The 144,179-nt window shown below is 40.5% G+C and overlaps 2 protein-coding genes and 1 long non-coding RNA gene across 7 annotated transcripts; 2 read left to right on the top strand and 1 right to left on the bottom strand.

The window, feature by feature from the left end:
* The first annotated feature begins 60,269 nt into the window (after positions 1–60,269).
* Ccdc112 (coiled-coil domain containing 112) lies at positions 60,270–94,459 on the top strand. The gene is made up of 10 exons (NM_001109124.1): positions 60,270–60,470; positions 77,548–77,669; positions 81,830–81,951; positions 84,520–84,609; positions 86,423–86,498; positions 86,863–87,253; positions 90,231–90,644; positions 92,226–92,321; positions 93,348–93,466; positions 93,871–94,459. Exons 1-10 carry the CDS (start codon positions 60,354–60,356, stop codon positions 93,899–93,901), a joined length of 1,578 nt encoding a protein of 525 aa, NP_001102594.1. The 5' UTR covers positions 60,270–60,353; the 3' UTR covers positions 93,902–94,459.
* LOC134483014 (uncharacterized) lies at positions 77,462–81,570 on the bottom strand. Of its 2 annotated transcripts, XR_010059812.1 has the most exons (3): positions 81,278–81,570; positions 79,504–79,624; positions 77,462–77,600 (listed from the first exon to the last, which is right to left on the bottom strand). It is a non-coding gene; the product is annotated as an uncharacterized LOC134483014 (long non-coding RNA). The 2 variants fall into 2 exon arrangements; XR_010059811.1 differs by lacking the exon at positions 81,278–81,570 and having other exon boundaries at positions 79,504–80,758.
* A 2,623-nt stretch (positions 94,460–97,082) lies between the features above and the next one.
* Pggt1b (protein geranylgeranyltransferase type I subunit beta) lies at positions 97,083–140,692 on the top strand. Of its 4 annotated transcripts, XM_008772177.4 has the most exons (10): positions 97,182–97,235; positions 98,558–98,632; positions 101,917–102,035; positions 110,135–110,202; positions 113,283–113,434; positions 114,536–114,668; positions 126,896–126,941; positions 131,511–131,695; positions 133,930–134,038; positions 138,660–140,692. In XM_008772177.4, exons 3-10 carry the CDS (start codon positions 101,954–101,956, stop codon positions 138,839–138,841), a joined length of 957 nt encoding a protein of 318 aa, XP_008770399.1. In that variant the 5' UTR covers positions 97,182–97,235; positions 98,558–98,632; positions 101,917–101,953; the 3' UTR covers positions 138,842–140,692. The 4 variants fall into 4 exon arrangements, with proteins under 4 accessions (XP_038953069.1, NP_112344.1, XP_008770399.1 ...); NM_031082.2 differs by lacking the exon at positions 98,558–98,632 and having other exon boundaries at positions 97,089–97,235; positions 138,660–139,263; XM_039097140.2 differs by lacking the exons at positions 97,182–97,235; positions 98,558–98,632 and having other exon boundaries at positions 101,917–102,039.
* The last annotated feature ends 3,487 nt before the right edge of the window (positions 140,693–144,179 follow it).

The following is a 144,179-nucleotide window of genomic DNA, read 5'->3' as shown; positions in this document are numbered from 1 at the left end:
ATGACTGATATTTTAAAAGTATTTCTATGACATTTTGATTCTACAGAAGCATGAAACATACTCACATTTTTTTTTTACCATAAAGGGCACATACTAAACAAACTTTTCCCATCTTGTTTTCCTCTCTGTCTGTGATTATGGATCCTACATGAACAGGCACCCATGTTGTTTCTGAAATCCATGTAATCTGTAGGAGTTTCCCTATACAGATGCTCCAGTATGGACTCCGTGTTCTAGGAAGGATTTAGAAGTTTGCCCAAACTTTAACTCCAGGCAATGCTGGGATTTGTGCCTTCTATCCACTTCTTCACACAGCCATAGAAATGAGCCTATTGGGCAGATTCCAAGAGGTGAGCTTTCTGGTGGCAGGCACAAACTGCCATAGGGGTTCACTGTTGCCGGCACCAGCCTCCTCGGAGGTCCATTCTTTTCAGCTCCTTAGCAGCCCTCACAACTGCCTCTTTTTCCATAGCCTTGACAAAATGTGCCCATCAAAGTATGGGAACATTACCAATCTAGAATGATGCTATGAAAATTTTATCTGTCTAATGTTAATGTACACATGCTTTATTATGGGTAACAAGTGATATGCTTTTCCATATTCTGATTGACCTCTTTATGTATGACATCCATCATCTCATTAGCTTCCCAGTAACTGTCTCCTTTTGGTCAGTAAAGCATATTTACTTAGTGACTATGTTTGCCTCAACCATCTGCTTTGTTATTATTAGTTTCTATTTATTTGTAGTTTGTCTTTGGTTTCCCTCTGAAGTGCTTTGGATGCAAAGACTCTTTGTTTTAAACTTTTATACAGATGAATGTGCCAGCGGCTCACAGCTCCAGGTTTTGTGTCTTCTTTAAAAAGGTCTTCTTTATTCCAAGAAATACGAAATTAAAAATGATTTCCTATTTTCTCTGAGCGTTTTCATGGTTTCATTTTTACATGTAAATGTAAGACTAACCTGCTGCTGCTGATTTTGAAACAAAGCAGGTGTTTGTGTTTTCAATGTTAAAACCACTGACCTTTAAAGCATTGAATAAGCACCGTTTCCCCCTGCTGCTCAGCCATGATTTTTTCAAGGAAGCAACTGGTTGACAGGAGGAAGATTCCTCGGGAGGCATTGAGCTTGGTGCTAGATGCTTTATAACTTGGTTTCTGAGCTCACATCCCAATCCTAGGAGAGAGCTGAAGAACACACATGCCTCCGTCCCAGGGGCTTCAGACTCTGCAGATTCAGGGAGGAGTCATGTCCCTGTATTTCTTGTTTTTAAATTTTCAACTTAACACAAACATGTTCAAGACACAACTAGGCAGGTGTTGTCTACATTTACTACTATTCACACTTCCTTACATTTCCTCCATATCCCTCTGTATGTCTCTATACTTGCATATCCGCATACATGTACTTTTAACCATATAAGAATTAGTTGCAAGTGTAATTTCAACTCATCTTGGCAGTTTTACCCCAAGAACAAGATATGGTGACTGCTTATAAACATTGTGTTGCCTTGGCATTCAGTGCAGTACATCTGGGCTTTCCTGATCCAGAAGCCAGACTCAGTTCTTCTTGACAAACTACAGCCTTACACTTTCATTGTCTGTTCCTTGACCCTTGCACCCATGCAGATGATGCAGATATACCACTGAGAGTTGTGGCTGCCTCTCCACCATTGTGGGGCCTTCTGTCTACTTGCTGTAAACCTATGTGCTAAAATACACCGAACCTAGAAGAGCTGCTGACCTCTGAGCCCTTCTCTCTTTGTATCCACACATGTGGGGGAGGCCCAGTGTCTGCAAGTACTGAAAACATCAACGTTCCCATCACATTTGTGCCACTGACGTCGTCAGCAAGCTGACCCCCAGTGGGGCCATGGAAAGAGACCCATGCAGATGAATCCCTTGCCAGTGTTGTTCTGGGTACCAGCCAAGTGACAGAAAACCTCAGTCTCAGTTCAACTTCAGGATAGTCACCTATACAACCACAACAGGACTGCCTGACTCACGGAGTCATTGTCACTGTACTATTGTAGCAGTTACCATATTCAAACTGTCACACTTGTCCTAATTAAAGCCTTTACAGTTGGCATTTCATTCAAGATCCAAAGAAGATGTTTGGGCTTTTCTACACCATGGCTGGCTCTGACCATTCCTTTCTTTCTTTTTGCTTTACCTGGAAATGTTGTTGTTTTGTATATGACCCTTGATTAATGCTTTTCCCCATAACCATTTTTATCTACTTATTTAAATTTTTTCATACAATATACTTTTGATTATACTTTGTCCCCTTCCCCAACTCCTCCCAGATCATTCCCATCCCCCTGCCCTCCCAACTCCATGTTTTCCATCTCTCTCTCAAAAAAGGTAAAATAGCAACAAAAATTAAAGTAAAAACAAACTAAAAAAAGAGGAGTCAATGAGACAAAAATCAAACAAAACAACAACAAAATCCAAAAACGAACCAAAAAAAAAAAAAAACCAAAAACAAAAACAAAAAAAAACAAAAAACGTAAACAAAACAAACAACAATCACAGAAAAACATGGAGTCTATTTTGTGTTGGTACCTGGGCATGGTACCTGCCTGAAGTGTGGTTGATATACCCAGTGGCAGTCCATAGGAGAAAACTCTTCCAGCACGTAGCAACTGTAAATAGCTTCTTGGTTAGGCATGGGGCTTTGTGCCCATGTCTCCCTCTCAGGGGTGGAGCTCCGGTCTCATTTAGTGTGAACGATTTCAGCCAGGACACTGTAAATGAACTGTGCAGAGGACACATGATGTTTCCTCATAGTGTGATGGCACACACCAGAGTTCTAGGTAGGTGACACTATGTGTATGGGGGCAACATTAATTGGACATATATTTCCTCCTATATGGTTTATAGGAAGAAAAATAGGGAAAAGAATGAAAGGGACTGGAAAGATGGCTCAACAGTTAAGAGACTGCTCTTTCAGAGGTTCTGAATTTAATTCCCAGCAACCACATGGTGGCTCACAACCATCTGTAATGGGATCCGATGCCCTCTTCTGGTGCGTCCTAAGACAGCTACAGTGTGCTCATATAAATAAAATAAATCCTTTTAGAAGGCAGGAGGAACAGAAGGAAGAGGAGGAGATAAAGGTGGGAGGGGGAAGTATTGAATGAGGTGGAAGGAAGGATTTAGATTGGGTAAGATCAAGATACACAGCAAGCATGTGCATGTAGGAAATTGTCAAAGAATAAATTAAAAGTATTTTTAAAACACTCCCTTGTGTAAATTTCCATCCTTGGTTTTGACTTTTGCAACACCCTGAAATACAGGTCTTCCATCTTCTACACAATCATACCCCATCTCTTCCTCGAACTTGTCTCCACTTCTTCATCTCCCAGACATGCTAGAATAAGCTGAGAGCTGGGAGTTCTACCCCTTGTAAGTCCAATGCCACCCTGTTTTAAGAGCCAGAACAGCCTACGAGGGTATTAGAAAATGTTTCTCTCTCTCTCTCTCTCTCTCTCTCTCTCTCTTCCTCTCTTCCTCTCTTCCTCTCCTGGCTTGACACGAAAAAAAAAAAAAAAAAAAAGAAAATGTTTTTCTTCAGAAAAGTAAATCTAGCTATCTTAGGCATACCAGGTACTGGATACTCACAGCCATGACTGGCCAGGGCTCTGCCCCTCCTCTGTGTTTTATGTTGCACTCCAGCCCTGTGCCTGCAGAGGCTCATGCAGGGGCATATTGAAAATCGTGTGTGTGTGTATGTGTGTGTGTGTGTGTGTGTGTGTGTGTGTGTGTGAGTGTGTGTGTTGGTATGTGTCAATAAAGAGAATGCTGAGTTCTTTTATCTGCCCAAGGCACTAAGACAAAGAACTTCATCATCTGGAAACAATTTGGTATTTCGAGATAGATTTATATAGCAACGGGCAGGCAAAAATAAGAATCTGAAAAAGAAAACAAACAAACAAATGAAGTCGACTTTGCCATGAAAGTAAATCACTTAGCACTTTCCAGGTTTGTCTCTTAAGAATGATTCTCAGCTTTGAGGAAGTCTGGGAATACCCACTTGCTACCACCACTACACCACCCTGGATTTCTGCTTTCTTCAAAGAACAGACCAAAGCATGTATATATATATATATATTAGTCCAAGTAGAGAAGAGGAAGAAATTAGGATCTGGAGTCTTGTATAGGAATCAGTCTATTTATTCCTCAAGAGCACTGGCCCCTGTGTCCATCAGTGGGCACAGCAGACCCAGGGTAGGGAATTAGCCTTGCCTCCTGCCTGACCCTACCCTTCCACTGCCTTCTGTCGAGTCTTAGGTTCTTTTTCTCCAAAGGTAAAGTGGCCCCTTAGATTTTGAGTAAATGAAGAGATGCTCAGTGATGGCTCAAAGGAAAAAAAAGCAAGCTGGTCATCCAAGGGCTCAAAGGCTCAGAGGAGAAGGGGAGCCCCCAACCATGGATGGAGAGGAAGAGGAAACCTTTAGCATTCTTAGGGACCAGGATTCTTTCCCAAATCAAGAGTGAGGCTAATCCCAGGTAGCAGTCAGACCTCCAACCTCCGGTAAGGAGGTTAAAGAGGTGGTCCAGAGTCTGCAAACTAATGTGTTCCTTCTGCTCCACTCCCAGCCCTATCCCCTTTCCCATCATCACTCCAGACTAAAACTAGCTTTCATAAAAGGGAAAGAGAGGACTCTATGAGGGTGGGGGGCAAAAATGATCAGGAAAAGAATCTTAGAGATAACACCCAGATCCCAGCGGCAAAATCTCCTTCTATCCATCCAAAAGCAACAAGGCCTTCGTTTAATGGTTGTTTTACTTTCAGATCCTCTGCTGTCCTTCAGGATAGTAGTTTCTCCTTGAGACAAGCGTCCTACACATCACTCCCATCCTCGAAGCCATCACCCACGCATCTGGAGGAGGCTATTTTTGTGCCAGGCTTGCTTGCTAGAAACTGCAATACTTCAGTGTGTGGAGTGCAGATGGAAAGGAAAATCCAAACAAAATAATGAATCCAGTCCCCTGCCTTGGTGTCACAGGTGGAAACATGATATTAGAGCACACATAGCCAGAAGGCATCTCTGATGAGGCACAAGAAGAAGAGAGGTTAGGTCTGATGCCCCATGGCTATGACATAATGTTTCTTGGCTAAGATGTATTCTTCCAACGCAGAATCTGAACTGATCATGGGCTTACACATTCCATTCTATCTTCTAGAAATAACTGGGGGTCAGCATATGAAAAGCAGAATAAACAAGCAGGGTACTTCTTCAATGAGCCATAAGGGTTGCCTTTGTGGTCAGTTACAGAGTAATTGCTAGATATGGTTTTAAGGAAAGAAAGTGAAGGAGGTTGGTTTAAAAGGCCACTTTTCATTGACAAGGAGATTGAAGAGCTTCTAACATATGCTGGGAAACAGACAATGACCTCCACAAACACAGGAGAATGTGGTCTTAACATTCTCCATACATTTATGGCATGAATAAAATAAAGGATATCCTGAGAATGAAGTTGGCCAACACCTATTATTTCAGTAAACACTGTGAGCTTAACTCTCCTCTTGTCGACATTGCCCATCATCTTGAAACATTTAAAGCAATACCCGGGGGAAGTTCAGAAGGAGCTACAAAGTTACCTTCCAAAATAGGAGCTCTCCATCCCCAGACACCCCCACGGCCCTGAGATGATTGACAGCAACTCCCCCACACCTCTCTTAGCGAAGGCAAGGAAAAGGAAAAAGGCCTGACAGAGATGAGGAATAGTTTCTGATTCAGCTTGTGCTAGCTCTCTGGGGTGCAACACCCCACCTAGCCTGAGTGATCCCCAGTGAGGAAAACATGAGACAAAGTTGAAAAAAAACTGTACAAATGAAATCAGGATAGTTATTAGGTCTGAACCAGACCCCCAGCCCTTCCTTTGCAGATTCTAGGCAACTACCTGAACTCACCCAGGGGACTTCACACCTCCAAGATCAGAACATCCAGCTACGGGGCTCTTGGTGTGGTACCATGCTAGCTATCAGATATTCTTGCTAAAAAAAAAAGTTCCACTCTAGTCAATCCTAAGGTCTAGGTTGCAGTTCATAGGAAGTACACTGGTAAGGCACAAAGTTCAGTTCCTCAAAAAAGCAAGCAGTCAAAACCAGATTGTAGTATCTTAACAAGACAGAGGGCTTTAGCTTTGCAGCACTGCAATAAAATAGCAAAAAAAGAAAAATCTACTTTACATTGAAAGAAAGTATCAACGCAGAGACCCCCCAAAAGTCAATGTGTAGAGAATAGTAGATGTCCAAACACCCAGCAATGAAAAGGATGCCTATGTTGTACCCCTGCAAAACTCACAGTGCTACATTGAAGTATGGCAGAAAGATCTTAAGAGCAAGAGGTGGTGGACAAATTCAAGGAAACTATTTTCTGAACCCTGCATGGCAGGTAAACATGAACTCAGAGATTATGACAGCATGCACAAGACCTGCGCAGGCTCAAGCCAGGCAAAGCCCCGGCATGGAGGCGGGACACAGACAAAGTCCCTCCTCCAGCTGAGGGCTACTGGCAATTGATGACTTTGAAGAGAAGAAAAGTCAGCTTTCTTTAATGTTGATCAACACTCCAGGGAAGGCCTCATACCAGAGGTAGTCCAACAAAAACTGGAATGGAGGAGGGGTCAGGGTTGGAGAGAAAGAAAGAAAGGGAAGGAAGGAGGGAGGGAGGGAGGGAGAGAGAGAGAGAGAGAGAGAGAGAGAGAGAGAGAGAGAGAGAGAGAGAGAGAGAGAGAGAGAGAGATTTTAAAGTAGAAAGTTTCTTTAAAAGGAAAGATACATGCTGAGGTTTACAAGAATGAGACAAGATACCTGAGATTTGCTTTGAACATGTTTCAGAAAAAAACATGACAGTTAAAGTAAGAATTCTGTCCAGAAGTTTTATAAGAGGTTGTTTTATATTGTAACCCTGGGATTCAAACCTAACACTTTCCAAATACTAGGAGGTGCTCTACCATGAGACTATATCTCTAGCCTCATAAAATCTTTTTGCAGATGATTTTATACGTATGAATAATACCTTGAGAACCACCAGTAAAATAAATGTGCTCTGAGAAACACAGAGCCATGTATACATGCACATACACATGCATATGCACATACAGACATGTATAAATGCACACATACACACAGATGCATACACGCAGATATGTATACATGTATATGTATATATGCACACACATACACACAGACATATATACACATATACACAGACATGTATATGTGCACATACATCCACATTCACACACAGACATCTATACATGCTTGATCACAGACATAAAGTATAAATGCACATACATGTGCACACACATAAACATATACACATGCACACACACGGATACATTCACACACAGAGTCATGTACACATGAACACACATATGCACACACATGCACATACAGACATAATAATGATCTAACAAGTCAGCCTCTTGGCATTCACTTAAGACAAAGTGTTTCTCTGACAAACTGAAAATAGTTTTGATTTTTCTCTGTATTTCAAAATAATCCAACCTAAAGAACTTCTTTAGGACACGCAGTTCACATACAATGAAATATGGCTCTTGAAAAACATGATTTCTTTGAAGATTCACTGGTTTTTAGAGGGTTGAGGATTGTTGACCTCAAATTTGTCACATAGAACAAACCTTCTCTCAGGTAACTGTGTGGAGGACCCACCAGAACAGTTGTGGAAATGCAAAGCTCTCATCTATCCTAGACTTGCAGAATCAAGAGATTCTTTGGGCCAGCGATCGTTCAGGAAACCCTTCCACTGAGTCTGTGTATACGGGGAGAGCCACTATTTAGAGCACAGGAAAGTTCAGTTAAGAGGACATATCAATTCTACAAGTCATTTAGTGCCATGCTTAAGGTGTACACAGAGTAAGTGAGTCTTGTTTGGCTAGAAGACAGGTTGGCCCAGTGGCAGTGACTCCCTGTGATCTTGTTTCAGTTTCATAGCATGGCTGGAAAGTGTGGTTAGTAATTTCCCTTTAATACAGACCTGGCCAGAAGTTAATGTTCTCAAGGATGTCAGTCTGTGGGCATTTAACATTGAGCCCCCTCATTCCAGCAGCCAAATGCAGTCCCTGACTTGACTGGCTGAGTTGGAAACAGCATCTATTGAGTGTTAAGTGTTTAAGTGTTAGGGGTAGAGTATTTGGCAGAGTCCTCTGCTCTCAAGAGACTGAACTTAATCCATTCCTTGGTAGGCCTCCACTTTGGTATTTTTATTTGTTAAGCTAATTGCTCTATGCATAATTTGAGATCATAAGCAATGAAATCAGCAGAAGTCTGTGCTTATAATGGAAACCTGTTCACTCTTGGTCTCAACGAGGTGTGTGTGTGTGTGTGTGTGTGTGTGTGTGTGTGTGTGTGTGTGTGTGTGTGTGTGTATGTGTTGTGGGGGTGTTATTCGTCAAGAAAATGTATTCTGCAAAGAAATCAGAAACTTTTTTAAAAATAAAATTCTAAAATATAATTGATCTCAACTACCAAGTGAATATAAAACAAACACAAAACAAAGCAAAACAGCAGCAACAAAACTCTTCCCATTTTCATGGACTTATGAAGCCAGCTCTAAGTTGACTGAGCTGGGCCAGTGGAGGGTTCAAGGAATCAAGTTGGAGACAAACTAGCTCAGACCAGCCTTTACTCTTAGAGACAACCCTGACTACTTAGCTCTACTTTATTAGGATAGTATCTGTCTACCAAATGGGAGTTGAGGGTTCTAAAATTTTCCTCACAGAGCTTGGTTACTTAGTAAATAACATTCCACAAAGTAGAGGAAAAGCATCGGTCTTCTAGCCTGGCTATCCAAGTCAAATCTCAATTTAATACTTTCTTTTATCTGACCTGTGCTGGCTTTCTTATTGTCTGAGCTTCTATGTCATCATTTCCAAAACAAGAATAACGCACAGATTGCAGAGGCTGTATGAAATTATATACATAAATACACAAAATTCTGGTTATGTAAACTGTACTGGGTCCATATTGAATACCTCAGTAAATATAAAAAGAATGCTAACATCACATGAAAATCCCACTTGACTTCATTAGTCTGGTAATGTTTGCCTCCATGATAACAGTAGGCGATCACAAGGGCAACCCTACTCTTGGTACCAACTTAAGGATTAGTTACTTTTTTTTCCTATAATAAATAACATAACTCAAGAGAACTTAAGAAAGAATGAGTTTATTTGGATTTATGGTTCCAGAGAGAGAGAAAGGAGTCCATAATAGTGGTAAAGGCCATGGCAGTAAGGGGCAGGCATGGCAGCTGGAGAAGGAAGGTAAGAGGTCACATCTCAGCTATATATACAGAAAACAGAGAGCAAACTGAAAGTGGGGTGAGGCTATAAATTCTCAAAGCCTCCAGCCTCCCAATGATGTACTTCTTCCAGCAAGGCTCCACATTGCCAAACTTCCATATCCTCTCCCACATAGTACCATAATCTGGGAATCAAGTATTCAAACATGAAAGCTTTTGGAGATGTTGCTCATTCAGACCACCAGAACCTTCATGGGAGATCATGATGGGCACGGGGACATAACACGGTCTAGGAAGTCACCCACCATCCACACCTTATTTTCTCTTTCAGCTCACCATGACTCCCTTCTATGTCCTGAGAGTCTTTACCATGTGGATTTCCCCCTAAATTGTATCTTTCACTCTTTTTTTTTTTTTTTTTTGTTTTCGGAGCTGGGGACCGAACCCAGGGCCTTGTGCTTGCTAGGCAAGCGCTCTACCACTGAGCTAAATCCCCAACCCCTTGTATCTTTCACTCTTAACATTCTACTTCACCATTCACTATATGCCCTTCTCCTTCCATCAAGGTATATTCGCTTTTTAAGAGAAAAATGTTTAATATTTCTGCCTGTTACAAATTTAACTTGTTTTATGTAGTTATCATTTTACTGTGACTTACTATTTGTGTTAGGTTCTAAGTACAAATCTGCTGCGATTTTAAGAGGATACTTTGCTTTATATCTTCCCCATTAGCCTTATAAACTTGAATATGGATGACAAATTTAAGTTAATTTGTAGAATGCTGGTATTTATTGCAAGGGAATTTTAATACTATAGAACTGACACAATATGAAATACATACCCCCTCTCTCTCCTCTATCTATCTATCTATCTATCTATCTATCTATCTATCTATCTATCTATCTGTATCTGTATCTGTATCTGTATCTGTATCTGTATCTGTATCTATATCTATATCTATATCTATATCTATATCTATATCTATATTATCAGTTTCTGGTGGCAGTGATAGCTGTTTTGGCTTCTGGGTTTTAACACTCTGTCTTTGCAGGATTCACTCCTCTCTTGTGAAGTTGATGATGACAATAAAAGCTACTGAAGGCAAAAGTCTAAAACACTAACAACTCATTTCTCCAGTCTCCCTTATAGCCAGGATGGATGTCTGTGGTATCAGACGTATCAATAGATGATTGGAAGTTGGTGATTCTAAAACCAATGGACGTGGAGTGCCATGTGCAGTGGGTTAGTACCTTCTGCTTCAGAAGGATTTGGAGATCACGGTTTTGAGTGTTTTTTCTTGATTGTCCCTAGGTCAATTTTCAGGCCTTATCCTCTGTCCTACTGAAAGCTTTTCTCCACTCAGCCATAAATGGCCTCAATTGTTTGTTGTGAAGGACCCTGACTAATATAGTACATACTATTATATGAAATTCAATATCTCAAAACCACCTACCACATCCACCATATCTCAAGGGGCAGTTAGATTGGTAAATTATCTATCTGTTCCAAGGCCTGTATCCATTACTGCTTCTAATAAAACCTCCCCAAGTCTTAGCAGCCTTCAAAAATAATTTATTGTATTTCATTGTCTTGAGGTGGGTCCAGCTTGTGTGATTTCCTCATCTGATTTTAAGGAAATCTAAACAGGTAGTGATTATTTCTGGACTCATCTGGAGTCTGGCCTGGGCAGATCATTCAAGGTAATTCCTTCAGTTCCATGTCTAGTTCCTTGCCTTCTCTCTACCCATGGGGTGTCTCTTCCTCTCCATACAGTTTGGGGCTTTTCACAGTAATCACTCAAGACACCTGGATTTCGACAGACATGGAATTAATCCTTAGGACTATATCTGAGCCTTAGAGTGTGCCTTCCATATACTTTGGGTAAAATCAGCCAGGAGGTTTGCTTGGTCTCATAGAGTTGGGCTAGAAAACTAGACTTTAGTTTGTGAAATGGGAGTGTCATGATCACACAGTCATTACCAGAGAGAATTCTGTAGCCATCTTCTGGAAATGTAATCTTACTGTCTGAATAGATAGGTGGTGATAGCGAATTATAAAGAAAACATTCAATAACATGAGTTTTTAAAGGCACAGTGACCATCCTTTGTTAGCCACAGGACACAGTCTTCAGTGGCCTGGTGGGTAAAAGTAGACACTAAAGTCTTAAAAGGGAATCATCCTCTCTGACATCACATTGAGTCCTTATTTCTACTTTTCAGCAGATTGGGGACCCAAAGAGTTTTAGTGTCTGAGAAGACAGTCATATTTTGTTTTTGTTGGTCCTGTGGCTTTGGACAATCTTCTGTTTTTCCTGTGGTTTTGGACAATCAACCAAGTAAAGAAGCTGGTAGGCAGTCAGTTTTCTAGCCAGCTTTACTTCAGGTGGTGCACTCCTTTAGTCCTAACTCTGCAGACACAGCGAGTTCCAGGACAGCCAGAGCTATCTAGTGAGACCCTGTCTCAAAATAAATACTAAGGAGATAAGGAGGCTAATAAATCTTCTATTGAACTCCAGTAGGTTCCTCAGTGATGTGATACATGGCAGGGGTTAGGGGCTCTAGAAAGAGGACAGTACTTCATCTTAGTTAGAAATCAAGAGTATATCTCTAAACATGGCTTGATGGAACACAAGTAGCTGCTCAAATAATACATGTTCTATTTACTTTCACATCAGGCAATCTATTTTAGAAAATGTGACTTTGCATTTAGCATCCGATACCTGTGTATTGAAGACTGCCTTTTGCCTTTGTTGAGATTTATATGTGCTTTTATTTATGTGCATGTGTGTGTGTATATATGTGTGCATGCGCATGCACGCTCATGTGTGTGTGTGCTCTTGCATGAGGGTGCCAATGGAGGTCAGAGGAGGATGTCAGATCCTCTGGAGCTGGAACTACAGATGTTTGTGAGACTCCTCTTATCAGAGCAGGGAACTGCACTACTGTTATCTGCAACAGCACCAACTGCTCTTAACTTCTGAGTCATCTCCCAGTCTCAAGACTATCTTGTTCCATCATTTTGGCTCATAGCTTTAAGGTTCCATGGACCCTCTATAGCAAGTGCTAACAACAATGCTTCCAGTGACTGCAGCAGCTAGTCTGAATGGAGAACCTATCTTTTTCAGTCTGTTCAGCCTGGTGTCTCTAAGTTGGGGCAGAAAAGTATCCTAAAATCTGAGGGGATAGGAGGTTAATGTCTCATGTGTTGATTTTGTTTGGTGGGCCCCACTGCCATAAGCTTAACTTGAGTTGACCGATAGAGTGAATTGAGTCAGTAAAGGATGATCCCTCATTTTAGTGCACTTACTACTGCCTGTACCTGTCATGGCAGAGTTCCTATGAAAGCTTTATGGTCTTAGTACCTAGTGGCAGTTCCCTCTTCACAGAAGCCCATTGTCTTACCCCAACACATGGGTACATTCTCTGGGTGACTGTCACTATAGTTAATTACTTCTTCCACAACTTCAAATGGCTCTTTAAAAAAATCACATCAGCTTAAGACAAACAACAAATTTATGGGTGGAGAAAGCTGAAAGGCCCAGAGGCTGGGCTGGCTTCCGGCTTGAATAGATTTAGTGGCTTAAATCATTGTTAGCACTCAATTGCTCTCCCTTGATTTGCTGCAGACTGGTTGTGTTCTAGCCTTTCTAACCTCCAGGCTGGTGCTTCCCAGAGGCTGTAGTTGAACTCAAAAGAGAATGGCAGCCTCTAATGCACTGTCAACTGTATGATTGGACTCTGAACCAATCACTATAGACACAAAAATACACAGCACATTTAATAGATGAAGCTGGAATCCTACCTTCTGTTTAGGAGAGCAGTGGGCAGACTGGCTCTGCCGTGAGACACAAGCTGCCACTAGGGATAGGTAAGGGGCTTTGTGTGATGGCAAGAACAATTATTCATGCCATCGTGATCACTGTCAGAATTATTCTTACACTGCCATAATGCATGTGCTTCCATTTAATCCCTGGTTGTACCTGGTGCATAGCAACTGCATAATGCGTGTGGAAGCAGTGGGATTTTTCCTAATGATAAACATTAGTTTAGTCTTGTAAACTACCAGCCGGCCAGGGTTGCCAAGAGTCAAGTGCTATAAAAGAAAGGAAGCATTACTCCCTTGAAGCATAAATAATGCATTCTATCTTCAAGCAGTTCCTCAAGCCTTTATTATTGCAGTGTTTTGATTACATAGGCAGCATTTGCACGTGCTATGAGGTGGAGTCCGTTTTATATTGCTATATAAGTGGATGATCTTGAGTCTCTCCCTAGGAAAACAAGTCAGCTACACTTCACTGCCAGCCCGAGTTGGGGTGCTTCCAAAAGGCAGATCCAGATGCTGTAGATCCACCTCCATGCTGGTGCCTCACTGTCTAAGCAGGAAACACTCCAGCTTTTGAACGGCCGTGAGGAGTGAGGAAAGAGGGGGGAAGTTAGCCAGGAAAGAGAAGAAGCAGGCAATCAGAGGCAATCAGAGGTGATGTGTTTTCCTTAGCTTTTCCCCATTCCTATAACTTACCTTTCCTACCTTCTAAAGAAGGAACTATATCTGAGGTCATTTATGGAAGGAGACATGGTCAGAGAAATATGCACGTGGTCATTTCTTTCAAAGAGAGTGCTAAAAACGGCAGGTACTGTTCTAGGCGCTTAGCCCCATGTTAATTCGTCACCAAGATCATTGTAAATGCACAGAGCATCTTGGCTCGTTACATTCATGCCATCCTCATGCTTCCCCTGTTCTATAAGAGGTTGCATATGAACAATCAGATCTTTACTACCACTCTCTTTCTCTTTGACCAAGGGGCACTGACAAGATTCTTTGTATGCATATCTTGGAATGAGATCTCTGGAAGCCAGTATAGAGCCAAGGGGTCCTCTGACTCTCAGGGAAGGTATGAGAGCCACTAAAAGTGCCTTGTCTGAACTGGTCCATGGTGCCCAGCCTCAAAGAATGTAGAGGCCATGTCAAAGTCAGGTATTTCATAACTCCACAGTCAGATATACAGGAGAGATGGGGTTAGAAGGTTCCTCTTTCTTAGTTTCATGAATCTATAGCATAGTCATCCTGTTTCCTTAAGCATAGACAAGTTGCACACTCAGACTTAACAATGCTCTCTTGGGAGAGATGCTCATTATTGAAGAAAGAGTCCTGCTCTTGCAGAGGACCCAGGTTTTGTTCCCAACACCCACATCAGGCAGTACAGTACCTCTTGTAACTCCAGCTACATGGACTCTGATACCCTCTTCTTGCTTACACACATGCACGCACACACACACACACAGAGAGAGAGAGAGAGAGAGAGAGAGAGAGAGAGAGAGAGACAGAGAGAGACAGAGAGAGACAGAGAGACAGAGAGAGAGAGACAGAGACAGAGAGAGAGAGAGAGAGAGAGAGAGAGAGAGAGAGAGCTGGGAAGCAATCCAGAGCTTGATTTTATAATGCACCGAGAAGTGACTTTGCCAGTTAATATCTGTGCATTTTTCCTTCCCCTCTCCCCTGCCTGCTTCCCAGAAGTAATTTAGCAAAATCCAGCACTGAAAGAATTTAATCAATCAGGGCTGCACTGTGGGTTTTTTTTTCCTCTGAGAAGGTAGTATGGTGAGCAATTTTTTCAACGATGATTTTTTTTCATTAGAAAGAAGATGGGAAGTTTGCAATCAAGTGGGAGCAAGCTAACTGGTGAGAATATACATCAAAACTGCTAAAGCAACAAACAGTGAGTCACTGCGTCTCAGCACCGCTCTTCCTGATGGAAGGAAGCTGCCTGAGGACTTCTGCAGCTTGTGTTTGTGAACAGCAAGTAGGTTTAGAAATATTATTCCAATAAACAGTGGCTCTGTTTCTCTTCTTGTTTCCACCCTAAGGGTCTGGCCTCCAGGTTAGGCTTAGGAATGAATTTTATTAATAAAGGCTGTCCAAATAGTCTACAGCTAAAATATTTGCTCAATTCTTCTCCTTCCTTTTAAATTAAAAGCAAAGTGATCGATTTCATGCAGCTCTGCCTGATCCAGGAAAAGTTGTTCTTTGGTTGTAGTGTGAAATATTTGCTTCCTCATGAAATGATCTAAGATGGCAATTTAAAATTAGATCAAATAACACCACCAGTCAGATGGGAAAGAGTCCTTTCCCCTACCCTTAGATCTAGCCTCAATTAGTTAATTAATTAATTAATTAATTTTAAGGGAACGGCAGAAAAAAAGCAAAAGAAGAAAAAAAATAAGGAAAATGGAGCAGTATGGAAATATATAAAACTTTCCTTGACTGGATAGTTGCTGGTGACAAAAGTCTGTGCAAAATCAAGCTCTGTCCCTTCACAGATTCAGTCAGCAAGTATATGTGGCAGCAGCTACAAGAAATAGGCAGGAAAAGGTTCAGATGATGTCATGGGTCAGGAGCTCAAACTGCCGAAGGTTGCAAGTGAGAGTCACGAGTATGCCAGTCATTGATCAAGGACAACAGGAAATGCTTGCCCTGTCTAAAGCGTCCACCTGCAGTTTTGAGAACTAGCACAGTCTGCTTTCCGCTTCCTTTTCTGAAGCATAGAAGGGGAAGTCATCTGTTAGGGACGAGTAAGCCTGGAAGACTGAGTAGGAATTCAGGCTCAAGAGAAAAGATATTGCAAACCTGAGGAAATGTTAGGGACACAAGCAGGGTGAGATGTAGGGGCCGCTGTGCGAAGGCAAGGCTTCTCAGACACGTGTACCACAGAACTCTAGCTGCTCGCTAAGCTGTTGTTTCTTCGGGATTCCATGGCTGAAGCTAAACCGTTGTTTCTCTAGAGACCCATGGCCCGGAGATGGCCCTTCCTGTCCGGATGCTGCTCTAGCCCAAACCTAGAAAGCCTTATTCTTGGCTCTCTCTTTTTCTCATAGACCTCAGTAACCACTGAGTCATATACATAAGTGGGAGTGCAGGGCTTCTTTTGAAAGGGGGACAGCGAGCTACAAAACTAGGTTGAAAAAAAAATGAGTATTCATTTTGGATGAGCGAGTACAAGTAGCACTCCCTCCAGTGTAAGATTTTCTATGCCGCTCTCAGTCCACCACACTTCAAAGCTGTTGTGCTACATTAAAAAACACACCTGAAGCCGACTATTCCTCCTGACAGTCACCATTACCCCTCTGGATGGAAAGGGCAGTGTGGTCTGATTTAGATCTGCTTGTAGAAGATCAGAGTGAGAGAGTGTTAACAGGGAGTGTAATCGGTGCACCAGAACTGCACTTAAGCAACTCTGTAGGGCATTTTCTTGATTGGTGATTGATGTGGGAGAGTCCAGCTCACTGTGGGCAGTGCCACCCCTGAGCAGATGGTCCTGGGTAGTATAAGAAAGTAGACTGATCAAACCAAGGGGAGAAAATCATTAAGCAACGTTCCATGGTCTCTGAATAAGTCCTGACTCCAAGTTCCTGCCTTGAGTTCTTGTCCTGACTCCCCTGGATGATGGACCATGTGCAGTAAGATGAAATAAACCCATTCCTCCCTCAGTTGCTTTTGATCATGGTGTTTTATCACAACAGTAGGTTTCCCAACTAAAACCTTGTTGTTTAAGACAGTCTCACAACGCTGGCCTGGGAACTCCAACTCACAGAGATCTGCCTCCTGGGCACTGGGATCAAAGGTAGATATCACCAGACCTGGCCTTGGGTTTCTTGTGTCTTATAATAAATCTCATCAGAATACAGAAACTATTTATTAAATATATTAACTTTATTAGTCTTCTTTTGTTTTACCCTTGGTTGGCTTCAGAATAACACAAAGGACTTTGAAAAGCAAGCCAGTCTCAGTAGAGATGTGAGTTGTAAATTTATATTGAGCTGATGATAGCTTACCTTCAGCCTAGACAAAAGCTGACAGAACTGAAACAAGAAATTGACTAATCTCTGGTCTGAGTGAGTCTATGTATCTTTCAGTGGTTGATAAAACAACAGATAGTAGAAACAATACAAAAAGAAGATCCCAACAAGAAGATTGACACACTGATCTAACAATGTACCCAGAAAATTCCACATAGTACACACAGAATTTGAGTTCTTTCTCCAGGGCATTGGTTATTTGTCAAAGTTGTCTGAGTGTTCGGTCACAAAGGGTTCAACAAATTTTAAAGATGCAGCTATAGAGTTTGTAGCTGTAAACTGATCGTGGGAAGGCAGTGGAAAACAGAGAGTTTGGAGGTCAGCAATATTAGTTCAGATTAGATGTGAATTTGACAAGTTTCAGATTTATTTTAAAGATGCTGCCTTACTCAATGTAGTTTTTAAAAATTTCAGGGCTGGAGAGATGGGTCAGTGGTTAAGAGCACTGATTGCTGTTTCAGAGGTTCTCAGTTCAATTCCCAGTAACCACATGGTGGCTCGCAACCATTTATAATGCCATCCAATACCCTCTTCGGATGTGTCAGAAGATAGCTACAGTGTATATTTAAATTTTTCCTTTTAAATTAGCTTTAACCACACCAAAACCATAGACTTATTACTCGTGACATGTTACGTTTTTGGAAGTCAAATATTATTCAACTAGATTCATACTCTCCCAGGTCTCTTGTTCACAAATATTTGATCCTGAGTGGCTTCACATGATCCCAAAATTTGAAAGGTGTACTTTAAACATGGCAGCTTGCTCACATTACAGATTTTTTATTGAGATTTATTTATTTTTATTTTATGTGTATAGATGTTTTGTCTGTGCCATATGCATGCCTCGTCCCTTTGGAAGTCAAAAGAGGGCATCAGATCCTCGGAACTAGAGTTACAGATGATTGTTAGACTTTATGTGGGTAATTTGAATCAAAGCTGGGACCTCTGGAAGAGCAGTCAGTGTCCTCAACCACTGAGCCATCTCTTCAGTCCCACATATATTTTGAAATTGTTTTGCCTTTCCCCCTTGGGCTCCTTGTGCCTCAGTGTTCTGACACACAAAATAAAATTTGGACTAGAAGCCACTCAGGTCATTCCAACTCTTCACGTAGGTTTCTGAGTAGGTAAGCTATCAATGAACAAAATAGCCTACTCTGAGGCCGTCAGCTAACATACATGCAGCTGTATGGTCTTCGTTTCCATTCCTTCTTAGTTGAACAAAGAAATATGGAATGTCCAAGTCATTTTTTTGTCTGAAATGGTAACAGTGTATAGAGTTTGAGGTCACTGTGAAATGAAATTCTCACACACACCCCATGGGAGCTGCTTGTATTAAATGGTAAATTCTGCACCCCCAAGATCTGGTTGCTCTAAGATGAGTGGATTCTCATGTACACCAGCATCCTTTGTGTATGTCTTGCTCCCCGATTTAAAACTGTTGGTTTTAACTGATGTCATCCAGGTGGTTCAAGGCTGGCCCAGTACTTGCCCCTCCCATGTCACTGCTTCCTTAGCCGTCCACCCCTGACCACCTGGAGCCCTGCTGGAGCCCCCAACTTTGTAATCATGTGATCGGTCTGAATCATTGTTTCTGTCACCTGACTTTCCAGCTAGTGTCTGGAGCCCTCAGAACTCCAGCCTAATCTCTAGGGTGCCCACACCATCAAGACTCCCCTCAGTGGTTTACAAGCAAAAATAAAAGCTGCAGAAGCTCCCCCCCCAAAAAAAAATAAATAAATACATAAAACTGTTGGTTAAATAAAACTGGTGGGGGTGTATAGAGAGAGGTGGTGTTTGAGTTTCTGGGCTGGGTGTTGCAGGTAGGGACCGCAGGGAGAAGGAGAAAGGAGAGAGATGGAGAAGAAGCTCTGAAGAGGAGAAGACAGGGAAAACAGAAGGTCTCCATTAGTCATGATGGACCAGCAGCATGTGCCAGATTGAAATGCCTGCCCAGGATACCAGACTGCTGGAGCAGAATTAACTCAGAGAGTTAACAGCAAGTAACAAGGGAGTATAGTTTGGTTACAGTCCAAACTAGCATTAGAGATTTAGATTAGGGGCAATTCCCCAGTAGTTACACAGAGCCTAAATAAATAAATAACACGACTTGAATTTTATCTACTTGAAGCTAGATGAGGATAAGCTTAATTGTAATATTCTGTGTGGGTTTATATTTTTCAAAGCCTACTTTAATAACGGTTCTTAAATGCCTTAACCTCCCTTCTAGCCCACCACTCACCAGGGGTAGTGGAAAGGAAAAGGTTAATAAGGCAAAGGAGGATGTGGACCTGTTTAGAAATAGTTCTTTGCGGTGAATCCAATCTGCATTTTCAGGATATAAACAGTTCAGTTCACAGGAATCAGCAGCGGGTAGTTCGATCCACTTATAAATGCCATTCACAAATCAACAATGGCAGGTCAATCAGAAGAAACCACTGATCAGAGTCTGCAGAAGTGGCCAGAAGCCGCCGGAACACTATCAGAAGGTCTTTGGTGCTTTTCTCTCTGCAAAGTCACAACAAATGATGATCAGCAAAGAAGGCAAGGTGAACCCATACCACACAGCATCATCTACTGCCTGATGGGTTACATTTATACCCTTTCCAACACCACATGCTCTCTCAAGCATCTGCTCTAGCAAAACATCACATGCCCCTTTTCCAGTCAGCTTCCAGAAAAACACTGTGTGTCTGTTCTCAGCAAAGCATCCCCCCACGAGTCTGCTTCAGCAAAAACACCCACTCAGATGAGTTTTCAGAGAAACATCACATAAGTCTCCAAAGAAACCAGAAAGTTCCACTTCAGTTCTACATTCGGTGCCCAACTTGGGGTGCCAAAATGTAGTAAATATTATTTGGGGGTTTTTACCCCACCTTTGATCATTTAGTTCCCAAATAAAATACACAAAACTCTTTATATTTATAATAAGCGTTAAAACACTGGAGTTGCTGATATCACCCTCTATGCTCTTTTGTCTACGTCCCTGTCAATAACCCTGAGATATCACTTGCCATGTTCAGTTTGGCTGGCTCCTACTCCAACAAGCTGGCCCTCATGGCCATGTGCATTTGAGGCTTAAAAGAGGAGCAAGGATTGGAGTTCCTATGCATGAAGAAAGAGAATGAATATATAAGAAGGAGATTGCCACATTGGGAAATTTTTGTAGCTGTGTAACAGCACCAGCTTTCTCTAATGCTCAGGTATTAGCACCAATGCTTTGTTTCGTCCAATCTGGTGTGTGGTTCCCAGTGTTCTAGAGTCAAGCAGACATGGCTATGTGTACACGTTTCATGGTATTTTCTTCCTTGAAAATAAATACTGATGCCTACCTCACTGGGTCTATGTGAAGAGAAAATGCTAGAAAGTGCTCCCTGGACATACAGAGTAAATTTTCAATAAGAGGCAGATAGACTTGTTTAAGGAGCTTTGGTGCTGACAGTCTGGGTGAATAACCTCCTGCATGTGTCATGCTTACTGCTCATCAGAATGCTAGAAAGTCCTGGACACTGAGTGCCAGCACAAGGTCTCTCTCACTAGCCTGTCCGTCTATCCCCCATACTCTGTAGAGCTACAAGCCCAGTTCCCAGCTGCAGGGGATGCTTCCTGGGGCCGTTATCTGATTATAGAGATAGGATACTTACCTTGGTTCTTTTTATAACCTTAACTTTCCATCTCATTAACATCCCAACAAAGAGATGTTATATTGAAATAAGCCACACATGTAAATTTCTCAGTTAGCCCTCTACCCAGCCCATGTCACACACCCATCAACTACTCCTTCTTCCTTTTACTTTTCTTTTAATGTAGAACACAAATTTTTGTTCAAGCGGTTGTTAAACTGTCACCTGGAGAATGGGGCTAAAGAGGAACAACTGGTTTACACTCCTTAAATGTCCTTGAGCATGCCAGGGGGTGGCTCACACCTTTAATCCTAGCACTAGGGGGTGTAGAGGGAGGCAGACCTGTGTGAGTTTGAGGCCAGCCTGATCTACAGAGTGAGTTACAGGTCAGACAGTTGTGCACAGAGAAACCATGTCTACAGACTCTCCCCCACAAAAATTTCTTGAACATAAGAATCATCTAGAAAGCTTGTTCCTAAAGTTTCCAAGGTCATCAAGATGGCTTAGAGAGTAAAGCCGCATATTGTTTTCTGACCTGCATTCACCCACTGCACTGTCTCCTCCGTGCCCCTCCTATGACATACACGCAAAAGAAATACAACTGTAATAAAAGTTTTTAAAGGAAATGTAAGGTCCCCAAGCTCACTTCACAAAATTTTTGTATAAGTTAGCCTGGGGTGCTGCGTAGTAATCTGTATTTTAAAATAACTCTATAATGTTTTCTGATGTGGATGATGCAGGTACACTTTGACAAGTGCTGACTTAATGTACCAGACCCTTTGGTGCTAATTATCTAAAATTACTTACTTCTATTGCATGCTTTTCTTTTTGCATGATAAAATTTTGCTTTTCAAAATGAGATAGAGGACAGTGGCCAGAGGATCACAGCTGTGTGGGTGTGGGTAAGGGTGTGGGCAGCAGTTCTCCCCCTCCAGAATTTTTGCTTAGATACCAACTGTGTGCAGAACTGACTCAGTCGATAAAAGAGGCATCCTCCAGTGATTAAGAGACTCTAAATTAGTTTGAGAGAAGTGAAGGGGTTTCATGATTTGAGGTTCCCATAAATATGGAAAACAAAAAGCTGACCAAAAATAGTGATTAATACCAAACAAAACAAAACAAAACAAAAAAGCCCCAAACTAAACCAAAACAGACAAAAGCAAAACAACAATCTATGATGTCTCAATCTGTTTTCAGGAATGGGAATTAAATTGTCATTCCAGTTCCAGCTACAGTAACTATAGTATCAGCATCTCTTGGACTTGAGCTATGAAAACTCCTACGCAGATAAAAAATTGATACCTCCCCACCTCTGCATACCTCTAATTGCATACAGAAGTACCTAGTGAAGGGTGTTCAGAAAGCACTCAATCTTTCCTGCCAAGCTTACCCACACATCTAAATCCCGTCCCTCTGTCCAAAGTCATCAGTTTTAAGTGGTGGGATTCAGAGAGCTGTGGTCACATCTTCAAGATGCACTTCAGTCACTGTGTGTCCTGCTGGAAAGTGGTGGGGTTGAGAGAGCTCAGCAACAGTGCCTCATGAATACCTTATAGGTGCAGAGTCCCACGGCCCATCAGGACTCCCAGTGAATGTGCTATTGTGTCCTAGGCTTTTCAGCTATGGCTAAGGGATGATGCAGCTCCTCACTAGAGATTCTGTGTTCTTATGGGAAGTTCCCTATTCACTATGCAAATCCATGAACATCCCTAGAATAGGTTCAGCAACAGACATTGCCGTGCTTTAGGATGGTGGGGTAGAAGCAGCCTTGGAAGGCTGGATGCTCATCTATCTCATAATATCAAGAGTGTTGGAATGTAACTGTGAATCAGGTTCCAAACTGTTGTACCATTTATTGGAGAAAAGAACCATAGCCTTCTTTAGCTCACGTGTCTCTCCAAGATTTAATGAGTCTAATTTGCTCCTATTTTAAGTCTGGCTTTCAAACAACATGTGTAATTAACCTGGTTCTATTTAAAGTTGGAGGAAATTGGTAGGAAGGCAACATTTGGAAAGCAAAACTGAAAACAGTGTAGTTCCTTCCAGCTTCTGCTCTTGAGAGAAGTGACCAGAGAGCCTGAAGTCTCCAGAGCATCCTAACTAGAAGATGAATGTGGGAACAAGGGCACAGAGAGGATGACTTCCTGAACCAGGAAGTCAGCAGGTCTGCAGTCAGAAAGGGAGAGACAAACCCTTCTATCTGATGCCATGCAGACAATTGCACTCTCCTAGATCCTCTGAGGTATCAAAGCCTTCCTCCACAGCTTATGATAAACCATCCCTGAAGACAATTTACGAAACGTTGATTAGCAGTATCCCACTGTATTTTGTAATGAATAAAGCATGGTTTACTGATCACTTCTAACAACTGCATGAGTTGCCACATGCCTCTTCCCTGTCTTTTAGATACATACCTGCCCCATCATCTGTTCATGACTCCTTTATTCTTCAGAGATCACTCTCCAAAACCTGCTCACAAAGGTTTCAGTGCATCTAACTGCCTATCCCCTCCATCCAAAATAAGCAATGGAAACCAGTGACATCCAAACAGCCGTGGTGGTGTCTCCAAGATGCACTAAGCACAGATGCATCTCTGTGACTTGGTAAAACGCACCTCACAATGTTTGGTCTCATTCTAAGCTCTTTAACCTTCACACCAGACTGGCGTCTGCTTTGCCCATTTTAGAGAGGAATAAATAGACAAAAAAGGATAACTTACTGAGGTCTCAGTTACACTCCAGGACTGGAATTCAAGCCTAGAATATAAAGTCTACATCTTTAGCCATTACCTAATCCAGATTGACTGAGCATATACTATACTCCCTCCTAACGAAACTCTATGTGGACCATGTGCATGAAGAAAGTGAGGAAGACCGCAGCCGTGCTGGTGATGCTGTGCGGCAGGTCAGTCTCTGGGTCATCACCACCTGAGAGCCCTCAGAAGCTGACTCTGTCACAAGGGTCCCTCTTGACCTAGGCTCTGGGACATTAGTCCCATTCTGTGCTAAGAAGACCTATTCCTAAGGTCTTCATTTTCCTTGTAGATATAAAGACCCCCATTTTGTGGTCAGTGGGAAAGGGCCTCACTACCTTCCAGCCTTCTATCCAGGAAACTAAATGCAGAGGTGGGTGCCAGAGCCTCTCCTCTGATTGGGCAGGGTACCTTCTAAGCTCTGAGGAGTTGGCAAGATGGGGAGATTCTCATCCTATCCCCACCGGTATGCAACAGGGAAAGCAGATGCTCTGCCAGGGGATGTCCACGAAGCTATTTCATGCTCACCTACCAATACTCACTAGTGGTCTTAGTTAGGGTGACTATTGATTGCTGTGAAGAGCCACCGTGACCAAGACCACCTATAAAAGAAAGCAGGTAATTGGGTGCTTGCTTACTGTTGCAGTGTTATTCTGTGGTCGGCATGGTGGGAAACATGGTGGCAGACAAGCTAGCATTGTACTAGAGTAGGAGCTGAGAGCTGACACGTGACGCAAAAGTTTCAGTAAAGGAGGGTGGAAAGGGGGGTTGGAGGATGGAGGGTGGGGCGGAAGAGCGAGAGCAAATTATTGGGCCTGGCATGGGATTTTGAAATGAAAATCCACTATCAGTAACACACCTTCTCCAACAAGGTCACACCTCCTCCAATATAAGCCCCACCACACTAGCTCTCATCCCATAGGCCACTTACTTTGGATCTCTGTGTCGCTTCAATTGTTCTAAAAAACACATGGTAGATTTTTAAAAACAGAGAACTTTTTAAAGGAAAAACAAAAATGGTGTTCTACTTCCAGGAAGGTAGCATTGATACGTTTCCCCTTATTCCCCCATGAAATGTCACTAAACTCCTGGATATTACTTAGAAAACAAAAATAAGAAGGCCAGAGGTTGGAGAGAGAAAGAGCCATACTATCTAGACTCTGCAAGATCCTGAACAGCAATCCGGTGTTGAATTTCTTGTCTTTTCTTCAGGCCTCATTTATCACAGACTTGGAGCCAAAGAAACCGGACACCCTCAGAATCCAATGGGTGCTGACACAAAGAATCCCACCGTAAGCCTCTCTCTCTAGCAAAGGAAAAGGACAATACACAGTATGCCATTCCAGACAAACTCCACAGAAAAACAGTGGTATCCCGTTCCAGCAAACGTTGAGCATAAAGCCTATATACTTCCATCCTCACTACCGAAATGGTAGGCCAAAAAAGAACAAGAAGAAAACCAACACTTTATCTTTACCAGACAGTAATGAGCCCTTCTGCCCACAGTTGCAGCTAAGACATTTGAGGAGCTTTGATTTCTAAGTTTAATGGATGGTGATGTCACTCTTACTTCCACTGAGGTCCTGTCAGAGACCCTCTGGTTGGTTTAAATTCAGCGCGTTACCTACCATCGAGGAATAATAAGGACGATACCCCGCCCCCGCCCAGTAGGTGGCGCTGTACCAAGGGGATTTACAAGTTTACTAGTTGGTGGAAGTCTAGCCGGAACCCACAACTTCTACCTCTTCCCAGCTGTAACGAGGAAAACCTGCAGATATCAACAAGACCCAGACAACAAGAATCTGTAAATCAGTAATCCGCCCAGCGCTAAGAGTGTGGTGCAAGCCCCTCCGACTTCTGTCAGTGTTAGGGGATGCCAGGTTAAAAAGAAGGAGGGCTTCCAGGAAATACTCCAAAACGCCCCAGTCTCCATCTAACCAGGAACACTCTAAATTCCAAAATTTAAAGCTAACACTGGGACAATGTTTCTTGAGTGAGCTAAGAACATTTTGAATTATCCACAGAAGAAGTGCTTCAAAAAGCAATTACAGTTCTGCTTGAGACAAATAAAAACTTAGCCCCAGGAAAGAAATACCCATATTTTAAAATGACATGGAAATTTCAGAACTAACAAATAAAAGTTAAGTTTTAAATGCCTCTAAATGGTTTCAATAGCAGAATGAAGGGAAAGAAAGAATCAGTCAACTAGAAAGTAGAAATTAGCAAACTGAAAGAAGAAATGAAACAGACTTTTAAAAATTAAATAGTTTCTTCATTTTTCTAAAGTACATGTGAGAATTGAAGCAAAAAATATGACATGGTGTTATCCTAAAAGTATTAGGAAAATATTCGTAATAATTATGTTACAGAGGAAGAGTGTAAGACAGCTATATACATCACTGAACCTGTAAAATGATAGCATTTGTAGACTCTCATAAATCACTGTTAATACCAAAAACTATATAAGAGCACACTCGAGAATGCTACACATACATTAAAATGTTATGTTACACATTGAAAAATAGTCAAATAACCTATGAGAAGAAAGTAAAACAAAAATAAATCAAAGCAATAAATAAAAAGTAAAACAGAAGTAAAATATAACATAAAGAATAAAATATAAAAATAAAATACAACATAAAGAAAACATAAAAATAAAGAAAATAAAACAAATAAATAAAAACATATCATAGCAAACAAAAATTCAGGAAACAGAAAAGAAACAAAAACATAAAGTGGTAAAGTAGTAGTTATGCCTTAACACATCAACAGTTATATTAAATGTAAACAGTTTAAACATATTAATTAAAAGATATTGGCCAAGACCTATAATTTAGGAGGCCAATGAGAACCTTTAACACATAGCACAACCTTATCTTGAAAATAAATAAATAGATTGGCAGAATAGAATTAAACATGTGACTCAACTATACATTGTCTAAAAGAAGCTTACCCCAAATATAACAATAAAGAGAGGCTGAAAGTTAAAAAAACAAAAAAAACAAAAAAACAAAAACAAAAACCACTATTGAAAAGAGGTTATCATTTAAAGATTAATCTAGATAAGGTAAAAATTACTATATTAATGACAGATAAAGTAGACTTTAGAACAAAAAATTTATCATAAACAGAGAAAGTACACTAAAAAAGTGAGTCCTAAATCGGTACACCACAAACATAGAAGCAAAATAACAGAGATGAAAAGAGATACCGAAAAACTCAGAACTACTGTGGAAATGTCATCATCGTCTCTGAATATCTGATAGAATAGATAGAAAACCAGAGAGGAGGACTCAGTTCCATAAACTGATAGGATTAGTCATCGTTGACAGAATCCTCTAATGATTAGCAGAATGTATGTTTTAGCTAAAATATATCCTGGGTCCTTCAACAAAGCTAGAAAAATTTAAAGCAATTGGAACAATACAGAGTGAACTCTCTGTCCATGTGACAGTAAAGTGGAAATGAATACAGAAGAGAACAGCAACAAAAACCTCTGGATATTTGGAAACAAAGCATCATGCTTCCAGATAACCCATGGTTCAAAGAGGAAGTCTCAAAAGTGTGTGTGTGTGTGTGTGTGTGTGTGTGTGTGTGTGTGTGCGCGCGCGTGTGTGTATGTGTATGTGTGTGTATGTGTGTTTGTGTGAGTGTGTGTGCATGTATGTGTATGTGTGTGCATGTGTGTAATGTGTATGTGTATGCATGTATGTGTGTGTGCATGTGTATATGTGTGCATGTGTATGTGTGTGTATGTGTGCATCTGTGTATGTGTATGTGTGCATTTGAGTGTGTGTGTGTGCATTTTAGTGTGCGTGCATGCGTGCGTGTGTGTGTGTGTGTGTGTGTGTGTGTGTGTGTTTGTGCTTGTGTGTGTTTTGTCCTGAATGAAAATGAAGATGTACCATCCGACAATGAACTGGAAGCAGTTGATGCAATGTGGGGAGGGAACTGGCAGAATGAGGAGGTGGGAAGTTCCCACCTCAAGAGCCTAGACTGCAATGACCAAACCACCAAAACAATGGAAAGAGTAAAGATACATAATGAATAACTGGTTTAACAGTTTCTATGTGTTTGAAAAGCAGAGAAACAGTTTGAAAACAGAGAACAAGGCTTAATGTTAAAATATTGGGATAAGTTTAAGCCTGATTCTCAAGATTTGCCCACATTCAATGATTATATGTACATTCATATATATGACAGATAACAGATTGTTAGTGAGGAAGACAAAGCCAGGTGAAAAATGAGACGTTGTTCTCATCTCTTGCCTCTAATTTCTGAGCTCATTATTTGGTTTCTTTACCTCATTCTGATTCTGTTGGAATGATGTAACTAGAACTTCTTATGTAACTGATAGTTATTCCCCACTCCTCTCTTCCTCTTCTCCCCAGCTTCTGGTCACTATTTTCTCTCAATGTCCATAAGGTTGAACCTTTCAGATTCTATGTACAAGCGAAGTTATGACACTTGTCTTTCTGTTTACTGGTTTGTTTCATTTAACAATGATCTCTTCCATGGATGTAGCAAATCTAAAATTTTCTTTTTTAATGCTGAACGACATCTCACTGTGTTGTGGCAAAAATTAAAAAAGAATGTTTTCTATCAGTTCCCACAAGCTTGATCTGCTCACTCTGGGTGCTACTTTGCCACATGGTCTGCAAGCTGCCTACTCCTGGCTGTCTCCCTTTTAACTGCCCTCTCTGTGAAATCTCCTAGGTGGTAGTTACCACGCCTTACACACATGCACACGCACACGTGCACGCACACACACACGTAGTTCCGCAGGCCCTTGTACATTCTCACTCTACAAGGACAACAGAGCCATGTCCACACACTCCAACTGCCTCTCAGCCATTTCTTTCACACACTGTTGTCTTTAGCATGGTAATTCAAAGTTCCAGAAACTTGTAATTTAACAATTAGATTTACATGTTAGTTTCTCAATCTATAATAAATCCACACAATAAATTTATAAAGATATACACAACCCACCTACATGAGATAAAATCTGGTTCACCCAAATCTGAACCATCCTCCTCTGTAGACTCCATCTTGATCTCTCGCTTCTCCTCCTCCCCTCTCCTGCCTTACAAAAACTTTGTCCCCACCCGACTCTCTACTGTACAATCACGTATCGCCTTGACATCAACCTACATCACTATGTGTGAACCACATTTTCTTTGTGATATTGGAAAGCTTAGTATAAGTCAAATCAGGTTTACATTTCAAAACAATGCTTTGATAACCAACATAGTGTCATGGTGATCTATTATGGTATAAGGTTTTACAGGTCAGTACTGTTGTAAATGTATTATGACTACATGATTTAAATTCTCTCATCCTAAGAGCGTGCTCATCTTCTGTACATTAAGTTCTACAGAAATGTGTGAAAATGGAATTTTTGATTGATATCTAAACACATTAACGTTTTTTGACACATTATCTCAGAAGCCAGAAGCTTGAATCCCGAGTGTACCTCACTTCCACGTGTCTGGAATCCAGTATCTGGGAGATTAGACTACCTTAAAGGACAGCATTCATCCTGCAGCTGTCTTCTCCAGATGTGCCCCATGTTTCTTCTGCTAACACAATCCCATCCTATATGTCTCTCAGCAAATCCCCAGAAGCTCTACTCCATTGGTGCCAATTTCTCTTGTTCTCCAGCTTCACATTCACTTAGTTTAAAAATATGTTTTATGCTGGTGTCATGGCTTGGGAATTAGAGACAGGAGAATCAAGAGTTCAAGGCTAACCTGTGCTGTAGTTGAAGGGAAGCCTAGGCTACGTAAGACCCTATTTCAAATGAATGTACTTATGTGTGCATACGAGTGTGCATTCGTGTGTGTGTGTGTGTGTGTGTGTGTGTGTGTACTAGTTGAGCTCAGGAATTAGTGTGTAGCACGACTGGTCAAAAGAAAGGAAGGGAAAAAAGAAGGAAGGAAGATAGGAAGGAACAAGGAAGAAACATAGAAAAAGAGAAAGAATGAAGAAAAGTAGGAGAAAATATCCAGATAGTTGGAAGGATTTGGAGAGAAAGGCATCTGTGTTCCGTCTATCATCTTGTTTGGATCTCTTTTAGCTCCATTATAAGGGAAGGTGGGTGACTCAGAGAGTCTATAAAAAGAAACCCAGTAAGTATCTTTATATAGAGACGCTTTAGGAAACCGTCCTCCTCAGGGATCTCTGACCCTCTTGTCTGCCATTGGACCCTGTGACACATCATCTGTGAGGCTGTTTCCTCTTGAATGCCTCCAGCTGTGGGGCCTGGGGCAGAGCACACAAGTATTTTTCATATCATTTTAATGGATTAGTGGCTCAAAGTCAAATCCTGGCAGACTATCAGAGCCTCACATCAGAGGTGTGAGGTGAAAGTTCCCTTTTCTGAAGTGCAGAGCTTTGGGTTTTGGGTTTTTTTTTTTTGGTTTTTGGTTTTTGGTTTTTGGTTTTTGGTTTTTTTAATGTTAAATATATTCATCATAATCTTTTAACCTAAGAATTCAAACTAAAAGCCACATGATGCCAAAGAATGAAAGGCTCCAAAGAACAGAATAATTTTGGAAGCAATAAGATCTATTTTTTATAAAGAAATTGCCTGTTTTAAGTGGTCGGTGTCCTTGGGTTCCATATCTGACTCTCAGAGCTGAACACACGCTTCCTGTTTTCTATTTAAGGCTCTGGGTTCCAGTTCACAAAAATGCTCTGCCCACTTGCTTTGTGCTTCTCCCCTGACTAAAATCTACCTGCTTTGGTCAGCAAACAAGGTCTTTGCCACAAACTCCCACCAGAGGCTGTATCTTGGCGACATTGTGATCCTGGAATGTTGTCTTCCATTTATTTATTTTGCCCCTTCCCTGCTGGGAAAATATTTGCTTCTTCTCCCATGATTCTTTCTTTCCCCTAGCTGTCCAAATCTCTTACATTCTTTATTTCAACTCGAGTGTGAATGATAACAACAACTTGAACTTTAAGCCTTTAAAACATATGAGCATTTTGACTGAGCGCATTGGTGTGCCATTTTTTACTCCCTGAATTCAGGAAGCTGGGCCAAGAGGATTTTGAGTTTGAGGTCAAGTTGGGCTACAAGTGCAATCTTTTCTCAAAAAAATACCCAAGGGCTGGGAGTTAAAAAGATGACTTAGTAATAACACTTGCTGCTCTTGAGGACTGAGTTAGGTTTCCAGAACCCACATCGGCAGTTTATAACCACCTATAACTCCAGTTCCAGGGAATCCAACACCCTTTCTGACCTCCAAGGGCTTCTGCACATGTACAGTGCACATACATTTATATGCAGTTATGTGCATTTACAAGTAAAATTATATACATATGCATGCAACCACAAAGACTAAGAAGGAATTCCCCAGTAGAATACTTATATACCATGTACTAAACCCTAGGTTCAATTCATAGTGCTAGAAAAGAAAACTAAATTTTGACATTCCCCTCTCAGTATGGGATCCTTGGGTTTCTAGGGCATCTAAGGACTATGCCCAAGTAGTTGCCATATAACTTCCTTCATCTTGACGTCACTTGTCTTCCCAACAGGACTTTCATCCCACTGCGGCCAGAGTAATGTGTACATTTTGGGTCAAAGAAAAAGACTAGCTGCTGCAGGGCAATGCCGAGAAACATTTAAGTATGATCCCTTCAGGGGAGACAAGCAGAGAGAGTGGGATAAATTCTTCCCTACCCTGTTCAAAACATCTCTTTTTCTCCTCTTTTATTTTTTTCCTACTGTAAAATTTCTGAAAATTGGTTTCATGGTCAAATTATGAGTGTAAAACAACTGAGAGGGACACTTTCTGGTGTGGACAGATCTGGGTTCTAATTTCTACTTCCCAAGCCTCAGCTCAATATGCAGTGGCTTCTACAGTGGCACACCTAGCCAGAGCATACCAAATGCCCCATCTGTGTCCTGCCTTGAGCTGCACATTTGTGGAACAGAGACCTGCCCCTTTCATCCTCAGGGCTGGAAACATAGTGTAGATGGGATTGGTGTTTTCAGTGAACATGGAAAATTAGCTTGTGCCAAATGGTATGGTGTCTTTTAACTGATCCTCAATTTTTCATGTGTAAAGTAGAAATGCAGACAGCATCTCGCAGAGTTGTTGTGAGGATCCAGTGAGGAATGGACTCCAACTTCCCTGACAAGTGATGGGCCCCATATCTACAATTATCAGTAAGAACTGCCATTCTGGGTCTCTCCAGCTTCATACACATAGGATGTGTAATTTTTTTCTTTAATGATTTCACACATAGTCACATTTTGATCATATTAACCCTATCCTCTTCTTTTCCTTTTCCTCTTCCTTCTTGTTCAATAATGCACTTCTAAGTCTAATTAATGGTGCTTTTATCTTTTATGATTGAGGAGTGGGGATATCCACCAAAGCACAGGCAACCTACCAATGGCCAACTTCCTTTGCCAGGAGTCATTGACTACCAATAATTCCTAAGCTAGTGGTAGAAACTTATGAGCATTAGCCATGCCATGCCTGAAAGATGGCTTTTCACAGCACTCCCTGGTCCCCTGCCCATCCACCTGTTCTAGGCCTTCCTTTTCTCACATTCCCTGGGTCTTTGGTGAGGATGCTTACCCATGCCCCCTTTAAGGCTATAGTGTTCCATTTTCTTCATGCACAGTCCACTTGTCTTACAGCTATCCAGAAAACGTTGGGAAGGCATTCTATTTCTCATCTTAAATTGTCTAACTCCCACAGCACCCACTTCAGTGTCTAGCACACAATGAGTTCTCAAGTTATAAATATTGCCACTATGGATTCTTCCCTTCTGACACATTGAAAATGTGTCACCCTCTGTTCTCATTTCTATTTGCTTCTTATATAGAGAAACTTGCTGTAGTTCAAAGCACTTTAAGGGGGGGTCGAGTTTCTGTGATTTGGTCTTTTCATCTCTATATATACCTATGTAAAGAAAAATAGGGCATAGGAACTGAGCTTTTGTGTGCTTTTTCAGATATGTTCTTGGTAATCTAGTAAGAGCTTGTATCCTCTGCTCTTAAGCTACAAAATGCTGGGGGAATCTGTTGGTTTCAAATGACATCTATTTACAAAAGGAAGAGAAACATAGTCTGGATACGCCTGAAGAGCAATGGAAATGATTCCATTCTCATGGAAATAGAAGGACAAACATGTAAAGGATGAACATCTGTAAAGATCAACCACATAGAGCATGTTCAGCAGAGGAAGAATGTGGAAAGGTTTACATGATCTTTAGCCATCCGATTTGCTCTAAGCTAACAGTTTTCCAGCATGGCTATTAAAATATTCATGTTTTTAGAGAAAGAAAACAATGACACACATTTTTCACATTGCATACTCTGTCACAGAACTTCTGTTATCCCCTATATTTTCCATTATTCACACTTCTCTTTCCCTTCCATTCGGCCCTTGAAATAACTGCAGGGAAAAGCAGAGGGGAAACATAAACAAAAAGTTCTTAGGCTAACAATATCACTTCTATAATGGCCAAAGCCATCACAACCCAAGTCACAGGTGCCCCCAGTAGTCCTGAGACTCCGAGTGTCCAAAGGACTATGAAACATAGAGTGATCCACAGAAGAGTTACTGCTGGCTCACTTCTCAATAGCAATCGTGTACTAGGCGTTTTTATAGATAAAGAAACCAGATAAGTTGTAAAATTGTCATTGCAGTCTACAGAGCAACAAGCAAGGTCTGGCCCTGGCCCAGTTCCTGGAGCCTCTGTGTGGGTAGCCCCTCAGCTCTGCACTGTGTGTGGCCCACTATCTGAGGCCAGTTTCACTACTCTCTGCCTCAGGATCTTCACCTGTGAAATTAGGGTAGCGATAACCGGACCATCCAGCTGCCAAACAAGTTAACATTCTCCAGCTAGGCAGACCAGGAGTCTGTAGCTTATGGGGCCAAATCAACCCCATCCCCTATGGGGTTCTGGAAAACAGGTCTTGTTGGAATAATGCCTGGCTTCTTTTCTATGTGTAGCAAAACTGAGTAGTTACGACGGAGACCGTATGGCTCCCAACATGAGTGCATTCACAGAAAACATCCACCGAAATCTGATTTAGGTGAGTGCTTGGCTAGCCTAAGCAGACTGACTACAGTCAGTGTTGACTGTTGTCCTTGTTAAGTTTAGAGGTCACCTTGACATCTTGAAGAACAGACATTTCCATCTACTGATGCAACTCACATGTAATACTCTTTTCTTTGGCCATAGTTCTGAAGCCTCTCACTTGTGTCATGAGGTCATCAGCCTGGTAGAAAAGAGTTTTCTACTTTGAGAGAAAACTGTAGAGTCACTGTGATGGATTGTGTAGAGTCAACTTATCAAAAACGTTTGGTATTTGACATGGTTGAAATGAGACTTTTCCAAGTCTAACAACAAACTTGTTTTCTAGGAAAGCAGGAGACAAAGGGCCCATTGTCCATTTAGGCCACTGTGGGTATATTCTCCAGGCATAGGGATTGCCTAAAAAGGCCTTGCTATTTCTAGAAGTCAAATCTGTAGATGAGGAAAAGTAACAAGAGATGTCATATGCTAATCTGAGTTTGCAAGGGAAAATGAAAATAACAACCATTTCACTGACCTAGGAAGATGAGTCAATGCTGCCCAATCATTGGCATAAAATTGATCTATTCTCCACACAGCATAAAGAGTGATCTTGAGAAAAATCACCTAATAGCTTCTCCTTTGTTGCATAGGTGCCAAGTTCCTTGGTTCTGCTCTGTCTACACTACTGACTTCAAACCTTCCATTTTTCACCCTCCCTTAGTGGGTCACCACAGAAGGCGTCTTTTGTTCCCAGGGTGCCCTGAGTATGAATGTATCCCAGAGAATGTGTACCTGCTTCCTTCTCTTCCTGGCCCATTGTGACCCCACATCTTCACAGGGCTGCCTGTGATCTATGCTGGATCTCAGATCACAAGGCTAGCCCTAGCCAGGCTTTCTCAAGGGCACACTTACTCCAGTCTCCATCATATCGCCTATCTTATTTTATTCACAGCCTCAAAACAAATGAAAAGTATCTTGTCTATTAATTTGCTTGCTTGGTAACTGTCTGCTTCTCCCATCACCAGTGCATAAGTTCTGTGCTACCTGGACCTTCTACCCAGACATGATAGGCAGTTACTCAACAGTTGTTCAATACACGAATGAGCCAGCAAACTTCTTATCCTACAGCTAAAGGAAGCTGTCACTTGAAAGTCTGGGGTTTGGAAAGGTGACAGATGGCTCTGCTAGACAGACATGATTAATTAGCATATGCTTTCTAAACCCATTTGCATACATGGCTCTAATCCAGTGCCACTTAGATAACCTGCTTGGGAAGCCTATAGGAGTTCATATTAATGGGAAATAATATTCTTCCTCATTAATTTTCACAAACCACGTAAGGGCAGCAGACCAGGGGAATTCCCCTGAGTGCTGAGGCCACCTCGTTACAGTTATCCTCCTCAGCATCTGAAAGATCAGAATCAAAAGAGAGCAGACGTGGTGGCACACAGCAGCAATTCCAACACTCGGGAGACTGATGGCTCAATTGATAGTTCAAGGCCAGCTGGGCTAGGTAGTGTGACTCTGTCTAAAAGCCCAAATGAACACACAAGTTAGGCAACATAGCCTTTCTGAAAACAACGGAAACCACTCTGAACTTTCAATTCACGTTTGAATCAAAATGTTTCATGTTTTGAACCATTCAAAAAGTTCTTAATATATAAAGCCAGACAAGGAAAGTAACCCTGTAACCAAGAGGAGCAATCCAATAGCTTCGTAAACATCAATCTATAATCACCAGTTGCCCTTGGAATAACCTGGACCAGAAGCTCTATGGGCTGGACATGCAGCCCCGGTGGGAAAGTGCTTGCCTAGTTAGGGTGAGGTTGGGTGGGTGGGTTTAGTCTCCTGCCTTGCAAAACATAAGAAACAAGTTCAATTAAAATTTCCCTTCGCACTGGGAATAAAACAAATATCCCACAGCAGAATTACAAATCTAAACAATTCAGAGTCTTCCGGACTTTACCCACTTAATGGGTTACCACATAGATCTATTATACTAGAAATATGGTTATATTTAGACAAAACATGTGCACTTCATACACATGAAAGGTATTAGATTGACTTTACAAATGGGAGAGTTTATTGAATTCTGAGAAAAATGGCATGTAATACACAATGTTCGTTCATGAGAGCATTGTTTGCTAGATGTTTGTTGGGCTCTGCAGTTTCGTCATTTAAATCTTACAAGTGACCTGTCTAGACAAGTGTGAAATTCAAGGGGGCATAGCAAGTTAAGAAGTTTACCCAAGGCTCTTCCAGTGAGCAGGCCTATTGGGAGATTTGGCTTGAGTGTTACCCGATCCTGCAGACCAGAAGCACCCACTCACTTCACCAGGGCCTCTTCCAGTTGAGAAATGTCATTTAAACCTAAATGTGAATCAAGTGGGTGCCAAGGTCCATTTGACTTTTTCCCAAGAGGAAAGTGGCTTGCTTTGGACGTACTCCAGGGCATTGAATGGGCTCCTTTTGACCATTCTCAGCGAAGACACTCAGCACGAGTGCTGCTACTTTTGCAGTGAGTCTCTGTGGGAATGGAGCATTGCCACCGAAGAAAGCTTTTTTCACCATAGTGAAAAACATCTTCATGGAACCTTCACCAATGAATTAAAAATCAAGTGTGAACATGAATAAAAGTTATCGTTTGGTCTCAGAGCCCCTGGGACAAGGGACCGGGGTGCATATTTTATGTACCAAAGCAGGCCTGGCCTCCAGGTTCTCCCAACCTCCCTCAGTCCCTACCTGGCACACCTTGCCTCCAACTCTGAACTTTCCAGTCTAAGGGCTAGGCCTTCCTCCAGAGGCTCTTCCCTATCTCTATATAATCCAGACATTTTTGTCTCCCCTCTACCCCCCCTTTTCTGTCTCTGTCTCTCACCCCCACCCTCACCCTCGCTCTGTCAGCTCTTTCTCTCTTCCTCTTCCCACCTCTTGCTCTTTCCATGGTTACTTCCCTGGCCTCAGTCTTTGGGCCCAGTGAACTCCCTGGAAAGCAGCTTCCCAATAAGCCTACATTTAATATGATCTAATCTGGTTTGAATTGACTCATTTCTCCTGGTAGAGAAATAATTTCTCAGTTATTTTATAATTAAAGTTTCTACTAATCTCAGCCTCACATTATTTTGCTTTTCTCTTCTTCCTGGTGGTAAGCAGTGCTCATAGATATTTTTGGTAATCTTGCTATAATGGCTATATGTTCATACAAATGTTTTGTTGAAAGTTTTTGAGTTTTTCAAATCCTCCGCTCATCCTCTATGACTCACCTGTTCTACTTTGTTCTGAGGGTATATCCACATTAATATATTGTTTCTAACTGTTGTGTAGTGTTTCATTGTATGAGTAATCTATTCCATGTTTTCCCTTAGAATAAACAATGCTGTAACTGACTTCCTTTGGTATATTCCCCTACATTAGATTTTTCTGTGGTAGGTGTCTGCAAGTTAACAGATGCTAGTTGATAAAACAGCTATACCCGGAAACTTTAGTAGTTAAACGAGATCCATGACTTATTTATGTGAAGTTCATGTAGGTAAAGGGTAGGAAAGACACATCTGTCCTGTAGAGCCAATCAGAGACCTGGGCTGAAGGAGGGCCTGCTTTTGGTAAAGATTAGCCTGTGTGTCAATACCCAGCCGAAAGACTAGCCTTTTAATCTCTCTGGGTCAGAGGTTATTCTCACTCATCTACTCTGATAAAATTATCCTTCTTAAATTACAGCCTACAAACGCCCAGGACACCTACATGCCTGGAAAGAACAGTGGCCCTCCCTGACCTCATCCACAAAGCTACCGGGCCTGGGAAAGGGGAATGTGTTATCTCATGGACAACTGACTATCCCTGCCACTGCTTGACATTGTCATTGCCAGTGCTTTCAAGGAAGAGCTACTGGATGTTGAGACTTTGGCTTTCAGGACCCTTCTCTGGTGATACAGGTGTGAGGGGCTTGGTAGCAGCAGAAGTGCTAGACTCACTCCTAACTTCTGCTTGTCACCATATCTGCATTCATGAAAGAACCTTTGTGGGTCGTCCATTGTTGGTGGATGGGACTGAGACAAGGGTAAGGCCGAGGCTTTCACTCACCCAGTTTCTGAGAGAGCCCGCTGTGGCTGCAAGTAGGTACCAAGTAACCTTGCAAGTGCCAACTTCAAGAAATGGATTAGAAGAGCAGACTCATTCAGCCATATGTTAATGCCAAGGGTGGGCTTTCTTAGGCCAGCATCTTCAAGCTGTTAATGGCTTCTTTACCCCACCCTTCTGGAAACTAGACCTTCAGAATCTCAAATCATCTGCTCACCCAGCTCTGACTAAAAAAGAGAAAAGACACAAAACAAACCATGTAGAAAGATTTCAAATAAACATCAGTTATCAAGAGGAGGAAAAAGACTGGGGAAGAGTTTTAGATTTGTCTTTTAAAAACAGGCTTTAAAACAAGAGGGAACTGCCAACCAAACAAAAATACTTCCCTTTCAGGAAAGTACCAATCAGTCACCTCAGCAGAACTTTCTATAGCAAGTTTGGATAATATGATGGATTACCATGATAATTTTATATCTATAATTACTCGTCAGTTGACAATTATATGAGACCAATGAAAGGTGTAATAAGTGTAACTGAGAGGCTCTCAGCTTTCCTATTATGGCATATACTATACACCCACCAAGAAGAATATCTGTGTGTGTTATGCGGTATCTTTAAGCTATTTATTAAATATAAAATTGAATATGCACACATAAAACAAATAGTTGTATAAAAGCACATTTACATAGTACATGTAGCACATATAAGAAAGAGTCTCTAGGATAAATAAACAAAAAAACCCACAAATAATATTTGCAAAAGCTGCTTCAATGGTGGAAGTAATAAAGTTCAAGAGTCACAGGCTGCTGTCATCTCATAATTTTAAGTGTCTGGAGTAGCCGTATGAACATGTGCACATACGTGTGAACTTTGTGCATTTGTGTTTAAATGTGAGGAAGGGCGTGGTACAGTAGCTGGATCAACCATCCACTAAGAATGCGTTCTCAAACTAAGGATTAAACTTCTGTTAAGAGTGGACCTAGTGGGGCTGGGGAGATGGCTCAGTGGTTAAGAGCACTGACTGATCTTCCAGAGGTCCTGAGTTCAAATCCCAGCAACCACATGCTGGCTCACAACCATCTGTAATGAGATCTGATGCCCTCTTCTGGTGTGTCTGAAAAAAAAACCCAACAAGTGTACTTATAGAATAAATAAATCTTAAAAAAAAAAAAGAGTGGACCTAGTAACTATCATTACAATTAAAGGGGGGCTGGAGAGATGGCTCAGCAGTTAAGAGTACTGGCTCCCCTACCAAATGACCAAAATTTGATTCCCAGCTCACAACTGTGTGTAATTTCAGTCCCAGGGGATCTGATCTCCTCTTCGGGCCTCTGTGGGTACCAGGCACACACATGGTGATCCAGATGTTAAAGAATAGCTGTGGCTCTGTAAGGCTTCTCCATGCTGGAGCCACATCCCTGAAGAATGGTCTTCTTGCCAGTCTGCAAGAAACAGAGCTGTCCTTGTTCAAGGGGTTAGTGACAGAGAAGAATGGGAGGAATCACAAATAAAGTCAAACAGCCCAGAAGCATGTTCACAAGATTGTCAGGTCTAAAGGAACACATGTAAAACTACTAAACACACCTTAAACAGAAACATGATCAGCTCATGTTTCTCAGTTAATAAGAACTGATTGTTTTTATATATTATATTTATTTTTCTTTGCTTTTTGAAACAGAGCCTCATTGTGTAGTTCTGGCTGCCCTGGAGCTCACTGCACAGATCATGCCAACCTCAAGCTCACAGAGATTCACCTGCCTCTGCTTCTGAGCGCTAGAATTAATGGTATGTGCCACCACACCTGACTTGATTATTTTTTAAAATTTTTGTTTTGCTGTGATCCACTTAGGAAAACATTCTTTGGATTATTTAGGGTTATGTTGCCAGCTAATAAAGTTTGCATTAAAGTGTTTTTGATCAGTCGCATTAAAACTCAATAAATACATAAAGCAAATATGCAATGCTATGTACACAATAAAATATATTTATTAATAAAGAATAACTATGTTATTTATAAGAAAATGGGTGCCATATTATCCAAAAGTAAGCCAGTCTCAGAAGAAAAAAATAACAACAAAACCCAAAGCAACCCCTTTTCTCTTATGTGAAAACCTATTTTAAAGAAAGAAAGAGAGAGAGAGAGAGAGAGAGAGAGAGAGAGAGAGAGAGAGAGAGAAGACATTTTAATGGGAAAAAGGGACCATTTTAGAGGAGGAGCTGCCAGTTGGAGGGGAAAGAGTAAAATAGACTGGAAGCAGGGGAATATGGTTGAAATGAATTGTATACATGTATGAAAATGTATCATCATCATCATCATCATCATCATCATCATTATTATTATTATTATTATTATTATTATTGTCTTAGGGTTTTACTGCTGTGAACAGACACCATGACCATGGCAACCCCACTTGAATATGTGAGTACACTGTAGCTCTCTTCAGATACACCAGAAGAGGGCATCAGATCCCATTACAGATGGTTGTGAGCCACCATGTGGTTGCTGAGAATTGAACTCAGGACCTCTGGAAGAGCAGTCAGTGCTCTTCACCACTGAGTCATCTCTCCAGCCCCCAAGGCAACTTTTATATGTACAACATTTAATTGGGGCTTGTTCAGAGGTTCAATCCATTATCATTTAGGCAGAAGCATCCAGGCAGGCATGGTGCAGGAGGAGCTGAGAGTTCTACATCTTCATCTCAAGGACACTAGAAGAAGACTAGTTCCTGTGTGGTTAGGAGGAGGGTCTCATTGCCCACCCCCAAAGTGACATACTTCTTCCAACAAGGCCAGACTTTCTAATAGTGTCATTCTTTGGGCCAAGCATATTCAAAGCACCACATTTTGTTGATGTTATTGTTATGATTATTATTATCATTATTTTACACAGCATACACAACAATAGCATTTAAAATATACTTTTTCTTTGCCACCCTCACCTGGTAACAGCATTTGAGAATCCCGCAAAGGGGAGTGTAACATTGTCCTTACTGATCGCAAACTGCACTCACCATCCACAGCCACTGATACACAGGTCAACTTTCTACTTGGCTTTCCTCAGAGAGTCAAAGGTCAATGGTGGCTGGGCCTTGGGCCACTGTGATTGTCCACTCAGGAAGGAAATTGTCCCAACTCAAAGACAAGCATCGTCTGATTCTTTTTAAAGAAGGATAGTAAGGAGAGAAAGATACCCATGATAGTTCTAGCAAGCTGTGATCTTGGTATTGAACAGCTTTGACATTCTAGGAGTGTTAAGTGGGTCCTTTTGGGGTGATGTCTTCTGAAGGTGCATCTGAATTATTACTAAGTTTCTATTTTTTCTATAGACTCATGGGGTTAACTTTACTGAAAGGAAATTTGTGGCATAGTTTGGTGCTGAGAGGTCAGGGAACCAAATAGGGCTAGAAACTGTGGCCTGGTTTTCCTGGAAACGGGACAAAGTGCTGGTTTATAGGTCACTGCTTTTTTTTTTTTTTTTTTTTTTTTTTTTGGTACCAGAAGCCTCTGATTAAAGTAGATTATAACCTGCAGGTCCTTCACCTGTCTTTTGCATAAACAAAATTTCCCAAGAGCACCATTCCAGCCCCACTCACCAAATCAATAATTGACCCAAAGCCGTTTTGGCCCATATAAATTACTATATTTTTCCTCCTGTGCTCAAATGTTATAATATGAACTTCTGTTCAAAGGTAAAAGTGAATGATAAGTAGGGCTCTGAGATTTGAGAACTCCATGATTCTAGAATACGGTATAGAAACTCATGAGCTCTGTCTCACTCAAACAACTGAAGGCCTATGATAATTCAAGATTTATTTTTATGTCACACAAATCAGATTTTTTTTCATTTCAGAAAATAAGTTTTCTCTAGCTATTTTAAGAACACACTCAGGAAAGATTTAGGAAGATCTCAGAGCCTCAGTGAGGGGCCAGAGGACAACAAATGAATATCACATAGAAGTCACACGAGCAGGGCACTCTGGGAGCAGGTGGCACCCACCGACTGTGTGCACCAGACTCCTGTTGGAATCTGAACATGGTGTACAGAAAGGTGCTGACTAACCATTTACCTGACATGATGGGTGTTGACAGATGCTTCACAAGCCTCTCCCTGAGGTCTCAATCAGATGACAGTGACTGGCAGGGTCTGGTTCCCAGATCCTACAGTCTAAGATGTCAAGAGATTGAGTTTTGTGGTTGTTGTTTTGTTTTTGCTGTTGTTGTTTTGTTTTGTTTTTTAAGTACAACCTGAGAAATCTGAACATTCTCCAAATGTGAAATGGACTCAAAGGTAATGAGTGACCCTGTTAATTACTTTCTATTGGTGTGATAAAACACCATGACCAAAAGTGACTTACAGAAGAGTTTATCTTGGCTTACGGCTCCAGAGTTCATATTGTAGGGGGGTGGGGGTGGGTGGTGGTGGTGGGTGGTGGTGGTGCTGGTGGTGATGGTGGTGTGGCTCTAGAGTCCATATTGTAGGGGGTTGAGAGGTGGTGGTGGTGGTGGTGGTGGTGGTGGAGTGTTGCCATAGCAGCAGGTGGGTAGGTCAGGAAGCTAAGGGATCACATCTTCAACCACATGCAGAAAGAGTGAACCGGGAATGCAGTGAACCTATAAAACCTCAAAGCCTGTCCCCTTTGGTACACTTGCTCTAGCAAGGCTACACAAACCTAAAAAGTTCTAAAAGAAACTTCCCAAACAGTGCAACTGGAGACCAGTATTTTTTTAAAGGATTTTATTTATTTATTATACGAGTACACTGTAGCTGTCTTCAGACACACCAGAAGAGTGCATAAGAACCCATTACAGATGGTTGTGAGCCACCATGTGGTTGCTGGGAATTGAACTCAGGGACCTCTGGAAGAGCAGTCAGTGCTCTTTACTGCTGAACTATCTCTCCAGACCCTGGAAACCAGTATTTAAATATGTGAGCCTGTGTGGGGAATATTTCTCATTCAAACTACACGTAATGAAATAAACAAACAAACAAGCAATAATGACTTCAGTGAAATGGTTTGACCACAGTATCTTTTTTTTTTTTTTTTTATTTGGAGCTGGGAACCGAACCCAGGGCCTTGCGCTTTCTAGGCAAGCATTCTACCACTGGGCCAAATCCTCAACCCCGACCACAGTACCTTTTGATGCACTAAAAGAGTCAGTCACAGCTTTCCAGGAGAGTCAATGACCTATCAGCGGACTCTTGGCCAATGGGATCCAGACAGTGGGTAGAGGTCAAAAGGATCATTTTTCCTTCCCTTCTATTGGACTGCTTTCCAACACAGCAGCTCATTGCGCCTCACCGACCACGCCCTTGGGACAGCATTAAAACGGTACCTGTTACCCACAGTAGTCTGGCTCAAGCCTTCATTCTGTCTGCAGCTGCCTCGCTGGCTTCAGCCTCACTCTTGTGCACTAGGTTGTACCTCCCCCAACACATAACAAGTGGCACAACACAACTCTCCTCTCCCCGCAGCTCTGACTTCTAAGGGAACATGGTTTATAAATACATCGTATTGCAGATGCGAAGTTTTCTCACTACTGTCTTCCCCTGGTCTCTGTGTGCAACTAGCTTCACATATTTTCCATTGATAATACCCGTGCTGGTTTGTAAGCCTAAACTTCCATCTCTATCACTCGTGCTGGAAACTTCTTTTCTACTATCCCTAATTTATATGTCTTCTATGGAAAAAAAAAAAAGAATCGCTCTTTAGAGGGTCAGGGTTGTGAGAGAGCATAGGTGGACAGTGGGGCTGTTTGCTCTCAGATTTGCTGCTAGTCTCCAGCTTTCCCTTAGAAGCTCCGCGTTTTGCTATAGCCATGAGCTTCCTCTTTCTGTAAGCAAGCCTCCCTGCCTGGCTCCTCCATGCTCTTCTTTCTTGCTTTATTATCGCTCCCAAGAAGTTGTTTTCTTGTCCCCTATTATTATAACAAACTGCTTCTGGGACTATATGTCCTTAAAAGCCAGCTCTGTCTGTTACATCTTTAAGGAAGGCTTCTTGAAGGTGTCTCCAACTCGAATTGAGCTGTGCACTCCCATAGCTAGCTTGTGCACCATACTTATATGAGTTGCACTGAACTCCAGCCGTTGCGACTCTCAGCCTGCATTCCCCAACTTGACAGGAGGCATCCTCAACAGTCATTGCCAAGGCATTAAGTGGCCGATGTAAGGAACATATAAAAGCCAGTGGATGAATGTTGGTGGAATAACTGACTAAACCATTCTTGCCTTGGTCCCTGGACAATGTTGGGACGACAGTTGGAAGAATTCCCTATTCAAGTGCTTCCCTGGGGGGCGGTGGGGGTGGAGGTGGGGTTGGGGTTGGGGGGTGGGGTTGGGGGATAGAAAGGCTCAAGGGCATCTTGCACTCCATAGCAAGACCCCGATTCAAAGAAATTATTACAATGGTTTTCACACACAAAAAAAGAAGTCATATATTTAATATGGAATTTGGGAAACGATTTATTTTGGAGACTAGATGTTGGTAGCTCCATAGAGAGTCTGAATACAGAGACAGTGTGCTTGTTTGCCTGCCTGAATGCTAACTAGAAGGCTTCCTTCTCTTGCTACTGACAGATCACGACAAGAACATTCCAATTTTCACGCATGAAAGATGATAAATATTTCATTTGCAGAGTCAAATGTAGACCAGTCTTTTAAAACCTGTCTCTCCGCTGACATCTGGTGGACTACATCTCAAATACAGTTTTATAAAGGAAAGATCTGTTCTCAGAACCCATGGGTAGAAAAATCATTAAAAACTTGAGAGCCAAACTGATTGAGGGGTAATTTTGCTTATACTGCTGGCATCTAGCTATTTCTAAACAGACATGATGCTGTGAGATTTGACGGAGAAAGCTCTCTAGTGCTGAGGTACATCTGGCAGGCTGTAAATCCTCCTCAAACTTTGGGCAATGGTTTACTGACATAGTGAAATTTAATTCTTTAAGGATCTTCCAAAGTGAAGAGACATGTTAGCTATAGAAGGTAAAGATGGGTTCCTATTGGACTTCTTCGTGGAAATATAATATAGAAAAATATTCTTTTATATGTTAAATCTTAAGAGGTGGGGGGAGAATAAACATGGAAGGAAGACGTCCTGCTTAGGTTTTTAGTAAGAAAATGCCTCCATCAGATTGGCCTGTAGGAAAAGTCTGGGAGGGCATGATTAATGATCAATGTGTTTGTGGGGGGGGGGGTAGCCCACTGTGGGCAGTGCCATCACTGGCAGGTTGTTCTGGGGTGTAGAAGAGAGCAAACTGAGGACACCAGGAGGAACCAGGAGGAGGAGCCAGGAGGAGCCAGGAGGAGGCAGGAGAAGGAGGCAGGTGGAGGCAGGTGGAGGCAGGTGCAGGCTGGTGCAGACAGGTGCAGGCAGGTGCAGGCAGGTGCAGGCAGGTGCAGGCAGGTGGAGGCAAGAGAAGCCAGGAGGAGGCAAGAGAAGCCAGGAGGAGGCAGGAGGAGGTGGCAGGAGGAGGAGGCAGGAGGAGGCTGGAGGAGGCAGGAGAAGGAGGCAGGTGGAGGCAGGTGCAGGCAGGTGGAGGCAAGAGAAGCCAGGAGGAGGCAGGAAGAGGAGGCAGGAGGAGGAGGCAAGAGGCAGGAGGCAGGAGGAGGAGGCAGGAGGAGGAGACAGAAGGAGGAGCCAGGAGGAGGCAGGAGGAGGCAGGAGGAGGAGACAGAAGGAGGAGCCAGGAGGAGGCAGAAGGAGGCAGGAGGAGGCAGGAGGAGGAGGCAAGAGGCAGGAGGCAGGAGGAGGAGGCAGGAGGAGGAGACAGAAGGAGGAGGCAGGAGGAGGCAGGAGGAGGAGGCAGGAGGAGGCAGGAGGAGGCAGTAAGTTCCTTAGTGGTCTCTGCTTCAGTTTCTGCCTCCAGGTTTCTGTACTGAGTTCCTGCACTGACTTCCCTTCAGGATGGACTGTGAGCTCTAAGACAAAATGTATCCTTTCTTCCTCAAGATGCTTTTGGTCAGAGTGTTTATCAAAGCAATTTAAAAACCTCACTAAACCATCTGGTTATTAGGGGGGGATGAATGGAGCTGTGAGGAACACGAGAGAGTAATGGAAGGGCAAATACTATCAAAAGATATCGTGTGAACTTATGAAAACGCCACAGCGAACCACACCATTTCATAAAGTTAAAAATATGTTCAGAGTTCTGAGGGAAATTTTATTTCTGTCTCGCTTATCTTTCTACAGACAAACATACTTTCAGACTTGCATGTGCATGAATGTTAAATGTGCATGATTATTCCCTAAAGTGGAAACTAATTTAAAGGGTCATCTCTATTGAACTCTAATTTATTACATTTCTGTTTATAGAATGTGTGTGCTCCAACAAATACTTGCTACAGCTATTCAAAATTACCACATAGTAGTGCAGTATAGTAGTGCAAGCCTTTAGTCCTCATACTCAGGAGGCAGAGGCAGGGTGAGTTCCAAGTCAGTCTGTCCTATAACAAGTATCAGAAAAGCCAAGACTAACTAGAGAGAACCTGTTTCCAAAAAATCTAATACCGCATTGTTTTACTGAAAATTACTGAATATTTTTATTCGGATATATTTTCTTATGAGCTGTAAACCAGTGGTTCTCTAGCTTCCTAATGCTGTGACCTTTTAATACAATTGCTCATGTTGTGGTGATTCCCAACCATTAGATTACCTTCGTTTCTACTTCAAAACTCTAGGTTTGCTACTGTTATGAATTGTAATGTAAATAGTTGATATGTGACTCCCAAGGGGCTTCAACCCACACGTTGAGAACTGCTACTGTAGCCCAACTTGCCTATTTCCATTTCTTTTGGGGTCTGGGACCATAGCTTAGTGACCCAGAACTTGCACAGTGAGAAGATCTGGGTTTGATCTCCAGCGCTGCAAATGATACATAAATATAAACATATTCTGTTTTTATAGCTTCTCTTTATTCTTTTACATATTCAGAAGACATGACAGTGAACACACTGACACTGTCTTTTCTAGAATGGAGTGTTTTTTAACTTCAACTTATTATTAGGCATTTTTTTAGGTATATCGAAGGGAATCTGTGTTCCAATTATGTTTTATAACTGTGTCAACTGAATTTTTTCTTCTTTCAATTTTTTTTTTTGAGATGGGGTCTCAGTATGTTACCCAGGATGATTTTAAACTCATGATCCTCCTGCCTCAGCTTCCCAAGTAGCTGGGATTATAGACACACGCCTGGCTTTAAGGCAATTGACTTCTGCAGGCAAATTTTGTCTTCATTGATTCCATATGTTGTTGCATTGTTTGCAGTAGGTTTATATTTGAGGTTACAGAATTTTCCAGGTATACAACCATTTATAAACAGTGGTCTCTGTATCAATGTCCAGTGTTTACAACTCTTTTCTTGTCTTATTCCTTGGTTAAATTTCCAGAAGTTTGTTAAGTGAAAATGGAGACTACAGAATAATCATTTTGCTGTTGGTTTTAGTGTTTCTTCTCTGAGCAAAATAATGGCCATTGACAAATGCTGAACTTTTCTGCTTTGTTAAGATTGTTAGACAGGTGGTGGTGCCGCACACCTTTAATCTCAGGACTTAAGAAACAGAGACAGGACTGCCTGATCAGGTGGGCACTCCTGAGGCTGCAGAGCGGAGGAGACCACCAACACTGCCCACCCCTGCCCACATCCATGGCCCAAGAGGCAACTGTATAAGGCCTCTGGGTTCCCGTAGGGGAGGGCCCGGGAGCGGCAGGACCCCTGCGCCTGAGACACCGCCGGAACCTGAAGGAAACAGACCGGATAAACAGTTCTCTGCACCCAAACTCGTGGGAGGGAGAGCTGAACCTTCAGAGAGGCAGACACGCCTGGGAAACCAGAAGAGACTGCACTCTGTGCACATCCAGACGCCGGAGGAAAACACCAAACGTCATCTGGAACCCTGGTGCACGGAGGCTCCCGGAAAGAGCGGCGCAGATCTTCCCGGTTGCTGCCGCCGCGGAGAGGACTTAGGCGGTACCCCACGAGCAAACTTGAGCCTTGGAACCACAGGTAGGGCCAACTTTTCCCCTGCAAGAAACCTGCCTGGTGAACTCAAGACACAGGCCCACAGGAACAGCTGAAGACCTGTAGAGAGGAAAAACTACACGCCCGAAAGCAGAACACTCTGTCCCCATAATTGGCTGAAAGAAAACAGGAAAACAGGTCTACAGCACTCCTGACACACAGGCTTATAGGACAGTCTAGCCACGGTCAGAAATAGCAGAACAAAGTAACACTAGAGATAATCTGATGGCGAGAGGCAAGCGCAGGAACCCAAGCAACAGAAACCAAGACTACATGACATCATTGGAGCCCAATTCTCCCACCAAAGCAAACACGGAATATCCAAACACACCAGAAAAGCAAGATCTAGTTTCAAAATCATATTTGATCATGATGCTGGAGGACTTCAAGAAAGACATAAAGAACTCCCTTAGAGAACAAGTAGAAGCCTACAGAGAGGAATCGCAAAAATCCCTGAAAGAATTCCAGGAAAACACAATCAAACACTTGAAGGAATTAAAAATGGAAATAGAAGCAATCAAGAAAGAACACATGGAAACAACCCTGGACATAGAAAATCAAAAGAAAAGACAAGGAGCTGTAGATACAAGCTTCGCCAACAGAATACAAGAGATGGAAGAGAGAATCTCGGGAGCAGAAGATTCCATAGAAATCATTGACTCAACTGTCAAAGATAATGTAAAGCAGAAAAAGCTACTGGTCCAAAACATACAGGAAATCCAGGACTCAATGAGAAGATCAAACCTAAGGATAATAGGTATAGAAGAGAGTGAAGACTCCCAGCTCAAAGGACCAGTAAATATCTTCAACAAAATCATAGAAGAAAACTTCCCTAACCTAAAAAAAGAGATACCCATAGGCATACAAGAAGCCTACAGAACTCCAAATAGATTGGACCAGAAAAGAAACACCTCCCGTCACATAATTGTCAAAACACCAAACGCACAAAATAAAGAAAGAATATTAAAAGCAGTAAGGGAAAAAGGTCAAGTAACATATAAAGGCAGACCTATCAGAATCACACCAGACTTTTCGCCAGAAACTATGAAGGCCAGAAGATCCTGGACAGATGTCATACAGACCCTAAGAGAACACAAATGCCAGCCCAGGTTACTGTATCCTGCAAAACTCTCAATTAACATAGATGGAGAAACCAAGATATTCCATGACAAAACCAAATTTACACAATATCTTTCTACAAATCCAGCACTACAAAGGATAATAAAGGGTAAAGCCCAACATAAGGAGGCAAGCTATACCCTAGAAGAAGCAAGAAACTAATCGTCTTGGCAACAAAACAAAGAGAAGAAAAGCACACAAACATAACCTCACATCCAAATATGAATATAACAGGAAGCAATAATCACTATTCCTTAATATCTCTCAACATCAATGGCCTCAACTCCCCAATAAAAAGACATAGATTAACAAACTGGATACGCAATGAGGACCCTGCATTCTGCTGCCTACAGGAAACACACCTCAGAGACAAAGACAGACACTACCTCAGAGTGAAAGGCTGGAAAACAACTTTCCAAGCAAATGGTCAGAAGAAGCAAGCTGGAGTAGCCATTCTAATATCAAATAAAATCAATTTTCAATTAAAAGTCATCAAAAAAGATAAGGAAGGACACTTCATATTCATCAAAGGAAAAATCCACCAAGATGAACTCTCAATCCTCATCTTCGATTGGTTTATATACAAGTGTGCAATTTCTAGGCTTGAAAGTAAAATGATGCTATCTGGTGCTGGATAGAGGAGCCTTATTTTTTATTATGGCAGCTTGCTATTTTTGTAACATGGTGATTTGGTTGAACACAATAAAGTACAGTAGTAACTGATCTCCCCTTCTTCCTGGATGAGTGAGGAGATGATTAAATGTTGATGTCAGCATCCTTGAGCATATTCAGATGAGCTTCTGCTTCTGTTGAAAAGGATGCTGTGTTTGATTGTGGTCCGAAGCTTTGAAGCACTACTTGGCATCTTCTTCCTTGGAGGTCTCACTGTTTAAACGTAACAGATTTGATAGCTTGTTGGTAAGGTGAGGTCCAGCTTGTCTCCACTAGGTCATCTTCATGTGAATCCGGTGGTTATACGGTTTTGTTCTAGGGATATTTCATTTTTTTAATAACGGTATTAGCTGACATTCATGGAGAGAATGAACCCTTAGAAGTGTGCCACTAGTGAAAGGAAATCCTGTCTAGAGTATGTTTCTTTACAAAGCTGTGTCACACCATCCTTTGGGCCCTCTGCTGGAAAAGTAGAATCAAGTCTCAAATAATGCCTTTTAAATTGTATCCTCTAGTATTATAGATGTAGGACAGTACTGTATCATACCTCTGTGGATGTAAAATAGCTTGTACCTGCTTTATGATACGTTGTAGTGACCGTGCTTTATCAGAGCTGTTTTTAATGATGTTGCTCAGAATGTTTTCTTTCCAGATGATGATTGAGAAGCTAATTTAAAAAAAAATGGTGCCAGGTACCACAAGAGTAACAGAACTGTGCTGTTTTCTCGGGTTTTGTTTTTTACTTTTTTTTTTTTTAATGGAGTGTGCTGGATGTCTCTACAGTTTTGTTCAGATGACTGCAGAACCTGGAAAAGCTGTTGCTGCTGTTGATGCATAACACACTGCTATTATTGGTCTTTTTATATAAATATAAATATATATATACAGATATATAATTTGAATTTTTTGAAACTTTAGCTGTGCTGTCAACTTTGGAAAAAAGTATCCCCGTTTACTGTGTTGAGTTGGCACTGTACAGAAATTAACAGCCATATTGGTCTAGAAATGTTGAACTTAAGTTTTTTCCATTTGTACAGGGGTAACACACTGTATTAAATATGTAAGGTCTTATCTACGTGGGTTTGATTACAAAAACTAATAAAGTATTCTCTAAATTAAAAAAAAAAAAAGAAACAGAGACAGGCAGATCTCTGAGTTTGAAGCCAGCCTGCTCTATAGAGTGAGTTCCAGGATACAGCCAAGGGCTACACAGAGAAACCCTGTCTCAAAAAACAAAAACAAAAACAAGCAAACAAACAACAGCAGCAAAAATATTGTTATAATAAAATTAGGTATGTCAAAATTTGTTGAATGCTTTTTGAGGGCATATTTAGAGAAAACAAGATTTTTTTTTTAACCTTCAGTCTGTTTTAGCAGGCAGATAACAGAAAAGGGTTTATGGATTTAAGCAGGGGTTCAATTGCTTTTGAATTAAAGGTAAGCAGAAGCAGGCTGACTACACTGTAAAATGGGCCATTGCTGTCAGAATATGGAAGTTGTGCTCCTAGCCAATGTTTGTTGAGTGTCATCTAAAAAAGAAACACACACACACACACACACACACACACACACACACACACACACACACACACACAAAACCGAGAACCTGAAAAGTCCTCTGAGCACATAGTCACTAGAAGACTTGTAAGGGTCCAAAAATCACTGAAGGAAGGCCCTGACTTAGATAGTATGCAAAGACAAAGAGTGTTTATTCTGCAGAAACAACCAGCATACAGGAGTCAATCTTTCATGACAATCATGAAGGAGCTTACAGGCCTCTTTTTATGCAGGGCTAGGGAAATTTTCTAGAACAATTAGGTAATCTCTAACGTGATTGGTCCCCACCAAAGCAGTGACATCTGACATCGGTACAATTTTGATTGGCTACTATGTTAGTTCTTCTATATTTAGAAAGTGGGTCAGGTGGGCTGGAGAGATGGCTCAGTGGTTAAGAGCACTAACTGCTCTTTGGGAGGTTCAACTCCCAGCAACCACATGGTGTCTCACAACCATCTGTAATGAAATCAGAAGCCCTCTTCTCTCCAGAAATGGAGGTATGAGTACACTCACTGAAAACAGTGACAAGGTACTCGTACATAAAAAATAAAATCTTAAAAAGAGAGAGAGAGAGAGAGAGAGAGAGAGAGAGAGAGAGAGAGAGAGAGAGAGAGAGAGCAGGTTTGATAATCTAAATTTTCCTTGGTGCATGCTGGAGAGGTCACATGGAATAGCTTCTGATTGGCTTGTGCTAGGTGGTCAGTGGTCTGCATTCCTATGTCACAAACTTTTAACCATAGTATGAGATAAGGCTGCCCAGCACAGATGCCCATCCTGAGATAAGATATTTCCTATTCTATCTATTCTATCTATTCTATCTATTCTATCTGAGCCAGCTATCTCCAGGCTGTTCTTGGGAGAGGGGTTTTATAACCCTGTTCCTGGAATTTATAATCTGTTCCTGGAGCTGGTGACTTATAGCCTGGTTCCTGAGACTGGTGACTTTTCTTTTGAAGTCAGGTCTGGTTCTAAAATGGAGACAAATGGGTTTATGTCATCCTTTCACACAAAACTTACAGAATTAAGAAAGGATATTAAAAGCTGTAAGGGAAAAGGACAATGCAACATATAAAGGTAGACCTGTTAGAATAACACCTGACTTCTTGATGGAGACTCTAAAGTCCAGAAGGACCTAGATGGTTGTTCTGCAGACTCAGAATACTATATCCAATGAAACTTTCAAACACAATAGATGAAGAAAAGACATTCCACGATAAAGCTAAATATAAGTAGTATCCATCTATAAATTCATCCCTATAGAGGGCACTAGGAGAAAAATTCCAACCTTAAGAGGTTAACCACACCCAAGAAAACATAGGACTAAATAATGCCAAACTAGCAAATCAAAAGAAGGGAAACTTGAGTATATATGTGCTTGTGCACACACAATGCTAATGCACACACACATGCACACATACACACACTCACACTCACACATGCTCACACAGGCACGCGCACGCGCACACACACACACACACACACACACACACACACACACACACACACACCACTACAACAAAACAACAGGAACCAACAAACACTGCTCATGGATATCTTTCAACATCAGTGTTCTCAATTTCCCAAATAAAAAGGCACAGATTAACAAAGGGGATGTGAGAACAGAATCTACCTTTCTGCTGCATCCAAGAAACAGCTACATCAAGAATAGATGTCACCTCGGGGTAAAAGGATGGGGAAAAGATATTCCAAGCAAATATGCTTAGAGGCAAGCTGGTGTGGCCATTTTAATACCTGACAAAATAAACTTAAAACCCAAAGAAATCAGACGAGATGGGGAAGAACACCATATATTCATCAAAGGAAAGAATCACCAAGAAGACATTTTAATAATTAATTATTTTATGTGAGTACACTGTAGCTGGTGTGTCTGACACAGCAGAAGGAGGCATTGGATCCCTTTACAGATGGTTGTCAACCACCATGTGGTTGCTGGGACTTGAACTTAGGACCAGTGGAGAGCTGTCAGTGCTCTTAACCACTGAGACATCTCTCCAACCCAATATTTTAATTCTTAAAAACTATGCACCAAACACAAGAGCACCCAAGTCCATAAAAGAAACACCACTGCAACTTAAGTCACGTATTGACCCTCAATACACCAATCTTGCAATAGGTCATCCAGACAAAAACTTAATAGAGAAATGCCAGAACTAATTTTATAAATCAATTGGTTGAGCGTCAGGAGTGAGTGAGGGGGGATGTTTCCTCTTGATATCTCTGTATTACAGCTCTTTTAGCCAAAGGTCTTCTCTGACCTTCTTCAACGAAACAGCTCCTTTAGATGATCTTAACTTGGACACATACACTTTATTCCAGCTGGGCTTGAATTCATACACTTTATTTGGGGTGAGCTAAGGGTATATATGGACCTTGGAAAGTGGGAAGGAAATTTTAAGGTAATTGGTTAGAGTTTGAAAGGTCTATGAATAGCTCATTTGCATAGCGAAGTATTTCAGGAATGCCAGGTACTTGCTGGGTGGGTTTTGGGTGGTTGGTTGGGTGGGAGGAGTTGAATTTGTAGGTCTGCCAAGGACCTTCTCCAGGTAGAGGGCATGCAGGGTCTAGATACTCAGACAAGATCAGATAAGGGGAGGCCCTGCTAGTAAAGGGAGTCCTCCATTTTGTACAATGCTCAGAGAAGCTATCAGATGTTGGCAGGGTAAACTTCAACCTTAATTAACAGGATTTCCCTACAATGGGGAACAGCTAATTTGAGAAGCAGGGTGCAGAGTCTTTATTCTTAGTCATATTATACTGTTTTTTTTATAAGAACAAGGTTTATTTTTTATTTTATGTATCTGAGTACACTGTTGTTCTCTTCAGATACACCAGAAGAGGCCATCAGATCCTATTACAAATGGTTGTGAGCTACCCTGTGGTTTCTGGGATTTGAACTCAGGACCTCTGGAAGAGCAGTCAGTGCTCTTAACTGCTGAGCCATCTCTCCAGCCCCCTTGGTTTTTTTTTTTTTTTTCTTACTGTACAAGGAATAGCTTACCAGTTGCATTATTTCTCAGGAGATAAATGTGAAGAACATGATGCCTGTCTAAGGAAATAATTGTTGGAGTGTGAAGGCAATATTCTGCCACACCTTTGCAAACATCCTCGCTTTCAAGAGATGTCTGGCAAGTGCTTTGTCCTGACCTCATGTCAGTTCAGCAAGTCCCTTTTATTTCCCCTTTTTAATTTAGCCACATTTTGTAAATATCATTGAATACTTGGTGTTTGTTGTGTCAATTTTTGATGTTGGGAGGTTTCTGTCTAGACCATTTAAAACAAAAACAAAAACAAAAACAAACAATCAATGTAAACATATAAGCATAGGCAAAACTTGCAGTCTTAATTTGATTAAATGGATTTAACTTCCCCCACGCCATCAGAAATACCCTCCAATAATCCACCACCAGATAGTCCTTGCAACTATTCTGCCAATGTGTGATTAATATAGACTGTAATTACATTACCTTCTGAGTCATTTTTACCATAATTTGATAACTGTTTTCTAACCTTATCCCAGGGGAATGAGGTCTCATTCTAACCCACAGGAATAACACAGAACTGAGTCACACTCCAATTCCATCTTACTGACCACTGTCTCTGTAAGAAACAGCTGGATTACCCTAACAGGGTAATCCACAGCTGTCCTTAAATTGGTGGTTCCAGTATGCAACACACTATCTATATGGCTTTGAGTATTCCATAGTTTTCCTGAATCAGGAAGCCATCTTTGAATAGAATGTACGTTTTGAATGCTTTGATGTAGGGCTGCTGCAGTGGCAACAGCAGTGTTAGGTGGCATTCATTCTCAGTCCAATGGCAATAATTAGTTCAACCATTCTTTCGGTCCTTTACTGTATTCAATATGATAAAGCATAGACATGGGAGATTATTCCTAAGCTTGATCCATCTGTACAGATATCTAAACATTAATCTGGGCTCAGAGTACATGGATGCTGTGAGATCTCAAATGAACAGAAGTACTAGCAGTTAAACGTGTATATAAAGAACAATGAGAACAGGACACAAATCCTTCACATTGATTCCAAGTAGTTCCTCCAATCATAAACAAATAAGAAAGACATATAACGCTATAATATAATGAGATACTGAGAGAGAGAGAGAGAGAGAGAGAGAGAGAGAGAGAGAGAGAGAACATAGTATCATTGCTGGAAGTATTTTATATTGCCCAATGCTGACATTAGTTTCCAAAGATGTTCTTGAGCAACTCCTTTCTCCATATGAGGAGAATCCCACTCCCATGCCATACTAACCCCTCAGACCCATTACTATGGATGGTGATGGTATTACATGAAACAATCTTAAGTCTTTGCCTTTCTGTTTGGTGTGAGCAGAACCTATAGGACTTCAGAGATCCTGTTGTTTGCCAGTCAAAAGGACAGCTATTGGAGCAGGGTCTTTTCCTGACAGAAAATGGCATCGTAGCCTCTTAATATTAATAGAGAAATTTTATCAGTATAACAAACTAATTTTTGACTGTTTTATTAGGTAAATATAGCAATTCAATGACTGTATCATAATTGTGGTAAAATATGTCTGATAGAAAAGGATGTGCTAGAAAATTAAGTACTCTCGTACTCTCTTGTTGGGTCTATAGTCATTTGGAAAAAGTTTTATCTCTTCATCTATTGACCCGTTATTACTAGAAAATATTTTTCACTGTCTCTGGTAACAGTTTTTGTCATCAAACCTAAAGTTTGTTTAACTGAAATTGACATAGCGGCTGCAGCCTTGTTTGGGCTGCTATTTGTATAATACTCTTTCTCCACCCCTTTACTTTCAAGCTGTTCTGTATCCTCATGCAAATGCTTGTGTCTTGCAGAAAGGATATATTTAGGTCTTGGTTTTTTGTCTCTCCTGACAATCTTGGTCTTTCTACATAATTATTAATGTATAGCTGGACTTTTATCTATCACTTAATTATTTGTCCTCTATGTCTCATTTGGTTTTTCTGTTCTGTTTCACTGCTTTTTCTATCTTTATATATTTTCTTTCTAATTGTTTTATTTGGGTTACCATGGCTATGATGAAACAGTATGACTAAAAGCAAGGTGGGGAGGAAAGGGCTTATTTGGCTTACATTGTAATCCAAACACATCTCTGTTTATCATCAAAGGAAGTCAGGACAGGAACTCAAACAGGGCCAGAACCCGGAGGCAGGAGCTGATACAAAGGCCATGGAGGAGTGCTGCTTACTGGCTTCCCTCCCAGGCCTGCTCACTCTGCTTTCTTAATGAACCCAGGACCACCAGCCCAAGGATAGCACCACCCAGAGTGGGCTGGGCCCTCCCCCATCAATCACTAGTTATGAAAATGCCTTACAGCTAAATCTTATGGAGGCATTTTCTCAACTGAGGTTGCTTCCTTTCAGATAATTCTAGTTTGTGTGTCAAGTTGATATAAGAGTAGCCAGCATTGCTGAAGATAACACCTACACAGCTCACTGAGCATAAAGAACTTTAACTGGTACTTACATAGAGCCTCACCCCTACAGTCTAGTATCCTTGGTACAGAAAAGTACTCTGCAGACTATGACAAGACACATGTAAACACCAATCCAGCCATAAACCCCTTTATCAACAGTGGTGTCTTGCCTCCAAGACAGGGTACTATTGCTAGGGCAGTAGTGGCACAGAGCTTGTGGGAGTCACCAACCAATGTCTGACTTGACTTAAGTCTACTCCATAAGATGGAACTCATCCCTGACACTGCTCGGGACACCAAGAACCTGAAACTAGATAGCTCAGGGACTTGAGATAAAACTAAATACTTCCGTTCTATAAAACAAATAGTAACAACCACAAAATCTTAACAAAGTGTCTCCTTACAATAATCTGCTATGCTCATAGATCAGTGCCTTTCTCAGTCATCATCTGAGAAGCTTTCTCCTACAGCAGATAGGAACAAATCCAAAGACCCAGAACCAGACATTATGCAGAGAATGAGATACCTTGGAACACTCATCCCTAGAGGGGATTCTCCATCAAATCCCTCTCTCAGAGCTCAGGGAACCCTGTGGAAGAGGAGGTAGAAAAGGTGTAAAAGTCAGATGAAATAGAGGACACCAGGAAAGCAAAGCCTCTAAAGCAACCTTATTGAAGCATAAATGAACTCACAGAGACTGAGGCAGTATGTATGCACAGGGCTAGCATGGGTCTGCATCAGTCCTTTGCATATATATTATGGCTTCCAGTTTAGTGTTTCTATGGGATTCCAGACTGTGAGAATGGATGGGTCTCAGGTTTTTCTTACTTCTCTTGGGTTCTTTTCCTTCTGTTTGTTTGTTTTGTTTGTCTGTCTGTTATTTTTTGTTTTATTTTATTATATTTTATTATTATCCCCAAGAAGCAGGTTTTCTAATGAGAGACAGAAGGCAAGGTTGGGAAGAAAAGGAAGGGAAACCATAAGCCGGATAGATTATGTAATAAAAGGAAAAAATGAGAGCCTGTCACTACAATTCTCATTGGAACAATTCTGAGAAGAAACACACCTTCTTATCTGTTACCTCTGGACCAGCAAGCAGATACACCCATCAGTCCCAGACACTCTCTGTGCAGGCTGCTAGCTATCCTAGAATGGATCCTCTTGCCTTATTTTGTTGTTTTGAAATTATGTTTTGACCAAATGCATTTAACTCATCTGCAAACAATGTGCTTTGAGAACCCTAGCAGCAGAGAATCCTTGGAGAGAAAGATTCTACACATTCTTCTACCTCTGTAGTAATGGATGGCATCCTAAGAAAGACTTAGGCACGGAGTCAGGAGCTGTCTTTACTAACCATTGACATCACGAATACTACTAGATTTATACCTAAAGAAGATGAAGTCATTATACCAAAAGACACTTGCACCTGCAGCAGTATTCACAACAGCCAGAGCCATCTAGATGCCCTTCAGTGGGTGGGTAGAGAAACAATGCATGGTCTATTCATGCAATGGAATAATATCTCAGCATAAAAGAGAACGAAGTCCTGTTATTTGCACCAACATGAATGGAACTTGAGGGTGCATGTTGAGTGAAACACAGCAAGTACAGAGAGACAAGTGGCATGTGTTCTCACTTATGTGTACAAACCTGTGTTGGTCTTGTAGATTACACAATGTAGAAGATGAAACGGCAGAGACAAGGGAAAGGGAAGGTAAAGGGGATTGGGAAGGAAATTAGGAAGACTTTCAGAAAGAGGAAGACAAGAAGGAAGAGGAGTGGGAGGGAGAGAAGCAACAGCTACTCAGAAGGTAGCCAGTGCAGTTGTTCATATTAATATATAACAGTTGAAAAATTTCCAACATTATGGATCTCCCCATTTCTGTTTTCTTTTTCTTAAAACAAGTCTTGTTATATTAGTCCAAGTTGTCTTAGAATTCACAATCCTCCTGCCTCATCATGTCAACTATAGTGGCTACAGCTTGAATCGCCAAACATGGATATCATCTTCTTGGTGCACACATTCTTAACTTGTGCATTTATATAAAGGGTATGACTTCCATTAAAAATTCTCACAAGAATTTATTGGTGAGGAGTTTTGTTCTGTTTTAGCTAGGAGCTATTTCTGAGCAGTTTTCTGTATGTCTGATAGAGTACGCATTTGATGATATTTGAGTTTATTTTTCTATCTAACTATAAAATAAAGAACTCTCAAATTGCTGTCTGAAACTCACTTCGAAGTGATAGACCCGATCTCATCATCTGGGATGTGATTACTAAGTGGTGTGGTCAGAAAATTACAATCCATATGCAGAGGCATGTGACCGACAGCTACTCAATGTCCTCTTGTATTATCTGGAACCAGGGGCCCTGGTTTGTACTCTGGTCTCTTCCTATGCAGACTGGTCTTCCTTAACTTTATTCATGAAGTGGAGGTGATACTCACACTATATAGCTAAACCTAGCTATTTGTAAGGATTAAATGGAAAGCCATATGAAAAGCACCTACAAAGGGACTGCCATGTGTTTTTTTTTTTAAATTGGATATTTTTTATTTACATTTCAAATGTTATCCCCTTCCCATCTCCCCCTACCTCTTCTTCTATGAGGGTGTTCCCCTATCCATCGACCCGCCCCTTCCTGCCTCCCTGCCCTGACATTCCCTTACACTGGGGAAGGGAGGGGAGTTCAGGCTTTGGCAGGACCAAGGGCTACTCCTCCCATTGGTATCCAACAAGGCCATCCTCTGATACATATGCAGCTGGAGCCATGGGTCTGTCCATGTATACTCTTTGGATGGTGGTTTAGTCCCTGGGAGCTCTGGTTGGTTGGTATTGTTCTTATGGGGTTACAAGCCACTTCAGCTCCTTTGGTCCTTTTTTTAACTCCTCCAATGGGGACTCCGTTCTTAGTTTGATGGTTGGCTGCAAACATCTGCCTCTGTATTTGTTATGCTCTGGCAGAGCCTTTCAGGAGGCAGCTATATCAGGCTCCTGTCAGCACAAGTACTTGTTCTTAAATGCAGGGTTTGTTTACTTGCTTATATTCCCTCGTAGAAGTCATGAGAGGAAGAATCTTGCACATGGCCTTCAACCAAGAATTCCCAGAATCTAGAATGGCTCCTGGCACACAGCAGAAGCTAGAATGATGAAGGCATTTACTAAAGGAGAGGCAGAAGTACACATAGCCAGCCACTGGTTGCTTCTGAGAGAAAGATCCATTTTTCTCAATTTCCCACACAGAGTCTTAGGAATCTCTCATACAGTCCAAGACAGCAACTGTGGCTTTCCTGGCTCTGATACCTGCTTTTGCGGGAGATGTTTTTTTCTTTGAAAATATAAAATAATATACATTATCATTTACTAATTTTCACCAGGACGTGAAACAGAAATAGAAAACAGTACTATCATATGAAAAATACTTTGGTTGGCATAACACGAGTACAGTTTAAAGGAACACAAAGCATTTCTCCGCAGATACGGGCGTGAGCGAACAGAACAGACACCAGCACTAACAAAGCTCATATAAATACAAAATTGAGCCAAGCCACGTTGTGTCACACAATTCCGTGTCCACCTTGCCCCCTCAGTCAGGTTCAGTACCCTCACTCCCAAACCTACAAGCCACCGTTGGCCCCGCCCCTTCCAAGCCCCGCCTTTAACTCTGTGCTCCCCGGCCCCCACCTTGTGCTCCCAACGGAGTCCTCAGTAGCCACGCCCCGGAAAGCCCCGCCTCCAGCTGCCCACCCCATGTGGCCACGCCTCTCGAAGCCACGCCCCCGTAGGGCTAGGCGTGCTCCGCCTAGTGGTCCAGCAGTTAGGAACCGTGCGCGGAGCGTGGGAGGACGACCACGGGAGCTGATCCCGCGTACGGGCGCGGGAGTCTCGGCGAGGAAACATGGCGGCTCTGACTACTGTGGTGGTGGCGGCGGCGGCCACAGCAGTCGCTGGGGCAGTGGCGGGGGCGGGCGCGGCCGCGGGGACCGGCGTGGGAGCGGCGCCGACGCCGCAACAGGTAACGGCAGAGGCTCTGGCCTTGCTCAGGGCGGGCCTGGCGTTTGAAGGCGCTTGGAACCTTGGCTCTGCGGGTCTGGGTCAGGCCTCAGTTTGAGAGGACTCCCTTTCTTTAAAGAATAGGAGCTAGTGATGGGACCTTTGGGTATTAAGTCAGTGGCCCAGGGCTCCAAGCTGGTTTGGAATCTGAGCACCAAAAAGTGGATCTATTGACATCGGTGCTAGGACACAGGAGGGATTGGATAGGTTCCCAAGATGGGGGTCCTAAGGACCCTAGTCTCCACATGCCGGAATGGAAATTTTTTGTTTAGATGATCAGACCCCTTTTCTGCTTCAGTTTTTTTTTTCTAAAACCACGAGATATAATCCATATTTTATTCCTGTTCTTAAATTGTGTTTCTGCCTCCATGAAAATATAAGTACCAGTTAGGTAGACATTTTCGGAAGCTTTAGGCATTGTTGTATTCCTAACGCCAAGGACTGTACCTGTTGTGTGCCCAATACTGTACCTTTGAGATAGTAGGCACTTTTTAAATATTTGTGGTTCATTCCAGACATGAAGGAAAACTACTGTGAGCTGAGGAGTCTCCATCTTTCTTTTCTAAGGGAATACAGTGTTCTTTCTAGTGTGAAGTTAAGGGAATTACATCTAGGGAAGATTTTCTTATACAGCCTTTGTTTTTCTTATTCTCTCTGTATCTATATGGCTTTATAACTCCTAAATATATTAAGAGAAAATATATAATACATTTTAAAAATTATGTAAAATATTTTAAGTGTATATTTTTAAAAATGCATGATCATTGGGTTGTGGTGTATGCCTGTAATCCCAGCATTTCAAGAGACAGTGTTGGGAGTGTTAAGAGTTAGAGGCATAGGCTGTACAATGAGAACTTTTCTCAAAAACAAAACAAAACAAAAATTTAAAAAACGGTCTTATTCCAGTAGTGTAATTATGTTAAATGCCTTTTTTCACAACAACTTTCTGCCATTCTGTAGAAAACCAACATGACTTCCCCACCTAAATCATAGTGTTTTACATCCTGATGTACCTTTCTCACCAGCTTCCTGACCCTCTTACTGGCATACACTATTCTGATTCTGCCTCAGTGATTTGTAAAAGTTGTATTTGCCTTTTCTGGGGTTGGATCAGAATGACCTGTAGGTCTGTTTCACCGTATGACATTTAGTAATCCCTGGAGACATCTTTGGTTGTCACAAAAGGCAGGATATTAGTTACTAACTACTACTACTGAAAGGTGCTACTAACACCTAGTAGATACTAGGAGGCAGTCCCTCCCTGGAGAATTATTTGTCCAGTGTCAGTATACCGACATTATAGCTAAGAATCACAGTAGCAATGAAGTATTCTCAAGAATATTAATATTAAGGCTGGTTTTATTTTTTAAGTTAAAATAGGGGCTCATGTGGTGAAGTGCTTGTTGCATAACTTTGAGGACCCAAGTTTAAGGCTGCGCACCACAGCATGCACTGGTAATCCCAGTGCTGGAGAGTTGGAGGCAGATCCCTGGGGTTTGCTGGCCAGCCAGCTTCATCACAGCAGTGAGCTCTGTTCAGTGAGAGAATCTGTCAAATAAAATAAGGTGGAGAGAAATGAAGACACCTGACATCAACCACTGACCTCCACATGCATGTGTATCAACATGTAAACTGTACACTTGTGAAAAGTTAGGATCATTGTTGGACTATGTATGGTGTGATGTTCTGAACAAGTTTATGTGTTGTCTGTCCTTCATCTTCCCAGCATCTCCACAGCCACACATACACTTGCACATACAAAACCTGTACTCTATCACTGAACTTCAGTATTTGTCAGATGATTAAATGGACATTTGAACTAACCCCAAAACCATAAATGTTTGCTTGAGAAAAGATAATTCTTATCATAATAGTCTCACAATTTTAGACATCTCTGCCAAAAGATCTAAAGTTTCTGTCACCAGGGTTCCCTTGGCAAAAATACCACAGATAGGGTAATGTAAACACCAGAAATTAATTTCCTCACTTTTCTAGAGGCTTGATGTCCAAAATCAAGATGTCATGAGGGTTAGTTTCTTTTTTTTTTTTTTTAATTTTTTTTTATTTTTTAATTTTTTTTATTTATTCAAAGACTTTTTTTTTTTTATTAACTTGAGTATTTCTTATATACATTTCAAGTGTTATTCCCTTTCCCGGTTTCCGGGCAAATCCCCCTCCCCCCTCCCCTTCCTTATGGGTGTTCCCCTCCCAACCCTCCCCCCATTGCCGCCCTCCCCCCATAGTCTAGTTCACTGGGGGTTCAGTCTTAGCAGGACCCAGGGCTTCCCCTTCCACTGGTGCTCTTACTAGGATATTCATTGCTACCTATGGGGTCAGAGTCCAGGGTCAGTCCATATATAGTCTTTAGGTAGTGGCTTAGTCCCTGGAAGCTCTGGTTGCTTGACATTGTTGTACTTTTGGGGTCTCGAGCCCCTTCAAGCTCTTCCAGTTCTTTCTCTGATTCCTTCAACGGGGGACCTATTCTCAGCTCAGTGGTTTGCTGCTGGCATTCGCCTCTGTATTTGCTGTATTCTGGCTGTGTCTCTCAGGAGCGATCTACATCCGGCTCCTGTCGGTCTGCACTTCTTTGCTTCATCCATCTTGTCCAATTGGGTGGCTGTATATGTATGGGCCACCTGTGGGGCAGGCTCTGAATGGGTGTTCCTTCAGTCTCTGTTTTAATCTTTGCCTCTCCCTTCCCAGCCAAGGGTATTCTTTTTCCTCATTTAAAGAAGGAGTGAAGCATTCACATTTTGATCATCCGTCTTGACTTTCGTTTGTTCTAGGGATCTAGGGTAATTCAAGCATTTGGGCTAATAGCCACTTATCAATGAGTGCATACCATGTATGTCTTTCTGTGATTGGGTTAGCTCACTCAGGATGATATTTTCCAGTTCCAACCATTTGCCTACGAATTTCATAGACTCGTTGTTTTTGATAGCTGAGTAATATTCCATTGTGTAGATGTACCACATTTTCTGTATCCATTCCTCTGTTGAAGGGCATCTCGGTTCTTTCCATTTTCTGGCTATTATAAATAAGGCTGCGATGAACATAGTGGAGCACGTGTCTCTTTTATATGTTGAGGCATCTTTTGGGTATATGCCCAAGAGAGGTATAGCTGGATCCTCAGGCAGTTCAATGTCCAATTTTCTGAGGAACCTCCAGACTGATTTCCAGAATGGTTTTACCAGTCTGCAATCCCACCAACAATGGAGGAGTGTTCCTCTTTCTCCACATCCTCGCCAGCATCTGCTGTCACCTGAGTTTTTGATCTTAGCCATTCTCACTGGTGTGAGGTGAAATCTCAGGGTTGTTTTGATTTGCATTTCCCTTATGACTAAAGATGTTGAACATTTCTTTAGGTGTTTCTCAGCCATTCGGCATTCCTCAGCTGTGAATTCTTTGTTTAGCTCTGAACCCCATTTTTTAATAGGGTTATTTGTTTCCCTGCGGTCTAACTTCTTGAGTTCTTTGTATATTTTGGATATAAGGCCTCTATCTGTTGTAGGATTGGTAAAGATCTTTTCCAAATCTGTTGGTTGCCGTTTTGTCCTAACCACCGTGTCCTTTGCCTTACAGAAGCTTTGCAGTTTTATGAGATCCCATTTGTCGATTCTTGATCTTAGAGCATAAGCCATTGGTGTTTTGTTCAGGAAATTTTTTCCAGTGCCCATGTGTTCCAGATGCTTCCCTAGTTTTTCTTCTATTAGTTTGAGTGTGTCTGGTTTGATGTGGAGGTCCTTGATCCACTTGGACTTAAGCTTTGTACAGGGTGATAAGCATGGATCGATCTGCATTCTTCTACATGTTGCCCTCCAGTTGAACCAGCACCATTTGCTGAAAATGCTATCTTTTTTCCATTGGATGGTTTTGGCTCCTTTGTCAAAAATCAAGTGACCATAGGTGTGTGGGTTCATTTCTGGGTCTTCAATTCTATTCCATTGGTCTATCTGTCTGTCTCTGTACCAATACCATGCAGTTTTTATCACTATTGCTCTGTAATACTGCTTGAGTTCAGGGATAGTGATTCCCCCTGAAGTCCTTTTATTGTTGAGGATAGCTTTAGCTATCCTGGGTTTTTTGTTATTCCAGATGAATTTGCAAATTGTTCTGTCTAACTCTTTGAAGAATTGGATTGGAATTTTGATGGGGATTGCATTGAATCTGTAGATTGCTTTTGGTAAAATGGCCATTTTTACTATATTAATCCTGCCAATCCATGAGCATGGGAGATCTTTCCATCTTCTGAGGTCTTCTTCAATTTCTTTCCTCAGTGTCTTGAAGTTCTTATTGTACAGATCTTTTACTTGCTTGGTTAAAGTCACACCGAGGTACTTTATATTATTTGGGTCTATTATGAAGGGTGTCGTTTCCCTAATTTCTTTCTCGGCTTGTTTCTCTTTTGTATAGAGGAAGGCAACTGATTTATTTGAGTTAATTTTATACCCAGCCACTTTGCTGAAGTTGTTTATCAGCTTTAGTAGTTCTCTGGTGGAACTTTTGGGATCACTTAAATATACTATCATGTCATCTGCAAATAGTGATATTTTGACTTCTTCTTTTCCGATCTGTATCCCCTTGATCTCCTTTTGTTGTCTGATTGCTCTGGCTAGAACTTCAAGAACTATATTGAATAAGTAGGGAGAGAGTGGGCAGCCTTGTCTAGTCCCTGATTTTAGTGGGATTGCTTCGAGTTTCTCTCCATTTAGTTTAATGTTAGCAACTGGTTTGCTGTATATGGCTTTTACTATGTTTAGGTATGGGCCTTGAATTCCTATTCTTTCCAGGACTTTTATCATGAAGGGGTGTTGAATTTTGTCAAATGCTTTCTCAGCATCTAATGAAATGATCATGTGGTTTTGTTCTTTCAGTTTGTTTATATGATGGATCACGTTGATGGTTTTCCGTATATTAAACCATCCCTGCATGCCTGGGATGAAGCCTACTTGATCATGGTGGATGATTGTTTTGATGTGCTCTTGAATTCGGTTTGCCAGAATTTTATTGAGTATTTTTGCGTCGATATTCATAAGGGAAATTGGTCTGAAGTTCTCTTTCTTTGTTGTGTCTTTGTGTGGTTTAGGTATAAGAGTAATTGTGGCTTCGTAGAAGGAATTCGGTAGTGCTCCATCTGTTTCAATTTTGTGGAATAGTTTGGATAATATTGGTATGAGGTCTTCTATGAAGGTTTGATAGAATTCTGCACTAAACCCGTCTGGACCTGGGCTCTTTTTGGTTGGAAGACCTTTAATGACTGCTTCTATTTCCTTAGGAGTTATGGGGTTGTTTAACTGGTTTATCTGTTCCTGATTTAACTTCGATACCTGGTATCTGTCTAGGAAATTGTCCATTTCCTGAAGATTTTCAAATTTTGTTGAATATAGGTTTTTATAGTAAGATCTGATGATTTTTTGAATTTCCCCTGAATCTGTAGTTATGTCTCCCTTTTCATTTCTAATTTTGTTAATTTGGACGCACTCTCTGTGTCCTCTCGTTAGTCTGGCTAAGGGTTTATCTATCTTGTTGATTTTCTCAAAGAACCAACTTTTGGTTCTGTTGATTCTTTCTATGGTCCTTTTTGTTTCTACTTGGTTGATTTCAGCTCTGAGTTTGATTATTTCCTGCCTTCTACTCCTCCTGGGTGTATTTGCTTCTTTTTGTTCTAGAGCTTTTAGGTGTGCTGTCAAGCTGCTGACATATGCTCTTTCCTGTTTCTTTCTGCAGGCACTCAGCGCTATGAGTTTTCCTCTTAGCACAGCTTTCATTGTGTCCCATAAGTTTGGGTATGTTGTATCTTCATTTTCATTAAATTCTAAAAAGTTTTTAATTTCTTTCTTTATTTCTTCCTTGACCAGGTTATCATTGAGTAGAGCATTGTTCAATTTCCACGTATATGTGGGCATTCTTCCCTTATTGTTATTGAAGACCAGTTTTAGGCCGTGGTGGTCCGATAGCATGCATGGGATTATCTCTATCTTTCTGTACCTGTTGAGGCCCGTTTTTTGACCAATTATATGGTCAATTTTGGAGAAAGTACCATGAGGAGCTGAGAAGAAGGTATATCCTTTTGCTTTAGGATAGAATGTTCTATAAATATCCGTTAAGTCCATTTGGCTCATGACTTCTCTTAGTCTGTCGACATCACTGTTTAATTTCTGTTTCCATGATCTGTCCATTGATGAGAGTGGGGTGTTGAAGTCTCCCACTATTATTGTGTGAGGTGCAATGTGTGTTTTGAGCTTTAGTAAGGTTTCTTTTACGTATGTAGGTGCCCTTGTATTTGGGGCATAGATATTTAGGATTGAGAGTTCATCTTGGTGGATTTTTCCTTTGATGAATATGAAGTGTCCTTCCTTATCTTTTTTGATGACTTTTAGTTGGAAATTGATTTTATTTGATATTAGAATGGCTACTCCAGCTTGCTTCTTCTGACCATTTGCTTGGAAAGTTGTTTTCCAGCCTTTCACTCTGAGGTAGTGTCTGTCTTTGTCTCTGAGGTGTGTTTCCTGTAGGCAGCAGAATGCAGGGTCCTCATTGCGTATCCAGTTTGTTAATCTATGTCTTTTTATTGGGGAGTTGAGGCCATTGATATTGAGAGATATTAAGGAATAGTGATTATTGCTTCCCTTTATATTCATATTTGGATGTGAGGTTATGTTTGTGTGCTTTCATTCTCTTTGTTTTGTTGCCAAGACGATTAGTTTCTTGCTTCTTCTAGGGTATAGCTTGCCTCCTTATGTTGGGCTTTACCATTTATTATCCTTTGTAGTGCTGGATTTGTAGAAAGATATTGTGTAAATTTGGTTTTGTCATGGAATATCTTGGTTTCTCCATCAATGTTAATTGAGAGTTTTGCTGGATACAGTAACCTGGGCTGGCATTTGTGTTCTCTTAGGGTCTGTATGACATCAGTCCAGGATCTTCTGGCCTTCATAGTTTCTGGCGAGAAGTCTGGTGTGATTCTGATAGGTCTCCCTTTATATGTTACTTGACCTTTTTCCCTTACTGCTTTTAATATTCTTTCTTTATTTTGTGCGTTTGGTGTTTTGACAATTATGTGACGGGAGGTGTTTCTTTTCTGGTCCAATCTATTTGGAGTTCTGTAGGCTTCTTGTATGCCTATGGGTATCTCTTTTTTTAGGTTAGGGAAGTTTTCTTCTATGATTTTGTTGAAGATATTTACTGGTCCTTTGAGCTGGGAGTCTTCACTCTCTTCTATACCTATTATCCTTAGGTTTGATATTCTCATTGAGTCCTGGATTTCCTGTATGTTTTGGACCAGTAGCTTTTTCCGCTTTACATTATCTTTGACAGTTGAGTCAATGATTTCTATGGAATCTTCTGCTCCTGAGATTCTCTCTTCCATCTCTTGAATTCTGTTGGTGAGGCTTGTATCTACAGCTCCTTGTCTCTTCTTTTGGTTTTCTATATCCAGGGTTGTTTCCATGTGTTCTTTCTTGATTTCTTCTATTTCCATTTTTAATTCCTTCAACTGTTTGTGTTTTCCTGGAATTCTTTCAGGGATTTTTGCGATTCCTCTCTGTAGGCTTTTACTTGTTTATTAATGTTTTCCTGTGCTTCCCTAAGTGTGTTCATGTCTTTCTTGAAGTCCTCCAGCATCATGATCAAATATGATTTTGTAACTAGATCTTGCTTTTCTGGTGTGTTTGGATATTCCATGTTTGTTTTGGTGGGAGAATTGGGCTCCGATGATGGCATGTAGTCTTGGTTTCTGTTGCTTGGGTTCCTGCGCTTGCCTCTCGCCATCAGATTATCTCTAGTGTTACTTTGTTCTGCTATTTCTGACAGTGGCTAGACTGTCCTATAAGCCTGTGTGACAGGAGTGCTGTAGACCTGTTTTCCTCTCTTTCAGTCAGTTATGGGGACAGAGTGTTCTGCTTTCTGGCGTGTAGTTTTTCTTCTCTACAGGTCTTCAGCTGTTCCTGTGGGCCTGTGTCTTGAGTTCACCAGGCAGCTTTCTTGCAGCAGAAAATTTGGTCTTACCTGTGGTCCCGAGGCTCAGGTTCGCTCGTGGGGTGCTGCCCACGGGCTCTCTGCAGCGGCAGCAACCAGGAAGACCTGTGCCGCCCCTTCCGGGAACTTCAGTGCACCAGGGTTCCAGATGGTCTTTGGCTTTTTCCTCTGGCGTCCGAGATGTGTGTGCAGGGAGCAGTCACTTCTGGTTTCCCAGGCTTGTCTGCCTCTCTGAAGGTTTAGCTCTCCCTCCCACGGGATTTGGGTGCAGAGAACTGTTTATCCGGTCTGTTTCTTTCAGGTTCCGGCGGTGTCTCAGGCACAGGGGTCCTGCCGCTCCTGGGCCCTTCCCCACGGGAGCCCAGAGGCCTTATACAGTTTCCTCTTGGGCCAGGGATGTGGGCAGGGGTGAGCAGAGTTGGTGGTCTCTTCCGCTCTGCAGCCTCAGGAGTGCCCACCTGACCAGGCGGTTGGGAGGGTTAGTTTCTTGTGAGGTTTCTCTGTTGTCTCCTTGATGTCTTCATTTGATCTTTTACGATTCTAGATATGGGCTGGAAAGATGGCTCACATGTTAAGAGCACTAATTCTTCAAGAGGACCTGGGTTTGATTGCCAAACCTGGGCTTGACTCACAAACATTTATACCTCCAATTCCATGAGATCCCAAGCTCTCTTCTGGCCTTTACAAATAACAGTCACATACAGGGTGCATAAAACACCCAAGCAAAATACCCATACACATAAAATAAATCTTAAAAAAAATAAAGACTTTGGATGTTCTCCTTAAGAAGCAGGAACCAAACAACTCAGAAGCTTCAAAAAGTTCCTGAAATTGATCAAATGCACTAGGGTCTTCCCTCTCTAAGTTTATATATGTGGAAAGGACTGCTGAGAAACAATCTCAGACTAGATCAGCTTCCTAGAAGAGGTAGATGAGACAAGCTACCTGGAAGAAGCAGAGACCAGATACACTGCCTGGAAAAGTCACTCTTTCAACCTGCTGAGCTGCCTGTATGTTGAGCACTGAGCCCCAGGTTTCCAGCTTTCATGAGCTATCACCCATGCTGGGGTGAGCTTTTAGTGTTGCAGATGTCTTTGAGTAATTTCTTCTCCTGTAAGTCACCTCTCACCTGTACTCTGTAAGTAACCCCAATAAAACTCATTGGTTCACCAAGTTGGATTTTGACAGTTGTCCTTTGGCTGGTTTTGTATCAACTTGACACAAGCTAGAGTCATCAGAGAGGAAAGAGGCTCAATTGAGGAAATGCCTCTATGAGATCCAGCTGTGAGGCATTTTCTTGATTGGTGATCAATGGGGTAGGGCCGAGACTATTGTAGGTAGTGCCATCCTTGTGCTGGTGGTCCTGGGTTCTATAAAAAAGTAGGCTGTGATAAGCCAAGGGAAGCAAGCCAGCAAGCAGCACCCCTCAATGGTCTCTATCAGCTCCTACCTCCAGGTTCCTGGCCTATTTGAGTTCCTGTTCTGACTTCCTTTGGTGATGAGTAGCAATGTGGAAGTGTAAAGCTGAAGAAACCTTTTCCTCCCCAACTTGCTTTTTGGTCATGGTGTTTCATCAAAGCAATAGAAACCCTAACTAAGGCATCCTTACTTTGTTTGGTCTGTTGAACTAAGCAGATCTTTGTTCACATTTCTTTAGGAAGAGTCACACAGCCCTTTTCAAGGTTGAAAAAAAGTACTCTTCTCAAATTTGATATTTGTTCCTAGGAGCTATTTTTTCAGCCATATTGGTTGTTGAATTGCGCCTTTAAAACACTGTAAAGTGTGTGTGTGTGTGTGTGTGTGTGTGTGTGTGTGTGTGTGTGTGTTTATGTGCACATGTGCATATGCCTGAATATGACAAGGAGTACACGTGGCATAGCAAGCACTTTACCTCCTGAGCCACTTTGCCAGCTCCCATTTTTGAAGACTGACAATATCACCCAAATGGTTTTGGACCAGGTATTATATCAGAGACAGGGCTTTATATTGTTTTGGTTCTGGTGAACTTCCCTGTAATGACCTGAATTATGTCTCTTGGCTGACTATATTCCATGGGGCCTGAGAGGAAGCTCAGTGGTGCAGAACACTCTTCTGGAGGGCCAGAGTTTGGCTATTAGCATCAACATTGGGTGGTTCATTACCACCTCTAACTCCAACTCCAGGGGATTTGATGCCCTCTTCTGGTTTCTGAGGGCACCTGTGCACCCGAACGTGCGTGCGTGCTTGTGTGCTCTCTCTCTCTCTCTCTCTCTCTCTCTCTCTCTCTCTCTCTCTCTCTCTCAAAAAAATAACAATGTTTGAAAATTAACAAAATGTACATTTCAGGATTTGCTGGTGTTAAATGTTCTTCAAAATGGATTTCTTGTAAAAAGTCATGTCTATGACATAGGTCTGAGTGTACCGTCCAGGCATGTAAGGCTGAGTTTTGAATTGTACTGGAACTTTTGAACTCTCTTAAATGTATTTTGCATTATTATGATGGCATGAGTTTTGAGGTCTAGGAGTGGAATGTTAGACTTGGAATCTCAAATTACTCCAACAGGCTCATGTTTTGATTACTTGTTCACTAACTGGTGACTCTATTTTGAGAGCCTGTGGAGCCTTCCAGAGGTGGAAACTAGTGGAAGTGGGTCACTAGGGCAGGTATTTGGAGATTATAGTCCAACCTGTGGTTGCTGGTTCTCACATTGATTATGGGTCTTCTACAGTGAGAATGGTTTCCTTCACATTGTCAAAGTCATGAACTGAGCCCTTGACAGAGTTTATTGTCTTCTTCATCTTCTGAGTTTTCCAGACAACATGATCTGTGTTAACCTATATTCAAGTTTGCAGACTCTTTTTCTTCCAGCTAAACCTGGGTGGGGTGGACCTCTTTGGTGACATTTCCATTCCCTGTACCTTTTAACCCTTCAAATTTGATTTACATCTCTCTCTCTCTCTCCCTCCCTCTCTCTCTCTCTCTCTCTCTCTCTCTCTCTCTCTCGATACCATTCTCAACATTTTTTATTTCTTTAGATATGACTTCCTTCAGACTTGGGGCAATATCCTAGTTGTGAGCTTACTGAGTTAAAAAAAATAAAGTTACTTTAACGATACAGTGTTATAGAATAGATATTCCTATTCTGAAAGGGAAAAATGGGAGAATGAAGTGAGGGATAGGATCAAAGCTAGACTGAAATCCAGAGGGCCAAACGTTAAACCCTGTGGTTCCTTGGCCAGCACCTGGGGCACATAGTTTCATAATTGAGCTCCAACAGGTTTGGGTAGTGTTACCTCTCTACCATGGCCTTTTTTGGGTTGCCTTTCCTTGGTGTCTGTACTGAAAAGTAGAGAAGGATTATTGATTCAAAGATGATATCCTTCAATCTGTCAACTCCATATCCAGGTCCTGACATGAGATTTTGGTTTAGAGATTGTATTATTATTTGTCTTGTTGCTATTACAGAAGAATCAGCACAAGCAGCTCAGGAAGGGAAGGGTTTATTTTATTGGCTCATGGTTGGAGGGTACAGTCCATCATGTCAGAGAGGTCATGGCGGTAGGAATGTGAGACAGCTTGTCACTCTGCATCATTTTCTCCTCTTTATTTAGTCCAGGACCCTGTTCATCTAGAAAATTCCTTACAGGCCTACCCAGGGGCTTGTTTCCATGATTCTAAATTCTGCTAATTTGACAATCAAGATTATCACAGAAGTCAGGATGTCTGTAATAGCTAAGCAGTCTCGGTTGAGCTATGGTCCTGCCAGTCACTGACCCATCATTTCTGGGCTACCGTTTCTCCTAGGACACATTTTTAGAATTCTGTGAAATCTCTTTCCTGAAAACTGGATTCTTCTATGACTGGCTCCAGGCTTGTGCCTTTTCCATCTCCTAGCCTGAGAATTATGGGGAAATTCCAAGTTGTTGGAGCCCATTATCTCAGTAGCCTGACAGCTGAAGCGAAGACATAAGCATCTCTTTAGACTGTCTTCCTTCTGTTAGGTTGGTTGGCATCCAGTGGTCAGTCATCACCTCCACTGGCAATCCACACTTCGGTCAGAACCACCCTGCTTATGTTTGCAACGTTCAAGGACTTTCCCAGCACAAGTCTCCAGGCACTTGTAGATTCGTTCCACAGACCAGTTGAAAAGGCCTTTTCTGTGTGGTCAGGTATAGTTACATAATGACCAAATTTCTCCCATGCCAGTTTTCTGTATTAGTTACATTTGTGTTGCTATGACCACTATACTGGAGGAAAGATGTATTCTGGACATATAATGACAAACAATGAAGAAGTGCAACAGCTAAACTCTAAATGCTCTTCAGAGCCTGGGGAGATGGCACAGTGGGTAAGAGTTCTTGCTACATAAGCATGAGGATCTGAGTTCAAGTCCTCAGCACTCATGTACAATTCTAGGTGTGGCTGAATATATTTATAACCCCAGCACTATGGAGGACATAGACAGAATTGCTGGGGCTTGCTAGCTACCAGCTTAGATCCAGACATGGTGAGAGCAGTGAGACAGGATTGTCTCAAGGAAGTAAGGTGGTCATTGATAGAGCAGGACATCTGATCTTCTCTGGCCTCTGTACACATCAGGGACACACACACACACACACACACACACACACACACACACCCAAACAATGCAAAATACCTAAAATAGTAAAAAAAAAAAAAAAAACCCTGTTTTTTAAAAAGAATATTGAATTACTCATAATTCTTAATTTTAAATTGTTTCAAAGCCACTGTAACCATAACCAAATATGGTAGTGACTTAAGGCTAACCAAAGAATACATGGAGAGAAGAAAGCCAGATCTACATTGTAGGCAGTCAAGTTTCAGGAAGAGCACTATGACAATAAGGAAAGAATAAGGAAACATCACTTTCAACAAGTGATGTTGGAACAGCTGGATGCTCATCTGGCAGTTCAGTTTCTACGGGTGCTGTACACTTGAGTTAACTAAGAGTGGATCAAAGACCTCAGTCTTAGTAGCCCAACTCTCAAAAGATTAGGCATAGTCTTTATGACCTTTGATTGGGCCAAAGTTCCTTCTGTGTGTCCCACAGAGCACAAGCAACTTAAGCTGGATTAAGATCAGTGGACTCTGTCAGAGCTAACTGTTGTTCCTCTGTGGACATTGTCAAAAAAGTGAAGGGGCTGAGGGCTTGCTCAGTGGTTAAGAATGTGCTTATCATGTGCAAGGGTGTAGTTTCAATCCCAAGCACCAAAAAGTGTGTGTGTGTTTGTGTAAAGGCACGTCAGAGAATGAGAAAAACGTGGAATTTCATATACTGATTATGGTTCTGTGTCTAAATTACATGTTAGAGAACAAAACTGCAACAACTTTAGCTTAGCTGTCAAATTGGCTTTTATTTACAACTCATGAATTGAGGGCAATATCCTATCCTATGAAGGAAAAGTAAAACAGATTGTTTAACATCAGGGTACCTTTCTTGTATGGCCTCTTAGTGCTGTTGCTTACAACTTAATTAGAAGACCATGCATGTTGTGCCCAAAAGATAAGGGAATAGTGGTGAACAGACTTCTCTTAAAAGGTGGCAGTAAAAAGATGTCCAAATCATTGGTCATCATGAACTATTCTAAACCACTCTGAGAGGGGCTGTGTATGCAATAACTCTGATACAGAGTGTTTGTCTCATGCCCAAGGTCCTGAGTTTGATCCCCAGCACTCCAAATAAAAAATACAATGAGATGCCACTTAAAACTACTGAGATGGCAGTAATGAAAAGGACAAATAATAATACGTGTTGGTGAGGATACAGTGACATTAGAATCATCACATGTTGTTGGTCGGAATGTAAAATGAAGCAGTTACCAAGAAAATACCTGAAAATGTTTTGAATCCTTGGCATTATCAAAGAAGTGAATAGATGGTTAGTGATATATGGATATAAAATAAGGGATTTATATTCAGAATGCATAAAGAACGAATCCAAATCAACAATAAAAGGCAATTTAAATGTTAAAACAAGAAAGTGAAAAACAATTTCCTTACGATTTAAATTCTGTTGCTAGATGGTAACAAAACTTCAAACATTTTTCACATTAATTCTTGTATAGAGTGTTTGTAGTAGCACTTCATATTGGGAGAATAGTGGTAACAACCCAACTGTTGATCAGTCATATAATACAGTGACTCCTTAACCTGTGGGTAGCAACCACTTTGAGGGTTGAAAGACCCTTTCACAGGGGTTGCCTAAGACCATTGGAAATAGCAGACATTCAAACAAGACCACAGTTATAAAGTAGCAATGAAAATAATTTTATGGCGCTGGAGAAATGGCTCAGCAGGTAAGAGCACTGACTGCTCTTCCAGAGGCCCTGAGTTCAATTCCCAGCAACCACACGGTGACTCACAACCATGTGTAATGAGATCCGATGCCCTCTTCTGGTGCATCTGAAGACAGCTACAGTGTACTCATATACATAAAATAAATAAATCTTAAAAAAAAAAAAAGAAAATAATTTTATGGTTGGGGGTTACCAGATCATGAGGAACTGTATTAAAGAGTCACAGCATTAGGAAGGTTGAGAACCACTGATTAATACAATATTAATTTATCTATTAAAAGTATAAGGTGGGTTAGGAAGATGACTCAGAGGGGACAGTGCTTGTAGCACAAGTCTGAGAACCTGAATTTGGATTCCCCAGCACGTATCTGACAGCTGGGCACTACAGTGCAGATCCAACCCTAGGGCTGGTAGAACAAAGGCAGGGGCATTGAAGGGTCCTTTTTTGCCACTCAGCTAGCTGATGAGCTAAATTCAATGAGTGACCTTTTCTCCTAAAGATAGATGAAGACAGTAAAATGCACCAGCACTGACCTCTGGCCTCCACACACACATGAAGGCATGCAGACACATGAAAATATGTACAGTGCACACATATCCACACAAAAGGAAAGAAATATAGATCATAGAATAGCATGAATGGGTCTTAAAATGGTGTGCTAAGTAAAATAAGGCAGAAAAGACTGTGTATTCTATAAGCCCACTGATCCAAAATAGTCAAACTTAGAAAAGCAGGTGCTGAGAGAAGGCGTCATGAGGGAGAGACTGCTAATGGCTATGAGTTTGTCTTGGTGTGATAAAAATATTTTGGAGCCTGACGGTGGTGTTGTGTAACTTCATAAATATCTAGAAAATCACTAATTTGTCAACACTCTTAACAAATAATATCTTATGCCATGCTAGTCTTTTAAAACTGTTCTTGCTCCCAGAAATATAAAGCCTTGTTTACTTCTCCTCTCTCTGACACCTCCTTTCTCAGCAGCTGCCCTTGGTCCTAAATACTGTTGAGATACATGTCACCTTTTACTTTTGGTGGCCCAGGTAGCTGTCACTCTCTCACCCCTGGCCTATACTACTCTACTGACTTCTTCATGGCTCCTCCTTCCTGTTGTATTGGCCTCATCACCATACTTCCTATCAAATTATGTCAACAAAACAAAACAAACAAAAAACCTCAGCCAGAGAAATTGAGAACTAAGTATGGCAGGATTTCCTAAGCATTTCCTACTCTTCAACCCCATGGACCTGAGAAGGTTTTTTTCAAGACTGATTTTATTTATGTATGTATATGTGGGGGAGGGTGGAGGTGTATGAACATGCACAAGACAACTGGTGTCCACAGAGGTCAGGGGCCTAAAATCTCCTTGAGCTAGAGTTACAGAGAATTGTGAGTCTTCCATGTGGGTTCTGGGAATTTGAACTTAGGTTCCTTGCCTGAGCAGCATGCCCTCCTAACTGCTAAGCCATCACTCTAGTCTCCCTGTCAGAAATTTTATGTGACACTGGGTATATAAGTATGTAAAGTGGGTCTCCAAATCAAACATTTGCTGATAATGTATCATAAAGAAATTTGTTTTAAAACAATTATTTGTTGAACATACAGTTTTACCATTTGTTAATGATGAAAGCAAATTTGCACACTGCTGAAGTTAGAGTAAATCATGTGATAGGAAACTGACTGCCACTCCGAAAAGGCTGTAAAAAACATTATTTCTTTGGAGAAATGAAGCACCCTAGGGGGAACGGTAGAATGATTGATCACTCGGAAGGCTGTTCTCTGAAGAGTCATCTCTGGTCTCCCCTCTCTTCCTCTCTCTCTCTCCCTTCAATACGCCCTGGTGTTTTTATCTCCACAAGTGTATTAACTTCCTTTTCTGACTGACACCCTGCTGTTACCATCTCTGTTACATTGAACAACATATAGGTATACTCTTCAGTAAAATCCAATGGGCCCTAAACCATCTATGTACCTAGCATAAAACGATCTACCTACTTTCATCTCTAGCCACCTTTAGGAATCTCTTGCTGGAATTGTCTATTCTCTGCTAGCCAGTCTTCCTGGCCCTCAGAATTTACATAACTAATCCCTTGACCTAATCAGCTTCCCTTCTGATTGTACAAGGGCTGTCTCCCTTTTTCCTTTGATGTGAGCCTCTCAAATCGACCCTTGGGGGTGTTCTAAGAGAGTACAAGCACCCCCACTTCAGACTCTTATTATCACTTAGTACACTTTCTAGCCTTTTGTTTGTTTTGTCTCCTTTTTGTTGTTTATTCTTTTCTCTTTAAATCTGTATTTCCTCCTGATACTGGGCCATACAGGGAATTATCCTTCCCTGCTGTACTGTCATGTTATAGTGGTCAATCTAGAGATGATAAATGACTTTGTGAATAAAGTACGCCTTCTTTTAGTCAGCAATCCCTGAGCACAACATTTCACACTCAGTTTAGCATTTTAAGATATATTTTGTCTACAAATTATATTTTTACTTTATCTGTATAAATATTTTGCCTGCAAGTGTGTGTGACCATACCATGGACATTTATGGTCCCTGAGGAGCCCAAAAGAGGGCATCAGAACTGGAATCAGAGTTACAGTCAGTTATAAGATGTCATCTGGGTGCTAGAAACTGAACAAGCTCTCCAGCCCCCAAAGTATGTTATTTAAAAATCTAGACATGATTATCTCCAGAAAACTGCTGACGCTTTATTTCTCTAGATATCTCTTGCCACTTTATCATGGATGCTTGTTCTTGTTCATTCTGCAGAGTAATGTCGGCTTTAGTGCTTCAGGTGGAATTCGTCCTTTTCAGCTTCAAAACTGGAAACAGAAAGTTAGTTGGACAAAGAAAGCAGAATTCATACGCACAGCAGAAAAATTAAAAAACCAGTGAGTATAAGAATATTGTCTCCAAATAATATCACTAGCTATTTTATAATGAACAATATAGGATTAATTCAACTCCACCTTCCTTAATCTCACAATATTAGGAACCTTCTAATCACTAGCCTGACAAACATAGCATGGAGGAGGAGGGAGGTGTGAAATGCACCTATTTAATATATAGTAGCTGTATGAAAATGTCTCCATTTTATTTTCTTTTTTACCATTTTACATTAGTGTATTTTAAGGAAAACAAAACAATAATGCATTTATATTTTGTATCTCAAATTGTAGGTAAGCACTTTAAGAATATTTTAAGCATCTTATAGGTTATGAAATTGGTAAATGACTGGTGTAGAGTGAGTCCCTCCCCTCTAGACCTCTCCTGTCTCCCCACCACTGTGCTCTCCCTACAACATGTGATTTCTCATTCCTCTTTTTCAAGCCACTGATTTCTTATTGCTGCCTCTGTATTGGTGGGTCCAGGACCATTAGCTTAAGCTCCTTTCTCCCTTAATCTGCTGTCTCCTAGAACACAGGATCCATCTCCATTTCACTTCCTGGTGTCCCTTTAATACTCAAACCATATTTTATATGTTTCCTTTCTAAGCTTGCAATACTTATTCAAAATGCTCTTCATGGGACTTAACCAGAGAACAAAGTCTATGATGGGCATTTCTGAGACTTGCTTTGTCAGTGCAATTAAACTGAGTTTCTTCACCTTAACCTGAGGCAGACTTTTCAGACAAGGGCAAAAAGCAGCCATGTTCTTCACCAAAATACCGTCTCTAGTCCACATATCGAAATTCTCTACTGAAACCTCTTGGGCCAGGTTTGCACAATTCAAATCACTCTCAGTAACAAAGTCTTCCATATTCCTACTAGGATAGCCCATTAAGCCCCATTTAAAGTATTCCATGGCTTTCCAAATCCAAAGCCCCAAATCCATATTCTTCCAGAAAGCATGGTGAGGTCTATCACAGCAATACCCCAGTCCATGGTACCAACTTCTGTCTTAGTTAGGGTTTTACTACTCTGAACAGACACCATGACCAATGCAAGTCTTATGAAAGACAACATTTAGTTGGGGCTGGCTTACAGGTTCAGAGGTTCAGTCCATTATCATCATGGCAGGAAGCATGGCAACCTCCAGGCAGGCATGGTGCAGGAGAAACTGAGAGTTCTACATCTTTATCTGAAGGATGCTAGTGTAAGACTGACTTTCAGAAAGTTAAGATAGGGTCTTAAAACCTACACCTACAGTGATACACCTACTCCAATAAGGCCACACCGCTAAATAGTTCCACTCCCTTGGCAAAGCATACTCAAACCATGACACTGGGTAAGATTACTGACAATTTTTCTCTCCCAGTATCAAGTGGTCATTCCTAGTTAGGGTTACTTTTGCTGCAATAAAACACGATTACCAGGGGTTGGGGGTTTAGCTCAGTGCTAGAGAGCTTGCCTAGGAAGCGCAAGGCCCTGGGTTCGGTCCCCAGCTCTGAAAAAAAGAAAAAAGAAAAAAACAAAAAAAAAAAAAAAAAAAAACAACAACAAAAAAACACGATTACCAGAAGCAACTTGGGGAGGAAAGGGTTTATTTAGATTATACTTCCACATTATTGTTCATCAAAGGAAGTCAGGACAGGAACTTACAACTAGAACCTGGAGGCAGAAGCTGATGAAGAGGCCATGGAGGTGGGCTGTGTACTAGCTGGCTCCCTGTGACTTGCTCAGCCTGCTTTCTTATAGAACTCAGGCCCACCAGCCCAGGAGTAGCCCTGTCTACAATGGACTGGGTTCTCTTACATGACACTAGGTAAATGACCAACAGTCTTACCTGTAGCATGGTCTTATGAAGGCATTTTCTCAATTGAGACTCTCCCCTCCTGTCTGATGATTAGTTTGTGTCAAGTTGAAATAAAAGTAGCCGGCACACTGTCCTAATTTCTTTTCTTTTGCTGTAATAAGACAGCATGACCAAAGGGATTACAATTTGAGAGGCAGGGAGGCAGGTGTGACTGAACAGGAGCTAAGAACTCATGTTCCTCTTCACTGAGTGATGCAGTTTCTCTATGTTGTCTATGCCCCAATTTTTTAATGATCCATTCTACTGCTAGGCCCCTACTGAGGTTTTAATTCAGGTTATTGAGCTTTATTCCCCACATCATGTGCTTTCCTCAGCCAGTCTCTTTGTTGAACTCCATTTTCCTGTCTTAGAATGATGTTCAGCTCTCTGTTTTTGCCCTTCTAGAACATAATCACGTCTTCTCTGAGTTGTTTGCACATACTCATTCTTTTGAATGCTTTGTCTGAAAGTTTTTCAGGATGTTTGTAGTATGTGCCATTATTGTAGGAATAGTGATTTGTAGAGGAGATGCGGTGTCTTCATTTTTCATGTTCCTGTTTCTCTGCTGGCACCTGTGCATTTGGTGTTTGTTGGCTGAGCCAGCCTGCCTGCCTGCCTGCCTGCCTGCCTGCCTGCCTGCCTGCCTGCCTGCCTGCCTGCCTGCCTTCCTTCCTTCCTTCCTTCCTTCCTTCCTTCCTTCCTTTTAAAATTTTTTCTTTTTAAAATTCAAGTCCCCCTTTTTGCTTTCAGTGGTGGCATTTGCAATATTCAGTGCAGAGTAACTAAGTCACAGAAGAGCTGAAGTGTTTCCCTCTGTGGGACTGGTATTCAAGTCTTCTTCTGAGGATCAAGTATCATGTATATCCGTTTGGGCCTCTTGCTGTGAGTGGAGGAACTCCCTATGTGCCTGTGGGCCTCGCCTCACAGAGAGTCAGGTCTGGTCCTGAGCCCCGGTCCACAGCTTCTGCTGAAGCTTTGCAAGATGTGGGACTCCTCAGGCACCTAAAGGCCTTGGTTCAAAACTAATCCTACTAGTTCCTCAACTACCCATGGAGCCAGTAGGAGATGTGGACTTTCTGATCCTGAACGAGTGGCTGTGGGCTTAACCTGGATTCAGATCAGGTTCCTATACAAAATCTACAGGTTGTACCAAAGCTACTGGGAAATATAATGTAGGGGCTCTTCACTGCTCTCCTCAGCCAGTCTGAGAGCCAGTGTCCTCCTGGTAAGAGCTGCTCTGCAGTGAAGCCCCTTGGCTCACTTGCACATTGGCTCACTGAAGAAGGCTGTGAGCCGTTTTAGTGAGAGGACTGTGCCCTGGAGCTATTTTTCAATGATCTTTTACTTAATTGTCCTCCCTTGATTTATGGTCCTCTCAGATCCCCTCTGTATATTATAAGAATTCCACTTATTTCAAATTTTTATCATATACTCCATGTCTTTCCCCATAAACAGTGGTATTTACTGAGTGTTCATTGTTGGCAACAGCATCATGATATTATTACATTCTGAAAAATGTTTCTGTTAATGTTTCTAGTCCATAATAGCAAAATGTAGTTATGATTGCATATTCTTATTCACAGCAGACAGAAATGTCTCTGATGCCCAACTAGACCTTCCTAGGACTCCCAGCCTTGCCCTGGGTTTGTTTCTAGATAGGATGGAATTCTCTCAGCTTCTCTCTTACTTCTTGTCTCATCTCACAAACAACAAAAGCCCCTGAACACATGCACAGAGGCTTAGTGGCCCAGCCTGTAGGGCTTACTTGCTGTTTCTCCCAGTGTGGTTATCAGTATAAACTTTTTCTCTGTGTTGCCAGATGGGAAGCTCTAGGAAACTGTGTTGAGCATTGCCTCCCAGGTTGTGTGCAATGATGTCACTGGCTAGAGGCCTCATGCTGCACATTGGATTCAAGATGAGAGAGTAAATATTCATATTTACCTTGTAGGAGAAGAAAAACAAACATTGAAAAATTGACTTTTGCCAACTTAAAAAAATAAAACCTCTTTGATAATATATTTTCTTTTTTTTTGTTTTACTTGAGGACTATAACTAACATTTAGAACCTCACAGCTAAAGGCTTCTGAAATTTCAAGGGAAATATGTATCATTTCAAATTATAGATGGTTACAATTGGACTTAACTAGTAACTATTTTACCTGCTATTTTGATTCCTTAACCTTATTAGTCTAAGTAATCACACTCTTATTTTTAAATGACTTGAACATGAAGTACTAATTATTTTAAATGTATTGATATGTTAAACAAATAAAATGTACTTAAGACATATTTATACCATTTGTTTCTTTTCCTAAAGAGTTATTGTCATAGAAAAAGACAAACACAGTCATTTCTACAACCAAAGAGGCCACTTCAGAACTGAGTATAGTTTGCTGGAAGAATTGGAAAACAAACTGATCAACAGCAGGAAGATGGAAAGTAAGTTGGTGTCATGATGACTGTTGCCTGATCTAAAGGGCAGTGTTGCTCTGTACTGTCCGTGTACATAGTTCTGTGGTAATACAGAGCTGGTGACAAGTCTTTCTCTTAAGGACATGAATTTTCTTTTCAGGTTACTGTTTAGTATTCTAATGAACTGTTTTCTAAGTCTATTTCTTAATAGGAAATAGGAAAGATGATTTGGGGTTGGTAATCAGCAAATGCCATTAATATTTAAAAAAACAAAAGTATTTTGTTTCCTGTGCTATCTGATCCTAGCTCATCTCTCTGGCCTTGTTGACTGAGTGCTAGACCCAGTAAATGTCAGCACAGTCAGAGCCTCCATCACTATTTGTACAAAGCTATAATATTGGGTTACACCCAAGCTTGAGTTTCCTTGTCTACATTGTAAAGCCTTCAATTTCTGTGCATCTGATGCTGAGATGAAATACAAGAAAATACCTTACAGGTTATACAGTAAATATGTTCTGTTGTTTGTTATGTAGATTAATCATTATTATAGGGTATGAGAACACCTTGTAGGGTTAGATTCTGTATGTTGTAAAAATCCTTATAATATAAAACTGCTTTGCATTGCATACAGGAAAAAAATGGCCATCACTCAGCTTTACAACATACTGATTTGCTAGAAAGAGTAAACTGCTCATGATACTGCCTTATCACCAGCTAAAAGAAATTTTAGGAATCTTCCTTTCTGAATATAAGATCATACCATTTTTAAAAAAATTTATTTATTCTACATATGCGAGTACACTATTGCTGTCTTCAGACACACCAGAAGAAGGCATCAGATCTCATTACAGATGGTTGTGAGCCATCATGTAGGTGCTGGGAATTAACTCAGGACCTCTGGAAGAGCAGTCAGTGCTCTTAACTACTGAGCCATCTCTCCAGCCCAAATCATGCCATTTTTTAAAGTCATCTTTTGTTATGTAGTAGTGAGACTCACTCTCTCTCTTCTGATGAATAGGCTGCAGTAGAAACACCACCAATTCATTCTTGAATTCCTAGAACAATCTAGATCGTGATGTTGTAACTACTGCTATTCTTGCTTTTGCAGACACAGGCAGGGTGATCTTCCTTTTCTTATTTATATCCTTAAACAAAGGATCCAAATTTGTTTATTTTTAGGTGACTTGTTTTACCCTTTCCTTTGTTCCTTTGAGACAAGGTCTCCTGTGGCTCAGACTGACTTTGCACTCTATATTGCCATGGTTGACTCAAACTCGTGAGCTCTATATCCACTTTCTAAATACTGGCATTATGGGCACATACTGCCATGTCCAACTCACTTTTCTCTTTTTCAATGCAACTTTATTTATTTATTTTTAAACTGTTTTCTGTTCTTCGGTTTTGCTGCTCATTATTAATATTGTGTGCCTTGTCTAAAAGAGGAGGGAACACATGGTCTCTGTCTTAGGGTTTCTATTGCTGTGAAGAAACACTATGACCACAACTCCTAAAAAGGAAAACATTTAATTGAGGCCTAGTTTAACAATTCAGAGGTGTAGTCCATTGTCATCATTGTGGGAAGCATGGCACATGCAGTCAGACATGATATTTAAGAAGTAGCTGAGAGTTCTACAACCAGGTCCAAAGGCAGCAGGGAGAGAGTGACACTGGGCCTGGCTTGAGTATCTGAACCCTCAAAGCCCACTACCAGTAACATGCTTCCTCCAACAAAGCCACACCTATTCCAACAAGGCCACATTTCCTAATAGTGCCACTTTGTCTTAGTTAGGGTCTTACTGCTGTGAACAGACACCATGACTAATGTGAGTTTTATAAAGGACAACATTTAATTGGGGCTTACTTAGAGGTTCTGAGGTTCAGGCGGGAACATAGCAGCAACACAGCATCCAGGCAGGCATGGTGCAGGAAGAGCTGAGTTCTACATCTTTACCCTAAGGAAGTCAGGAACAAACTGAGCATCCTCAGGCAGCCTCCACAGTGACACACTTCCTCCAACAAAGCCACACCTTCTAATAGTGCCACTCTCTGGGCCAAACATATGCAAACCATCACACACTCCCTTGGAGCTTGTGGGGACATTCTCATTCAGTCACCACAGTCTCTATGCAAAGAGACACTTTTCTTCATGGATCTTAGCTCTAAAGAAACTGTTCCTTACCTCAGGGTTCATACCTTGGTTTTTGATACATGCCTGCATTTTTATTGACACTGAGTGGTTTGGCTGTGCAGTGTTTCATTTCCAAATGACAAATAAGATTGCATAAGATAATGGCAGAACTGATGAGCTGAGGGAAAAAAAGACAGAAGCCAGCTCTTAATTATTTAACTTGCTAACAAAATTCCTTTCTTTCCTTCACTGGTTTCTACCCTTGCCCACCACACATGCACACACTGTGTACACATATCATATAGAATTAATGTTGGTTAGATAGTTTTAATATTTACAAAATAAGTTGGCTGCCCTTTAAGTGGTCTTGGCTGTCTTTCAACTGAGGGACAGTGTAGAGTTTACCTGCAGAAGCTTAATTGTAGCCACACTTGTCACAGGATTAAAGTGTGGACTTTTCCTTACAGGAGCAAAAATCCAGCAACAGTTGGCCAAGATACATAACAACGTAAAGAAACTTCAGAACCAGCTGAAAAGTGTGAAGCCAACCCCTGACTGTAAGCAGAGTTCAGTGGAAGAGTCTCTTTAATACAGTGTTCTTTTCTGCTAGTGCATTAAGTAACTGCATGCTTCTCTAGTACATGTCTTGCCCTTTCCATCCAGTGTTAGTGGAGCCAGCCCTACTTTGTTAGGGATTAATCAGGGTAGAGTGGAGAAGTACAGCATTTAGAATTTATGTAGCATTCTTTAGCCTTTGAACTACCATTCAATCCTAAAACAATGTAAAGTAGGCAGAAGAGACAATGTGAGGCAGAAACACTGGCCCAGGAGGCTTTAGAGTTAGCCAACTAGAACAAGACTGCTTTCCCAGTTCCTGGTCTGGTGCTTATCCTGTCATTTGCTTTTTGGAAAAAAAAAAAATCTTTCAGAAGTATTTCAAACACATAAATGGTTTGACCCTACTGGGACAAACGCTAATCTGGAGGAGGAAGAAGTAAAAAAATTACGCCACATCCTGTTTCAAAATTCAGAGCCCAGCACTTGAACCTGGAGAGTAAATTGTGTCAGAGCCTCGCTCTGTCGTTTATTAATCAGGACATTTTCTCTCCAAGCTTTGTGTCTTCAGCTGTGCAATGGAGATCATGGGCCTGCTCATAGGCTGTGGGGCAGGATGGAGAGAAGCAGTGCTCCAGATTATGGGTGCAGTGCTTGGAGCATGGCAAACAATAAAACTGGGAAGCAGGAAAAAAATGGGAAGTACTCATTAAACTAATTGAAGCCATAAAGTGCTAGAGGGAACATGTAGCATCTTTCTCATAGAATTCTGTTGCATAAGAAAAGAACAAAAAAATCTAAAGGAAAAAAAAGGACAATAATTAATTACTTAAGAACAGGTAAACCCGTAAACACTGCTGAAAGACAAATTAGAAAACTCTAGCTACATATGCAATTTCATAATTAAATATTCCTAAGATATATAGAATGCCTACAAATTAGAACAACCAAGATAACAGTGAGAGGAAAATGGACAAAGATTATAAGGTACACACTGTATCAAGAAACACAAAACTCAGGTGAAATACATGTTTCTTAATAATCACAAAAATAACAGTTAAATTGATGACAGATTCTTGACTTATTTTGGACATGGTGGGAAGTACATGGGAGGAAGACGGTGAAAGAGTTGGTAGAGCCTCTGCAGAAGAGATGGACAAGTCTAACATACTGTAGAATAGGCACACTTTCCTATTTCAGCATTTCAAGCTTTAGTAGCTATTTGGTAAAAATACTTACATGGACATGTTATATTATAAATATATGTTCATGGATTTTTACTTTACCATTCTGCATATTTAAAGTTTCATGAACAGGAAAATTAAATGATTCAATGATTTCTATGCTCTGAAATGCCATACATAGTCATAGAAAACATGAGGCAGTAGTATATATACTTACATGCTAGGTTAAGCATAACTTTCTTTTTTCTTTTGAAGCCTCACTATGTAGATCTGGCTGTGTATAAGATATTCACCTGCTTCCACATCCCAAGGGCTGGGCTTAAAGGTGTGCACCACTATTCCTGACTATCCACATTTTTTTAACCAAAATATTTTCTTAAATAAAGATTAGAAGTCAAACGATAGTATGTGTTATACGAACTAATTTTTATAAAAGTAATATTGATTATAGGATTTAATAATATAGGTGTGAGGAAAATACCTTTAATCAGAAATTATGATCACTAAAATGTACTTATGAGCAAGTTTTCTTAATTGGTTAGGTTAAGTAATTTTTTAAATAGGGGAAGTCTGTATTTTATTATTATTACTATCAACTCAGCTACATTAAAATATGGCATTTTTTTTACAGTTGTTGAGAAGCTCAGAGAAATGATGGAAGAAATTGAAAATGCAATCAATACTTTTAAAGAAGAACAGAGACTAATGTATGTTTTAAACTAACTTAACCTAAGATTTTTACTTTGATTTTTCCAATAATTCACCCTTGAGTTCTTGTCTGTGAATGTACTGAGACTTATACAAAAGCAACATTAACACTGCCTTCTGTCCTATAGTTTAAATGGCCTTTCATACTTAAAGTAAATTTTCATTTATTTTGGACACCAGAAGATCACTAATAAAAGTTTGCAAGATTGTTTATGTTGGAGGAAACAAACTTCCTTTAAGGCTCATACATGACTATTACTAATATTAGAAATGCCAACAAAGGGGCAGTTAAATTTTCAGAAGAGTGAGGGTTAATTTGGATTGGTTGTTGTGTTATTCAAACTTCGTTCTTGTTCATTTTAGATATGAAGAGCTTATTCAGGAGGAGAAAACAACCAATAATGAGCTGAGCGCCATCTCCAGGAGGATCGAGTCCTGGGCGCTGGGTAATTCAGAAACAGAGAGAGCTTTCAGGGCCATCTCCAGCAAGCTTCCTGTAGACAGAGTGACACCGAGTACGCTTCCAGAAGAAGTGATAGAATTTGAAAAATTCCTTCAGCAAACAGGAGGGCGACAGGGGGGCTGGGATGACTTGGACCACCAGAACTTTGTGAAAGTGAGGAACAAACATAAGGGGAAGCTGACATTTATGAAGGAGGTTATAGAACATCTTCCGGGAAGAACGCTGGATGAAATTCAGCAACATGAGAAGTGGTACCAAAAATTCCTGGCTCTAGAAGAAAAAAAAAAAGAGGTAATAGTAATGATAACAGATGTCGTGAGTCATGTGCATCTGTGTGCTGGTGTCCAAATGTCCAAAGATTAACTCTCATTAGCTTTCCACAAACAGCCTACAGCAGCCCATGGTCTCTTATAGCAGCAGGTGAAACCAAGGTGTTGGGAAGCTAGGTTACTTGTGCTCAACAGTACAACTTCAGTTAGACTTCCCAAGAGCAAACATTGCTACCACAAGAGATTCCATAATGCTCTGTAAGACCCTGTCTCTCCACTCTCAGGACAAGGACTGATTCAGAACTGCACAGACAGCAGGAAAACTTCTCTTAGCAAATGCCACATTAATTACTATGGGGAGCAGTCTCTTAAAAGTTTCTTTGTTATTTTTGAACTTCAACATCATCTTGTAAAGACTCAAATTTTAGCTACCATAAGAAGCTTATAGCAAATATCCTAAAAGGTTCACTTTCAAATAAACGGTAGTCTGGCTTTGACTTAGGTCAAAGTTTTATATCAGCATCTGGTACTGGATATCTAGCTTTTGGTGGCTGTCCTGTCCATGGTGAGTAGTGTCACAGCTGGGCTCCAGCACTTGGTACTTGCAACACTCCCTTCTTTGCAATCAACAGCTATGTCTCTAGATATTGCCACTTTTGTCTGGGGAGCAAAATCACCTTGGTTCAGGATCATTAATTTAAAGAAATAGGTTCCCTGTTGAAAAGTCTGAGGTTTTGTGTATTCTTGTGTGTTTGCTCCTGTTGTCTGAGGTCAGCTGTTATAGCTGGTTTGGTTTAGCAAGAACACATGTCTTCTAAGCAAATAATGATCTCATGTATAATCTGAAGTTTAGATTAAGCTGTGGGTTTAATGTTCTTACTCTCATTGTTTTATATTATCTAAAATAAGGTGAATGTGAGGAGATTGACTTTGGCAGTTTTAAGCAATTTTTAGCATATAAATAATTTTTAAAGACTCAAAATTATAAGCTACTAAATAATGTGTAGCCTTTTCTTCTACCACAACTTGGAACACTAGATTTTCGGTGATAATGTAATATTACATCAGTACTGTCCTGGAACCAGTTAGAATATCATAGATCTCGACCCCCATCCCTACTGGAACTCTGGGCCCAACAATCCATTTTTTTTACCTAGTTGCTTCCCAGCTTTGTGGAATGCTGCATCTCAGAGAGGACATAGTGCTCCTTATATTTTTGGTTGTGAGCCTAGCCTTTAACGGCTGAGCCATCTCTCCAGCCCGACATAGTGCTCCTTATAATAGAAGCAAGCACCCCAGGCCCAAGTTACGCTTGCTCTGTTTCCTAATGTTTGATAGGTTTGATGTAAGGCTGAGGCAGAAAGTGGTGTGAACACAGAGATGTCGTTTGCATGTTAGAGGAGAGGGAAGTTGGGTGAAATACAAGTATTGAATGTTAAGTATACAGAGTTTAAGATGTTGAGTAGAGAATTTATCATTTCTACCCCAAATTCCTTCGGTATAGCCTGTGTTTTGCATAAACAAGATACTTAATGCTCTGCAGGCCCTTGAATACCCTGTCTTCTTGTGTACAGCTCCTTTCCCCATCCAGTCCCTGATTGACAAATATTCCTAGGTCAAAGGCCACCACCTTCTTTTCAACCCCAAAATAGTGATCACTCACTAACGACTTTTCCACCGTGCTCTGTAATGTGCCCATGCCCCATCTGCATTCAGTGCTGATCCATGGACTTGATAGCAGTCTATAAACTTTGACTACTCTGTCATGAAATGGGGCGATGTGTGATAGTCAGTAGGCCAGTAAGCATACTGTTCATTTCAGTTGATTTGTTCCAGAGATGTGAGTGTGTGTGTGTGGGGGGGGGGGGGGGATGGGGTTTCTCAGTGAAAGAAGTACATTTTGCCACAAATTCATGATATGTTTGAGGACTGGCATATCAAGTGGTACTGTCTGGATGTATCATTAATCATCTCTGAATCCTATTGCTTTGCTTTTCACATTATCGCACTATGTAGAATGTATTGAATGCATGCATGTATGAGTTAATGAATGATACATTATAAGAAAGATGAGAAAATAGTTTCCTGACTGGGACAGGAACTGAGTGATATTTTAGATGGCATATTGTATGGTATAAAGGTTGCTAGAATTTTAGGTAATCTTTGACATATTCATACTGAGAGATGGGATGGTTTTATTCTTTCTTTCCTGAGCTTATGAAGCATCATGTACCAGGCACTAACTCATTTGTGACAAGAACTCTGTGTAAGAATTACTTCCTACAGCTTTATGAATGACTTAGTCACTTTTCTATTGCCGTGTCAAAACACTACAACCAAGGCAAATTTATAAGAAAGCATTTGATTTAGGGTGTATGGTTCCAGGGGTTTCAGAGTTCATGGCCATCATGGCAGGGGGCATGGCAGGGGACAGGCAGGCACGGTGCTGGAATAGTAGTTGAGAGCTTACATCTTGGTCTATAATCATGAGGCACATGTCCTCCTACAAGACTTCACCTTCTCATCCTTCCCAAACAGTTCTACCTACTTGGGACTAAGCATTCAAATATATGAACCTATAGGCCATTCAAATCACAGCAGATTCAGTCCCATTTTTAAATCTTCTTTTGATACTTGGTAAGAGAAAGATCTCTTAGAAAGCACTGTATGCCTAAAAATAGAATTTGAAAACAAAAGTGAGGTGATTGGAGGGAAATGGCAGTACCTGAGAATGACTGAGGAATCAGGAGGGCTCCTGCATGCAGAGGAAGGCCAAAGAATATCCCATGGCTCAGAGATTTAGGGCATACCATAAGTTTCTTAAATGTGAGTAGAAAAAATTGCCCTGGTCTAAAACAAACTCTAAGAACCTAAATGTCCAGCATCTCCAAATGAATATCTTTCTGGGAAAATAGAGCTGAGGTTGTGTTTGAAATGCCCTTGGCTGATCTCATCACAAACTTGTTTGATTTTGTTGCCTTTCACTCTGATCATTTTAGTCTATTCAAAATTGGAAAATCAAAAAGCAGCAAAAGAAGGAGGAAATACTCAAGTTAAAAGAAAAGGCAGACACCACACCTCCGCCTTCTCAGAGCAAACCAGAAGATAATCTAAAACAGAAAGAGGAACAGAGAAAGAAGCAGAAATTGGCAGTGGAAGCTTGGAAGAAGCAGAAGAGTATAGAGATGTCAGTGAAGCAGGCGTCCCAGCTCAGAGAAGAGGAAGAGAAAGAGAGAAAGCAGCAGAGAGAGCGCCAGCGGCAGTCAAAGCTGAAGCTGCTCCTAGAGAGCTACACACAGCAGAAGAGGGAACAAGAAGAGTTCCTGAGGCTTGAGAAGGAGATAAAGGAAAAGACAGAAAAGGCAGAGAAGAGGAAGACTGCTGCTGATGAGATTTCCAGGTTTCAAGAAAGAGTGAGTAAACACCCTTCCTAGGTAGTTCATAAGTTTGCATAGTGAAGGCCTTGCTTCCAGGTTTGCTTCTGGAGACACTGAGTTCATTCCTCATCTTACACATCACACCTGCTGGCATCACTTTAGCACAATGAGTGCGCTTTGCTCCCTAACTTGTAGTAAGTTACAGTTTAATAGAAAAGATGTGTGCAAGTAAAGTGTGCAGGACACTGTGTCCTGGTTAGATTTTTATTATTATTATTATTTTTTTTTTTTTTTGGTCAAGTTGACACAAACAAGGGTCTTCTGGGAAGAGAGAACTTCAGTTGAGAAAATGCCTCCATTAGATTGACCTTTAGACCTATCTATAGGGCATCTTTCTTATTACTGACTGATGTGGGAGGGCCCAGTCCACTGTGACCTGTGCTATCTCTGCACAGGTACTCCTGGGTTATATAAGAAAGCAGGTTGAGCAGGCCATGAGGAACAAGCTAGTAAGCAGAGCTCTTTCATGGTCTCTGTTTTAGTTCCTGCCTCCAGGTTCCTGCCTTCAGTCAGTGATGAGCTACAACTGTGAGCTAAAATAAACCTCTTGTCTTCCACGTTGCTTTGGTTGTGTTGTTCATCACACCACTAGAAACTCAATTAGGACAAGCGGTGTGGTAGCTAAGGTATAGACAGAGTATTGCAAGTGGGTAGGTAGTACAGAAGGTGCTTACCAGATCTGTGCGTGTTAGAGAGAAGGGGATGCTTGAATTGAGTCTTGAAGGAGAAGGGAAGGAGAGCTCTTCTCTAACAGAAGGGAGAGCATGACTAAAGGCTCAGAGGAGTGTCAACAGTGTGGTTCTCAGAAACTATACACTTTCGAGTACAATGCCCAGGATGTAGTTTACTGAAAGAACTCTTGCCTAGTAGGTTGGAGGCTTTAGGTTCAATTCCTAGTGGCCCACTCCTCCCCCCTACCCCTATACAGTTATATTTCCAGTATCTTTGGAACATTAAAGCAACAGATGGGAATCAACAGTCAAGGAGGTTATGAGCCAGGCTGAATGTGTTGTCTAAGCAAGGCAGGGAAGGTTATGCTAAGATGTTCAAAGTATGAACAAAAAAGTAGATCCCAGGGAGTGAAAATGTTAAGAATTGTTAAGGGCATCAAAATGCACAGCAACAACAATCATAAAGGGAGGCACAAAGGAAAACAGATAGGAAGACATGAATTGTATGCACTGCAATGTATTTCTTTTAGTTTCCCCTCTCCCCACAAAGTAAGCAGGCTCCATAATAAAACATATGAGAAAAAAAAAAGAAAACAAAACTGAAAATAGGAACTCACATGGGAAATTCCAGACTAGATGAAGCTAGGGGAAAAATAATCACTCATTAAGAGGTGTAGAGTGAACCTGTGTAAAACAAGTGACATTTACAAAGACATTAATGCAGGAAGACCAGCAGGGGTCAGGGAAGTGCAGCTCTTAGCCTTCCTGTGAAAACACCACTTTTGAAGGAGTGGGCAGCTGACTTGATTTAAATTTGCAAATCCTTAGGGAAGCAAATTATGTTAATTGTGTTTTTAATGTAATCTTTTTGTTGGTACTTTCTTAGGATTTACATAAACTTGAATTGAAAATTCTAGATAGACAGGCAAAAGAAGAGGAGAAAGCAGAAAAACAAAGGCGACTGACAAAATTAAAAGAAAAGGTATTCTATTCTGTTCTATTTGTTTCTGACACTGATCTTGCTCTGTAGCCCAGACTGTCCTTGAGTGCATAGGCTATCATCATGCCCTGCTTTAACATCTCTACTTTTGAAGTTCATTTTCTAAAACAGTATATAATCATAAATGTCTCCCATGAATGAGTTCTACATGTTCTCTTGTATGTAACGTGTATGTTAGGTGTATTTAAATAGGTTAAGCACGTCATCTCTTCAGATAGTCATCATTTGTTTATGGCAAAATCAGTAAACGTCCTTCCTTTCTGAAGTGTACAGTGGAGAATATCTGTAGTCAAGCAGAGGCAGAGCACACCAGAATGTCTTACCTTCCCCTGGCTCCCTCCTCCTCATTCTGATTCCTTGACTTTAAGGAGACTCGCAGAACCATTCCCTTTATATATATATAAATATATATAAATTTTCTCTGCCTTACATTTCACCCTTATGTACTACAGAGCAGAACTTAATGTTTAGCAACTGTTGAGTTCTGCCATGTCATTTTAGAAGCACTCTTTTCTTTCACCCTGACTTTTCTTGCTCCTCTCACGACTTATTCTTTCTGACCCTCCATTCAGCATCTGTGTAGCTGTGGGCATTGCTTAGTCCCATTGGCTCAGAACCAATGTGGTGTCCTCATGGGTCAAATAGATGTCTTTATTGGTGCTATTTATCCTACCTTTATTGTCCAGTTATAGTGCTCTTACACAAGCTGTAGTCTGTTTCTTATAATTAGAATAGAATGAAATAATAGAACTTGGAAAGGATAACTTAGCAGTTTATTAATTGATATTAGCAGCATAAGCACCTGGAGCTTATCTTGGACACCGTAGTTTGTTCCTGTTTGGGTGATGCCAAATATAGTTTTTAAAACTTCAGGCTCCATTATAAAACATATGAGGAAAAAAAAGAAAACAAAACTGAAAATAGGAATTCACATGAGAAATTCCAGGATTTTACTTGTACAAATTTAATTCATGAAGTTAACGGATACTATTTTACTTCTGATCACAGGTTGAAAGTAATGTGGGTAGAGATCCCTCTAGGCTTTATAAACCTACCAGAGGCTGGGAACAACGAACTAAGAAGATAGGTCCATTAGACTCTGGGCCACTTCTCCATATCCCACACAGGTGAGAAGGTAGTAGAAGGTGTTCATTTATAGAAACTTATTCTGTTTTATTTTATGCTGTTTTATGCATGGTTGTATTTTATGTAGTTTTTGGATATATATTTTTTCATTAACAGATTTATAAAGCAAATCTATATTTTTAACTTTTTATTTTATTGTGTGTTTTGTGTGCAAGGGTATGTGGGAACTATGGCTGCTCTGGTGTGCATGTGACTGTGAGAGGGTAACTTGCTTCTTCCACAATGTGACCTCAGATATCCAACAGGGATTGTCAGGTTGCAAGTACTTTTACCCTCTTCCCCTGAGAGCCATCTCACCAGCTCTATATGTATTTTAGGTTGCTGTTTAATCCGATGTTTTTATCTTCTAACCTATTTATAATTGATTTTCTCTTTTTCTCTTTAGGGCCATTCCAACCTGGCGACAAGGCATCTAGAGGGACTATGAGATAATCCAATTGCTACTCAGTTGATATTGTTAGTACATTGCTGTTCCAGGAGAAGGCAATTAACTATGCTATTTAAATATCACCTCCTTAGTCACGTGGGTTATTGTGCTGTATATGCATTATGAGGTTTAAGTGTCTTATAGTACTGTCAGTATTTTGTTTCTACAAAGATGGTGTATGTTGGCCTGTTACTGATATGAAAGTTATTTAAATAGGTTTGTGCTACAAACATTAATCCATTTAAATACTCAAAATATTTCAAAGATTTTTTTATCAATGCTTAGTGACCTAATTTGGGAGAATCAGTCTTTTTTAAGCCAAAATTTTGTTACTTTTATAACTTGAAAGTCATTAAGCTTGAGTAACAAAAACTTTTTTTTTTTAACAAAGAGTTGTTCATTCTAAGTTTAACACAATGGTAGTTTGTTAATTGTTTCATTTTTGTGTAATGGATATTTTATATTTGATTAAAGCACGCTTTGTCTTATGGAGACTATTTTAAATAACCTCCCTTCCTACCTTATTCATATATTATGATTTCATCCTATGGGTTTCCTGCAACTGTGTCAAATTTCCTTTCAACCTTTTTGGAATCCACAGATTTATAAAATCCTTGTGTCTTTGTATCTTATGGGCTGGTATGGTTTTCTTCTGCTTGTCCCAAAGTAGGAACATTCTTTCTTTTGATGTAAACTAGTTTTGCACAGTATACTGATGTTTTTGGACTGAAAAGTAGAAAACTTCACATATGAAGCAGAACTCAAGTCAGCTTTTTTTTTTTTTTTTTTTTTTTTTTTTTTTTTTTTGGTTCTTTTTTTCGGAGCTGGGGACCGAACCCAGGGCCTTGCGCTTCCTAGGCAAGTGCTCTACCACTGAGCTAAATCCCCAACCCAAGTCAGCCTTTTATATAAAGTGTTTTATGTCATCCTAACTTTAAAAGGTTTCAATTCACAAGTAAGTACTTTATACATAAGATATAAGACATTTACTTATTACAAATTTTATCTTTAAATGTCTTTAATTATAACTTGAGAATGACCCCAAAATTACTAGCTAATAGTTGCATAAGTAATTAGGTCCCAAAATTTGGAAAGTAAACTTTAATTGTATAGTTATTGGTGTACAATGAGGAAGTATTAGTTACTTATTTCTTCTTTTTAATAACTGAGATGCAAAATGAAAGAATTCAACAGAACAGAACATCTGTAAGATGCAGGGAAGGAAACTTTACTTGGGTTGCTTTGAATTGTGCACAAATGTGCTTCAGTGGTCTGTGTCAAAGCTAGGCATCCTACTTGACTTCTTTGGTGCTGGAGTTTAGATTGAACCTAGGGTCCTAAGTATGGCAGCTACATCCTCCACGATCTTTATTTCCAACCTTCATTATTTCATTATTATTTGTGTGTGTGTGTGTGTGTGTGTGTGTGTGCGCGCGCGCGCAAGTGTCATATCTCTAGGGGCAGGCACACATGTGCCACAATATGCTGTGGGAATATTAAAGGACAACTTGGTGTAGGTAGTTCTGTCCTGCCACCTTTATCTTGGTCCCTAGGATTGAATTCAGGTTGCCAGGCTTGTGTTGCAACTGCTTAGCACCAAAAGTCACTCAGGTGCTTTGGAGTGCTGAGTTTAAAAAGTATAACACACACTCACGGTTGCTGTTTTGTAAGAAATTGATTTTCTACAGTCAAAAGTACACCAAGATTTGGTTGGTTTTTAAAGTCTAGTGTAGGCCTAATCTTTGATGGAATCCTTCCTCATGAGTGCCTTGTGAACTTAAAGGGGATAATATAATACCAAGGCAATTTAAATTCTATTTCTGTATGAATAAAGTTTCGTCAAAACAACCTTGCCCATTGGTTATATGTTGTCTATAGCTAATTATGCATTATAGTGGAATTGCAACTGGAGGCCTGAATAGCTGTGACAGGCTATCTGATCCATAAAGCCTAACATTTTATAGTCTGGCCCTGGGGTGGGGGGAGTCAACCCATAATTGAATATCTGTATATTTGTAAACATAATTCAAATTCACTATTTTGTTATACTTATTAAGAGGAAATGTATATCAGTATTTCTAAACTATCAACAGTGAGGGAATAAAGTATAGTAGTTCTTAAATTGTCTAGTTCCCTTTATACAATCAATGATTTTATTTTTTAAGCAAAAATTAATCCTTATTAAGCAAACACTTTTTACATATACTGTCTACTTGTATTTTTTTTTAATCTTTTGTTTTGTTTGATTTTCATAAATTCTGCTTGGATAGCTTTATTTTCTGGTCCTATTGCCTGAGCTTTCTTAATCCTAATTATTCTTGAGCTCTGCCATACAATGCTATGGTCTTTGATGGGTCTTCTCAGTCAAGGGTCTTCTCAATCAACTGAACTGCTGCCTGCCAATTTGACATTGTCACTTTAAAAGCACCATACTTAGTACTCAGCATAGGTCAACACGTTGTAAAATGAGAACCATCTGTGCATGCATTTTGAAATAATTTCAGATATTCTAAAGATATTTATAAAAATGTCTGAATCTTCAAAATGTTGATAAACCTCTAGTGAAGCGTTTGTCTCCAATTTCTAACTGTATGTTTAGCTTCTCTATTCATTCAACTTAAAAGTGTGTCCCTCCAAAAATGTGTCTTTGCAAAATTAAACTTTTCAGATCTCACACTCTTAAATTGTTTAGGGCCAGGATTTAAAATGTTTTGGTTAGCACAAGAAGAAAGGGGTTTCACTCTGAAGTTTTAACAAACATACACAAAAAAATCATACGTGCCAGGCTGAGAGGCGCATGCCTTGAATCCCAGCACTCAGGAGGAAGATTCAGGTAGATCTCTTGAGTTTGATCGCAGCCTGGTCTACAGAGTTCCGGGACAGTCATACATACAAAGATACTTCTAAAAACAAAAATCTTATGGAAGGCATTTACGAACTGATTTTACGAGACATAAGAATGGAAAACTTCGGTACTGAGTAAAAAAGACTATCCAACCTAGGGAGAGGAGAGACGAAATGCTCAACTAAGGTTTCCGGGGTCGACAGGATGAAGTCTCCCACGGTTGCCTGGGTCTCAGGCAGGCTCCAGGCCCCAACCTAGCGCCTGTGAAAAATCGACTAGAGTTGACTTCACTCCCGCCAACTGCTTCCGGATCGCGGTGGGGTCGTTTCCGGGACAGCATGGCGGCCACAGAGGATGACAGACTGGCGGGGAGCGGAGAAGGAGAACGGCTGGATTTCCTGCGGGACCGACACGTGCGGTTCTTCCAGCGCTGCCTCCAGGTCTTGCCGGAGCGGTATTCTTCGCTGGAGACCAGCAGGTAATTAGTCGCTGCGGCGGCGGGGCTGGCGATGGCGGCCTTCCGGATGCGCGCCGCGGATCGGCTGGACAGCCCGGACCTGCCGGGTTGCACTGCTGCCGGGCCTTAACCGCGATCCCTGACTTGTCCTAGGCCTCCGGGTCCCCTCCACTCTGCACTTCCTCGGTCCCGGCCTCCCTCTGTATCTCCGCTGGCTGCCGGCACCCATTCCTAGTGCCCTGGGAGGTGTATGGAGCTCCTAGCTCAGGACTTTTGGAATCTCCCGGTTCCGCCTCTTTTCACTTCCCAACCATTTTGTGTGAGTGTCCCTTTCCCACTCTCTTAACATCCTGTGGGTCACTTAACGTTTACAAAAGCAAAATATTAAGTGTTTGGCCCTCATCACTCCTGCTCTGCCCTCCCCCCTTAATTAACTCTTAATTAAAAGGCAAGGGAACCCCTAAGATATGATTAGAAGTTTACTTAGGAGGAATTGTAAATCTCATGGTAGGATTAAAAGTTTCGGTGTTGCCTGAAGCATCCTAAGGCTGGAATGGGCAAATGTTTGACATCTAACAAAGGATAAGGAGCTGTTACGGAAGTATAACTGAGAAAACCAAGGGAAGAGATGGTTGCTGTGCACTGCTATGTTTTGGAGCCTGACATCAGAGCTACCTAAGGTCGGATGATGAGAAACATAGGTATTATTTTATTTCAGACAAGATCGCACAATAGCCTGGAATTCGCTGTAGACCAGGCTCATTGTGAACCACTTGCCTCTGCCTCCCAAGTGCTGGGATTAAAGACACAAGGCACCACATCCAGTACCCATTGGTTTTGTGCTGGCATCCTCTACATTTTCTGAACTAGGAACTTACAGTATATTTTGAACACTTCATGACTGGTTCAATTTGGGGATTTTTATAGATGACTTCTCCAAATGAGATCAAGAAGTACTTAACTGTGGTAGGTGTGGAAATGGAGCTAAACAAGGCAGGCTAGCACTCTGAGTTCTTGGCTATTAATGTAGAGTTTCTGAAGTAAATAGCAATGACATATACTGTAATTCAGATTTCTCTAGAGAAGCCTTTCTTGACTACCACCCAACTACCTGTAGTTCTTGGCTTGTTTAATAACTTTCTGTCTTTTATATAACACTGGAGCTGCCTTTTTTTTTAGTTGAGTGTCAGTAGCCATATTTGGCTGTTGTCAATCTGAATTAATTAGATCTGATTTAAAATTCAGTTCTTTTACAATGGCCTACACACTTCAGTTCTCCATGACATTGTAGCCACTGGCTGTTGTTTCCCAATGTTTGCGTCATCTCTCACTATGTCTTACAGGACAGCATTGCACTAGAACCTGTGGTGGCAGCTGCCATATACAAGGCATTAACAAGCCTTGTCAAGCAATGTGAGGTGAGCCTTAGAGGATGAACATACTTTTAAAGCATTTAAATTTATTTTATGTGTATGAGCATTGTACCGGGTGCCCATGGATGCCAGAAGAAGGCCTGGAATCAGTTGTGAACCACTGTGTGGGTGCAGGGATTTGAAAACCAATTCTTTAGAAGAGCAGCCAGTGAGCCATCTCAGCAGCTCCAAGATGAACGGATTCTTTAAGAGAAACAGTGAAATATTGTTTTTTTTTTCTCTGTATCCACAGATACTGATTGGCCAGCATGAGTTGCTGTACTTCATATATTACATGCCTAGACTTCAAGTTACTAATTCCAGAGATAGGAATGTGGCTTAGTGGTAGAGCAACTTCCTAGCATGCTGCAGGCCATGGATTAATTCCAACATTAAAAAAAAGTCCAAAATTTGCACCATTAATACAGTGAAGAGATATTTAACCTAGCCATCAGTAAAGAATTATAATTGCATTTTCAAAATCTCATTGTGTATATTTGTAAAATTAAGAGGGGTGCATGTCAGCACTAAACGATATATAATTTCTGCTCATAACTAACAGTAAAATTGTCTGAACTCATAAATCATTAAATAACTGCGGTGTAGACATACTCTCCACCACGTATTGTATGTATGTGTATTAGTGTGCAGTAACCTCTCACTGCACTGCTGAGAGCTGCTGTCTTCACCTTATGTCTAGTGAGCTACACTTGTATGGAATTTTTAAACATTTATTATTTATGTCTCTGTGTGTGTGCCTGTGCGTGTGTGTGCACACCTGTGTGTGTGCACGCGTGTGTGTTCACGTGTCTGTGGAGGCCAGACATGGGTATGAGAGCCCCTGGAGCTGGAGTTACATGTGGTTGAGAGCTGCCCGATGTGGGTGCTGGGAACTGAACTAAGGTCCTATGCAAGAGGAGGTCCAGGCCCTCCTATAGAACTTTTTAAAATAATTTTTTAGTTTTCTTGAGGCCCATTAATAATGTCATTTAAAAGATCTGACCTAACAATGTATTGGATTTTCAGTGGTTTTTTCTTCTTCTTGATTAAATCTGTATTTCACTTTGGTTATGAGTTTGCTTTTTGTAGTTCATAATTGATTTTAAGTTGTTTGTATTCTTCTTACAGACAAAAAGCAGCCAAGTTATTTATTTCAGGGTCTCGCTGGATAGTGTGTGGTGGCCTCCTGCACACAGGCTTCTTGCTTCTTCCTCTTGAGTACTGGAATTCCTGATATATGCAACCACACTGGCCAAAACCCGTAACTCTTGGGCTAAAGTTGGATGGTATATTTAAACATCCAATAATATTTTCTTGTTCAGTGCTTCTGTAAAATGATACCATTTCTGTTTCTGCTGTGCTAATGAGGACTTGTGAACCAAAGTGTGAAGCCGAGTTCCTGGAAGGAACTAAACCTTCCACTGAAACTGCTCCAAGGCTAGCTAAGGATTAGAACTTGAATGGTGTGGAGAGGTTGGAGCCAAATTGCAATTTATCTTGAGCTATCTTCTTAATAGCCATTCCATGCCTCTGTGTCTGACCTAGCATCCTTGTTAAATAGATAAAAACTGTTTGAAATGTATTAACAAACTTCCACTGGCAAAAAGGCCAGGAGTGTCAGAAAGTAAAGAAGGAGCCTATGGCAGAGATTTTCTATTTGAAAAGTGATTTATGGCTTTCTTTGTTCAGTTACTATAAAAACTTCATCAAACTCTAACTACATTGAAATATAGAATGTAGGTTAACCTAAATCTATATTCCTGGGCCATGATCGCTCGTGTTTGGCTCCAGAATAAACTATCTCTTACCCCTCTGACATGACAGTTGTAGTTTTTGTGTTCACAGAATACATGATTTTTCATTTTCAAATGGCACTGACCTCGTGAAAGTAAGTACATTATTTACTGTTTCACCAAAAAATTGCATTTTTTAATTAACAGAAAAAATCTTCAAAGACCATTTTTTTGACAGTGATGGAATTTGGTTATACTGATATGAGACAGATGAGTAGTGTGCTGTGAGGGTGTAGTAGTGATGATCTGACTGTGGTTTGGAAACACTGCTCTGTGTGAGCTGAGTAGGTTCCTAGGCATTGAACCCTTGTTTTGCTCCTTCCCTGAATAACCACTTCTGCCTGGGACTGTCAAGTGTCTTCAACAATGAAGACATCTTTGTGTAGCCTTAGGTAAGACTATGCATAATCAGGTTGCATTCTTCTAGAATGTTAAACAAGCAGCTACAGGAAGAACTGGATGGTGCTGGAGAGATAGCCCCACCTTGCAAGGACCAAAGTTCAGTTGCCAGCACCCACAGTGGTTCACTTACAGACTGCCTACAATTCCACCTTCACAGAATCTGATAACTCTGGCCTCTCTCTCCAGGGACCTGAACTCCTGTGTACAAACCCACATACTCGGGCACACACATACCCATGTTTGCACTCTTGCTGGTGGTGGGACCTAGGAGAATGGAGCTGATAATTGAGGCAGACTAAAGTCTCATGCAATAGCCAACTTTATTCTGAGCAGTAGACAGATTAGACTCTGAGGGTTAAGAGGAGTCACATGAATAAAGTGTCCACAATAACAAAGGCAAACTGCACATGATGGGCAAGCTAAGCTGCGAGTGGCAGAAACAAGTTTTTCTATAGAGGCATGTAAACAAATAATAGCTAGTTGTAATGAATGATCTGAAGTAAACTCCTATCCACTGCACCTGGGAAAGGCAGGAAAACATAATCCAAGAAGAGTTCTGTGGTTTAGAAGGAACTGAGGTCAAACTCTTACCTTCTTTTCTTGGAGTTTTCTCACGATTCTCACCCAGAATTCTCCTTAAACCACTCCATTCTTACACCTCTAATTAAAAATAAAAAAATAAATCTAGTGGTGTGTCAGACAGACATGAACATACAACAAACACGTAAAACCTACTTTTAGCCTTCAGGTTGCTCACATGCAAGCTTCAGTGGATTCCTGTACCCCACAGTTGAGAAGGGTTCATGATTCTAAAAGTTTCTTTCTTAAAAAAATTAAAACAAGGGTTTGACTGGTATTGTTCAGTTACTAAGAATACATTGTGAGGTTTGATTTGTTTTGTTTCCATATTTGTCAAGGTGGGGGATGGCATTTATATTATTTTAAAAATAGAATGAAGAGTATCGGTTGGTTTTATTTTGCTGTTGGTGGTGGTTTTTCCTTTGGTGTTTTGTTTTATTTTGTTTTGGGTTTAGGTCAGAAAATGGTTCATTGGCTTGATAGTTCAGGTGACATTTTCCCTTTCTCTCCTCTTAGGCTGACAATTGCATTTTTTGCACTCTCTGGGCTGGATATGTTGGACTCCTTGGATGTGGTGAACAAAGACGATATAATAGAGTGGATTTATTCCTTGCAGGTTCTTCCCACAGAAGACAGTGAGTGAGTTTTTAGCATTTTATTTTTAGTATGTTTAGCTGTTTTTGGCATGATGTGCATGGGATTAGCAAATCATAGTATTTATTCATACTCATAGCAAACTTTGCATATCCTTATATTTCTTGTAATTCAGGATCCCTTTCTGTCCAGATATAACACGTAACTGGTATTGGCTTTAATCTGTCTTGAGAAAACAATTAGAGTTATGGGAAGTTGGACTGCTGGTGTATCTGTAAGGTGTTTGTGAGTAGATCAAGCTGTCTCCTAATCTGTGAACTGAACTGCTAATTTCCAGACAACACAGGCGGAGTTGCTCCAAAATTCTTTCTAAAACATGTCTACTTTCCCAGTATCCCTACTTTTCCACTACCTCTGCTGGTGGTGGGCTACAAAGGAGGTTAAAGTGTTTAAGAACCATCATTAAAAATCGGATTTGAAAAAATTAAAGTTACATATATGGGTACATGATAAATTGAAAATGTATAAGGTCAGCGTGGTGGTGTACACTGACAGTTCCAGTAACTTAGGCCCTTAAGGCAGGAAGGTTGCTAGAGGACAGGAGTTCTGGACCAGCTTAGGAAATTAGTGGGACTCTTTCATCTGATCTTAAAAGCAAATAAGCAAATAAAACAGACAAGTTTAACTGTTAATAGTTAAATTGTAATTTAAGTGTATAGAGAAGGCCCTTGAAAGGATATATAAAAAGTCTTTGTGGAAGTAGATGGAGCAGAGAAAGGAGATACCACAAATAGTCAAGGAACAAGCAAGGCAATAAACAAAGTCCCATGACCACTGTTTCTAAGGGCCTATCAGGATGAACAAGATATCTGAGCCTACTTCCCTGTCCTAGCCCAAAGTCATTCTTGCCTGAAGCCTACTTCTTTGTTCTAGCCTAAAATCAGATTCCTCCCTGAACTTACTTCCCTGTCCTGGTCCAATGTCAAATTCCTGCCTGAAGTAGGCCTACTTTGTCCTGGCCCAGTGTCATATTCCTGCTAAGTGGCCCCAAAAGCTCTCCACTAGGAGGCACTAGATAGAGTTTTCTTTTTCCTCTCAGTTGAGGGCAGTAAATGCTGTAACTCTGAGGCTTATCATGACAGTAAATGAATTGGTGTTTTGCTTAGTAGAACATATAACAGACCAGGTTGGGTAGTGTGTAACATCAGTAAGAAGACAGATTAGTGAGAGGGTATGGTGGTTTTAATATGCTTTGCCCAGGGAGTAAGTGGCACTATTAGGAGGTGTGGCCTTGTTGGAAGAAGTATGTCTTTGTGGGGATGGTCTTTGAGGCCGTCCTCCTAGCTACAGTCTTCTTGCTTGCCTTTGGAACAAGATGCAGAACTCTCAGCTTCTCCAGCACCATGCCTGCCTGGATGCTGCCATGCTTTCTGCCATGATGATAATGGATTGAACCTCTGAACCTATAAGCCACCCAATTAAATGCTGTTCTCTATAAGACAACATTTTACCTTGATGATGGTGTATGTTCACAGTAGTAAAACCCTAACTTAGAGGGTAAGACATACTTACTGGTTTCTTTCTAAGTAGATATTTTCTCCTTTTTTCTTAATTTAATGTTTTTTATTTGTTTGTTTTGTTTTGTTTTTTACTTACTCACTTTACATTCCACTCGCTGTCCTCCTCCTGGTCACCCCCTCCCACAATCCTTCCCCATCCCTTCCCCATTTTCTCTGACTGGGTGGGACTCCTCTGGGTATCCCCCCCCCTCCTTCTGTCACATCAAGTCTCTGCAAGGCTAGGCACATCATTTCATTGAGGCCAGACAAGGCAGCCCAGCTAGAAGACCATATCCTATGGACAGGCAACACTTTTTGGGATAGCCTCATTCCAGTTGTTCAGGGCCCACATGAAGACCAAGCTGCACATCTGCTATATAAGTGCGCAGAGGCCTAGATCCAGGTTCTTTGGTTGGTGGTTCAGATTCTTAGAGCCCCAAGGGTCCAGGTTAGTTGACTCTGTTGGTCTCCCTATGGAGTTCCTATTCCCTTTGGGGCTGCAATCCTTCCTAGTCTTCCATGAGTCCCCAAGTTTTATCCATTGTTTGGCTGTGGGTGTCTGTATCTATCTGAGTCAGTTGCTTGGTGGAGCCTCTCAGAGAGCAACTTGGTCCTGTCTGCAAGCATAACAGAATATCATTAATAGTGTTAGGGATTGGTGCTTGCCCATGAGATGGGTCTCAAGTTTGGCTGCTCATTGGTTGGCTGTTCTTTCAGGCATAGTAGACAGAGCATCACTTTGAAAAACTTGGTGATCTAGCTCTTCAGCCCATCCCCAGTTCTCTGTCTGTAGGACTCCAACAATCATTAGTGGCAAAGAACAGTTCTAAGTCTCCAGTCTTTTGAGAAAGTCCTCTATCTGCCATCTCTTTAATTGGTCTCAGTCTTGTTCTAAAGCTTATCTTCGAAAATTTGAAAGTGCACATAAAAACACTTCCTAGCTATGATTTGGTTTTGTTTCACACGTACATTTGTTTGTTTTGTGGAGCTGTGGATTGGACCAAGAGGCCCAGAGCATGGTAGGTAGATGCTCTCCATGATCTACATCCCTAGCCTGACTATCCAGCTTTCAGTTTCTTTGGGTCTTTCCTGGCATCTTTAAACATGGAATTTGGCACAATGCATCCTTGTAATAAGAAAGCCTTGTGTTTTTTGAGATGTGTGACGAATTAGTTCTATATTCATAAAAGTGCACATTTCAAAATAAAATTTCCAAATTTCTCACTGGAATTCTGTCTGCTTTGTGCAGAAACCTAACTTTTAAAGTGGAAACCAAACAACAACTAATTCAGGTTTTGAATTGTACTAGCTGCCTGAGCGTACAATGACAGCAGTGCTCTAGCCTAAGCATTACCTTTTGCTGTGTTATGTGTGCCTACCTAAGATTTAGAATGGGTTTACATTTCATAATATAGTTATCTCTTAAAAGAGGGGAAATATACACATTCCTATGAAAAGCAACTTGCTTTATTAAAGTGAGTCCTATATTGCTGATGCCAAGATGTGCTTGCAGGCAGGAGCCTGGTATGGCTGTGCTGAGAGGCTCTGCCAGACCCTGACTAAGATGCAGTTACTCACAGCCAACCATTGGACTGAGCCCAGGGACCCCAGTTGAAGAGGTAGGGGAAGGACTGAAGGAACTGAAGAGGACTGCAATCCCATAGGAAGAGCAACAGTTTGAGTTAACCAAGACCCCTCAGTTCCCAGGGACTAAGCGGATGTAGCAGAGGATTACGTTATCTGGCATCAGTGGGAGGGAAGGCGCTTGAACCTGTGGGGTTTGATGCTAGAGAAGGGGGATGCTAGAGGGGTGAGGTGGGGGAGCACCCTCTTAGAGGCAAAGGGAGGAGAGATGTGGTAGTAGGGTTGGTGGAGGGCAGACGGGGAAGGGGGACAACATTTGAAATATAAACAAATAATAGAAAAATAGTCATTTTTGCTGTTTAGTTTGTTCTATATATCTCAGGTTTAACACAAACTCATGATTCCCCTGCCTCGGACTCTGAAGAACTGGGGTTACAACTGTGCACTACAACATCTAGCTAAAGTTTTTTTTAAGTTCTCATTAAACCTTTTATAAATACTTTGTAAGCTTGGGTGGTAAGTGTGCGTGCGTGCGTGCCTCCTTGTATGGAGGTCAGAGGACAACTTCTTGGAATGGATTCTCTCTTCCTACTTTATATAGATTCTGGGGATTGAACTTAGGTCATGAGCCTTGCCTGCCTTTACCCAGTGAGCCAAGTCACCTGTCTAACATTGTATTAAGACTATCTAAATGTACTGTCTTAAATTGCTTGGCATATAATTGGTCTTTATTTTGAACTTAATAGCAAAACCATAACCTTTAAAGTGAGGTATTACCCAATCACCAGGCAAAAGTTTTTTAAGTTAAAATACGATTATCTAGGCTTCACAGTCACGGTTTTCATGTAAGCTTGAGATAGGACCCAGAGTGTTTGTATGTCTTGTCAGATTCTATGTACAGCTGATTCTAGTGGGCAGTCTGTATGCAAGGGACTTTTCGCTTGTTCTGCTGATCTAAGTCTGAACACTAGGTGGTGCTCTTGAGTAACGTGTCACCTTCACCTGGCATACACTTGCAGGGATTAATTTGGAGAGAATTGCAGTTACACTTGAATATGATGAAATGTGTAAGTTTCTAGAATTACAAAGGAATTTTGAGTAGAAAACAGACTTGACAGGAACTAGAAAAGAATGCCCAATGAACTTAAAAATGGTAAATATTGTTCTCTTAAGGAACATCATTTTTAAAAGATTGGTACTAAGTGTCTGACTGATAAACCATCTTTTTCAGGCCCTAGGATTAAAGTACTAAACATTCCATGAGAAATAAGATCTTCCTTTGATGCTGTTGTTTACACTGATCTAGCTTCACAGTCCACAAGCCGTTCAAAAGAGGGAAGGAATACTACATTGTGTTCCATATGCTGTGACTGCCTCTGAACACTAAGTAGACTTTTATGGTGACACTGTGTTCTCCTATATGGGAAAGAGAGGACACTTTACTTTGAAGAAGTTTTTCTTTAAAAATTGAAAAAAAAAAAAAGGTGCAGGGCTCTTTGTTTCCTCTTGTTTTGCTTTTGATATTTTTAATTGGCCAGTTTTAAATAGTCGCTGTTTATAAGCCATGGTCACAGCTAAGTTATAACCTGAATATGCCCTTTATCCTTTATGAGAACCCTGCAACATTCTTCTGGCATGATGTTACTATTCCAGTTAGGATTATTCCAGTTAGGAAGTGGAGTAAATTTCAGTTGGGCATGCTCGTAATGTGCCTATGATCTTATCTCTTGGGAGGCAGAGACAGGAGAAGCTGGAGCTCAAGGCTTTGGCTGCCAACCTGAGTTACATGAGACTATCTCAGATGGATGGATGGATGGATGGATGGATGGATGGATGGATGGATAGATGGATGATAGGTAGGTAGGTAGGTAGTAGGTACACCTACGTAGGTAGATAGGGAAAACAACTCAGATAGTTTGTTACTTGCATGTAGAACACAAGTATTAGAAAGGGGTCATGCCTTTGGTGAGTTTGGTTATTTGTGTCCAAATCATTTAGGAGACTTTAGTCTCCTAATGATTCAGTATTTTTGAGCATCAGTTTCTTCTGCTGCTTCTCAGGAAGGTTATGAATTTAACCTAACTAACCTTAGAAGCAGACATGAGGCCACTTTGTCTCTAAGGAAGTGATATTTTACTCTGAAGCATTTTCTTTGAAGTCAAACTGTATGTAAAATGTCTTACTGAATTGTCCTAAGTAATTGGGCTGAAGAACTGTAGCTGTGAGTTTGGGCTACACTGCTTTGGTTCCTGGATTCCAGAATGAAAGACAAACACACATGTCAAGTAATTTTAAAATGCTTTGGCTGCCTCAAAGTCTGGGTACTCCTAAACCTTTCCCTTCTACCCCAGGCTAATCAGGGAAGTAGCCAGTGGCCACCCACCCGAATTCTCACATGGCTGGTTGGCATTCTTTCCTGCAGCTCCTATGTCCGTCTCCCACCACTTCATGACGAGTCCTCTGTTCCTTTCCCTAGCCCATAGAAATAGAAGGGTCCTGCCCCTTCCAGCTGTTGGCCACTGGCATCTTTACTGACCGATCAAAAACCAATTGGGAACAAAGAACTTCACTATTTGGACACACACATTCTCAATTAAATCAAAGCATTAGAACCAGTCCCCAACAAAGAACTTTCTAAGAAGGGAATTATACTCAAAATATACATAGCTTTTATTTTCATGCTGAAGTAGATATCAGACTTTTATAGTGAAGTATCAATGAGTTGGTAGCATGGAAGGAGATCTTTATCATGGGGAGAAAAAGAGGAAGCTGATGTTCAGGTTGGATCACTTTAAAGGAAATACACTTTAGACACACACTGCTTACTACCTTGAGAGTGATTTGAACAAAGTCATGATGAAGGATAAAGGCATCTGGTGGAGGCTGTTTGGAACCATGCTGACCCTGCACCTCAGATTCTTGTTTATACTTTTTCTGTCAGACATTGAGTTATTGCTGGTGGACTTTGTAGATGACAGTTAAGGTTAAACTAATCTGATGTTAAAATGCAGCCTATTCATAGGGGTCTTTCCCCTCATAGGTATACCGTGTGTGTGTGTGTGTGTGTGTGTGTGTGTGTGTGTGTGTGTGTGTGTGTCTGTGTCTGTGTCTGTGTTTGTACATAGTACAATTGCATGAGCAGCATGTCAGTCAGAATGTAGTGAAAGAATAGACAAAAAAGGCAGAAGGATACTAATCTTGAGAAGAATTTGAGTGATAGCTGCTGTCTGGTAAGAGTCTGGTGTATAAGAAACCATAAGTGAGGCTTTAGGAGCCAAGGAGAGCTTGTAGCTAAGGGCCCAATGACACTGAGGTCTCAGCCCCATAGTAACAGGAAAGTCATCTGTCAACAGTGTGACTGAGCTTAGAGGTAGGCTTTTCCTCCAGAATTTTAGTAAGGAAGTTAGTGCTGCAAAGGTTTGGTTGCCTTTGTGAGACTTGTATTGAACTTGTAAGATGATGCATGTGTCTTAAGGTCCTACATTTGGGGTGATAGCCCATCAGTGGTGACTCAGGATGGCAGTCTCAGTCCTGTCGTTCCACTGCTATTTCGCTATTCCCTCTAGGCTGTTAAGGCTTTACCATTTGCCTAATTATAAGCATCATACACATATGCTTTAATATTCTTTGTTTCTCTTGTTCAGATACAGCTTTCCACGTTGTTATTTAGTTTTTCTAATAATTACTTTCAACATCAGGATAATGCACACCTTGGTGGATGCGGATGATATTTTAGACTTTAAGACTTTTATGTCGCTTCTAAACTTGCTGTCAAGCTGCAGCAGACACTTCTGTGCATATGACCTCATTCATGAAGGCTCTGAAATGCTCTCGGATGTATCATCACTTAGAGAAAGGGTATGGAGTAACCTATGTTTTGGTTACTATTAAAAAACCTTAAATAATGGCTTACCCTTTTTTTTTTTTTTTTAGTCTTATCAAAAATAAGGCATGTTCAATGAACTTACTTATTGCCACCATTAGGACTGCCAATAGAGAGAAATGATTGGTAGGAAGTTTTCAATGTTTCTTATTTCTGCAAAGATGTATAAGCTACCACCTAGTGTTTCAAGGACACAGAGGGTGAGCGCAGTCAGAGCCTGCTTTGAAGAAACAGAATGGGAAAGTTAGGATTTGGTCTTCATCATAACAGGTGAAAGTTCATGGCATCAAAGTCCATTTTTATATCTATCATAATGGTTTTCTAACAGATATTGAACCTGTAATTATAGATGAGTGTTTGAGTTCTCAACTCATAATATAGTTACACAAATATACATAAACATAGATATATGTATATGTATGTGTATATATGTCTGTATATTTCCAGAAAAAGGAAAACAGAATAGAAACCAAGTATGGACTTAAGTATCCTACATATGTCAAAGCCAGGCACCTGGAATACAGGTTTAAGACTGAAATATGATTTACATTCTCTCTGGGGTGATAGAACAATATATACCTTTACTTTACTCATGTATCAAGAAGCAGTGAGCCAAGGTGAAAGACACTGGGTGGGAAGTCCAGGTTCTAGAGCCTGTTGTGTGAGCTGTTCCCTCCAACATGTCACTTAACCTCTGGGCTTGTTTCCTGATGATCCTTAATATGTAAGAGGATGTGATAGGAAGTCAAGAAGACCTGAGTCCAACCCCCAGCACCCACATAAAAGCCTGTCATGGCTGTACATATCTGTAAGCCCAGCTGTTGGAGGGTGACTGGCCAGCCAGCTTACCTGAGCAGTGAGTTTCGGGTTCATTGAGACTCCATCTCTAAATAGAAGATGGGAGCAGTAGAGGAAGACCCTGGCGTCCTCTTCTGGTCTCTGCATGTGCACACAGCCATGTATACCCTCACTTACCTGCATGCACCATATGTATATGCAGAGAAAATGGAACTTTGGTACTAAAATACTGTTGCTGAACAATCGTATAGTTAAACTGCCTGTATTCTATTCAGAGGTGGTGTATTTTAAATAAGCAAATGCTTTGTTTTTCTAGGGTCAAATCTGGATCGCTGTGGTTTCCGAGGTTCTTCATATTTGGGTATTCCATTCAACCCATCAAAGGTTAGTTCTCTGTAGATTGGAGGGTTGGAAAAGAACAGAAGGAAATTTTGGTGAGAAAGCAGATGATGTTCAGAAACACCTAGGCTTCTAGGTGCTATATGCTAAACATTAGTGATTTCCTGGAGAAACAAAATAAAAAAACCTCAGGTACTTTCTGTGAAGTCAGTGAACTTCCCTGTGTTGCAGGGTTTATGCTGGACTCTTTTTTTTTTTTTTTTTTTGGTTCTTTTTTTCGGAGCTGGGGACCGAACCCAGGGCCTTGCGCTTCCTAGGCAAGCGCTGTACCACTGAGCTAAATCCCCAACCTATGCTGGACTCTTGTTTCTCAAGAGAGAGCTGTTTTCCAGAGTGACCAATGTCTGTTATAGCAGGAAGCTTAGCTTCCCCAGCATTTTGGACAGAGGCTTTTGAATCAGATGGTGCCAATGTACAGAGAAGTCCCAATGAAGCAAAGAGCTTTTTCTTCAGAGAAGCAGGACCAGAGCAAGCAGTGTAGGTTCTACTTGTGCCTAGAATTACCAGGATTCTTTATGGTAGACAGCAGAGCAAAGTCTGCTCCCCCTCCCCCTTCCTTCTTTCTTTCACTAGGATGGTATGGCACTCAGGACTCACGCGTACCAGGCTCCACCAACTGAGCCACATCCTTCCTCTCCTTTTTCTCTTTCAAAAAGAGGTCTCACAGGAGCCTGATACAGGAGGCTCTATAATGAGCTTAAGGTTGGCCTGGATTCTATAATCAGTTCTATGTCAACCTGGGCTACAAGTAAAAATATGCCTCAGAAACAAAGAAGAGGCTTTTTTTCTTGATGAATTAGTCTGCTTCTAGGATGGTTGTCAGTCATGGGATTACTCTGAGTATTTCAAGAATTGTGTACACTTACAAGATGGATGAGAAATTCCCAGTCTTTCATAACTCTGAAGATTTTAGAAGGGACAGTGGTTGTAGAGCGATACAAGTCTAGATTGAGACTGTTCATTTTATTCCTCTCGCTTAAACTGTAGACAAGCTTGTCTGAATCATGGTCAGATGACATCAGCAAGATGTCTCCAGTTAAGTGCCTTGGTAGCAGGGGATACGGCAGCGAAGCATTTATAAAATGGGTTTCTTTTCTTTCTTTTTTCATATGTGTATTTTCCAACTTAAGCCAACCCTGCATAAAAGGAAGCCTTCTAGTTATGATGGACAAGGTTATCTGTCGACATAAGGTTTGATGCCTGTTGTGGAGTACAAGGCCACGTGCAGATGTACGCTGTGCTTGTTGGTGTAAAACAGTGATTTAATTACGCCTTTACAAGATACCCTCTTACCTCCAAGGCATTTTATATCATGTTTTTTAAAATTTATTTTCAGACGGGGTCTTGAGTTTTGCTGAAGTTGACCCTAAACTCCCGGGTTCAGGCTTTCCATTTAGCCAGCACTGTAGTGTACCTGAATCCCTGAACAGTTTAGACACTCCAAGGACTGAAATCTCCCCTAAGAGTTAAATGTTTGCCCCTAGTTCATATGTTCTCATGTGCCTCACTGTTTTGTGGCCTTTTTCTGCATCTTTGGTAACAGGAACTAGAGACCCAGATATAATCACATAGGCCTACAAAAATCTGTCATAGAGGACAGCTGGGGGACAGAAAAAAACCTAAGGAAGTGAAAAGAGATTTTCCAGTACTATATATAAATAAAATTGCTCCATCAGTTTTTTCCCTTCAGACCTCCTGTGTGCCACTGCCATGCTAATATATGCATAGTTTTGATGGCATAAATACTCATAAATCCACCCATCTTACCCTTTCATTTATTTTGTTTCACAGATCCTATATTCTCTGTTAAGTTATGAAATACCAGGGATTTTCTTTATCTGCTTCACTTTTGATTTTTTTCCCCCCTCTATGACACCGTGTCCCTGTCTGTACCTTCCCAAGCTCCTGTTCTACTGCAGCAAAGAGTCCCTGTTTAAGTCTGTGTAGAACTGTATCTTCTTCATGACCATTTCAGTACTCATCTCTAGGTTATCTCATTAGAACCACTCTGGTTTCTCCTTATCTCTTAAAGATCAAGGTTCATATTTAATTCACGTTTGGATTCCCTGCCATTCTTCCAAAATAGCAGGTGTTTGGTTTGAATACTGAAAAAGGAGACATGCTGTGGGCATTCCAAGAAGCCTGTTATGCATGTGAAATAGAGTCATCAAGAGAATTAGAGCTTGGGTTCTGAGGAAGGACTCAAAATGTGGTACAATGAAAATTGGTGTAATGAGACTGTATAAAAGAGTTGTATGTGGGTGGCTCAGTGGGTGAGTTTAGAGTTAAAAGGATTGAATTTCATGAGATTTGCTGTGTGAAGAAGCACATGTCACAGTACTAGAAAATTATGGGTTCAAGTTTCTAACCCTTTCTAATACATTAACATTGTTGGCTAGATTCCGCATATGAGGTTTAAAATGCGGTTTATTTCTGAGATTGTGTGACCTTGCTTAATATTATACAGATGAGTAATATAAAATTAACTACATTCCCTTTTTATATTTGAATGCTAGTGTTTATTAGAGGTTGACATGATTAAACTTCATGATAGAATGATAAGGTTATGTGATGAATAATACTGTGCTATTTAATTTAGGTTTATACCATATATAATACATATTTTTTGTTTCTTGGACAGTGCTGGGAATTAGACTCACAGCCTCAACACACATTAGGCAAGCACTCTACCACTGAGCTCCATGCTCAGCCCAAGGTTTACTTCTTTTTATAATTTTTTTGGCATAAAATACCAAGTTTCTAACTTTATAAGGCATAACTTCTATAAATGATAGGGTTGGTTGGAACTAAGTAGAAAGTTTTAAATACGTGGTTTATTCAAGTGTCATAACTACTTTTATAAAGTTGGAGGATCATAATATTTTGAAAATTATGTAACTTGTAAGAAGACATATTGAGACATCTAAAAATTAAGGCATATTTTTCTCCATTGGATATCTGTCCAAATTTAGGCAGCTTTAACTAAGACCTCATGCTGAATGTTTATTTGTGAAATAAAATGTAAAATTTAAATTAGTTTAACATAATATTAATTTTGCATTTAGAATCCAGGCACAGCTCATCCTTATGACAGTGGACACATAGCGATGACTTACACTGGTCTTTCCTGTTTAATTATTCTTGGAGATGATTTAAGCCGAGTAGATAAAGAAGCTTGCTTAGCAGGCTTGAGAGCACTTCAGCTGGAAGATGGGAGGTATGAACTACTCATTGTTATTTTTGTGTTTAAGTAAAAACTCTTTGGAACTTAAAAAAAACCGTATCCTTAGAACCCAGGACTAGAAATATAGTTCAAGAGTTAGTACCTAATTAATGTGTTGAAGTTCCTGGATTAGACCCCCACTCACACAATGGAAATGAGCCACATAATGTTTGAATATATAGTTAAGTGCTTGATGAAAACAGATCTCATCTTAGATGAACAAAAATAAAGCTAACTTTCTAGTAGAACTCCTTTCTCATTTTTTTGAACTTACCTTTTAGATGAAACAAATATTTTGAAATAAGCTATTTAATTTGAGTGTTGGTTCCTTAAAAGTACTTTTGGGAGAAAAAGGATTGCACACTAAATATTACATTCAAAGTTAGGTAATTTGCTTTCTAGTGCATTGAAAAACATAGAGAAGCTAGATACCTGATACTTTGCTTTGTGCTTGAAGATTCTTCCAAGAGTAACAAACAGTTCTAAGTTGTTAGTGTGATGAAACAGTCACCAAGTAAAAGGCTTTGTGGACTAATCCACTGCTATGTTACATCCTTGCACTGTATACTGTGACCCTTATTTTCTTGTCTGTGTTTTCAGGATACAGCTCTTGATGAGGAAAAAATTACTGCAGACATAATAAATGGTCATTCGGGAATCCAGTGTTGCCCCAGGTTTCTGCAGAAAGAGGAATAGAACACAGAGCATTACCTCTTGAAAACTAACTGTGTAATGAAACACAATATAATTGATCAATTAATAGTTCTCCCTATATACATTTAGGAGAAATTTTACATAATAAAAGATGGGTTTACGAGTTTCTTACTACTAAATAGTATGTGTGCGGTTACTTTTTCTGAAGCTAATTGTTGTGGCACAGCTTCCCTTCTTGAGAGTAAACAGCTTACAGTTGTTGTATAGTAACATATTCAGTGACCACTTGTATGAGTACCACCAGGAGATTTAGGGGTCATTTGTAGTATGTGGTACGGGTGAAGTCAGCAGTAGATGTTTCTGTGAGTGAAGGCACAGAGCACATGCTCCTGTCTTGAGGTAAATGAGCTTAATGCAGCCTCACATTCTTGTTGTTTTCAGCTTCTGTGCTGTTCCTGAAGGCAGTGAGAATGACATGAGGTTTGTGTACTGTGCTTCCTGCATTTGCTATATGCTCAACAACTGGTCAGGCATGGATATGAAGAAAGCCATCAGCTACATTAGAAGAAGTATGGTGAGTTATGTTGATAAATCAGGACCAGTTTAGGTTATTATTGCTAGTATTGAGGGCTGCATCTTTTCATCAAGATTTGAAGAGTAGTAAGATTAGTTTCTTTGGTGGATTTGTCTAGAAACACCCTATAGAAATGATCTCAGATATCGATATCTTGACCATTAAAACATGGTGCATACATGTGTTTTCTAATCTAATTTTAAAGACGATAACTAGGAATGTTCTTTCACACAGTACAGTTTATTCTAGCACTAGGGAGGAACGCTTAGCTGCAGCTGGAACCACTCTTTGCTCCTGTATCTTCTGTATAAACTAGAGGCAGAAGAGTTGCTCTCCAGACTTATCAGTACCCAGCTACAAGGGTTCGATCACATTTTACAGATGAGAGTTCTAAAGCCAGTTAAAGGTATTAATTTAACTTGTACCAGATCTGTTAGTATGTCTCCATGGAATATCTGAGCTCATAAATGAGTGGGATTGGTTTAACCATGCATCGGATGTTTTCTTTCCTTCAGTACCCCGGACTAGCCTTCAAATCCCAGAGATTCTCCTGCCTCTGCCTTCTGTGGGCCTTATGCATAAGATTTTTATCACTTGCACAAAACGCAGAGTTTAAAAGCTTCTGGGGCTGGGGATTTAGCTCAGTGGTAGAGCGCTTACCTAGGAAGCGCAAGGCCCTGGGTTCCGTCCCCAGCTCCGAAAAAAAGAACCAAAAAAAAAAAAAAGCTTCTGACTACAGAAAGAAGAGACCCTGAAGAATTTTAAGGGAGAGAGTCATAAGCTGTGCTGACAGAAGGCTGAGGCAGGAGAATGGTTGGGAATTTGAGGGAGGGGAGGAAGAAATGGGAGTTGGGTATAGAAGGAGGGAGAAGAAAAGGAAGATGTTAAGAGGTTGGATGGTAAATACTAATTTGTCCTGTTTGTGCTTGCGTGGTTAAGGTGCTGTGTGGTAATTTTCTCTTTAAAGCTAGTGTTTCTTCTTTTTTGAGATTATTAAGCATTTCATGATAAAATATGTGGAGAAAGTAGCCTGTGTTTTACAACCTTTTATTGATCAATGTAGTGTGCACTGATGGTTTCCCAGCCCTAGTAGCTGTGCTACAATAATTGGAAATTCTACTAGAGAAAGTCTTCTTTCTGCCGTCATTTCTTTATTTACATATATATTGCTATAGACTCAGTAGAATATAGTCCTGGAGAATCATATTGTCCTTGTTAGCTTTCATTGTCGACGTGACAAAGCCTGGAGTCATCTGAGTCTCAAGTGAGGGATTGCTCAGATCAGATTGACCTGTGAGGATGTCTTGGGAAACTGTCTTGATTGATGATTGAATTGGTGTAGGAGGACCCAGCCCGTTGTGAGCAGGCCTATATAAAGCTAGAAGCATGAGCCTCTGAGCTAGCAACCAACATTCCTCCATGGTTTCTACTTCAAGTTCCTGCCTGAGTTCCTGCCCTGACTTCCCTGAGTGGTGAACTGTACACCGAAATAAACCCTTTCCTTCCCTAAATTGCTTTTGGTGAAAGTGTCTTTATCTTAGTGAAACTAGAACATAACTATATTTTGATGCTTAGATTGTCCCAGATTTAGTCAGTGAGAGTGCTGGATCAGTCAGTAGTATCCTTTTACCCTTTAATGTGTGCTCTTCATTCCTTGAAGGCTTACTGGTATAAGAGTTTGAACTAGTACCTGAGTTTCAATTTTTACTTGTCTTTTTTTAATTTTTATTTATTTATTGGATATTTTATGTATTTACATTTGAAATGTTATACCCCCCACACACACCCCTTCCCCTGCTTCTATGAGGATGCTCCCACTCCTACCCAACCACTCCCACCTCTACACCCTGGCATTCCCCTACACTGGAGAAAAGAGCCTTCACAGGACCAAGGGCTACTCCCATTCGTGTCCTACAAGGCCATCCTCTGCTACATATGTGGCTGGAGCCATGGATCTCTTTGTGTGTGCTCTTTGGTTGGTGGTTTAGTCTCTGGGAGCTCTGGGGGGGTTCTGCTTGGTTGATATTGTTGATCTTCCTATGAGGTTGCAAACCCCTACAGCTCCTTCAGTCTTTTCTTTAACTCTATTAGGGTCCCTATGCTAGGTCTGATGGTTAGCTACAAGCATCCTCATCTGTATTAGTAACGCTCTGGCAGAGCCTCTCAGAAAGCATCAGGTTCCTGTCAGCAAGCACTTCTTGGCATCAGCAATAGTGACTGGGTTTGGTGTCTGCATATGGGATGAATGCTCAGGTGGGGCAGTCTCTGGATGACCTTTCCTTCAGTCCCTCCTCCACTCTTTGTCCCTGTATTTCCTCCCTTGAGTATTTTGTTCCTCCTTCTAAGAAGGACTGAAACATCCATTTTACTCTTCCTTCTTGAGCTTCATATGGTCTGTGAGTTGTTTTTTGGGTATTCTGCACTTTTGGGCTCAGTGATCACATACCATGTGTGTTCTTTTGTGACTGGGTTCCCTCACTCAGGATATTTTCTAGTTCCATCCATTTGATAAAGAATTTCGTGTAGTCATTGTTTTTAATGGCTAAGTAGTGTAGTACTCCATTGTACAATTGTACCATGTTTTCTGTATCCATTCCTCTGTTGAAGGACATCTAGGTTCTTTCCAGCTTCTGGCTATTATAAATAAGGCTGCTATGAACATAGTGGAGCATGTGTCTTTGTTGTATGTTGGAGCATCTTTTGGGTATATGCCCAGGAATGGTATAGCTGGGTTCTCAGGTAGTACTATGTCCAATTTTCTGAGGAACTGCCAGACTGATTTCCAGAGTGGTTATACCAGCTTGCAATCCCACCAACAATGGAGGAGTGTTCCTCTTTTTCCACATCCTTGCCAGCATGTGCTGTCACCTGAGTTTTTGATCTTAGCCATTTCTTACTGGTGTGAGGTGGAATCTCAGGGTTGTTTTTATATGCATTTCCTTGGGTGCTTTTCAGTCATTTGATATTCCTCAGTTGAGAATTCTTTGTTTAGCTCTGTATCATATTTTTTAATAGGATTATTTGGTTCCCTGGAGTCTAACTTCTTGAGTTCTTTGTATATATTAGTAATAGTCCTCTATAGGATGTAGGATTGTTAAAAATCTTTTCCCAAACTGTTGGTTGCAATTTTGTCCTATTGACAGTGTCCTTTGCCTTACAGAAGCTTTGCAATTTTCCCATTTGTCTGTTGTTAATCTTAAAGCATAAGCCATTGGTGTTCTGTTCAGGAAATTTTCCCCAGTGCCCATGTGCTCGAGGCTCTTCCCCGTTTTTTCTTCTATTAGTTTGAGTGTATCTGGTTTGATGTGGAGGTCCTTGATCCACTTGGACTTAAGCTTTGTACAAGGCAATTAGAATGGATTGATTTGCGTTCTTCTGTATGGTGACTGCCAGTTGAACCAGTACCATTTGTTGAAAATACTGTCTTTTTTCCACTGGATGGTGTTAGCTCCTTTGTCAAAGATCAAGTGACCATAGGTGTGTGGGTTCATTTCTGGGTCTTCAATTCTATTCCATTGGTCTACCTGCCTGTCTCTGTACCAATACCATGCAGTTTTTATCACTATTGCTTGGTAGTACAGCTTGAGGTTAGGAATAGTGACTATTACTGGAATAGTTTTGGCTATCTTGGTTTTTTTGTTATTACAAATGAATTTACAAATTGCTTTTTCTAACTCTATGAAGAATTGAGTTGGAATTTTGATGGGGATTGCATCGAGTGTGTAAATTGCTTTTGGCAAGACGGCCGTTTTTACTATTTTAATCCTGCCAATCCATTAGCATGGGAGACTTTGCTTTTTCTGAGATCTTCAATTTCATTCTTCAGTGACTTGAAGTTCTTGTCATACAGATCCTTTGCTTGCTTGGTTAGAGTCACACCTAGGTATTTTATATTATTGTCACTATTGTGAAGGGCGTTGTTTCACTAATTTCTTTCTCAGCCTGTTTATCCTTTGAGTAGAGAAAAGCTACTGATTTGTGTGAGTTAATTTTATATCCAGCCACTTTCTGAAGTTGCTTATCAGGTTTAGGTGGAATTTTTGGGGTCACTTAAGTATACTTTCATATCATCTGCAAATAGTGATATTTTGACTTCTTCCTTTCCAATCTGTAACCCTTTGACCTCCTTTTGTTGTCTGATTGCTCTGGCAAGGACTTGAAGTACTATATTGAATATGTAGAGAGGGAGTGGGCAGCCTTGTCCAGTCCCTGATTTTAGTGGGATTGCTTCAAATTTCTCTCCATTTAGTTTGATGTTGGCTACTGGTTTGCTGTATATTCCTTTTACTATGTTTAGATATGGATCTTGAATTCCTGATCTTTCCAAGACTTTTAACAGAAAGGAGTGTTGAATTTTGTCATGGTTTCTCAGCATCTAATGAGATGATCATGTGGTTTTTTTTCTTTGAGTTTGTTTATATAGTGGATTACTTTGATGGATTTCTATATATTGAACGATCCCTGCATCCCTGGGATGCAGCCTACTTGATCATGGTAAATGATGTTTTTGATGTGTTCTTGGATTCAGTTTGGGAGAATTTTATTGAGTATTTTTACATCGGTTTTCATGAGGGAAATTGGTCTGAAGTTCTTCTTTGTAGGGTCTTTGTCCAGTTTAGGTATAAGCGTAATTGTGGCTTTAAAGAAGGAATTGGGTAGTGTTCTTTCTGTTTCTATTTTGTGGAATAGTTTGAAGAGTATTGATGTTAGGTCTTTTTTGAAGATCTGATAGAATTCTGTACTTAATCCTGAGCCTTTTTTGATTGGGAGACTTTTTTTTTTCCTTTTCTTTTTTTAGGAGCTGGGGACCGAACCCAGGGCCTTGCGCTTGCTAACCACTGAGCTAAATCCCCAAGCCCCCGATTGGGAGACTTTTAATGAATGCTTCTATTTCTTTAGTGGTTATGGGACTGTTTGGATGGTTTATCTGATCCTGATTTAACTTTGGTACCTAGTATCTGTCTAGAAAATTTTACATTTCATCCAGATTTTCCAGTTTTGTTGAGTATTGGCTTTTGTAGTAGGATCTGATAATTTTTTGAATTTCCTTGGTTTCTGTTGTTTGTGTCTCCTTTTTCATTCCTGTTATTATAAATTTGGATAATCTCTCTATGACCTCTGATTAGTCTGGCCAAGGGTTTATCTATCTTGTAGATTTTTCTCAAAGAACCAGCTCCTGGGTTTGTTGATTCTTTGTATAGTTCTTTTTTTTTTTTTTTTTTTTTTTTTTTGGTTGATTTCAGCTCTGAGTTTATTTTCCTGCCTTCTACTCCTCTTGAGTGAATTTGCTTCTTTTTGTTCTAGAGCTTTAAGGTGTGCTGTCAAGCTGTTAGTGTATACTCTCTCCAGTTTCTTTTTGGAGGCACTCAAAACTATGAGTTTTCTTCTTAGCACTGCTTTCATTTTATCCCATAAGTTTGGGTAATTTTTGCCTTCATTTTCATTGAATTCTAAAATGTCTTTAATTTCTTTATTTCTTCCTTGACCAAGTTATTATTGAGTAGCGCATTGTCCAGCTTCCATGAGTATGTGGGCTTTCTGTTTTTGTAGTTATTGAAGACCAGCCTTAGTCCATGATGATCTGATGGGATGCATGGGATTATTTCAATCTTCTTGTGTATGTTGAGGCCTGTTTTGTGACTGAATATGTGATCAGTTTTGGAGAAGGTACCATGAGGTGCCAAGAAGAAGGGATATTCTTTTGTTTTAGGATGAAGTGTTCTATAGATATCTGTTAAATCCACTTGTTCATAACTTCTGTTACTTTCACTGTGTTTCTGTTTAGTTTCTGTTTCCGTGATCTGTTCATTGATAAGAGTGTGGTGTTAAGTCTCCCCCTATTATTGTGTATGGTGTAATGTCTGCTTTGAGTTTTAGTAAAGTTTCTTTTATGAATGTTTGTGCCCTTGCAGTTGGAGAATAGATATTTAGAATTGAGAGTTCATGTTCATAGATTTTTCCTTTGATGAGTAGGAAGTGTCAATTTTTTTGACAACTTTTGGTTAAAAGTCGATTTTATTCAATATTAGAATGACTACTCCAACTTGTTTCTTGGGATCATTTGCTTGGATTTTTTTTTTTTTTCCGCCTTTTACTCTGAGGTAGTGTCTGTCTTTGTCACTGAGGTGCATTTCCTGTATGCAGCAAAATGCTGGGTCCTGTTTACATAAGCAGTCTGTGTCTTTTTATTGGGGAATTGTGTCCATTGAGGTAAATAGTAGATTGAGGAATAGTGATTGTTTTTTTCTGTTAATTTTGTTGTTAAAGGTGGAATTAAGTTTGTGTGGCTATCTTCTTTTGGGTTTGTTTAGGGTATAGTTTCTCTCTTTGTTTTGGAGTTTTCCATCTATTATCCTTTGTAGGGTTGGATTTGTGGAAAGATATTGTGTAAATTTTGTTTTGTCCTAGAATATCTTGGTTTCTCCATCTATGGTAATTGAGAGTTTTGTTGGATATAATAGCCTGGGTTGGCATTTGCGTTCTTTTAGGGTCTGTATGACATCTGCCCAGGATCTTCTGGCTTTCATAGTGTTTGTTGAGAAGTCTGGTGTGATTCTGATAGGTCTGCCTTTATATGTTACTTGACCTTTTTCCCTTACTGCTTTTAATATTCTTTCTTCCTTTTTTTTTCTTTTTAAATCTGGTGTTTTAACTATTATGTGTCGGGAGGAATTTCTTTTCTGGTCCAATCTAGTTAAGAGTTCTGTAGGCTTCTTGTATGTTCATGGGCATCTCTTTCTTTAGGTTAGGGAAGTTTTCTTCTATAATTTTGTTGAAGCTCTTTACTGGCACTTTAAGTTGGGAGTCTTCACTCTCTTTTATACCTATTATCCTTAGGTTTGATCTTCTCATTGTGTCCTAGATTTCCTGAATGTTTTGGGATTCTTTTCAATCTCATATATTCTGTTGGTGATGCTTGCATCTATGACTCCTGATCTCTTTCCTAGGATTTCTATCTCCAGGGTTGTCTCCCTTTGTGATTTCTTTATTGTTTCCATTTCCATTTTTAGATCCTGGATGATTTTGTTCAATTCTTTCACCTGTTTGGAGGTGTTTTCCTGTAACTCTTTAAGGGACTTTTGTGTTTCCACTTTAAGGGCTTCTACTTGTTTACCTGTGTTGTCCTGTATTTCTTTAAGAGAGGTATTTATGTCCTTCTTAAAGTCCTCTAACATCCTCACGAGATGTGATTTTAAATCCAAATCTTGCTTTTCTGGTGTGTTGGGGCATCCAGTACTTGCTGTGGTGGGAGAACTGGCCTCTGATAATGCCATGTAGTCTTGGTTTCTTGTTTTTTCTGCTTGCCTCTTGCCAACTGGTTTTGGTCTTGCTGTCTCTGACTGGAGCTTGTCCCTCCTATGGGCCTGTGATCTTAGGAGTGAGAGCACTCCTCGGAGACCATTTCTCTCTAGGAAGGCTTTGGGTCCACAGGGCTGTGGGACAGCCTTAGCTCTGGGCACACATCAAGACTGGAAGGAACTTTTACTTTTCTTAACCTTGAGCCTGCATTCATATATTTCTTGGAGGAATCTTAGAATGTATTGAAAGCACTTGTTAGAAACAAGGATGCAGGTTCTAAATATGCTTACCTATTAAACATTGGCTATCACTTCTTCAGGGCCTTTTCTTATCAAGCAGAACTAAGAAAAAAATATATATATCTATAAAATTATAAAAAATAAAATGCTATTCTCCCCTCCCCGCACTAGGTCCAACACTGCAGTGCCCCAAGATATCTGGTAGATATCTTCATCTCAGTCAGCAAAGCGTCTTACTGACTCTTCTCCATCCCATATCACATTGCTGATGGCTTCTCTCTGAGCCTGACAGTAATCTCTCTAGCCATCTAGTTCCCAAGTCAAGTTGCCACCATGCCAGAAATATACATCTTACTTCCGTGTCAACTTAGTGTCTCCGGCTGCCACGTACTCTATTAAACTTAAATTGCCACATGAAAGAACACATAACACAATAACCTCTGATCCAATTGATAAGATATAATTGTCCACCTAAATATACAAAACCCTGTACACACCCATCCCTTAAGAATATTCATAACAACCTGTAAATGTGCAGAGAGAAATCTTAGCATCAGCCTCCGTGTTCTCTCTGTTGCTTCTCCTCTACCTCCAGTCTTCTCCTTTCTCTCAAACTTTTCTCCCGCCCCGTTCTTCCTTCTCACTCAATGACAGGCCTCATTCTATCTTGTACCTGCCTTTACTGTATGGCATCCTACATACGTATACAGAGACTGTTACCTTATACACATATGCAAACACAGTCTATACACAGTCTATACTTCTGTGTGTTTTTATTAGCCTATATATTAAGAACCATGAATCTATATAGATAAGCTCAATTTTCAATTTACTATATAGGATCTATTTCTTTTTCCTCTTGATAAGTTTATTCCAACTACAGTTACATTTATTTCTGTTCAAATTCCTCTCGTAGGTATTCATTCCATTTAGATTTCCCATCTCCCCAAAAATTGTTGGTATCTATCTGTCTCTGTCTGTCTGTCTTATGTTATTTACTTAATATGTATAACTTAACCTTTCTGGATGTCAGAACTATTAAAGAAACACTTCAGAAGAGTGTAAGTATTTAATCCCCTTACTAGCACCTTTTCTTAACCCCTAAACCTATCATCTTGATTTCGTTCATTCACTCTGTAGGTAACATTCTCATTTATCTTTCCTATATTTCAGTTTGAGAAGATGATCTATGTGCCTTTTATTTTTTCCTTTTAAATCAATAATGCCATACTCTGTATTAGATTGGAATAAAGTGACTCACATAGGCTATGTTCTGCCTGGTCTAACAGTGGGTGTCTCCTGATGGAGAGGGCACATATCTGGCTTGTTCAGTCCACGAGACTAAATGTCTCAGCCAGTCATCAGTCTATTTTGGAGTCCCAAAAGAAGTAGGTTTTAATATCTGATAAGGGAAGCAGTGCCTCAGCAACAGGATAAACTTGCCAGTGAGAGTGCTGGGGCCTGCTCTGGCCTTCAGTGGAATGTATTTGGAGGGACACAGTACTAAACAAAGGCTAAAGATCCCTGGTCTTATAATCTTAGTATCTGTGCACTGGTTTCTTTCTTTGTAACTCTCTATATATTGCGCCTTAACTTTCTGTGAACCAGAGAAAAAAGAAAACAAAAGAATTAAAATCTTTTACACAAGCAATATCCACAGACAGACAGACAGACAGACACACACACACACACACACACACACACACACACACACACACACATTCTTGTCTTGTCAGGCACAACCACTTATCTCATCAACTCAACAAATGTTCGTGCCTGCTTACATACATACACATATACCTGCACATGTATGTAGAGACAGTCTGACATATACATATATATTTATTGGATGGGCCAAGCCACCCTTTATTTCTTTTCTCTGGTCTTCTTACAACTTTTTAGACAAAAGTTCTTTAGAAAATTATCTGTAAATAAAATGTTATACAAAAGGGGAGTTACAGAAGGATGTTGATATTAAGTTCAAAGCAGTGTTTCATTCTGTAAGCTCATTATAATTTCAGAGCAACATTTTCACATGGCTTCCCTTTATTATCCTAGTGCACACCTGTGGCTTCATCCCTAGACCTGACCTAGAATGAATGTTTTTTCCTGGTAATCTGTTCCAAGCCTGCTTTCATATCCTAGTGCCACATGAAGCTTACAAAGCCCTATTTGCAGCTTTTCAGAGTGCTGAAAATTACTTGTGTAAATTTAGGAATTCTATAAAATTATCAGTTTGTCTACATATCATTACTACATGATAATACATCTGCACTGATCTGCAGAAAATCTTGCTACTGTTAGGAAAGGCCTATCAGTAGCAAGAAGCAATACTCAGATAAAAATCTCTAAAGGCCCTGCAATTCAGAGTTTACCCATTGCAGCCATGCAAAGCATTGGGCCATCTCCAGAAAACTTACTTGAATGCCTTTAGTCTTTCCTAGTTGGCTCCTAACAAGGCAAAAAGCAAATATTTCCTTTTTTCAGATGCTTTTTTGTGGGCTGCCACCAAAAGTGGCCCAGATTTAGGGTTAGTCTTCTAATCTCAATGATCCAGCTTTAGGATGGGTCTCCCCACCTCAAATAATTCAATCAAGAAAAATTCCTCACAGGTAAGCTGTGGGTTTTTTGTTAATTATACATGTAGTTAATTATAGATTAGTCAAGTTGACAACCAAGATTAGCCATCATGCACAATCATATCTCTTTATATAATACTTAATTTCTAAATGAAAACCATAACCAGGTATAATTATGCCTAACAAAACTATCCCATGTAGAACTGCAAACAATATATTTAACCAGGTCATAACATACTGAAGATATCTTTTCTGGTAATTTGCCTTTTTCCCATTGAATGGTATACCTTGAAAATCTGTTTTCCTCATTAACTTTTTCTTACATTTTTCTTAAAATTTACATTACTTAACTGTGTGGCTATGACATAATCTCTTCTGAAATTCTTTATTTACAACTGTTCTATATAGAGATTACTTATTTTTCACTTACAAATATATATTTTTCACACACACACACACACACACACACACACACACACACACACACATACGCGCTTGTCTTTCGTTTCAATAAGTTTCTCTCTGGCATCGTTTACTCCTTTTAATTAAAGAAATGTTTAAGATCAAGTCCAGGGCTGGGTGCATGCTAAACAAGTACTCTACCACTGTTCCATTTTTACCTCCTTATCTCAGTTCTGTATTCTTATTTTCTGCCTTTATTTGATTTCCCTTCTTTTTAGAAAAAGATTTATTATTTGTAATTTTGTGGGAGTAGTCTATGTGCATACAATTCACATGACTATAGGGGTCAAAGAAGTTGGTTCTCCCTGGAGATGGAGTTACAGATGGTTATGAGCCTCTTTATCCCTCCCTAATGTAGGTGCTGGAAACTGAACTTGGGTCCTCTCTCTAAGAACAATCTATTCTCTTAACCATTGAGCCATCTCTCCAGCTTTTCCAATTTTGCTTTTTGTGTTTTTACTTTAAATAATTGTGCTTCAAAAGTCCTGTAATTTAGTGTCTTTTTGATTTGTTGGATTTTTTTCTTTTGTTTGTCTTTTTGAGACAGAGTATCTCTGTATCCCTGAATGCGCCGGAAGTTCCTATGTAGACCATGCTAGCCTTAAACTCAAAGACATATGTCTGTCTACCTCCTCACTGCTGGAACTAAAGGTGTGGGCTAACACACCTGGCTAATCTCTTTATACCTGGCTGATCTCTTTGTCTTTTCCTCCCTGAAACCATTTAGATATTATTATTCCTTCCTACTGTCAGTCCAGATTTGTATGTGTGAGTGTGTTGTGTGTGTGCTTGCTAGTATTGGGGTGTGTGCATGTGTGACGGCTGAAATGGATATAGGGTGTTCTTTTTTGGTTGCTCTCTAACTTCATCTTTTGATACAGTCTCTCACTGAACCTGAGCTTCATTGGTTAGGCCCGCTACCACTGAGTTTAAGGGTCCTCTTTGTTGGCATTACTGCCCCAGTGTTGGGGTTATAGGAATGTGCCACTAAACCTGTGTTTTTACTCTTAGAATGATCTTCCTCCTAGATAGTGATTTTAGATCAGTCTTACACCAAACCGTAGCTCCCTCCTTTTTCTCCCTCAAAATTCTTCAAAAATTACTATTGGACTTTGTAAATGTTTATCTGAGATAGTTTGCTGAGATTTGATGCTTTTTCTATAGCAAGTAATCTGAAGGTTAGGAGTGGAGTGTCTTTGCAAAGTTTGTGTTTTATAAATTTTATTGTTCTTACTGTTTGGACTTTAGAAGATGTATGAGGACCTTGGAATTTAGGAGGCTCTCATCCTCAGTAAAACCAGTGTCTCAGAATAGATTTATTTTATGACTGAAGTTGAATAGGTATGAAATACTTATATTTTAGTTCACTGTCAATTCACTTGGAGGAATGTGAGGAATAAGGCTTGGAGATTTTTGCTGAACAGAACCAAGTATATATTGGTGGCCTGGACATGTCTCAGATGTGCCTCTCCTAAAAACACTCAAATGATTTGGCCTGAGAAGAATGGAGACTGCAAAATTCCCTCTTCTATTTCTCTGGAGAGGGTACTTATTTTAGAAGATATAAAAGCAATCACAAGAGTAACTCATTGTCAACTTACTGACTATGACAATTATTATCTCTCACTAAACTGTTCTTCTTTTTCAGTCCTATGACAATGGCCTGGCACAGGGGGCAGGACTTGAGTCTCATGGTAAGTCCTCCTAAGTGTTGTGTAGTTCTAAAATGTCATGCAGCATCTTCAATATGAAAACACATCAGCTTTTCTCAACCCTTGCTGTAGCATGACTCTGTCGCTTTCCCACATGTGGTACTTGGCTGTTTGAAACCTCTTAGATCACTAATCATTAAGAGATTATTCAGATCAGAAAGATTTCTATTCATCTGTTAAAATGTTAGCTTCATGAAAATATCTTGGTATCATTTTTTAGGTTGTTCCTAGAATTTTACAAGGCTATTCACTTTGGTATAACACTTGAAAGACTAAAGAGATAGACTGAACATGAAAAATTTTATTTATCTCCTATTCTGTCCGTAGTGATAATTAGATATTTTTATTGAACCAGTCTACTCTCTCACATTTCTCTAATTTAGGGCAGGACTAGAATTGTGTGAGGGTAGCCATTAAATTAGCATATCAACAATATGCACTCTCACATCCAAATCTGTATTCAGAAATAATCAAGCTTCCTTTCTGCTTTTCTAAGAGGTTAGTCCAGGTGCCTGGGACCCCAGTGAACTGGAGTTTCTCATCACCTGCTGTGCTGTGCTGTGCTGTGCTGTGCTGTGCTGTGCTCACTTCCTGCCTTCATTCCTCTGCTCTTAGTCTTGGAGAATGGCTTTGACTTGACAATGCCAACAGTGTGACCCATGCTTCCTGAATCTCCCTAAGAGTTTCATCAGCAACAGAACAGAAGTTTTGTCCTGTATAGACAAACGTTTTGACTTTTTTCTCTGACTCCCTGTTATGACACCACTGTTTCAGTATATGCTTGAGTTCCACAGATGGCTGTAAGTGTAGCTGGTGACAGAAAGATTCACTTTTCATGTTACAGAATAGCCAAATGTATGGCACTGAGTTTGCAAAAACAAAGGTCTTATGAAATTTCATGAGTAGTCAGCATGGAAGTCAGGGGCTATGAATTCAAGTCTGCCTTACCAGTCAGTCAGTTTGTCCTGGGAATTTATGGCAGGGAGAGGCTGTTTATTCATTGGATGATGGAAAGGGAAGTATCCTTAAACGTTTTTTAGGCATACATGGTCCATCATACCTTTTTATAGGCCACATGTTTCTTTGGAGTAGAGTGTATTCTTGGGGATTTCATGTTTGAAACTTTACATCAAATGCTAGTGACTGATGGCTGGCTTCTCCACATTTCCATTCTTGAAAAGTGAGTTTGAAACTATCTTTGAGTGAATTTCAGAGACTCGTATTGTGAAATAATACACATTTAATTCTCTGAGCGTTTTCCATCCATGTATGCCTAAGTGCTACCTGGCTTCAGGAGTATTTACCTTTCTGTTCGTCCCCATGATTAGGAGGGATGTGGTTACATGAAGAAGAAATATGATAGCTCCAGGAATTTGCAGAAGGACAAGCTCTCATGCTTGCTACTGTAGACTCTGAGGAGACACGTCACTGGTATGGGAGAAATTGGTATATGATTCTCCAGGATATGAAAGACTGTCCAAACATGATACTTACTCTCCGAAGCATCCTGTCAGGAAGAACAATCTTCCTGGATCCCTCAGGTCTTCATTTGGAGTTGAGTTCTCACCCTCCACCTTGTTTGAGAGAAGTTTCTTATTTGCCAGGAAAACTAGACTTGCTAACTTGCTAGGATTACAGCCCTGTGTACTATGTCCAGCTTTATGTACATTCCAGAGATCTGAACTCAGCTCTCTACATTTGTCCTATAGGTACTTTATCCACTGAGTGGCCGTCTTCTCAATCTTGTTTAATTTTCTTGTGTAGCCCAGGCAGACCTCAGCCTTGCATTCCTGCTTCCGCCATTGTAGTGTGGAGATTGCAGGCATTCCACTACCGTACTCAACCTGCTCACAGGATCACAGAGGGAAGGCGTCTCAGCTGGGAAGTGCCTGCCAAATCAGCATGCTGACTGATGACCTGAGTTCAGATTTCCCTCTATAAGATGGGCGTGGTGTCATGTCCCTGGAACCCCAATACCAGAACCTAGTAATATACCTCGTCTCAAAAAAGAACATCGAGCCAGGCGTGGTGGTGCACAACTATAATCCAGCACTCGAAAGACAGAGGCAGGCCGCTCTCTTGTGAGTTTGAGGCCAGCTTGGTCTACAGAGTGAGTTCTAAGACAGTCAGGGCTAAACAGAGAAGTCCTACTTCAACAAACAAACAAATATCTCAAGGAAGACACTTGACATCACCCTCTGACAGAATATGTGCTTATGCACTCACATACATGTATGCACTCACTACATGAATAGCACGTACCACACATACAGTCTTCTTCATTTCCAAGCCTGTTAGCACAGTATAGGAAATATGGAACAACTTCCTATCAAATCTGCTGAGTTTTCAGAGTAGCCTGGCAGTTCATGAATTTGAATGTTTATTGTCTCAAGGGTTTTTTTTGTTGTTGTTGTTGGGTTTTTTGTTTGTTTGTTTTTAGTTTTTAGTTGTCCAGTAAACTAATTGTCCCCCACATGTCACCCATTTGTAGTCTTAGATTTGTGCATTAAGATGAAAGTCACTATGTAATTTAGCTACTGCTCTGTGCTAGCTACCATTTGATAACTTACGTATAGTCTCATTTAATTGGAATATCAGCCTGCTGAGAAAAGGTGTCTTTCTAGTAATAGAGTCAATCAGAAGGGCTAGACCACTGTGAGAGCCAGACAGAAAGAGACCTGTTATAGGAACATGCCTTACCTATTTATACTAGTTAATTGTTGATGGGACAAGAGAGCTGAAACAACTGGGGAGGAAGGGTTTATTTCGACTCCCAGTTAAAGGGCACAGTCATCTTGGAGACGGCATGGAGACAGAAGATTGAGGCATCTGCTCACACTCAATCTGCAGATAGGAAGCAGAGAGCTGAATGCTACTATAATGATGCCATTCTCCCTAGGGTGGACTTCCCACCTCAGCTAACCTAAGGCAGAAACTGCCACAGGAAATGTAAATCCTATCAAGTTGACAATTAGGATTAGTCAGTATAGTGCTCATGAGTAAACAGTCTCAAGAGTGTAAAGCAGCTGTGCTGGGGCAGTACCACCTTCAGTGCTCAGGCCAGAGCACTCTAGCTGCTTCACTGACCTGTGGGGGATTGCCAGCATGCCCAGTGCTCTCTCCTTACTTTCCTTCTGTGTGAGCTTTGCCTTTCCTTTCCTTGTTCCAGTGTCACTTGTTAGGTGAAACTGTCATTTGTCCCCACCCTGCCCTGAGCAAGCTCTGATTTTTGTAACGCTGGCTTCATGCTGCTTTCATTGTCACTGTTGATCTACTAGGCTGTAACAAGTGTTTGCATCTTCCGTCCTGAGCTCACCTACAGTACACCTGTGCACTGATAATGTGTGCAATTGATTGTCCTGTGTGGTACTTTGTATCCCTTGGATGGGATACAAAGTTGAGTTTGAACTGTTTGGGCTTAATTATATTTATTTAAGTATATGAGTACACACACTGTAGCTGTCTTCAGACACCAGAAGAGGGCATCAGATCCCATTACAGATGGTTGTGAGCCACCATGTCGTTGTTGGGAATTGAACTCAGGGCCTCTAGAAGAGCAGTCAGTGCTCTTAACCGCTGAGCCATATCTCTAGCCCTCATAATAGTAATCTCAGACAAATTAATTTGTTTCTATGATTCTTTAAAAATATTTCTGTTCTTAATCCAGAACAGAAATGTTCCTTTGGCCTTAATTTCCTTTGAACACTGAATTCCCATAAACTCACTTCTCTTTATGCTTTTTGTGTGGTGCTTAAGTAAAAAAAATAAATAAAATGTACTTGTTTTATGTGCCTGTGTGCTTAGTTTTCTGCTCTATCTCTGACTACAGAGGTAACTTGTTGACTGCCTTAAGTTCCACGTTTCAGAGGACAGAGATTCTTCTGGATAATTTGGTATATACAAACACGAATGATAATAAAACTCACAAAATTGAGTGGTAAAGCCATTATGGGGCAGAGAGTTTAAGCTGCATGTAGCCTGTGTTGCTGCTCCTGTCTTTAAACTTCTTGGGCAATAATGCCTATGTAAATACTGTTTTTGCAGAATTAGCTAGGAAGTGATAAGAGGAAAGTCTGTTTAGAAGCCATTTGCTTTTTTTTTTTTTTTTAATTTTTTTTTTCCCGGAGCTGAGGACCGAACCCAGGGCCTTGAGCTTGCTAGGCAAGCGCTCTACTACCCTGAGCTAAATCCCCAACCCCGCCATTTGCTTTTTAATGGTTTGAATTCTCAGCTGCCTCCCTGAATGCAGAACTGTGGACATACAGAAGCTCATGGAGAACTTAAGAGAATTAGTTCTAGTGTAAATGTAAATCATGTAATCTGGAACAGATTCCTAGATCTTGCTCCTTATAAATATAATGTCTTACAGCTTTAAATTATTTTAAATTCTATTCTGTTTTGCCAGTTGACATGGGAGACTTTACTGTAGTATTTTGAGTTTGTTACTGAACTTTATTTCATTGTCCTGTAGGCTAATGGGACTGTTCCCCTCTCCCGACAAGTGCTGCTTTCATAGGCCCATAGACATACAGTTTGTGTTTTGATCATCAGGAGGATCCACCTTTTGTGGCATTGCGTCACTGTGCCTGATGGGTAAACTGGAAGAAGTTTTTTCAGAGAAAGAACTGAACCGGATAAAGAGGTGGTGCATAATGAGGCAGCAGAACGGGTACCACGGAAGACCTAACAAGCCTGTCGACACCTGTTACTCTTTCTGGGTGGGAGCAACACTAAAGGTAATAAGACATCCAAGACACATGATACCTAGACCTGCTTAAAATGTTTATAGGACTAGTTACATACCTATTAGACCAGACACCTTGTTAGTAAAGCTAACTAGAGCATCTAGAACAAGGATTAATCAGAAAGTCATAACCCAGAAACAGGAAGTTAACTTAAAGAGGTAATGTGGACATTCACTGGAAATACATTTGAAACTTTTCTTTTTATTGTTTGTTCTTCCTTTTTATTGTTTGTTTTGCCTAAAACTTCCAAAATTCATTGATTGGATTTGCTACATAAAGTTACTGAGCCATTATTTATATCATTTTCATCTGAAATGCCTTTACTCTTAAGAACCACCTTGTGTGCTCATGTTCTGAATATAACAGAGCTTGTGTTCATCTTGTATGTAATGTCCCTATGTTAGGGTTTCACTGCTGTGAAGAGTCACTATGACCAAGGGAGCTCTTATGAAGGGACAACATTTAATTGGGACTGGCTTACAGTTTCAGAGGTTTAGTCCGTTATCATCATGGTGATTGGAAGCATGGCAACATGCAGGCAGACATGGTGCTGGAAAAGGAGCTGAGAGTTCTACATCTTTATCCACAGGCAGCAGAAGGGGACTGTGTGTCAGACTTGGTGTAGCTTGAACATAGGAGACCTCAAAGCCTGCCCTTACAGCAACATACTTCCTCCAATAAGACCACTCACTCTAACAAGGCCATCTCTACTAATAGTTCCACTCCCTGTGACCCAAGTATTTAAACACAGAGTCTATGGGGCATACCTATTTAAACCACCCCAGTCCTATTTTTTCCCCTCTTAAAAATCATGCATGTGGTTGAAACAAATCTGAAAACAGACTGGTTTAAAATGAAGGCAATAGCCTATTTGTTTGGCTCTAATGACATTTAAAAATGTCTTCGGACATACGTAAAATAGAGAGGATAGTGTGCTGAGTGCCCATGTGTCCCTCATGCATCAGAGCTGGCCGTCCCGGAGCAACTGCACTTTATCTGTTTCATATTCACTCTTCCTAGTCACCGTGCTGATGTTAAGATAATCTTTGTTTTCTGGAAATTCTTCAGTGTGTTTCTAAATGAAAATAACTTAAGAAATGACACCACTAGTATCAATGCCACATCTAAAAAGTGAGCTGTAATGACTTTCCACGCTAAGTATTATGTGATGATTTCTGTTGCATCACACCCAGAAGCTTCCCATACCAGACAGAACATCTCTCCATTTACTCAACAGGCTCTGAGTTGTCAAGCTTGTTGTTCTGATATAATGGTCTGTAAACTCTGTTTCACTGTGGTGAACTATAGCATAGTATGTCTAGTACTTTAACCATTCAGTAGTAATACTGATATCCAAAATAATATATACCACCATTGCTGTTGAACACATGACTTCTGATCCTGTCAGCAGTAGTGTCTCACTGTCCTCCCCCAAGCTTCCCGTAGTCCATGTTCTACTCTGTGTCTCCATGTGTCCTTTCTGGGTATCTCATCATGTTAAAATACCAGACAGAAGCAATTTGAGGGAGGAAAGATATGTTTAGGCTTAAGAGTTTAGGGAGTTCCATCCCATTGTGCAGGGAATGTCTGGCAGCAGGAGCAGGGAGTGGCCCATCACATTTGTCTGTAGTTGGGAAGCAGAGAGCAGGGGTTGCTAGGGCTCACTTAGCTTCTCCTGTCTATGCAGTTCACCATCTTATCTTAGGGAAATAGTGCTGCCCACATTTAGGGTGGGTCTTCCATCTCGGATAACCTCATCTTGATAGTCCTTCAGAGTTATGTTAGAGGTTTGTTGAAAGTTGACTCTAGATCCTATCGAGTTAACATTGTAAACTATCATATTCATATATCACAATCATGTAATACTTGTTCCTCTGTGTCTTCCTCATTTACTTTAGTATAATGCTAGGGACCATCTTTTATTTTTTTAATATAAAGTTTTCCTTTTTGTGCCTAGATAATGTTCCTCTGCATGTGTTGTGTGTGTAATTTTAGTGGGTATTTACTGAATCCATAGGTGTACCTGGGTAGAAGTCGTATCTTGACAATATCAAACCTTCCTGCTAATGAGCTTGGTAAGCAAATGAAAAAGATACTATAGTTGGCTAATTTAAGTGCTCAAGTCTCCAGAGATTTGCTCTGAGAGTCTAAGCTAGAAGAAGTCTATCTGAGTGATCATTAGTAAGAAGTTTTGTGCCTGTTAATTTTTGTCATTTTGTTTTTAGCTTTTGAAAATTTTCCAGTACACTAACTTTGAGAAGAATAGGAATTACATCTTATCAACTCAGGATCGCCTTGTTGGGGGATTTGCTAAATGGCCAGACAGTCATCCAGGTAATTACATTTGACATGAATCTAAAGGAGTATGCCTTTTACTTCTTGAATAGACCTTGTAAGTATATGTTTTCTTCAGAAATTGTATATGGAAGAAATTACTGCCACTAGTAATAGTAAATAATATGTTCTTTAAATGATGATGTCTGGAGGCCGATGAAATGGCGCAGTGGATATATACTCTGCTGCCAGACTGACCTGCCTTACTTCTCAGTGCACATGGCGGAAGAGGAGAACCAATTCCACATGCTGTCCTTTGATCTCTCTATGTGCTCGCATGTACTACCCATAACTATATGCAAAGTAAACATCATAAGCACTATGTTTGAGGCGGGTGTAAAGCATGGATAGTATAAAGAAAGGGTAAAATTTTAAGTACTATTAGTATAGTATGCAGCTCCCCACATCCCCAATACTTAGCGATGTTTATTTCATGTGTGAAAGTTAAGGCAGATGTTCTGAGTGGGTCCTATCCAAGGTGTTCAAGGCTCACCTGAAACATCAGGATTGTTAGCTGTGACATCAGGGTTATTAGCTTTGACTTGAGCTAACAGTGTTCTAGTTTGCTTTTTTGTTGCTGTAATGTTACTTTGACAAAGGCAACTTGAGGAGGAAGGGGTTTATTTGGCTTCTATAACTAGGCTTCTACGTCATTGAGACTTGTCAGTTAAGGGACACTTGCTTACTGGCTTGTTCTCTGGCTTGCGTTGTCTTATGCTCAAGCTGACTTTTTATATAGCTTAGGGTCACCTGCTTAGTGATGTTTCTAACAAGAGAGGGGTGAACCCTCCTACATTCAGCAGAAATCAAGACAGTGCCATACAAACATGTGCACAAGACAGTTTGAACGGACAGTTCTGTAATGGAGCTTCCCTTTTCAGGTGATTCTCCGTTACTTCACATTGATAAGGCTAACCAGGACACTGAGCTCTAAGGGGACAAGAGAGACTTCTAAGTTTAAAAGATAGATTCCCAAAAACCAAATCCAACAAGATATTAAAAACATTGCTTCAGGGCTTGCTCAATCCCAAGTATGCCTAATTGATGGAATGCTCGTTAGCCTGTTGGAGCCCTGGATTTGATCTGTAGCATAGTATAACCAGATGTGGTGATGCGTGCTTGCAATCCCACCTCATAAGCAGTGAAAGCAGGAGTGTCTGTACCAGTTCTCCCACAGGAGTGCCTTGTGGGAGAGCAGCACACTACTGAGGGCCTTGTGCCACCATGCGTCCTCAGTAGCTAAGGTAAGACCCAGCCTAGGTGTTCAACAACTGATGAGTGGGTAAATAGAGTTTATTGAGCCATAAAAAATGAAATTATGGGGCTGGAGAGGTGGCTCAACGGTTAAGAGCACTGACTGCTCTTCCAGAGGTCATGAGTTCAAATCCCAGCAACCACATGGTGGCTCACAACCATCTGTAATGAGGTCTGGTGCCCTCTTCTGGCCTGCAGTCACTTATGCAGGCAGAATGCTGTACATAAAATAAATAAATAAATCTTTAAAAAAAAAAATGAAATTATGTTGTTGGTGGGAAATGGTTACAATTGGAGACCCTTACATTAAGTAAAATGTACCAGGCTCAGACAGGTCCCTGTCCCATTTTCTCTTGTTTGGGATCTTTGACTTTGACATAGAAAATCATTCATATGCACGGCACTAAAGCAACAGAGATTGTCAGGTTGGAAAGAAAAGAAGGTACGTGATACCTTTCAATGAAAATGTCTTATGCAACTTATTATGAACAGTGAACATATACTAACTTAGTTAATACAAATTTCTCTAATTCTCAGTATCCCTTGCTGCCCATAAATTTTGGCAGTTTCAGTCCCCCCTCCTTTTTTTTTAAAGACAGGGTCTTACTTTGTTGCCCCCAGATGGCCTGGAATTCACTGTGTAGATTGGGATGTCCTCAAACACACAGAGATCCACCTGCCTCTGCTTCCTAAGTGCTGGAATTAATGGCTACTACTCTGGTTTCAGTTAATTTCTTTAGACAGGTACTTTAATTTCTGGATTCTCATGCTCATTTCCTAAAACACAGGAACCATAGCTACAGACCATATGACTGGCACCCCCAAATTAGCACTCCTTTCTAGCATCCTTCTCCAGCCTTTACTCACCCCATTTTTATTTTACTCCAGCAAAATGAGCCTGTTTGCAGCTTGTCTATAAAAATCATTGCTAAAATAATGGAGGGCTCTGATTGGTGTATTTGATAACATGTTATTGGAGGATTCTCAGTAAGGCATGGCTACTGTAGCATTGCAAGAGATCATGGTCTTAGTTATTATGACACTGAGGACTGCTTTTCTGCTCAGCGCTATAGAGCTTGTGTACTTGGAGTGTGTATGTGAATCAAAACACAGAAGAGACTCATGAATTTTTTTTTTTTTTTTTTTGGTTCTTTTTTTCGGAGCTGGGGACCGAACCCAGGGCCTTGCGCTTCCTAGGTAAGCGCTCTACCACTGAGCTAAATCCCCAGCCCCTGTATTTTTCTTAAAAGGAATAATTACACTTGTTTTTACGAATGTGTCTTAGAGAAAATGTGGGATACTTCAAAGGTATACTCCAAGATATGTTTTCACAAATAAGTTTCTCAAATAAAGTAATAATTTTGAGTTTTTTTTTTTTTTTGGTATGTATAACACATAACCACATAGCTGTAAATAAGTTTGATGTCTAAGAAATCTGGTAATTTGGTAATTATTTTGGTCCCCCCCCCCCCACTTTTCTGTCAGTCTGGCAGTGTTTTAACAAATAATAGAAATAAACTCAAACTCAATCTTTTGAATCCATATTATGTATTTGAAATGCCAGTTAGTTCAGGGACCATGAGGTTTCATTTTGTGGGCTTTAGGTTTTTGAGACAGGATCTTATGACATGGCTAGTGTTCCTCGTGGACCCACTGCATAGGCAGGGATGATTTTGATTTCTTACTACTCACTCTTATGTGTAAGTGCTGGCTTCAAGGTGTGGACCACCACCAGGCCTAACTTTCAGTTCTGTGTTCAGAGGGAAATTCTTGAACCTTTTTTTCCAGAGGGATCAGTTGTTTGTATCCATATGTGGGTGGATATGAGGATGACTTAGAGACTGTGTCTTAGAGCCTGTACACCATTGAACAGAAGGTCTGAGGGCAAGGCCTGCTCAGTGAGTCTATAGGAAAACCTCTGAGCTACTGTCTTCCAGTTGAGTGCCTTAACTAAGATTAATAGCAGATTTGACTCAAGGCTTCTGTTACTCTTGTAGAGAATATATGACTGTCTACAGAAGAGGGCTTTGGGTTTTAGATTTCTTCAGTAGTTTTGCTTTGGTTTGCTCTGTTTTTATGATTGAAGGTTTAAAATTAAGAACAGATTTCTGGCTTTTACAAAACTTCTTTTGAGGAAAAAGTTTCATGTGGAGAGATTAGATTTTTCCACAAGACATAGTTGATACTATTCTCAGTGTATGTGGCACACCTGGCTATTCACCTCTTTCTTTTATTTTATGTGTATGGATATTTTGCCTGTATGTTTGTCTATGTACCACATGCATGCTGTGCCTACAGATGCCACAAAAAGGTATCAGCTCCCCTGGAACTGGAGGAACAGACTGTTATGAGCTGTGGATGGTACAGTTCAGGGAGCAACCAGTGCTCTTAACTGTGGAGCTGTCTCTCCAGTCCCTTGTTTCTCCTTTTTTTTTTTTTTTTAATTTCCAAACAAGGTTAATAATACTGCTTTGTTCACCTTGGAGTTTTAGAGTAACTATAAGAAACAGGGGGAAATTATTATTCTTCTACTCCGAAAATTAGAAGAAAGTGAGGCATTTAGCATGTGGCAAAGTTAGATTTGCAAAGGTATTCTGAACTTTAATAGCTCTTTGGATCTTAAATGCTGGCCATTTCAAAAATAGAGTCACATTCTTGGCTGCTGTGAAGCCTTTTTTTAAATAGTGTCCTATAATTGCAGAGTTCTGAGCACTTAAGAAGACTATATAAGGTTCTCAGGCAGACAGAAGCCATGCGTTTTCATGACTACTCAGTAGAGGGTTGCAGCTCCCTCTGAGAAACACAGGGGATGTTCCAAGCCACAGAGAAAGTGAGTCTGTGCTGTCTGTCAGGTCAAGCTGCACAGCACTCTTAAGTGGTGTCTCTGCTTCTCGCACTGCACACAAGATTGGTGTGTGTCTAGGATTGGTAGAGACAAAGCTCAGGTTGGCAGGCAAGTACTTTTGCTTGGTTTCAGAAGCTATTTTTGTTTTCATGACTCTGGTAAAGTACATGCTGAGCATCTAGAGGGCCCTGGATATACTTAGCACCACAAAAACAAAATTGAAATGAAAGAAAAAAATATTATATAAATTCTTTTTTTCCTGTATTTTATAGTCAGCAGAAGGTATTGCTGTCCCAGTCCTTAGAGAACACAGGCAAGAAAAACCATGTGATGTAGTCTTCTAATAGTGATTTTTATAGTAAAATACATGATTTTGGTTGACTTTTAAAAATAATGTTTGAAATTGAGACTAGTTCTTTCACAAACTAGCATTTCTCTAATTTTAAATGTAGTGATTTGCTGTAGATACTTTGCAGTGTGTAGAAATAAGAATGCTGACTGTGGCTTCAAATGCCTTTCCAGATGCTTTGCATGCGTACTTCGGGATCTGTGGCCTGTCACTAATGGAGGAGAGTGGAATTTGTAAAGTTCATCCTGCTCTGAATGTAAGCACACGAACTTCTGAGCGCCTCCGAGATCTCCATCAAAGCTGGAAGACCAAGGACTCTAAACAGTGCTCAGACAATGTCCATATTTCCAGTTGACTAACCCTGGGGTAAAGGGTGTGTAGCATACGTGTAGCTCAAGGTTAAAAGCCATGTGTAACCAAGTGTGCTCTTCTTTAAGGGTTAGTCGTAAAAGTCAGAAGCGTGTACTGCTAGTTCTTCAGGATATGCTCTTAGGCCAGTGACCACTGTCATGGATTTCAAGAAAATCCTTGTTGACGTGTGGACATCAGCAGAACTCTGGTATGGTTCTTAACTGTTACACTGTGTTTCTGAGACCTTTCATGGGGCAGATATGTTTGTAGGTTATCTTCTTAAAACCCTCAGTACAAGTTCTGGCTTACAAAATGTACGTAAACCTTCAAAACAAGTTTACACTCCATATGGCATTGATAATCTTCAGGTGAGCATTTAACGATCACTTAAAAATCGCTACTGCTGATGGGAAGAAATTTGTTTATTGAATTAAGTATCTGGGATTATTCTTTAAAAATTGATAGTCTCATAATTCTCTTAAAGAATAACGTATTTTGCGTTATTCTTAAGGTGTGCCAACTAGACTTGTGTAACCTATACAGATAAAAATTAAAAGTTCATATAAGAAAAATGTAGGCTTAACTAGTACTATAGTTTTGTAAAGGGAGAGTATTACCTAATTGAGGGAGAAGTAATTGAACTGTTTAATTATGAATGAAAAAGTTATGTGTCTTTATTATAGATTCCTTAGGGGAATACCTGATGTGTTTTGTTTTAATCCCAAATCATTGACTGCCATTTGTCTGGGGCAAAGGAAGAAACAATCTTTGCTAACTAGAGAAAAGACATTCAGTGTTTTATTCTTCTGAGAAACTATAAATTATACTTGTATGACTATCACCAAGTTCTTTTTAGTTGCTTAGATTTTTTTTTTCCGGTGTTTTGTGGTTACTATAGTTAATGGCTTTATCTTCCACCTACCAGGTTGAGCATCCTTAATCCAAAATCCACTCTCTGGGTCAGGCATAGTGGCACATGCCTTTAGTCCCGTACTCAGGAGGCAGAGGCAACCAGATCTCTTTGAGATCAAAGCCAGTCTGGTCTAAGAGTGAGCCAGTCAGAGCTATATGATAAAACCCAGTCTCAAAAAACAAAACAAAACAACAACAAAAATAATAATAAAATCGAGTATCTGAAATGCCCTGGAATCTAAATTTTTTAACCGACAGCATGACACAATTGGAAAATCTCACTCTTTATGTTGAAGGTCACAGGTAAATTTCAGAGACACTGTAAATAGTGTATAAAACCACTTGAAACTACTGAAGAAAGTGTATGAAATAATGCATTCTGTATTTAGACCAGGTCGAACCCCAGTCACAAGGTAAAGTGTATATGCAAAATCTGAAAGCAAAATCTAAAACTGGAAACATTACTTTTGATCCCAAGCATTTTGGATAATGATACTCAACCTGTAAATACTTTTCTAATGTTTTTAAGTTTGGTAAATCTTAAACAGAACCACTGAAGTATAAATAGTCATTTATATTTTTATATTTTTGGCTAAGCGGGAGGGAAATACATTCATTTAGAGGGATAAACTAGGGTTTTACTTACTTGTCATCTTGTTTTATTGTCTTAATTCTATGAACTAACAACCAAATGGAGATGGTGTAAGAATCCTTTGTTAGCAATCAACATGCTACATTAAATTACATCTATGACTTGGTGACAAGAAGGACATTTCTTCAGTAGAGGAAACGGGTGTGTTAGTTTTGGTAGTAATAAGAGTTGTATTATTAATCAACAGGCATCATTGTAAAAGCTAAATTACTAGTGTCCCTCGATAGACAATAGCATTTTCATTTATTTTCTGAATTAAAGATTCCTACATAACAGTTCTTCTAAAGGAAACCCGGCATATGATTACTACATCTCTTATCAGCAGACTTGGCTTTAGACTTGAATTTGTACTGCTGGGAGTCTAGCTCACTGCCTGATGTGCACAAGGCCCTGGGATCCCTGGCTTTGATCCTTGGCCCTCAAGCTAACAAATGAACCAAATCCTATTTAGAAATAAGTCTTCTGGTGGTGGAGAGAAAGCTTTACCAAGAAATGTTATCCTCTCACAAGTTTTTCCAGTTGCTTCTATTTAAATAACAAATAACATTCCTGTTTTAACCTGAGTTATCTCCTAGATGTTAAGAGCGGAAGTAGCATGTTGAAAATGTTAAAGGGGTATTTCAAGGCCAGTACTTTTCCTGAGTTGCCATTAGTTGTTAAAAAGTAAGAAACATGGTTTTTGCCAGGAGGTGGTGGCTCACATCTTTAATCCCAGCACCCAGGAGACAGAGGCAGGTAGATCTATGAGTTCAAGGCCAGTCTGGTCTAGAGTGACAGCCAGGGCTACACAGAGAAATTTTATCTCAAAAAATAACAAAAAGTGATTACAAAATAGATTTATAACATAAAAGTAATTTATATTTTCACACTTCTTGAATAAATTACTGCAAAGGCATTTTAATGACAGAATGATTCTAATATATCCAAGAGATAAGGTTCTGTGTGATACTTTATGGATCAGTGAATGTTCATATTTCTTAGAAACCAACCAAAAAATACTGACTTGTTATGAAGTATGAAAAAAATTGTTTCTAGCTTTTCCTAAATACTATAAGGAAAGTATTTATTAATAAATTATAAGCAACATATATAATCTTTTTTCTAGAAGTAGTGACATAGTAAGAGGAAAAACACATAGTTCAGATGTCTAGCACCATTCACTCCTCACCAGCCTCTCTCCTCTTTCTGTATTTTCTGAAGAATAATAGCAAGAAACATTTATTTATCACCTACATTTTTAAGTTTGACCTATAATATTTGTTTTTATTAGGCTTTAAAATATGTAGTTGTAAGTAATTAAATTCAAAATTTTGCTGACAATGGTCATAATTTAAGAAGCGATAACTGAGAAGGAGGTCGTCTGAAGCTAGATGGTTTGCAGTTTATCTGCCCATTGAGCAGCATGGTCTCGGACCCAGTTCTGCCACTGGTAAGGTGAAGTAGGGTTTAAACTGAAGGCAGACACTGCCAATGGTATAGTTCTTTTTAACTGTCCCCATAAGTAACAGAAGGAGTAGCAAGTGTAGCCATGGTCACTATAGAACTACATGACAGGTGGATCCCTATGAGCCTCAGAATACAAGTGAAAGAACAAATGTGCAGAGGCTGTTGGAGAAAGAGCTGTAGTCTGACACCTTGCAAATGGGAGAACTGTGACATCACAATGTTCTCACTTCAAACAACAGTGATCAGTCGGGAAATAATGGCTGAAACTCAGAAGAGCTCTACAGAATCCTGTCAGTGGGCTGGCGAGTGTTGCAATAGGAAGGCCTTTTGAAATCAATGAGGTAAAGCACAGCACTGGGAAGAAACTGATAGAATTGAATCCAAATTGGACAGAATAGGCATGAGACATAAAAAAGAGACTGCTAAAATAAATGTTGGGAGGAAAACCTGTAACAGATGATGTATACATAGAGACATACATGTTCATACATCACAGGAAATGGAAGGGAGCTAGAAAGACGGAGCCATTTTCTAGAACAACCCTTCCTTAAAAACAGTGACTTCAGTTAGAGTGAGGTGTAAGAATACAGTTGGTTCCTAAAGGTAAAACAAGCAGAGCAGCGCCTCACAGACGGGAGCACAGAAGGCACATGTAAGGCCCTTGGGACCTCACCCTTGAAAAGGCAGGTAGTCACGTAGAGTGTGGTGTTTGCAGTGATGCCCATGGTCTCAGAAGTGGGGCAAGGAGCAAAACAAAGCAGCAGAGACAAGAGGCAGGAAAGATGAAAGCAAGAGGCAATTAGTCTAAAGCCAAGAAATTCAAAAGCTTCTTGGCATGCTCAGGGAAATAACCCATTAGCTAACCTCTTTAAGACAGGAGAGACATGTGGGAAACTTTAAGTGAGAAGAAGAATGGGTTGTTAAACAACTGTTTCCAGTTGTCTGAGGAATCACACACAAATTCAGAGATGGAGTTTTTAGAGAACAATGCTAATTGATAAGATGTAGTACAGAGAATACAGCTACCATGAGAATGCATATGAAAGACCACTGTGCAGACCTGAAAGATTGAAGGATCTCAGTGTTGCTTTCGTCATTCCAGAGGCTACAAAAAGGGTCTTGAATCTTAAATTACTACATAAAAGAAAATTTTCCCATATTTATGTTATAAAGTAGGTACAATAACAACAATTCGAAAAGCACAGTAAAGATTGTGTGAAAAGGAAATTTTAGGTGAATCTGACTTGCTGTCTCCAGAGACAGGGACCATAGCTCTTTCAGTTTTGTTTGCCACTCCATTGTGAAGGCCTGAGTTTGACCACAGCACTCATGTAAAAACTGGTCTTGATGTTGGGCAGTTGTTCCCAGTGCAGAGAAGGCAGAAAGAGGCAGATGTTGGAATGTGTTGGTTAGCTAGCCCAGTCTAACTGATGAGTTTCAAATCCCCTTGTCAACCCCTGTCTGGACAATAAAGTGGGGCAGATGAGCTGTTCCAGTTAGTTGAGGCTCTTGGTGTGCAGGCCTGGCCACCTGAATTAGAGTTCCTAGAACTCATGAAAACTGGAGGGAGAAAAGCAACTGGAGGGAGTTGTCCTGTGACCTCTATATGCATGCTCATGGCGTGTGTGCCCTCACACACAAATAATAAATTCTATCCCAATGTGAGAAACTGACAAACAACTAAGGTTGACCACAGGCCTCCACACATCTGCAAATACAAACATAAGTATCAATACAAGGTATTCAGGTATTTGTTTGGCACATAACCCAATAGCACTTGAAAGAAAAAAATAAATCATGGCTCATTTGAGATAACATTAGGAGTGCCAGAATAGTTCAATTTTAGACAATCTTAATATGGTATTAAAAGACATGATTTGATAGAATTAAGCACTCCTATTAGAAACTGATATATAATTCACTGACATGGCAACTCTTCCCTAGAGGCAAGATTCTTATTTTTCTCTTTTAACCCTAACCCTAACCTGAACCATAGCCCTAGACCTAGCCCTAACACTAACCCTAACCTCCTAACCATAACCCAAACCCCTAACCCCTAAACCTAACCCTAACCATTATCCTTACTCTTACCGTAAACCTGAACCTACCCTTACCCTAACCCTTAACCCCTAACCCTAACCTTACCCTTACCCTTAACCCTGACCCTTACCCTTAACCCTAACGCTAACACTAACCCTAACCCAAAACCTAACCCTAACCTGAACTCTAACAATACCCCGAAACCTAACTCGAACCCTAACAATAACCCTAACCTAACAATAACCCTAACCCTAACCCTAACCCTTACCCTTAACCCTAACGCTAACCCTAA

The sequence above is a fragment of the Rattus norvegicus genome, chromosome 18 (assembly GCF_036323735.1).
Source record: "Rattus norvegicus strain BN/NHsdMcwi chromosome 18, GRCr8, whole genome shotgun sequence".
NCBI classification, from domain to species: Eukaryota; Metazoa; Chordata; class Mammalia; order Rodentia; family Muridae; genus Rattus; species Rattus norvegicus.
This window is presented reverse-complemented; position numbering and strand designations above follow the sequence as displayed.

Bases quoted from the DNA above. Each gene is read 5' to 3' on its own strand.
- Pggt1b (NM_031082.2), top strand. From the start codon at position 97,096: ATGGCGGCCACAGAGGATGACAGACTGGCGGGGAGCGGAGAAGGAGAA. The intron at 110,203-113,282 runs GTTAGTTCTCTG...TTTTGCATTTAG, and splicing joins TTCCATTCAACCCATCAAAG to AATCCAGGCACAGCTCATCC. The intron at 126,942-131,510 runs GTAAGTCCTCCT...TTTGATCATCAG, and splicing joins GGCAGGACTTGAGTCTCATG to GAGGATCCACCTTTTGTGGC.
- Ccdc112 (NM_001109124.1), top strand. From the start codon at position 60,354: ATGGCGGCTCTGACTACTGTGGTGGTGGCGGCGGCGGCCACAGCAGTC. The intron at 77,670-81,829 runs GTGAGTATAAGA...CTTTTCCTAAAG, and splicing joins GCAGAAAAATTAAAAAACCA to AGTTATTGTCATAGAAAAAG. The intron at 90,645-92,225 runs GTGAGTAAACAC...GTACTTTCTTAG, and splicing joins TTTCCAGGTTTCAAGAAAGA to GATTTACATAAACTTGAATT.